Below are 144,179 nucleotides of genomic sequence, written 5' to 3' on the forward strand. Positions count from 1 at the left end.
CCTGTGAATTCCGTGCTGTATTATTGGAATTCTACTCCCTCATCTTTGAATCTCGCAGCGTATCAGCTGGATCACCCCCAGCTGTAACGAAGGCCTGTTAGAAAATAGTGGCCCAGTACGAGCGTCCTGGGTGCTAAGCAACCCATCTTAGCCCTGATAGGCTGATTCAACTCATTTCCACATGAACTCGCCACCGGGAGGCGAGAGCCGGCGCACCCCCAACACCATAAGGGCGATATTCTGTCTGCGCCTGTCCGCGCACAAACGCACAACCAAACGCACAACCAAGCGCACACTCTATCCGAACTGCAAGTACTCTACAACAAATTGATCACTTGCCCACGTACACTGCGCTCGCAATATCAAGAACTCGGTCACAACGACCTCCAAGTATATCTCCCATAGTTACTCCAGTACAACAGTTAAATCCACAATCCAATTCACGCAGCATACCTTTCAACACAAAGCAAACCTCATACATGTGGTGCTATCTTCATGCATAAGCCTTATGAGTAGAATGTAGCCATCCCCCAGCCGCACTTGCCCACTTTGTAATAGAGACTAACCAAATGCAGCAGCTACTCAGTTGTAACAGCTTTCCTTCTACAAATTGTGTCTAAATTGAATGCAATAGCCTACCTTGACAAAAGCAGCTTCTAAGCTGTGCTAGCCTACTTTTACCATTGTGTTTAAATTGAATGCAGTAGCCTACCTTGACCAAAGCAGCTTTTCAGCTGTGCTAGCCTACTTTTACGATTGTGTCTAAATTGAATGCAATAGCCTAAATTGACAAAAGCAGCTTCTCAGATGCGCTAGCCTACTTTTACGATTGTGTCTAAATTGAATGCAATAGCCTACCTTGACCAAAGCAGCTTCTCAGCTGCGCTAGCCCACTTCTACAATTGTGTCTAAATTGAATGCAATAGTCTACCTTGACCAAATCAGCTTCTCAGCTGCGCTAGCCCACTTCTACAATTGTGAATAGCCTACTTTGAAAAAAGCAGCTTTTCAGCAGCATTAGCCTACCTTACATTAGTGACTAAATTGAATGCAGCAGCTTCACAGTTGCACCATACTATACCGCAATAGCGACTAACTTGAACGCGGCCATCCCATCCACATAATGTTGATATCCTTATTAACTATCATGTTCCTGTTCTGCATAATACCACAGTTCACCCCTTGCACAAGAGGATACTTCATCAAGTACAATGAAGGGCTAGCTAGACTGGGCTGCCAATGCCACCATTCGTACCCAAGCCCCGACCCATTCCTTCCTATACTACTTCCATTCCCCATACAAACTGCACCTACAAACAATGCTTCTGCCAACACCATGAATAAAGCACTCCCAATCAACCCCAGCCACAGTTATAACTCCTCCAACCAATACAGACCCAAGGAGACTAATAACAAGACCACACACACCTTGGATAATGACACACTAAATAGATTAAGGACTAGAACCAAAACCACCCATCGAGTCACCGCACTCTCCACAACTGCAAACATACCTACTAAACCATGCACCAAATCACATATCTGCCATTACAAAAACCATCCTAAGAAACCGACCAAACCACAAACCAACTCCAACACCAATACTTTCATCCCTAACCCAGAGAATATTCCAGTAACTACTCCACCTCGTGCCCTCACATCCACGTTCAAATCTGCACTAATCAATGAACTATCCCTCGGAGCTCATGCCATAGGAATCCACAACCTCATAGTAGACCAACAGCTTGATATCCTGGAAGTCACCGAAACATGGCTACACCCTGCTGCTGGCCCACTCCTAGCACTTGCTTTCCCCCCAGGATACAGCATCCTTAGAACAGGCAAGACCAACACCCAAGGAGGCGGAGCCACCCTAATAGCTAGAACCTCCCTGAAAATCAAAGCCTGCCCAATGGAACAAATTCAGGGCGACAAGCTACAACTAGCAACATTTACATCCAACCCTGAAACTAATACCATTTTCCTGATAGTCTACAGATCACCAAACACAAATACCCACCCCAACTTGGACATCCGATTTCTATTAACACCCCTCATCAAGCCTAATACGAAATGTATTATTCTCAGTGGCATCAATTTAGGCTTTAATGATCCCCTAGATCTCGATCCATCAGCCTTCCATATATCTATGCTAGACATGAACTTTGCACAGTTGATTAAGGAACTCACCCATTCCAAAGGAAGAACACTGGATTGGCTCCTCATACTCAACTCACAAGTTAATATCGATTCAATCCTCCCTCTAGAATGGTCAGATCACTTGGTTATCAACTTCACACAGAATAACAACATCATAGCCCTTACTACCCCCAAGAAACCTGACACCTTTGAGACCAGAAACATCAAGAAGCTCACAGTAGACAACCTGTCCCCCGCCCTGATGGCAGCACTAGTTAATAAATCCCCTGATGCCAAGAATCCTAAAGACCTAGCAGAACACTACCAACAAAGCCTTACACACACTATCAATCTACTTGCTCATCACCACCAAAACTCGAGAGCCAGATAAACGATCATGCTTCTGGTTCAACGAGGAACTAGTCTCCCTAAGACGTGTAAAAAGATCGCTTGAGCACATCCATAGGAAAACCAACACACCAGAATCAGCTAAAGCCTTCGATGAAGCAAATAAAAATACAAATCAGCTATAATCACTCCAAAAAAAACAATGCCTTTAACCTTTGCATCACAAATGCCTCCTCAGACAGCAAATAACTATTCTCTATCCTTAGAGAACTAGAAAATCCATGGCAAGTCATAGCACCCACAAACACTAGCAAAGCTTGGTGCACTACCATACAAGATGCACTAGCAGCTAACATCCTACTACTGCAAAAGAAAATTGATAGCAAAAAAACACTTCTAGCTGAGAAAACTCCACCCACCATCACATCAAACCATCCCACACAACTCCTGGCAATGTCACGCCCTCTCACACACCCCATCTCCCACTTCCCCCCTCACACCTGTCTCTCCCATCAGGCCCTTCTCGCTGTCGTGTTCTCCATTCACATCAGCAGGGGAAGCACGGCAGGCGGGATATCATGTTGGGTGGACCCGCCTCTTTTCGCCCATTTCCGCTTTGGCAGTTGCCATGACGCCTCCTGCACAGCCGGCGACGCCAGGATACCAGGAAGTACCGGCAGCCCCAATCGCTGGCCGCGTTGCGCTCCACGTAACGCGTGCGAGGGGTCACGTGATGCGTCACGTGACACCGCTCGCCGCTGCAAAAGAAGTCGGCAAACAAGACACTTTGCTTCACAGCTACTTCTACGGAGGACTGCCAGGCGTTACCCTTTGCTTCTTGTTACTCTCCTTGCCTGGACCTTGGAACGCTTCTTATGGACCCGCTCTCGGATTACCCTTGGACTCTGGCGTGCACTCTGATCTCCCGGACACCTGACACCTGTTTGTACTCTGGACTTGCTTTTGGATTTCCCTTCTGTTTCTGCAAACCTCGGATTGCTTCAAGTTTTGCCACGGATCAAGTCCTTGCTCCACCAGGTGTTTTCAGGAGTGCCAAGTACATCATCTCAGCCTGCTGTGGGTTCCCCTGCTGTCTGCATAGGTTTCTTACCTATACTCCACCCCTTTTAGGTAAGCTGGTGTCACTGCATCTTGTTTGCTCCTTCTGCCAATTGCCTTTTGGGTGTTTCCTTGATTATAACCCTTTGCCTTACAGCACTCAGGGGTCCTTCCGGCGTTCCCGGTACCAGGCTGATGACGACACTCCCACCTGTGGCCTCAAAGATTGCTCGGGCAGTATTTTACATTCTGCTCGAGCGGTACTTGGGGACGGAGGCATTACATAACTGCACGACCATCGAGTCGGACCCATCAAGTTAGAACAGACTGTGAAGCCTTATGGTCGTCCAGTTATGGATGTTTCAGCCGGGACCCTGTGACTGCCTTAATGCAAGCAGTGACATCGCTTAGGACAGATATGGCAGCTGCTACCACTGCCCTCCGCACTGACCTGGCCACTGCCACCACTGCACTGAACCACCGTCTTGACGCCATGCAAAGCACACAACATCCCTTATCTGTTGACGCCGAGTTCGGCGATGCTGCCCCATCCCAAAACCCGATTCCCATCACACCACCCACTCTGCCAGCCCCGTCTGTGGTGGTTCAGACCCCATTTCCTCTAGCAGCCCCTGAGAGGTATCAGGGGGATCCTTTGAAATATTGCACCTTCATAAATCAGTGCAAACTGCATTTCTTGTGCCAACCCCAGGCATTCTCTGATCCTGTCTCTAAGGTGGCTTTTCTTCTCTCCCATTTGTCGGGTGTGGCAGCCACGTGGGCTAACCCATTGTTGGAGGGCAACCATCCTGCTCTGTACGATTTTGAGTTATTGACCCAAGAAATGGCCAAGGTTTTTGACACTAGATATAAAGCCCAATCCAGAGACATGGAACTCCTAGATCTTACTCAAGGCCGGTCCACCCTCATTGAGTATATCACCAAGTTCAACCAACTCGCTACTGAGACCTCCTGGCCAGAGAACAAAAAAGCAGTGATCTACTATCGGGGCTTGTGTGGTTCCATGAAGGATGCTTTGTCTGTGGTGCCTTCTCTTCCCTCACTCTATATCGACCTAGTTGATTTGACCTTGCAAATCGACGCCAGGTGGGCAGAACGTAAGGGGGAACCAGGGCTATCCCATACCTCACTTTCAACCACATCCGGCACCTCACCCGAACCCATGCATATCGGCGGGGTACGCAGCCCCATTACTCATGCCGAGTGAGAGCGCAGAAGGGCGGACAACGCTTGCTTCTACTGCGGTCTAAATGGGCATTTTGTAAAGGAGTGTCCCCGTCGGCCAAGGAACAAAATCCCGGGTTTTCCGAAGACTCGCCCTTGAGATCAGGGGTTGGGGCGAGTCCTATACAAAATTCCTCTGCTCCGGCTTTTGGTCCCGTCTGACCTGTGGTGGTACAAGCTTCCTTAAACCCTGCTGCAGGTATCTCCCATGCAGTACGAATAGTGATCGACTCTGGAGCTACAGGCTGCTTTATAGATATAGCGTTAGCCAGTTCACTAAACTTACCTCTGATCAAAAAGAAACACCCCAAACCGGTTCATGCAGTAGACGGGACGTCCCTAACCTCTGGACCAATCTTGCAACAGACGGCCCCGTTGGAATTAGTCATACAGGAAATCCATAGAGAGACCATGTCATTTGATCTCATAGCCACGCCTCAGTTTGGAGTTATCTTGGGCATTCCTTGGCTAAAGAGGCACAATCCTCTGATTAACTGGGGCACGGGTCAGGTCTCCTTTGAATCAGAAACGTGCCAATACTACTGCCTGCTCGAGACACCTCGAGTTTCCAGCCCCGCAGACATCCTAGGGGTAGTCTCTTCTTTAGCCATAGAAGACAGACCCGACACCCAGGACACTCACATGGTAGGTGCGGTCACGAACAACATACCTCCTGAGTATTATGAATTTCGGGCTGTGTTTGACAAAGGCTCTGCGGAAGGTCTTCCTCCGCATCGATCCTACGACTGCCCCATTGATTTAGTCCCGGACGCCCCCATCCCAAAGGGCCGGGTCTACTCCCTAACCCAGACGGAAGAGCGAGCCCTGCAAGAATACATACAGCAGGCCCTGCGTCTGGGTCACATTCGCCCATCAACATCCCCAGCTGCAAGCCCTATCTTCTTTGTGCCAAAAAAGGAAGGGGATCTCCGTCCTTGCATAGATTACAGGCGTTTGAACGCCATCACGGTAAAAAACCGCTATCCCATACCTCTCATTACCCCATTGTTAGACAAACTCACTCATGCCACGATTTACACCAAACTGGATCTTTGGGGAGCGTACAATCTCGTACGCATGCGTGATGGAGATGAATGGAAGACGGCCTTCTGCTCATGACAAGGGTTGTTTGAGTATACAGTTATGCCGTTTGGCCTCTGTAATGCTCCTGCTACGTTTCAGCGCTTCATGGATGACATTTTTGGTGATATCCTGAACACCTACGTGGTAGTGTACTTAGATGACATATTGGTGTTCTCTTCCTCCCTCGATGAACACATCACGCATGTCAAGGAAGTGTTGTTGCGTCTCCAAGCCAACGCACTATTTGCTAAACCCGAGAAGTGCATTTCCACACCAGTCAGGTTGAGTTCTTGGGGTTCCATATCTCTCCCGGGGGTCTCTCTATGAATCAGTCCAACGTCCGGGCAATCAACGAATGGCCAATTCCGACCACACTCAAGAAACTGCAGTCATTTTTGGGTTTCGCTAACTTTTACCGACGATTCATTGCTGGATTCTCCTCTATTGTAGCACCACTCACTGCACTCACTAGCCCTTCCGTCCCTATGTCTGGTCCGTGACACAACAAAACGCCTTTGACTCTCTGAAAACCATGTTCACCACTGCTCCGGTGTTACAACACCCTGAGCCTGAACTCCCGTTTGTCCTCGAGGCAGACGCATCCTCCTATGCACTAGGCGCTGTACTGTCCCATCCATGTCCTGCCACTGGTCGTTTGCATCCGGTTGCATTTCACTCTCGTAAGTTCACGGCAAGCGAATTGCACTACACAGTTACAGAAAAAGAACTATTGGCCATTAAGGACGCTCTACAGACCTGGAGACACCACCTCCTGGGTGAAAAACACCAGACGGTGGTGTTCTCTGTTCATAAGAATCTCCAGGACCTTGCCTCTCTGAAATGTACAAACAGCCGACAAGTACGTTGGCATCTCTTCTTTGCTGCGTTCGACTTCGTGGTCAAACATAGACCTGGTGTCGGGCATGGGAAAGCAGACGCTCTGTCTCGTTCCCCTGGAGGGAAGGTTCTCCCATCCTTCCCTGAAAACTTTTTGAGTGAGACTCATGTAGTTTGTGTCTGCACACCGTCACCTTCTTTACAGTCCACCATACGACAGTGGGTCTCCCACTATCCACAATCACTAACAGAATGGGATCCGGTTATGCAGGATGTGCTGCCCTTTGTACACAGCAAGCTCTTTCTTCCCACGAGTGAAACCAGGAACCTGGCGTTAGAGTGGTCTCATGATGCTGCCATTAATGGTCACCCCGGGCAGCATCGTACTCTGGACCTACTCAAACGCTGGTGTTGGTGGCCAACTATGAAACGCGACGTACAGAACTACGTCAATACCTGCTCAGTCTGTGCCCAGGGCAAGTCACGCAGGGGCCGACCTTTGGGTCTTCTTCTTCCTCTCCCCGTTCCTCCACGACCCTGGCACACGGTCTCAATGGACCTGATTACCGACCTGCCACGTACACAGGGTTTCGATACTATTTGGGTCGTTGTCGACTCCTATACCAAACTGGCCCGTTTCATACCATGCAAGGGGGTACCCTCAGCCCCGGTATTGGCCAAGCATTTCTTTAGATCTGTGTTCTGTCTCTTTGGCCTGCCCCATGTTTTGGTGTCCGATCGAGACACACAGTTCACCTCCTGTTTCTGGCGGGCCCTCACCTCTCTGTTGGGTATTGATGCTCATTATTCTTCTGCTTACCATCCAGAGAGCGACGGGCAAACCGAGAGGGTCAATCAGACATTGGAGCAGTACCTACGCTGCCTAATGTTACAGTATCAGAACACTTGGCTTAACCTCTTGCATCTCGCCGAGTTCGCTTATAACAATACACTGCACTCTGCTACTGGGTTCTCACCTTTCTTCGCCCTCTATGGCCAACACCCCCGTACTCTCCCCATCCCAGACTTCTCCTCTTCTGATACCCCCGCCGCTTCGGCCTGCGCTCGAGATTTGGTCTCAGTCCATGCACAAACATTGGCCCACCTGCGCGAGGCCCAAACCTCCATGAAAACCGCTGCTGACAGGAGGACGGCGGATGCGCCTGCTTACAAAGTGGGGGACCGGGTTTGGCTCTCTACCCGCCATTTGCACATCCCTGGCTGTCGCAAACTTCTCCCTCACTTTGTGGGTCCATATGAGGTGGTGAAGGTCCTGAACCCGGTGGCTATGCGCCTGGCGGTGCCTCCCGCCTGGCGGATCCACCCGGTGTTTCACGTCTCCCTGCTTAAACCATGCCCTGGTCCTACTCGGTTGGCTGCCCCTCCTGCCTCGGTCTCTGTCTCGTCCCCCGATGTGTTTGAGGTGCGGGCTATTCTGGGCTCCCGTATATTCAGGGGCGGGTTGCAATATCTAGTAGACTGGCTGGGTTACGGCCCTGAGGAGCGTTCCTGGGTTGCTTCCCGGGATGTTCACGCTCCTCGCCTGGTGGCCCGATTTCACCGGGAACATCCATCCAGCCCACGTGGTCGTGGGTCTTTGAGGGGGGGCTCTGTCACGCCCTCTCACACACCCCATCTCCCACTTCCCCCCTCACACCTGTCTCTCCCATCAGGCGCTTCTCGCCGTCGTGTTCTCCATTCACATCAGCAGGGGAAGCACGGCAGGCGGGATACCATGTTGGGTGGACCCGCCTCTTTTCGCCCATTTCCGCGTTGGCGGTTGCCATGGCGCCTCCTGCACAGCCGGCGACGCCAGGATACCAGGAAGTACCGGCAGCCCCAATCGCTGGCCGCGTTGCGCTCCACGTAATGCGTGTGAGCGGTCACGTGATGCGTCACGTGACACCGCTCGCCGCTTCAAAAGAAGCCGGCAAACAAGACACTTTGCTTCACAGCTACTTCTACGGAGGACTGCCAGGCGTTACCTTTTGCTTCTTGTTACTCTCCTTGCCTCGACCTTGGAACGCTTCTTTTGGACCCGCTCTCGGATTACCCTTGGACTCTGGCGTGCTCTCTGATCTCCCGGACACCTGACACCTGTTTGTACTCTGGACTTGCTTTTGGATTTCCCTTCTGTTTCTGCAAACCTCGGATTGCTTCAAGTTTTGCCACGGATCAAGTTCTTGCTCCACCAGGTGTTTTCAGGAGTGCCAAGTACATCATCTCAGCCTGCTGTGGGTTCCCCTGCTGTCTGCATAGGTTTCTTACCTATACTCCACCCCTTTTAGGTAAGCTGGTGTCACTGCATCTTGTTTGCTCCTTCTGCCAATTGCCTTTTGGGTGTTTCCTTGATTATAACCCTTTGCCTTACAGCACTCAGGGGTCCTTCCGGCATTCCCGGTACCAGGCTGACGACGACACTCCCACCTGTGGCCTCAAAGATTGCTCGGGCAGTATTTTACATTCTGCTCGAGCGGTACTTGGGGACGGAGGCATTACATAACTGCACGACCATCAAGTCGAACCCATCAAGTTAGAACTGGCAATCTATTTCATTTCACACTGGTCTCGCACAAACAAGTATCTAACACCATACCCAAACTCAAAGCATCTAACTGCAAAGAAGACCAATTCCCATCCCATCTCGTCAAAATCTGCGCCCCACCCTCACCCCTATTATCACAGAATTTATTAATGCCTCCTTCTATACTAATGCAGTCCCCACCAGCATTAAAAAAGCATGGGTGACCCCTCTACTGAAAAGAACAACCCTAGATCCTGCAATCCCCACTAACTATCGACCCATCACAACGGGCCTGTTTCTACTAAAAATTATACACAAAATTGCCTACTCCCAAATACAAAATCACCTAGAACAGTACCAACTATTCGGGGACCGACAGACAGGATTGCGCCCCAATCATAGCACAGAGACAGCACTCATAGATTTGAAGAGCCATATGGATGCCACCAGAGAAGGAGGCAAACTTTGCCTACTTATGCTACTGGATCTCTCTGCAGCATTCAATTTGGTTGACCATGACAAACTTTGTGGCACACTAGCGAACACCTTCAATCTCTCTAAGGATGCCACTGATTGGATTAAATCCTTCTTAGCCGATAGGACTTCAAGAGTTTCCATCGGTAAAGAATCAGCCAACCCCATACCAGTCCCCATAGGCGTCCCGCAAGGCTCCTGCCTATCCCCCACTCTTTACAAGGCATACACCAAGTGGCTCTTCACAGCTCTTGATGCTATGGGTGTCATCTACACCAACTTTGCAGATGACACCCAGATCCTCATCCCATTAACAGGCAACCACGATCAAGACTCACTGCTCACCAATCAAATTTACTCACTAATCCAAAACTGGATGGCTAACAATAGACTTTGCCTCAATGATGACAAAACAGAGCTACTTATACTAGGCTCATCCTCCAAAATTGATGCCCCCAGCCCGTCTGTAAATCATTCAACATTGATGGTACAACAATCCCTGTACTTAAACAAGTCAAAACGCTTGGTGTATACCTACAAACTACTCTAACTATGTCAAAACAAGTAAACACTCTAGCCTCCTCCACATCCTACACATCCAAACTCATCTCCGTCAGTCGAAAATTCCTCTCACCTGATAACTGTGTTACATTAGCCAGAGCTCTTATACTCTCCAAGCTTGACTATTGTAACATTCTCTTCCTTGGCACCTCCAAAACCAATATAACCAAATTTCAACTTATGCAGAACAAAGCTCTCCGAGGTGCCCTGGGCATAAACAAAAAATTTGAACACATCTCAAACATCCGGAGAGACAACCATTGGCTCCCCATCCAAGCCAGGCTACTATTCAAAACCCTAAGCATTACGCATAAATGCATTGCTAACAAAGCTCCCAAATACCTCATCAATACAGTCGTGAAGAAATCCCAAACCAGACTCCTCAGATCAAACAACAACTTAAACCTTGAAGTACCACGCTATAAAAGAGAGTAAGCGGGGGGTAGTAGCTTCAAAGTCCTTGCTCCCAAACACTGGAATTCCCTACCTACCAATATCAAAAATTAAATATCCTATCCACAATTAAAAAAAACTAGGGAAAACCTTATTTAATCAATATTAAAAGGAGCAAAGACCACAGACTAATGAAATGTCAACTTTGTATATACACTGTATGTAACTTTACCACTGTTTTCTTGCATTATTTTGTTGTTATATTATGTTATTTGTCATTTATGTAGCGCCTTATGTATCATTGGTATGATCTCAAAGCGCTGGTAGGTTATACGCCCCCGGAAACCGCAGTTCAGTCAGTAGAGAGAGAGAGTGTGGTATTGTGTGTGGGTGGTTGTAATATAAAGCTTGTATTTATCCACTGTCTGTAACTACGCCGTGATATCTCCTGGTCTGGGCGTACAATAAATATAATAAATAAATAAAATTTAAATAAAATGATCAGCCTGGTGACATTTCAAATAGTGCAAGTGCAGGAACAATTTGGGAGGAGAGGGGAAGGGGAAAAAAGGAGTACAATACAAGCAGTAACATTACTATACCTGATGGCAATTGATGCGGTGCATGAGTAACAAGAGGAAGGAGGGAGGGGATGGAGTGAGGGTGCAGGAGAGGGACGTAACAAGCAACTATCATATTAGGACAGAAAGGTGCTGGGGAGTGGGAGGAGAGGACACAAGGGAAGGTGGGGAGACAGACAGGCTCATATCAAAGGTCACAGGACAAATGATAAGAGTAAGTGCTAGTGGATATAAATGGGGGAGAGCAGGTGGCTGTAATTGATCACAATTCACCTCTTACAAACAGAAGGGAAGGTGGCCTGGCCAGTGTGCCATGGAGACCAACAATAGTCATATGAGTACTTCTGACCCTAAAAACTCATATGAGAAAATCAGACAGTTAGATTTGCAGACAATTATATTGCAAAGAGACCACCTAGCTCGCTTCGCTGAAAGAGAAAATAGAAAGCTTGAGCCTAGGAAGGGGATTTTAAAAACCTCCACATATTCAGGTAAGTTGGTTGATTTCCCCCAGACTACCTTGAAGGTGTGTTGGTCCTCATTGGCAAGAGTTTGAAGAAACTGTGTTCTATCGAGCACCAAAAGGTGATGACTGGGAATGTGAATCTGAGAGCTCACATCGGTGCAAGTGAAAGGAGTCCAGATACCATGATTCTGCCAGGTATTAGGAGACAGGGACTGGAGTGCCAAAAGCAGCACTGATTCCAAGGGTGAATGTACTCAGATTCAGAGGCAAAACAGAAATACAAAAAAGAGAAAGGGTGTTGTTAAAGACCCAGTCAAGCAAATTAAGGGCATAAATACATTCATGACCCCATACCAAAAAAGCACCAAGTATTCGGTGTGGAAGCATTTGAAACTTTAAGAACAAATGATGTCAATTGCATGGAGCTTGTGAAATTTATGTTTTCCCGAAAGTACACCAGTTTCTCTGCAGGACTGGAAGATCGAGATCATTATAAATGGCCCACCTATAAGGCAGACATTTAAAAAAACAATTTGACCCACAGGAACCCACAAGAGGCCCGCAAAGCTGCATGTAATTTACAATGTGGGGAAGATCAGGCAACTAGGGAGTTTGCACAAGAACTAAAACATTCATTTGCGGAGACTTCAAGGCGTGTGAATATGATTAGCAAGGAACGTGTGACCACATACCTCCATGTCCTTCCCAAATATATGATTACTCAATTATTTGTAATTTTCATGAGCACAGGACACTGGATTGGGTAATAGACCAAGCTACCCAGATCTATGAAGTCCAACAACCCTAAAACCACAAAACCATCCACCACACCTGCTGCTGAAAAGGTGATGGAGATAAAAACTACCCCTGCTTTGGACCTGGAGATGGGGGCCTAGAAATTCTCCTCCAGCCGCAGAATAAGAGTCATAGGAGTCTCTCAGCCGAGGTCCAATCGAATGTTAGTCAAGCAGGGGTACAGAAAATGACCCCTCTGACCCTGCCACCTATGTAAGTGCTCGATACAAGGGTACAAAACTGATCCTGGGATATGCATACACTCCCCCGGCACAAGGGGGGGACAAACCAGGTAAGTACTTCCCTGGGAAACGTCCCTCCAAATTTCCCACAGGAAAGAAGTACCACACCATCTCCCAACCTACATTTTTCAAACAAGTACACTCAAAATCATATCTTCCAAAACCATACTCCTCATTCTCCCCGGTTCCAGGACAATATATCCCTGAACCAAGGAGAATGGAGGATCAGGACTGAAAATGATGGTGACAATGTACAATATCCAAGCTACTTCACTCTAAAGGACTGTTACGCTTTTAGGGAGCAGCAGAGATATGAGCAGAGAACTGCCAACAACCCAGAAACCAAGGATACATTTACACAGCTGGAAAGACAGGTCAAACAATTGACTGATGATGTGGGGCACATTCTGAGGGCTTAGTCAAACCCTAATCATAGACATGCTTTCCAGAATGCTCGAAAATCCGGGTCTGATTCCCTGTGGGGTAACATAACTGAAGGAAAGTCTCGACAATCAACAGGTTCCTGAGGATGGGGCCCTGGTCAAAGGGAGATGCCAAGCCTTTGTGGAAGCATCCTTTATTACCAGAACAGAAACCCTTCTAAGCTGCAACCCAAACAAGAAAGGTTAAGTACAAGAGGGTATGCAGTGATTTTGTCAAATTGAAAACAAAGACTGACCTTTTAACAAATGAAAAAACAATGGACAACTATCATTTTTTTTTAAAACAAATATATTTATTTATTTATGCATTTATTATATTTATAAAGCGCACTAGCCGCCCAGAGCATTGAGGCGCTTGTAAAAGGAAAATGTCTTAGTTACATGGTGCAGATATTGCTACTGGTTATAAAGAGCGTAGCAGCAGAGAACAAACAGTACAGTACTTTCTTTTAGTAACACACATTATTTTCCGATACAGTTAGCGGGCAGTAAATGCTCGGTGGAAGGGGGTGGAGGCAAGTTCATACGAAAAGCATGGTCTTGATTGCTTTGCGGAAGGCTATTTGTATGGTTGTTACTCTGAGGTGTGGTGGTAATGAGTTCCAGAGGGATGCAGCATAGAAGGGGAAGCTGGCGCCTCCAGTGCGTGTTCTCAGGACCTAAGGTACTATGATTCAGTTGGTGTATGGGGTTCTGGCTGGTTTGGAAGTGTGTGGTCTTAAGATTCTTTGAGAGAGATACGATGGGGCTGTGTTGTGCAGGCATTTATTTGTGAGGGCCAAGGTTTTGAAATGGACCCGTTCTTTGATGGGGAGCCTTTGGGCTTGTTTCCTGGTGGCTGTTATGTGGTCTCATTTGGGGATGCTGATGGCCGCCCTGAGTGTGAAGTTTTGGACAACCTGGAGCTATTCAATGTTTTTGGCTGAAGTGCCGGCAAGGAGGGCGTTACAATAGTCAAGGTGGGATCCAATTATGGCTCTGGCTATGGTTAGGCAATTTTGCGCAGTGAGGAAAGGTCTTGCAGTGGTTAGTAGTTTGGAGTGGTAGGCCGCTGTGGAAGCTATGATGTTGACCTGTCTAGGCATGGATAGGTTGGAGTTTAAGTAGACACCCATTGTTTTGATGGCTTGGGAGACAGGGATTTGAACATTGTCAGTTGTGGAGGCATTGTAATGGCCATTGAGTTTCCTAAGAGTTTCCGGGGAACCAATTAGAAGAAGTTCAGTATTGTCCCCATTTAGACAAAGCCAGTTTTCTGCCATCCATGTTTGTATGGTGGCATAGATTGAGTTAAGGGTTTTTTGTCAGATTTGTAGTCTCCTGAGAATGGGATGAGTACCTGCGTATCATCCGCATAGTTTGTGAAGGTGATGCCTAGGACGTCAAGGATGATGAATAGTGGCCTGGTAAATATGTTGTACATGGTGGGGGAGATGCAGGAGCCTTGCGGGACACCGCACTTGATGATGTGAGGGTGTGCGCAAGATTGGTCAGAGAAGACCTTCATTGCTCTATCTTTGCTGTGGCATTGGGGGAGAAGTTGGCTGCAGAGGATAGGTGATGGCAGAGGGTGTCATGGTGGACTGGGTCGAACGCTGCCAACAGATCTAGGAGGAGGAGGAGTAGAGCTGGTATGGCTTCATCTCTAATGTCACCCATTTGATTCTTGAGGTATATCAGGGCTGTCTCAGTTCCGCGGCCTCGATGGAACCAGATTGGCGGAAACCGAGAAAGTTATTGGCTTATAGGAACTTTTGTACTTGGAGATATGCTGCTTTGACCATGTTCTTTAGAAGACATGGAACTGTGGTGATGGGTCTATAGTTCCCTGGGTTGGTTGGGTCAAGCGAGGGTTTCTTCAGGAGTGGGAGTACCCAGGTTTCTTTAAGAGTGGTTGGAACATGACCGGTAGCGAAAGAGTCGTTAATGAACGTGGTGAGAAAGGGGGCGAGAGTGGGTGCACTTTCTTTGATGAGATGGGCAGGGCAGATGTCCTATGTGCAGTAGGATGGTTTGATGGAATGAAGTAGATCAATTACTTCTTTTTCAGTGACATCCTGAAAGGAGAAGAGGGGTGATTCACTCAATTTTTCTGGTTTGTGGCATTTTTTGGTTTGGCGGTTTGGTGGTTCAGGGATTGTTGGTGATCTCAGATTTTATTTTGAATGGTGTGAGTTTGCCCAGCATGTCAGATTGGATGCTGTTGTACCAGGCTTCATCTTTGGCAAAGGATTGTAGGGGAGTAGAAGGGGATTCTAACTCCCTGAATATAGCGAAGATTTCTTTGGTATCTGACTTTGCGATGGTTATTCTAGTGTTAAAGGAGATGGCTTTGGTTTTAATGATGGCTATTCTGTTATCTTTGGCTATTTTCTTGAACTCTAGCTGAATGGCGTCCCTGGGTTTGGCTTTCCAAATAGAGAGAGCTTCTCTTTTCAAGGTGCATAGAGTCAGGAGTATGGGGGTGTACCATGCATTCATGTGCTTAGTGTGTTTAGCTTTTGTAGAGAAGGAGCTAAGTACCCCCACCTCAATCACCTCGCTGTTACGCTCACCTGGTCTCTGCGGGGATGTCGGGCCCTGTTGGATGATAAATAATCTTCCCCTGGTCCACTGGTTGGGATAGCTCGGGACAACCTCCTTGGGATCTGCTCCTATGGAAATAGAGAAGGGTGATGAGTCGTGGGCGACCCTTGGATCGTGGCAACCCCTTCCACCCTTTCCAGTTCGTACCTCTCATATGGATGGTTAGTCCGGATGGCTCACCTGATATTTTGTAATGATGGGCTCTCCGTCCTGCCATTCTTGCAGGGGCGCTATTCTTCCTAGGACCAGTTACTTCACTGGTTCCCGATGAGGACTGACCCAGGCCTGCTGTTGTAGTCCTGTCTGTTGCTGCTTATCTTTCCTTCAGCATTTCGTTACCTGTCTTTGTCCCTTATGTCCTCCTTTCCTTCCACTGTGTTGTTTGTTGTTAGTTCTTACTGTCTGTGTGTTGCTGTTGTTCCTTTTCCTTCTTTTGGTGCTGCGGCGGCTTTTGTGTTATTTGTTAAAATGCTTGTTGTCCTTGCATTAACGCTGTTTCTTTATTCCCCCAGGTGTTGATGCAGCTCTGAGATTGTAGCACGGTATGCAGGAGCGGCCGTGAAGAAGAAGGGGAACTGCCGTGTGCAGATGTGAACAAGCCGCGGGATGCAGCAGACACGAATAACAGGTATGTAATCTCAAGCGCGAGCGCGATTGACTTGGGCGCTGCACATGTCTGCGATGTGATAACCTTGATAACCTTGGAAGAGCAGTTTGTTAAGAGCAGTTACCTGCAGTGAGGACTGCTGAAGTACGCTACGGTCTTTGGCATTTCAATCTGTGGACAAAGAGTAGAACACTTGCAAGAGTTTTACTGCAAGCCTCCGTGTTTGGGAACTTGCTTTGGAACATTGGAGTCTACGTGTTTGGGAATTTGAATCAGAACGTGATTAAGAACGTTATACAAACACGTTTGCAAACACTTTAATTTTTCTTTTTTTCTGATTACCTGCATCGTGCTCTTCCCACATATCCCAGCAATCCTATATACTGCCTTTGCACGCGCATTTCGGGAAGAGCAGTTTGTTAAGAGCAGTTACCTGCAGTTACTGCAGGTGCTGTGGGTGTTGGGATGAGCCAAATATCAATTCTAATTTTAATTTATATTTGTTTTATTTTAAGTTATTTCTATTTATAATATTCTAGGAGTTGTTTTAGAGAATTTGTTTAATTCTTTTTTTTTTCATCTTTATTTTTTAATTCATTTTGATTGTCAGTATCAATTGTGCTATTATGGTTTATACACTAAAAACCTGCATTCCGTTAATTAGTGTCACCACAACTTCTGCTGAGACGCCACTAAGCCCAGGGAAATCCACGGCTAAAGCAATATATCTTTCTCGCAATATCAAAACGGGAGGAAGAACCCGCCTGGCGCTTCTTATGGCTGACATTAGAACCTTCTGCGCGGCGGAAACAAAAAAGGGGCAGTTAAAAAAAAGAAACAAAATAATGCCACTGTCATACTACAATGCGAGGATGTTAATGGAAAGGGTGCGGTGAGAATGACGGAAGAGTCGGCTATGCCTAGTGAGATTACGCTGCAAGAGGAAATTATATCGTTAACATCCACACAACAAACAGCCAATACATTGTCACTGGCGCAGTTGGAGGGGTTAGGGAAGTCTTGTAACGATCAAAAGAATTCTGGTCTTGAGGACAGGAGGGTGAGGGGGGCTGCAATAATGGCATAACCACCAATCTTGCTGTCGAAGTTAACTGACTGCCCTGTGTTTATTCAGGACAGTTCCACACTCTCACAATCACCAGTGATGTCTTCCCCAACAGGGCAAAACACCTCAGAATTATCCTTATCATTTATACAACCAAACCCTAGGCGCAAACTTTCAACTACTGATACATCGCCCAATGGTAATGAGGGAAAGTATGTTGTAAAACTGGAAACAGCACTGCAGACTTTGAATGCAGCTTTGTTCTCACTAACAAGACTTTATGAAACATTAGATGCAAAGATAAATGTCTAAACTGAACTACTTTCTGCCCTCATTGAGAAGAAGCATCTTGCTTGGATGCCAGAAAATCTAGAATCTTGTGTATCAAGCAATAAAGATCGGCAACTAAAAGATGGTTAAAAAAAACTACAGAACAGAACCAGAAGGTTCTGCTAATTGATTGCTCAATGGAGGAGCAAGCAATATTGCTACAAGCAGCTGACCTTGAAATAAATCCCAAGCAAAAGAAATTACCAAAAACGACTTTGGAAAATGCTACAACAAAGAATTACGATGACAAAATTCTTCCAGTAAGTTTGCTGAGGAAAAAAAGAAAGCAGAAATTGAAGCATATCAATAATATGTATGCTGTAGACAAAAACGTTTATACAGCCCCAAAATGAAAGAAACTCCAGAAATAGTGGTTCCCCCAAACTATATTATTTTTGAAACAGGGAAGAAAAAGAACCTGGAGTTAAAAAAAAAACAAAAAATGTTAAAGGAACAGGAGTGAACAAAATTTCAGGAACACAACAATTTACACAAAAGTTGGGAGCATCGAATTCTGTATTAATGTTAGCTAGGGAGGCTATAGCAAATAAGTACCGGAAAGCAAATAATAAAAGTTTATCTGAGTCGTCAGGTATAAAAACACCTATACAGGTATTATCATATGCACCCCTAGATGACTTGGTTAATATGAGCGAGCAACAACAAAATCCACAAATTGGATTCAACAATAGGTTTACTGGACCTTTATTGCCATCTGGTCCATTGCCACTGACAAATGTAGTCAATATTATGTCTGATCGTAATATAATATAAGTACTCAGCCTCCCATAGATCACACCACAAGGGAGGCATATTCACAAAATAATCAGGAGAAGAGCATGACTATGGCTGGGATTAGAGAGGAGATTGATCTGTCCTTTCGTCGTCTATTTACAAACTTACAAAATACTTAGGACTCTAGCATAAAATTACTATCTGGTAGAGTACAGTGTGACAAAAATCCACTAATGCAAGTAAAATCACATAAAGAATCAGTATATAGCTACCAGCAAGTAAGCCACGACAAAACCAGGAAAAATTTGACTCAGTTGATCCTGCAATGTTGTAACCATCCATTTCAGCAGTATGATCTTAATAGGCAATCAGTATTAAATATCTTTGCAGAGATACCTGCCTTGGAGGATCTTGCTACTAATGATATTGAGCAAATAGAATTTCTACATGATAAAGATGTTTCGGTAGCTAGATTATGGTTCCGCTCTACGCTGATTAGAAATATACTTTGGTCAGTTAGATCGGACCTATTTAACATGGGTTTCTGCTTATTAATCAGACCAGAAAAGAATGTGAACCAGCCCCTAAATGTGGTTGCCAGTAGCCCTCCACAAGAAGAAATGGGTCTAACCAAAGGCTCCTGAGACCAGGCATGGAAAAGAGGGACATCTGGGAAAGCACTGAGACTACCAATTAGATGCAAGGGCGATGTTAGCCTTGTAAGATCTTACATAAAGTTATGTTTAATTTATCCTCCTGGACTACCTGGGGCTTTAAGCATCTCAAAACCTCTCTCTTGGAGGATTACAACATAATGCTTTTCCAAGAAATATGGCTTACTACTCCTCCTCTGTGGGATGCACACACCGTCGCACTGGTTCCAGCAATACCACCTATTAGAGGTCGCTCAAGGTCAGGACTGATGGTAGCAGTTAAAAACTCATCAGGCCTTATACTTGTACCATGGGCCTCCCCTAATAGTTGTCTACAGTTAGTTAAAAACGTAAGTGGAAAACAATTTTTTGCAATAATTAATGTTTATTGGAATCATTTGGCGATTAGTGATGATGTTTTTTTTTTTAAGAGCTAGTATCTCTGCTTGAACTGGTTGCCATGGCCTCGGGTTGTTTGCACTTGATTATAGCAGGTGATTTAAATATCAAATGTATAGCGAGTGCATCTAGTAAACCAACACCTGTAGCTAAAAGATGGAATGCACTTATGGAAGAACATAACATATATATGATAAACGGTGCTATAACGTGTGATATTCCCCCTAAAATCACATGGCGCTGGATTACATATACACAGATAGCACCTTCTTTAATTCTATTATACAATTTTAAAGTAAAGAGGCAGACAGTTAGTGATCATGACATCTTGTCACTAACTTGGACCTGGGAAGATTTATATCCGAAAAACTGTACTTCATTAGCAACAGATTTAATATTGAACTCAGCAAAACATAGGATAGCAAAATGCTTCAGGGAAGTAAATAAAATATTGCTGAGACGAGATTATTCTAAACAGAGTAGAGAGAAATCATCCTATGTAGATGCCTTGATAATATTGAATCAGAATAACATTCAGCGTGGCGGTATTATAAAGACTCGACAGCATACATATGATCCTAAAATAGCCCTGGCCAAGTCACAATATAGAGCTCAGAAAAGGAAAGCAGACAAATTAGAGATAACCCTAAGAGCAGTTGTATTAAGATCTATTAAAACCCTCTACAAAAACTGGATACAATCTAGATGTAGCCTCATGAAACAACATGATGCAGAGTCCATGTTGTCTGCTTCAGCCTCTAAAAGCTCTGCCAGAATATGGACAATGTTAAACAATGTCCAATGACCAGATCATATTGTAATGCAAATTACTTCAGTTCTTAAGGAGGTTTGGGCAGCTTTTTATAAAACCACTTATGCTGCCATACCGCATACCCAGATATATAAGGGCGAAAGAAAGGCCTCTTTGGAATCCATGGTTTTTGACATAGAAGATATATTACATTTCATTTTTCAAAGTTAAGTGTATCCCGTGCCTCGGAACCTGATGGCCTCTCTAATCTTGTTATTAAGCAGCACCCGCTAGAATAGGCTTAATTATTATTTTTGACCAAGCAATAGAATCGATAAGGTTGCCTATGTCATGGAAAAAATCCATAATACTCCCAAGTTATAAAAAAGGGGATAAGTTAAACCCAGCAAATTACAGGCCCATCCCTTTGCTCGATGTGCCAGGGAAAATATTTGCCAGAATTATTCTGAGGGACCTTACTGGTTGGATAAATGCGGAAAAATTATACGACCCATACCAAACTGGCTTTAGGCCTGGCTTGGGAACCTCCATAAATTTGCACACTATACAGGCCATTAAGATGCAAAAATTGGAAAAAAAATCAACCTCTTTACTTGATTTATATAGATTTTGCTGGTGCATTTGACTCTATCAGCCGAGAGCTGCTTTTTGACAAATTGGAGAGAGCACTGTGTCCCGAATATATATTGTTTTGGATTAGGGAGTTTCATACCAATACTACTGTCCAAATCCAGCTATCATTAGATGGTTCCTTATCTGAATCCATTGCAACATATAGAGGTTTGAAACAGGGGTGCCTGTTGGCATGCACGTTGTTCAACTTTTTTGTTGCAGACATTTCTGCTGGTTCGAGCTGATGCACCACGTTTGGGAGGGGTGAAGGTGCCCTGGTTGTTTTATGCCGACGACCTTGTGTTGTTGGCCAAAACACCCGGGGGCTTCGCTTGCTTCTTTTACAATTACAGAGCTATATTGAGCAGAATCATCTGAACATCAATAAAGAGAAATGCAACATTATGGTAATGGAAGGACATAAACGTAAAAAGAACTCCCCGGCCTGCTTATTGCAGGGCAAGAAGTTACAGCAAGTAACAGAATATAAATATTTGGGTTTAACGATCAGTATGTGTACCGCAGACAAAGTCTATCATAGGGATCTTCATGCAAAGTTGAGAACAGGTATATCACAAGCCCAAATTATCCAAGCAAGATATGGGAAATGTTCATATTTGCCCAGTTTCGCATTTTACAAGCAGAAATTGGTGCCTATTCTAACTTATGGGGCTGAAACCAAAGGTTAGCAAAAGGAAAGTCTATGGCACAGAATGGAGGGAGACTTTTGGGGCGCAATATTGTGTTTGCCTCAAAATGTACCAATATGTGCCATAAAACACAAGCGCGGATTAGCCTCTCTTTATTCAGTATACATCTGGAAGTTGCTATCCTTGCAGAGGAAATATATAATGGCCTTGAAGCAAACAAGCATACTGAGTACTATTGCAGCTTATAAATTATCAGCCAATCATAAAGGAATCAAATATTGGCGCGATCAGATACAGCAGATTATGGAAACTGCTACCATAACAGAGACTCTATTAATGCAAAATCCTGTTCGCACCAAAGAGAAACTAACAAGAATGGACTGGATACTTAATCGGGAGCGATGTATGAAGTTGCATTTATTTCGAGATAATTGTTTTGAAATAAAAAAATGTAATATCCCAGAGCAATATTTAGTTAAGTTCCCAGATCCAATTAGAAGACAATGGTTTATGAGGATGAGATTAAATCTTTGGCATACAAATGAAATTCTTTATATGCGTAAAATTAGTCCTCTTAGGACTTGTCGATATTGTTGTTCACCTGTGGAAACTGAGAGCCTAAAACATCTGGTGGTAAACTGTGTAGCACTAAAAGATCTAAGAATAGCATTATTCCATACATTTTTAAGAGGTTATTTAATAACGGAGTCAGATACCCTGTGGAGAGCCCTATTTGACAGTCAAAAGTCTGCACTAAATGTAGCATTGGTGGATTTTATGAAATTTTTGAATTTGCAAAATTTTAACAATGTGGAATAATTCAGAAAAGTGTATGTTTCTAATGTAGAAGAAAAGTGCTCACAGTTTATTACATGTATTTTCTTTTTGTTTTCCATTTGTATTGATATGAAATCTGTATATATTTTCTTAGTTCTATGTATGATTTGTATAATTATTATTTGAAAGGCCGGTTCGCTGGCCATAACAAATTAAAATAAAAAAATAAATAAAAATAACCTTTATCCTCTCTTCTCTTTGCAGCGTAGTGGTTGCGTTGAGGCGTCAGGTCGAACAGTAAGTATTTGCGGGTTTCCAGGTTTATTCTCCGCTCCTACAGGTGAGGTTGACTCTGCATCTAAGGGTAAGTTGTTGTTTTGCCAGTTTCTTGCGTGGACGAGGATGTTTCATCTGCAGATTGGATCACGGTGAGTGTTACCTTGCAAAGCAAAGTAACGCGAAGCACGGATCCATGTGAGGGCGGGGTTTAAATAGCCTTGAGCTGCTTAGCCCCACCCTTAGGTCGTCTGGCAGTACACGTTCAACCACACCCGATGGAAGATGCTAGGCACACTCTGCCACACCTAATGCACAATGCACATGCAGAACGAGCCTGGCAGTTATACAGGCTTAATACTCCACATGGTTTGGCCCTTCTCATGAGCCTGGTGCCCCAAAGGCTCCAGGACCACACCCACCTGGCTCTGTGTTGCATCCATTGGGGAATTCTCGATTCCCCCAAGGAGTTCCTGAATAGGGGTGGATGGCCATTGGTGCCCCTGACTGGATGGCCATGACACTCGCCCATAATGCCTATATGTTGGGAACCAGAGTGTGAGAGACGTGCAGTACCAGTGAAAATATCGATACCTAGGAGAATCTGGGAAGCAAGGTTCCCATTGAGAAAACCGTACCTGCATACGAGACAGTACGATGGTCGTTTGAATGAAATTCCAAAAGAAACAGGAAGGTTGAATGACGAAAATGAATGGTGACATCATGCAGAGCAGAGCTGACGAACATAGAAGAAATATAGAAATTAAAGAATGGAGATATTATATAAAGGCATCAAGAAAGTATTGAAGATAAGAGACATTTTGGGATCAAGATGAAGAAGCTTATGTTTCAAAATGAATGAACATATCAATCTGTTTTACACATATACACCTGCAAAGAAATGCAAGCAGATGAAGTATTCTTGGGGCTAGCTTTATAGTGAGTAGATTGCGGCACACGCCAAATCCTCATATATATTGAATTAGGTAAAGAATGGATGTTTCCACTACGTACAATAGCAAACGAAGGAAGGCCTTTTTTCCAGTATGTCGCAGTTAGAAAACAAGTGAATTAAAGGTGAATCACAGAAAGGCGAGGCTGGATGAGCCAGGAAGCCAAGGCCATATCAGACTGGGGTGAGCTGACATTGGATACAAATCGTGTGAAAGAATGAAGCTCCTGTTCAGGAGGCATGGACAAAAACAAGAAGACGTCAGAGGTCTATTAGAAAAATAGTATTTTAATACACTAGAAACTCGATTTTGCGTTATTCAGTCACATGGGGAAAAGAAGTTGGATGAGCATGGTGGTAACACCTATGCACGAGGGCAGAGCGTGCCTTATCTCCCCTGAATTCTCCAGAGCAAGGAACACTCCCAGGACAAGTTCAAAGTCCTACTTGACAGCAGACCACTGAGGTGATGAAAGATGATTATGCTAATTGGTGGGAAGCTATGGTTAAGACTAGCTCACCAGCACCTGGACTCTCAGCCTGCGTGTTGCTAAATATAGGTGGGAAGGTACAGACAGAGGTTAAAAGCCAACCAATGATGGAAGACCACATGATTAAGGGTCTTATAGTTGTGCATCCAACGGGACATTGTATATTTAGTGATGGTCATAGTGACATGTTTTAGGGGAAGGGCTTAGTTACTCCACCTGAGGTTCAGAAGCGAATCACGTTATTCCACTGCCCTATATAAATATGGATTGTATACTTAGATGATCTTGTTAGACCCTATCACACTTGCCACTAGGTTTTTGTAGTTTGCCACAAGGATGGTGTTAGTAATATGTGGGTTAACATCACCTATGGGGATTTTTTGCTATAAACGAATGTTTTTTTATGATGCTTTAAGATCGTGATGAGAAACATCCAATGACGTCCGTTGTTCTCCCTGTTTTAGAGAATTGATATAGAAACAGTTATCCTTTGCCAACTACCTGAGTTTTTTTTCTCGATTATTGATGTTTGAATAAATTCTGCATCCCCATCCATCTCAAGGGTATTGCTACCTCATTTTAAAGGGCTGGGGAACTCCCGGTTCACGTGGTAGCTGAGATGGTGGTTAGATACCCATAGAGATAAGTAAGCTTTGGGGTCACGGAAATATCGCATGATCTCTGCAATTCAGCTGGAAGGACGTGAAGCTCCCTGTAGATAGCGGTTTAGAGTAAAGTAAGCCTTGTACAAACTAGGGTGAGATGGGTACCCCGGTTTCCATGGAATCCCCTCCCACCGTCTACAGGAAGCTGAACGAATTGAAGGTTGGAGATGCCACTGAGGAGGTGTACGATCCCCAGAGTCGGAGGTTGAAAAACACAAATGGTGGCAAAAGAGTGAATGGGCAGTGGGTGAAGAGAAGGATAAGGGGAAAATAAGTAACAAAGGGAGGTTGGATAATGTAACTTGAGAAACAACGAGTGTTGAATATTGAGTAAAATTGGCTTGAGGAGAGGCCAAGCAATTAAGAGGTAAAATGAGGAGAGACCAGGATAAAAGAGTACGCCCTAGGTACCTGCGTTTTAAAGAATGGTCAGAAGGGATTCCACCTAGAGCCCTTTAAGGGTGACGTAAGAGACAAATCTTGTTTAAAGACAAATTCAAAGAGGTCAATTCACACTCCGATCGGAGTATATTTTTAGACGGTAGGACAGTCTTAAGAGAGTAGACTGTGAGAAATATATGTGACCGGTCGAGTATGTCCGTTTGTCTGTCTGTTTTATGTGAATTATATGTGATTAAAAAACAATAGAAGAATCGATATACGCGAAAGAGAACACAAGAATTGTGATCTCATTTTTATTATTGGTTCTGAATTGATGGTGTTTTGTGAAAACACAGATCAAAGATGTACATTGTGATATATACAGTTTGGAGCCTGCAACAATCGGGTGCACGCTCATATTATTTTGTGTTTCTAAAAACGTATCTTTTGCAATTAGTAAAGGTGAGCATTGACAGTCAAAGAGTGACCAGTCAAAAATGAAGGATATTGCTCTGCTTATATATCTCTGCAAGCACGCACCCAAGCTGAGGCAGTACAGTGCATAATGGGTTAAGGACACAATAGACAAAGCGATTCAGGCTATGGCCACAAGGGAGATCACTATCGAAGGCAATTCTGCAGCACATATTTGCAGGCTGGAGAGAGGAGGAGAGAGAAGACCCGCCTCCTTTAGATTGAATACTTAATATATGCACAGAGGGGGTGAGGAGCTTTCCGATCCAACTGCCGCACCTGAAGCAGATGGCGATAGTAAGAAGGATGACAGGCTGTACCCATTAAGGGAGCTGAAGGCAGCAACAGGGTATAGTAACCGAGCACATGAGTCACCTGCACAAAGCAGCGACCAAGACTCATAGAAAAAAATTGAGAGAGATGTAATCTCTAAGGTCCCGATGGACAAGCAGAGACGCAATAAGAAAAGTAGCGAAAAACCAACTATATCTCTACATATAGGGTGGAACATAAAGGGATGGAAAGAAGAAATAGATAAGATTCATGAGTTAGCGGTTATACAGTACAAATGAATGGGTGTTCAGATTTTGCTCAAACCTGATGCTAAGAGCATCGAGGATGTGAGGCAAAGGGTAAATCAAGAAGAACAGAAATTAAATGATGACAGAAGGCAAAGAGCATGCCACATTGATCGTATGAAAAAGGAAGTAATGAATCCTAATCCAGTAGTGGCATGGGAAGATTTAGAAGAGTTATTTCCAACACGTGAGCCAATAGCAGATTCGACCAGAGCAAACCTTAAGGATGAGTTTGACTCTAGAAGCATTGGGGACACAATCGATAAAGTCTATCATGATATGAAGACGAAGAAAGTATTGCATGGGAAGGGTAAAAATTATCAACTCAAGAGTATGTAGCTTTACGACAAAGAGGGAGCATGGTGTAGTTCTAAGCCAAAGGAGCTGTCTTTAAATAGACTGACTCCAAATAGAGATGATGAAGAGAGAAGCCACACAAGCTAGGGACAGGATATGTCAGACGAGAATAGAGAACCCGTTCATGGGGAGGAAAATAACGCATGTGGCCCTGAAGGGTGTTTTTTCAATGGATAAGAAAGTAGGATGGTCGGATTTAGACCTCCCTATATCTTGGGTGTCAAAATCATTGACACAGCTAAATCGACCTCAAGAGCAGTCCCATGGTCAGAGGGGGGACTCTCCACTATCTGTGAGCAGCCTAAGGTCATTGCCAAGTAGAAGGCAGTGCAGAACCATTGTCCCTGCAATGGATAGGGAAACGATGAGTGACGAATGAGAGTTTTGGATTTCACAGTTTCCTTTATTTAGAAAAGGGAGGATCTAGGCCAGAGTATATACCTTGGCCACAGACAAAGAAGAATAATTTAAAGTGCTGACTTCTGAGTCTAAAGTCTGACATTGGGAAATAGATATAAAAGTTAGAGAGAACATGCTAGATATAGGGGACATTAAAAGTCTCCTGATTGCCATCCTTAGGGAGAGGACTGATGATTTTTGGTTAAGAGCAGGATATTCCAGTGTTACTATGATAAACACTGCTTATAATGGAGCACCGTTCAGTACTGAAGGATGACGGGTTGGAAAGCACTTAGAAATGCAGTATCTGGACATATCAGACAGAAGAGTTATAATCATGCCATAGGCTGCCAGATACAGTACAGAAGCAGCTCAAGAAATAGGTGGGCATGAAAGCAAAGCTGTGGTCAGAAATACAGTTGACCATTGCCCTTTATTGAAGGCTTTTGCAAGAAAAGAATGTAAAGAAAGATAATGTTAGAAAAAGAGAAGAGGCCAGGTTAGTCCAGAATGAACGATCCAAATACGCCATTGAAGGAGCAATGTTGACTAGTAGAGATGGGTTTGCTCAGAATCAAACAGTGCAGCAGACAAGCGCAGAGAGTGCAGCAATTGTATTATTGAGGTTATGAACCAGGTGAAAACTCTGGGCATTTATCTTTGACAAGAATTTGAATATGAAGGCACAGGTTAATAGCTTGATCTCCTCATCTTCCTATTTTATTAAACTCTTCCACAATCTGCGTCCTCTCTTCTCTGAAAAAAACTCTGAAACACTAGTCAGGGTCATAATAGGATCCAAATTGGACTATTGTTGTAGCTTGTTAGTGTCTCCATTGGCGTCCAATCCAAGCTAGTGTATCCTTTAGGCTCTTTCTTATCACCCATAAATACCTGATGGGCCAAATGCCAAACTATTTGACAGAAGCCATTGTTATCAAACACAGCACTAGAGCCCTAAGATCAGACAACTCTAATCACCTTAATATTCCTCTGTGTAATTCCAATAAGGCACGGCGTGGTGCTTTTGGCCTACAGCCCCCCTAGCCTGGAATGCCTTAACGCCTATGTTAAGAACTACATCTTCCACAGAAGTCTTTAAGAAGAAGCTTAAGACTCTGCTCTTCTCCTAATTGTTCATTATCCTGAACGCCCTATCACTGTACCGGGAAGACCTTGATGTTTCTCTTTCTGTGCTGTTTGTTTTATGTGTTTGAGTCCACGCCAGTCAGCCTTCGGGTACCTGATGAACGTTACAAATATTAAATATAAACATAAACATAAGACTTTCAAATGCAGTAGTCGCCCATGTAAATACGGAAAAGCACAAGCACGGGGCAATTAACGACTTGTAAGAATAAGGGGAGTCACTGTTGCTGGAGGGAACCCTATGTACAGATGCAGCGATGAGAATGTTTTCCACAATAGGACGGCTCAAATGGGAGATTTCAATATGTTCAATGCTATTGGTGATGCCTAAAATCCTCATGAGGGAACTGAGGGTTGACGGTATTATAGAAGGCAAATCCTTTTCGTTTTTTGATAGACATGGGTGTAACACGTCCATGTATCGCAGAGGGGAAATGCCATTTATGCTCAAAGGCTCAGAGGAGGTACAAGCAGAGTTCCTCACACTGACATCTTGCCAGTATTTCTAGGAGAAAGTGACATGTCTGGGCCATTATTGTTATACTTAAGGCAGACGTTTGTCCATATATTGGGTCAAGATTTAATGACCAAATTGAGCATGACGATTTTGTTTATTAATGAACACACAGTGTGCTTTTCACCAGGAATGCATTGTTTAAACACGAGTGAATGAATTATGGCATTTAGGAGGGATGGTCGTACGAGGAGTGCCAGTAGAATTAAAAGCTTTTCACTATGGGGTACAAGCCCCTTGCATATTACAGTAGGATTTTGGACCCAATAGTAAGGGGTCATGGTCATTGCAAACAGTTCCTGGCAGCAGCCGTGTTCACCATTAAGAAGGCTGCAAGTATAGTAAATGGATGTTCTATGACATTATTTGTTGAACATACAGTATTTGCCATTTTGATAAGAACCTAAAACCATGTTGGCATTTCAGAGGGCTTCTGTCTATGAGGTGGTCATATTGAATCTGGTGATTAAAATGGTCAGGTGTAGAATAATTAATCCTGCCAGGTTGGTATCGGAACCACTGGCAGAGGGCGAGCATACACAAGATTGGTCAAACTATGAGAAATGTTATGATGAACTCCCAAGGGTGGGGGAAGTGGCGTTGGCAACTGAGGAGATTCTCTTTATTGAAGGTTCTTCGAGAATCAATCAAAATGATGGGCAAAGATATAAAGGTGCATCTGTGGTAAAGCACACAGCCAATGGAGAGTTTGAAGTGATGATAAAGTGCACAACTACAGTTTCACTTTTCAGCACAATGTTTTAGAATTAATGGCACTGCTTGTCACGTTCCAGAGACACACAGACCAGGAAGTAACAGTGTATGATGACTCTGCCTATGTGACGTGGACAGTGCATGCAAGGCTAGCACGTTGGGAAAGGAGGATCTACCTCCGATTGGAATTGGTACTACCCGCTGATTGAAAGGAGCTTCTCATTTCTCCCACGAACGCTCGTGCTTGCATGGTCCATTCCTCACAGCTGCACTGCGAGCAGAGCTCTTGCAGCCCATTCTGTTTCCTGGAGGGGGCGGAACCCTTCCTGACCACGTGACACAGCACGTGACTGCCAGCCTGCACCAGTTGCCGGCACTGCCGCCCGCGCGGCGTACTACCCGCTGATTGAAAGGAGCTTCTCATTTCTCCCACGAACGCTCGTGCTTGCATGGTCCATTCCTCACAGCTGCACTGCGAGCAGAGCTCTTGCAGCCCATTCTGTTTCCTGGAGGGGGCGGAACCCTTCCTGACCACGTGACACAGCACGTGACTGCCAGCCTGCACAAGTTGCCGGCACTGCCGCCCGCGCGGCGTACTACCCGCTGATTGAAAGGAGCTTCTCATTTCTCCCACGAACGCTCGTGCTTGCATGGTCCATTCCTCACAGCTGCACTGCGAGCAGAGCTCTTGCAGCCCATTCTGTTTCCTGGAGGGGGCGGAACCCTTCCTGACCACGTGACACAGCACGTGACTGCCAGCCTGCACAAGTTGCCGGCACTGCCGCCCGCGCGGCGTACTACCCGCTGATTGAAAGGAGCTTCTCATTTCTCCCACGAACGCTCGTGCTTGCATGGTCCATTCCTCACAGCTGCACTGCGAGCAGAGCTCTTGCAGCCCATTCTGTTTCCTGGAGGGGGCGGAACCCTTCCTGACCACGTGACACAGCACGTGACTGCCAGCCTGCACAAGTTGCCGGCACTGCCGCCCGCGCGGCGTACTACCCGCTGATTGAAAGGAGCTTCTCATTTCTCCCACGAACGCTCGTGCTTGCATGGTCCATTCCTCACAGCTGCACTGCGAGCAGAGCTCTTGCAGCCCATTCTGTTTCCTGGAGGGGGCGGAACCCTTCCTGACCACGTGACACAGCACGTGACTGCCAGCCTGCACAAGTTGCCGGCACTGTCGCCCTTGCGGCGTTAAGCCCTGGAGACTGTAAGGGCTGGAGATACTGTTTTGCTGTTTGGCTGTGATCTGTGAGTACACTGTCCTGGGCCTTCCTAAGCCAACCCAATTGAAGTTGTATTCCTATTACGAGGGTTTGGGGTGGAGAGTCGGACTCTGGCAGCTCCACAAGCCGTCGGGCGTTCCCTTCCCAAAAAATGACTATTACGCTGACACAACTCATTTACTAAAACTTTTATTTAATTGAGTGTGTAAGATTGCTTGTTATTTTTATTCGCTCTTAATACTAGGTTACATATATACTTCATAGGGTTTTTAGACAATGTACTGGTTTTTCAGAGCTTGATTTTTGCTATTTGTGCCATACTCTAACATTTGCATTTTTAAAATTTAAAAATTGCCTAGTATTTTTTGCTGTGTGTCTTTATGTCTAACTTCCCCTGACATCTAGGCTTACTTCCAGTGTATTTGTGGGTACCTTCTCTGGCATAATTCTTATTTTTCTTTCTCTTTCTGCCTACTGTTGGGCTGAGGCTTTATCTGAATGACACGTAAGGGACTTAGAAGTCAGACTGCTATGGAGGTCTCACTTCCTTTGTCCCCTTCGCCCATTGTCAGTATGCCCTTCATGCCATCTACAGTTATTGTGCCAGAAACCCCCATTTCTATTGCTATGGGGAGTTCTGATGATGCTCCACTTCAGGCCCAGTATAACCCTCTCCTTTTAAGGGACATAGCCCAGGCCCAAATTCATTTGAGAGAGAGGTCTGAGGTCTGCAATGCTATGGGTATTACTCCACGTAATACAGCTTATAATAACTGTATTTTCAATGGAATACATGACATTTCTATAGATACTCAAGAAGAACGTCTAGCTGCTACTCTTGCCTCCAATCTTTTGGTTGGGGCCAGTTTCTCAAAGATTAAAAGCAACATGGGCTATGACAACAATCCTTTGGCTAATATCTCTCTTCCAACGATTGCCTCACTGAATCCTAGTATGCCCATACCCCCAGTCATGGTGGGTGAATCAGAAGTTATTGTATCACAACTATTAGAGAAGAAGGACAGTGGGAGCGTTGCTATCTCTCACACTCAACCCTCTTTAGGACCCAAAGCATTACTCAGTGATATTAAGCACACATCTTCTTTCCACGTTAACCTTTCTACTAGTGTGGTGGGAACTTCCTTCTCCCCTAATAGGATCTCTTTGCCGTTCAAAACTCCTCTTAACAAGCCCCGTAACTCAATATCAAAAATAAAAATTAATCTAGGTACCCAGGGTAATTCAATCCAGGGGAAAAACATCTCACATTTTTTTGGTAAGAAATCTGTTTCTAGCACTCTGGCTAAATCTCCTCACCCTCTTCCTTCAGTATATACCCCGGCCCATACTAACTTAATTAACGTAGCTAAGAAACTGGATATTGAAGATCCTTCAGTCCAGGATATTGATGATATCAGTATTATAGAATGTGCAGATAAGGCAATTGCTGATAGCCACTTGGACTCCCATCTTAACAAAACAAATAATGTAACACAACAAATTTGTGATGAATCATTGGCAGGTTCCCCTTCAGATCTCACCAACTTTATTGATGAGTATACTGAAAAACAAAACTGGTTAAAAGAAAGAGGTCTTCTTCCGGACTTCAAAACTGATCCGCCCAGTGAGTCTATTCTACATCATACCCTTAAAGATGTTGATGATAGAATTAAACTCTCCCATCCAACTATCTCTGCGTTGAATATGGTTCTGAGTTCCTTTGTGAGTCTCTATGATAACATCTGGTCAGAGGTTAGATCCCATTCACGTATACTTTCCGAAATATATTCTAGGCTGGAGGGCCTAGATAGATTTGAAGAGTTAGTAAAAATTATAAAAGAAGAAAACCAATTTTTGACCACTCAAGGCCTTGACCCTACCTCTTTCAATCCACCTTTGGCCCCTACACACGATTTTCATCAGGGGCCTACGGGGACCACGGTAACTACTTTAGGGGTGGTCCCCAATGCGGCCCTGGGTCTTCTGGTTCTCCAATCTCCAGATCTTGATTCCCGGGGCTCTTCCTCTATGACTCCCCGAGCTGCCTTTGATGGTTTGCGAGAGGTTGCCGGCCCTACAGATATACTTCCTAGTGTCCCGACTGTATTCTCTATGGAAAGAGGAGAGGACAAAGTACAGGAGGATCTGCCAGGGGTATCCCTCAAACCCTCTATACAAGACCGTTCATGTGCAGGTGGGACTGCAGAGTTGGCCGTCCGTTCCAAAGGTGACCATATCGCATCCTCAGGAGAAAACATGACTATCCTAACTCCAGAGACCGCAGCAATTTCTTCTGAGCCCCCAGAGGAAACTTCCTGTCCAAAAGTCCTCCCCTGTCTAGGAAAGAAAAGGAAAATTAGCCAACAAATGAAGAAAACAAAAAATCAGAAGAATGTCAAAAAGATTACTTCGTATACTAATCAATTTTTCAAAAACCTCTTTATGGCAAACTCTTTAGTCCCTTCAACTACTGTTCTAGTTCCACAGGGGACTGGTAACTCTGTTGAACCAATCCCCTCTCCCATCTATGTGACCACTCCGGATATCGCCAATGCTCCACCTATTTTACCACCTGCATCTGTTCCATCGGATGCGGTGGGTATGCTGATTAACACCTCTGCCTCTATAGATGCGGGGCCAAGGACTGGTGGTATTGGTGAAATTGCAGTTTCTAGCATTCGGATAACACCTCTTACCGTACCAGCATCCACTAGTACTAACCCTGTAGCACTGCCAACCGATACTGTTGCAGCGGAGGCTAAGGACTCTGCCCCAGAAGCAATTCTCCCTTCTACTTCTCTGGAGTCTATTTCTGGAAAAAGCCTGAATCATCCGGACACTTCTCTAACTACGCCGACTGTTAATATGGTTAACATTGATATGGTGAAACATTTATTTCAGTCGCTACTTGTTCCCAAGATCAGCAAGGTGACAGTGTCTAATTCAAATGTAAGCTTGTCACAGGACGAGGTTCCTACTACTCGGCTCTCTTCTTCTGATCCGGCATTCTTGTCTGCTCCTGAGGAGCCCCTTGTTAATATGGACTGCATTAAGAGGGATGGAGATATGATAGATCGATCAGACAGTGTCTTATCGACTCTCCCCCCTTTTAACCATGCTTCTCTTAGCATCCCAAATATGCGCATGTCTGCGGTTCGAGAAGCGGTCCCCTCTGGGTTTGACTTTGCCCATAATAAGAACGTTTCCAAATCTTGGGAAAGATTTCCACTGGGGCCAAATGTCAACCATAATAGGACTATACTAAGAGGGGCGAGGGGTCGTGATCTGGCGGCTGACCCCCTTGGTCACTTTACCAAAAAAATTACTGAGTCCTTACCTGTCCCTGCAACAACAAAAGTTTCTGGTGATGTTTTACAGCTTTCCAGTCTTTGGGGCGAAGATATGCCAATCTGTTTAAATCGTGGTAACATACTTAAAATCTTTCACCAACTTCCTTCGCTTTCGCTTATTTCTAGCTATGACATAGATGGCATTTTATTCCCTTTCCATGATCGGGTAGATGTTAGTAATATTATTCTTAAATCGAAGGTAGTTTTAGACTTGATCATGGGGCATATGGAAGGGTTGAAGCAACTAGGATTTGAAGTAAAAATAGTGGACTCTTCTCAACTTGCCAAAAATAAAGGAGAGGGCGCTGAATATAGAGGTAATCTTACAATGATCTACCATCCAGAAAGAACTCCCCCACCCCAACGGAGGCATTTCTTGCCCAAATCTAATGGAGACTTCGCGAGCTGGGCACATGTCACCGCAGGCTTATGGAAATGATTTAATTCCCGCTAAATCAGAATTCTCTTCGAAGGCTCGCCCTCTATATAGTTTCGTTTTTTTTTCTTGGAACTCCAGAGGTAATTCTCATTTGTTCACGAACCTAGAAACGGTTGCCGTGATTAAGGCTTCGCATTGTTTTTTTCTCCAAGAAACCTGGCTACTTTCAACTCCAGTTCTTGATGGATTCGATATTTTCTCTCAATGTGCCAAACCTAGCCTGGGAGGCCGCGCATCGGGGGGACTCATTATAGGGGTAAGAACCTCCTTTGGTTTTGTTGCCAAGGAGCTTTCGGATACACCTTTTGGCTTTATGGCCTTAGAGGTGTTTTTTCCGGATTCTAATTGTTACTTTCTCTTGGTCAATGTTTACTGGCATATGGGAATCTCTCCTCTCAAATTGTTTCTGGAGAAGCTAACTGATACAATCCTTGCCTGGAGATATCTGCATCCCATGGGCAAACTTATTCTGGCGGGCGATCTAAATTCAGACTGTACTCTCTGTCTGGAATCCAATTATGATGACCTGGGCTTGGTTATGGAAGACGATCCACGTACAGGACTAAAACTTACATGGGGCCGATCTTGGAATCTGGCTTTGGATTCAATTGGCCTAACTTGTCTCAACAGCCATTATGATGCTACTAATCCTTCCTGCCCAACTTGGCGTAGATCGTCCTCATCTTCCACCTTAGACTACGTCTTTGTCGACCATTCCCTGATCCCATTTTCTTCTAATGTCGAGGTGTCCTTCAATTCATGGAGTGACCATGGTATTCTCCGGGTTCAATTTCTATGCCCCTTTTTTACCAAGCTTCTGCCGGAGGGTGGACCCACTCAGCTTTATACTGTTAGTCAAGGGACAGGGATAAGGTGGTCTCCTTTTAACATCAGTGTTCTTAATAACAAACTGATCTCTTCCCTTAACCACACCTCGCTCTGCTGGAAAATAGCAGTCTTTAACACCTCTTTTTTTGATAGTTTTCTCAATGTCTTACAGAGTAGTATCTATGGCCAGCTCAGGAAAGGAGTCTTCAAAAAACTTCACAACCATAGTTTCGACCAACAATTGGCCGATGTAAAGGCCCTTACTAAGAAACTTATTAGGGATGTTCAAGCCCTAGATACGGATTGGGCAGATAAAACAACAAAAATTAAAACCATTCGCCAAAAATACAAAAACTACTGTAAGCATAGAAAAATTACTATGATTCAAAATGACGCACAGTATATGCTTGCAGTACTAATAAAACGAGATGTGAGGGCTTTCTGGGCTTCGGTCTCCAGCCTAGATAACGCATTGATGGCTGATCAGCTTAATGCAATCCCAGAGGCCAAATGGTTTGACTATTACTCTAAACTTTTTGATATTGGGGAGGAAGACTTGGCTTCGGATGTATTGATGATTTACCCATCGAAAGACGCATGGAAACCAGTTTTTGATCTTGAGACTGTGTTCTGTCTTATTTCTAAGGCTAAGAAATCTAGGGCGCCAGGCCCAAATGGCCTTACGAACAATACATTCAAAGCCGAGCCCGAGATTTGGGCCAATCTACTCTTCCTGCTTTTTCAGGACGTAGTAAATTCCGGGAAGGTCCCTACGAGTTGGCATACGGCCCATATTGTCCCAATCTTTAAGAGAGGCTTACGCTCTGAGGTAAAGAATTATAGACCGATCTCTCTTATAGACGCGGACTGTAAGCTTTTTGCTTCTCTGCTCCTCTCCCATCTTAACATATGGATTAGGGACAATCATATTCTCCCCAAATACCAAACTGGCTTCAGGGTCGGCCACTCTACCAATCTCAATGGTCTTATTATAACTGCCCTTCAGACCTCCTCTTGGGGAAAATCTGATGGTCCTCTGTATGTCGCCTCTATTGATTTATCTAATGCATTTGATCTGGTCATTAGATCCAGACTTTGGGAAAAATTAACTAAATGGGGCATCCCGGCGGGCCTCCTTTCTCTCATTATGGCCCTCTATGAAAACTCGGGGGTACACATCAGGCTCGATTTGGCTGGTACTCTCTCTAGGAGGATTAGGACGCGTATTGGGGTGAGACAGGGTTGCTCGTTAGCTCCCTGTCTATTTATCCTCTATTTGGCTGATGTGGATAACTTCCTGAAAAATGCAGGCATGGTGAGTGCTAAACTTGGGGACCTGAGATTCTCATGGTTGGCATATGCCGATGACTTTCTCTTGTTCGACCAGACTAAAGTGGGCCTGCAGAGGCTCCTGTGTAAATTTGAACAGTACGCACTGCTAAATGGGCTGAAGATCAATCCTGGTAAAACACGTATCATGGAATTCTCAAAGGGGAGAACCCGAAACAACAAAGTATGGAAAATGGGGGGAGCAAACATTTCTCGAGTTAACAAAATCGTCTATTTGGGCTTTTTGATCTTGGCCCAACCATCGATGACAGAACTGAGACGATTCCTTAGACAGAAACTGCTCCCTCTCATCTCCCAATCACGTACTTTGGAGAATAAATATTGTATGTTTTCCCTCAAACCCGTGGTAGACTTTTTCAAGGGTAAGGTGATTCCAAAGTTACTGTATGGTATGGAACTCCATTACTTTACACTTTTGCCCTTCTGGGACTCTCTTGAAGGTATTTACTGGAGGAAAGTTTTAAAACTGCCCAATTCAATTCCTACTGTTGCCATTAGATATGAGTTGGGTCTGGTTTCTCTACGAGCTAGGATTCTTTGGAGGGTTCTCTCATTGTTCTCAGCCTTGCTTTCCCCTAGACCTGATACTTTATATGTTGATGTGGGCCATATGATTTTCTCCCAGACACACTCGGGCCATAACATATATCTCCATCTTTTTTCCACTCTCTGCGATAAGACCCTGATGGACATATCCTCCGACAGGGATACATTACTTACAAACCCTAATAAGGTAAAGGAGTCTCTCTTCAGCCATGATTGGAGCAACACTATCGAAAAACTTCATGGTTATTCCTCACTGAGTGATCTTCAATTTGATCATAAGAAGAGAGGTGTGATGTCTTTTATTTTGATCCAATTTCCTAATAGACATTACCGCTCTCTTCTTATTAAACTCAGATGGAACCTTCTTCCCACTCGGGAAGTCCTACGCAAAAGGAAGAAGCTCTCTGATTTGGATCCCACCTGTCGTTTCTGCAAACTTTTGGGGGTCACTGAAACTTCTCGGCATCTCATTCTTGACTGCAAGGCCTTGACCTCTTTAAGGGACAAATATCTAGGCATTTTTAATGTTATGGGGCGACTGGGGGTAGACAATTTGATTTGGTCACAATGTCTCTCAATCTCGAACATCAAGGTTGGTCTGGCTGTGGCGGGCTTTATCAGAGCCCTTGACCTATATGCCCCTTTGGTCTGATTTTTGCTCCTATTCTTGGAACTATGAATTTTTTACTATATGAGCACAGTGTTTTTAATATGAGCAATGTATTTCATATTTTATACCTTGCATTTATTCTATTTGTTATTCTCTGTAACTAGTACTTTGTATTGACTTGACTAATCTTAGACAATCAAATTTTAAATCTGAAACCGGTTGATTATCTACTGTCTGTCCCTTTTTGTAAAATTTGCAAACTTTTGCAACTTATGTAAATCTGTAATCCTGTATTTCTTTAGCGGGCATTTTTTCTTTTTTCTTTTTTTTTTTTTTTTTTCTTTTTAAATGCAAATGCAATGCAATGAATGTTTATCTTTTCTTTTACTATTTTGTTTTTAATTATAAAGTTTGTTCTATTTGTAAAGGTTTTTTGTAAACCATATACAATAAAAAAAAAAAAAAAAAAAACCTCCGATTGGACGGCACTCCAGTGTAACATGCAGCCATTTTGGGTAGACTCATTAGAGCACTGCAACTCCCAATAGCCACCCCAGTAGTTGAAAATGCACAGTTTACACCAAAAGGGCAGGTATTATTTTATGTTGAAATTAAAAAAAACAGAAAAAAACGTAAAATTAGTTGAATGTATAGAAGTGATTATATTATTTGATATGTTTGATGTGAATGAAAGCATGATGGCGATGATAAGTGTGTTTAACAGTTGCGATAATGTGTTCAGAACTTAGTTGGTAGGGATTCAGATGGAAGCGCCTCAGGATAAGAAAGACTTGTGGACGCAGAGAGGGTGTTCTTTAAACCCCTCTGAGACATTGTAGTGGCAAAGCAGCACTGGTAAACCAGTGATGCCTGGAGCCTTATTAAGGGTGGCGTTAGAACAGCTACACTACCCTGCACACATTATTAGAGAGAACCTCACTGCAATGAGTGCAGAGGATCAGTTTATTCCAAATGGGGTAGAACATGTTCAATCGTATGTAGTAAAGTGTATCGTTTGTTAAATGTTTACTGCTCAACACACATTGCAAACAATTAAGGTGTTATTCCGAGACGTAATAGTCCCTTTCAGCATTTGCATATAGACTAACATTGACATGCTGCAAGTCTGTAATGGATACAGATATATGATCATAGTGGTATAACCTTTTCGAGGTGGATTGAAGCTGGACCGTGTATGAGTTCAAACGCCACCTGAAAAGCCAAATTGTTTGTACAAGAAGTAATTCCTAGATGGGGAATATGTGAAATATTGAGATTGGATAATGACCCTTATTTTTTGTTAATGAAGTTTATGAATACACAAGATTGTTGCTTAGAATAAAGCCCAAGTTTTCATTGACATGTCACCAGCAGGTGAATAAGGTCTGTAAGAGACTCAACAGCTTGCTTGAAGAGAGAGTAGCGAATCTGAAATTGACACAAGAAAGGATGGTTGCATTGCCTATCACTGAAATTGTATGTTTTGAGAAATCAGCCAGGTTCAGACCACCATTTTATCTCATGGGATAGTGATAGGGAGGCGAATGAGGACACCTCTCACACCTCGGTTTAGAATTAGAAGTGATACCCAGCCAACAGCAGAATTGTTAGGAAAGGAGTTACGTGAGTACCTTACATGTATGACTTCAAGTATCTCTGTCATTTCAGATCAGCTCAAGCGACAGGTGTGTGGGGCAGCACAGAACACAGAAGGAGATGCTACAGCAACCGGAGGTAATCAGCTTTGTATTTCCAAACTTTTCCCTGGAGATAGAGTCATAATCCGCAAACTTTGCTAGAAGGAGGCACACGTTTCGTTTCAGAGGCCCTTCCTAGTGAAAGACATTATACCGTCTGCAGGCAAGGTACAAGGCAGACGCACTTGGATATTCCTCAGAATGTGAAGATCTATGCTGGAGAATCCCCATCACACCCAAACCCATCGGAAGCGAGCATCAGGGAAGAGCCACAGCAAATGCAGACTAGGTCTATGGTGAGGAAGAAGGACGCAGAAGCTGTCAAATAAAGATAAAGAGTTTGATTGGACTGTGGCTTATAGTGGGACGCCCTTTTTAATCACTACAAGAGGAGTTAAGGGAAGCTAATTGCTCCTGAAGCACAGGAGTTTATTGACATTGGACTGAGACATCCATAAGTCTTGATTATAAAGGAGAGCATGCCAGATTTGGAGTTCCTGTTTGACGTCTGGAAGAGGGAGCAGTACCTCGATTCCTTTCTTACTGAATTCCTTTTTGGAGGTGCCTGTGGTGGTGCCCAATGACAACTTTTCCCAGATCGTTCTTGCTGTTTTCGTGTTTATATTGTGCGCTTACCCTGCGCTTGTGGGGAGAACTACTAGCATTCATCTTTTCGTACAAGATCCTAAGAAGGGCCCAATTGTGAGAAGATTGCTTGCAGCTATCATTGAGCAGATCCTTCAGCTTCCTGAGTTCAGTGGGGGAAACTCAAATGCCCCTGTCACTGGATAATGCACATAGACTGGTCAGTTTACTATTTTACTATCTGATTGAAGAATGTCCACATCTTGTTGGGAGACAAACTGATGTTAGAACTTTCCTGAGAGACCTGAGAAACAATGCATCGCTTAATCAAATATTGAGAGACATAATATTCCAAGTGAATGGGTACTCTGAGAGAACACTGAGAACTGAATGAGACTGTCAAGGAAGAAGATCCAAATGTCTACTGGTTGAGGAACTTTTGTTTTATGTTGAAAGAAAATCTTCATGTCATCTGGTCAGAGGCCAATTTGAGGCATCCATTAGGAATTTGTGTTTATTATCGAATAAATCTGCCAACTGAAGCCGATTGAGGAACTTTTCGAGCCGACTCAGCAGATTCCAGAAATAGTGCATGATCATGCTCAATTAAAAGTAATTTTTTCCTTCCTTAAAAGTAAGATGGGCAGCATCAGTAGCAATTTCGTTATGGCAGATCATGAGAGACATCCACGATGTGCAAAAAGCACTTGCTGCAAGTTGTCCTATATTTGCGTCATCTATACTTGTATTGTGTTCATAGTGGTATTGCTCTCACTTACAGTACGCACGGCTTACTATGTAGAGACACATGAAGTAAAGATTCCTGTGTATCTTTCTGTACAGATGAAGGGTACAGATGTGGCAACTACTAGGCAGCCGAGATCTGATGTAATTGTCCCTACTTTAGAGATACACACGAAAGCACCTGTTCCTATGATAGATTAACCTAAGTTATCTTTTGGAGGGAGGTCATGCATGGAGCTTATAACAGACTCTTTATGGCCATCATTTGCTGCTGCTAGAAAAAGGCAGTTGGATAAGAAAAGGTTTTTGGAACTTTCTCCTACTCAGGTAGCACATGCAAACAAACCCAGTCTATTGATGAATGTTTCTATGATTGGTCCAGTGAGAAGAAACTATGCTGATATACTCCATGAGATGATTATAGTGGCTCATAAGAGAAGAATGAGGCCCAAGAAAAGTACTAAGGAGGATGATCGTGAGCTAAATGATTACCTGGACAGTACAGCACATTTGGGGAATAACCTTTGGTATCAGCAAATGAAGGAAGTAGGAAGAAGTACTGCTTTGTATGTGTACTCCTGCCTTATAGCATGGGGAAGTCTAGGATCTTCATAGCTATTGAAATAGACGTTCAGATAGCACATTATCTGTCATAAATAGCACTCTGTCGTACAAGAGGCCAGTCATGGGCCGAGATGCCTATCTCAAATGGGCAACGGAATGGACAGATCCATACAAAGATGATTATATCCAGGATACAAAGACAAGAGATAAGCCGCAGACTAAGAATATTGTGATTAGATATGAATAGCCTGGAGTAAAAAGAGCTGAGCTGAAGTCAGACGAGAAGTAAACAAAACAATTGAGGTTGCAGGAAAATCTGCAGAAGAAATTCGTAGATGGAAGAACAGAGGCCAGATGCAGATTTGGGGATCTGTGTTATCACCAGATGGTTGGAGGAAGGGGTGGTCATCTGCAGAGCGTGGGTGATCATTGGTGTCTATAAACCAACCATTAACCAAGTGCAAAATGGATGTTAGCCTCTATGGCCGACACTTGCTAAGCTACTGACCTGGGTTGGCAATAGAGGAGGACGCCTACAAATAGTTCCTTTGAAGAGTGCAAAGCCATGCTTCAGAAACAATGGCACAAGAAAAGTTGGAGAGAATAAAGACTGTGGTCGTATCTTTGATGTACCAGGAATGAAAATTGGGACAGCAGTGATCATGGAACATTATTAGGCTTGTTGATCCAAAGCTTATATGAAACTGGCCAAGGATTGGGGAGGACGATGTTCACTGGTGAATATCCATATTCCTGTGTTGGTGATTCCTAAAAATTATTTGAATATTGACAGTTTACCGAAAGCAGATGCTTATCTGAGAAAGAGGAGGTCTCTGGAGCTGATAAATCGAATAAAGAGGGAGAACTATTTCTCTGCCGAGTCAATAGAAGCCTTTGACTCCATTCCCGTATGAACATAGGCTGTTCAGAGACACTTCATCAGTATTCACGTTAATCTTCATGCCAAGAATCCAGGTTGGAACAAACACCAAATGGCTTCAGATAACCAGTTGGGAATTGCTGCAGACGATCAACACAACCATAAAGGGATTCAATGCTATCAGAGAAGAGATGAGAGCCATATGCCTGATGACTCTTCAGAATATTTATTTATTTTGATTTTTAAAGGGCTCACACAGCCCGCGGGCATCGAGGCGCTTTTACAGGAATTGTTTGTTTTTTAGTTGTGTAATTGTTTTTGTCTTAGTTGCGTATTTATAATATACTTAAACACCCAGAGGTTCAGTGCAGACCTGGGGATCGAACCTGTGTTGTTTCATGACGTCTTGCTTCCAAGGCGCGCACGTTGCCGCTGAGCTATCCTCCCGGGATGAATAGATGTGTCCTAGACATGATCCCAGCAATGGATGGAGGTGTTTGTGCGAAGATTTGAGAATAATGTTGCACTTTCATACCTTCTCATGACAATGAGAATGGCACCTTGACAGAGGCTATAGAGATGCTAACGAAGCTGCACGTCCAGATGATAGACGAAGTAGGTGACATTGCTGATGACAGCTGGATTGGATCACTTTTTTCTTGGGTTCCACAATGGATGGCAGATAGTGGCGTAACACAAGATCTGGGGGCCCCCCTGCAAGCCATGCTGAGGGGGCCCCCCAACTCAGCAACAAATCACGAGTAGCACCACACTCTGGGCCATCCTAGATTACCACGTTTGCGCAATACGCAAAAACATGTTGCTGAAGGGGTATGACATGCACTGAACTAGGAGAAAGATATAAATATGTATTTTAATGCAATATACAGCACACTTTCTGAGAAAAACTGGCTAAAAAGCCAAAGTGTTTGCTATTGTTGTGTAGGGTAACAGCAATCCAATACATGCAAGTCACCAACAATGCATATGAACATTAATGCTTTGCGATTAAAAATGCCATGCCACAATGAAAACATGTCCAACTGGCTGCACAATGTAGACCAGTGTAGACACAAAATAACATTACAGTAAAGCATGCAGGCCACATTAAGACATGCCTAGACTGGTTGCACCATAATGCCAGACGAAGCGATAAGACTCATCAAGAAGAGAGCACGCATTGAAGCCTGCGTCTCTGCGGCCTCTAACAACACAGCCAAACCCTTTAGAATCTGCAAGGAAATGGCCAATCCTGTTGCAGTTTCTACCTCTCTGCTTCCCTCAACAGACCCTCTGTAAAACTCTTAAACTCAGGACATCGTGTCCACTATCTCCTCTTCCTCTCCCTCCCTCTTCCTCTCTCGACCCCCTTGGGTCATCTCTCCCTCTCCTCCTCCTTTTGCCTCTTTCTCTCTAACACCTGACAAGGTTTCTAGACAAGTACCATCTATTGAAGTGTCGTTGAAACAGGTGCTCGCCTGCTCCTCCAGAACCATCAAGGACCACATTGACACCCTTGATCCAGCCTTGGCTGATTTCTATAATCATTCTTTTGCCACTGGAACATTCCCCTCTCCCAAACTCTTGGAAAAGCTCACCAACTGCCAGCTTACTCTCCACACCAAATCTGTTGGTTGTCTCATGACCATCAGTCTGGCTTAAGAGCTGCCAGAGGCATGGAAACTGCTCTCCTGAACTCTTGTGAAGATCTGATCTCTAACCTTGATTCCAGCATTCCTTCTGTCCTCATGAAACTGGAACTTTCCTCTGCTTTTGACATGGTCAACCACGCCATCCTGATCAATTGACTATTATGCGGATGACACTCAGCTTTCCTTCAGGCTCCCCTCAGCCTGCTCTCCTCTCTCGCTGACATTCCTGGTGTCATCTTCAACTCCACTCTTTCTTTCTCTCCTCACATCTCGGACGTCCCCAAGAAGTCCCACTACAAGCTGCACCTCCTCAAAGGGACTCTTCCATTTCTCACTTTGCCCCAGAAGCTCGCTGTCTCCAGAGCTCTGGTTCTCTCTAGACTGGACTACTGCAACAGCCACTTTCTCAATCTGCCTTCCTCTACTCTCTGCCCTCTGCAACTAATCAAGAACAGGACTGTGAGACTTATCCTTGGCCTCAAGCCCAGGGACTGAATCTCCCCAGCCATGAAATCTCTCCACTGACTCTCGGTGGCTGCAAGGATCAAGTTCAAGACCTTTTTCATTGTCCACAAGGATTTCTGGGGCTGGGATCTGCACTACATCCAATGCTATCTTCCAAAAGACTTTCCTTCTCGAGCCCTAAGGGTTAGATGCTTTTCCAGGCAGAGAATAGGGGGTAGATCCTTCTCCCCTGCAGGTCCCTCAATCTGAAATGGCCTTCCTGACCCTCCCTCCCAAACTTGAGCCGGACAACCTGAAGTTCCGGAAGCAGCTCAAAACGTTCCTCTTCCCCTCTGCTTTCTTTCTCTCCCTCCCCTGCTGACCTACCTGTTCGCTGTACCAACTGATTGTTTGCTACTCTCTGTCTTACTGAGTCCAGGCTCTTTCTTGATCAGTCACCCTTGCACTGCCTCCAGGTCTACCACGCAGTTTGGGGCTGTAACTGTAACCCTACAGTGCCTTGTCCTCCTTGCACTACTCAGAGCCGTGCTGCCCAGGCGGCACTAACTCAGAGCATTGCTGCCCGGTTTTCCACTCCCCTCTCCCCTGCACTACCCCCCTCCCTTTCCCCTTGCACTTCTCGTTCTCGCACTTGCACGATCTGAATGACACAAGGCTTAGTAAGATCATTTGTCTTGCCCTCACTCAGTTTTCTTTCCCTTGTCTTGTCGTGCCTAAAAACACTTGTGTACAGGTGCGTTTTATATGACTTATCATATCATAACTTATCATTTTATCACAGATGTCGAGAAAAATATACAGTGCCGCAGTAAGAAACTGCTAAACTGGCAGAAGCCAAATGCCAGTCTAGCCAGGTAATTACACTTAGCAGGACTGCTTTATCAGAAATGCCCAGTTAAAAAAAGTCATACCAAACTGAGGAATGACTAGACTGGCTGCACCAAAATGCCTCTCTAGCCACAAATGCCACATATCATGCCTGATTATGATTTATTGCACAACCCCACCCCCACACATCCTTTCTCCCTTCCATCCCCTACCCCAAACTCTAAAATCAGCTCATTGGCCCAAAATTACCTCCATGTCCCTCTTCCTTGTCCCAGTGCTTACATATGAGGCTCCTTGCCTCACTGGTAAGTACTGGGATGAGGAAGAGTGAGACTGGGTGTAATGAAGAATTACAGGTAGCTAAGTCAGGCATTACCTTCATGTACCTCTACCTTATCCCAGTACTTGTGTATGAGGCATAGTGCCTCATACCGGGATCGAAAGGTGTTTGGGGCACCCCTGTAAAAGTGATGAGAGACTCCTTTGCAGATCTGTACACTGCCGGTCCCTGATCGATGAGCAGCGTCCAGAGAGCATTGAGGCGAGGGTCCCGAAACGAGGCAGATTGAGCCAGATACGCAGACACAATGATTCTTGGTTGCGTCTGTATACGGACGAATTGCGTCTTGAGTAATGAACTGATTGATCAGGTGCGTCGTGCCCTGATTCTTAATAGCCCTGATATTGGTTGAGTGTTGCACTTGCAAGATCAAACGCCCAGGGTAAGAAATGAGTAAGGATTAATTATGCCTGTGAGATTGTCTTCCTGCTTAGAGGGGTTTTTCCACTGTGGTAGACAATCTTTGGAAACTGGCCAGGTCGTGCCACCCTTAGGGTCGCCGGCATTTGAAATGAATGTGAAGTATGGAGCAGGGGCAATAATGTTTAATGCAATTTGGCATAGGCAGACCAGACATGTATCAGACTTGCAGTGGCCTAATGATGGGACTTTTGAATTGGTACGTATTGAACCCTTAGAATCGGTATTGCTATTCAAGAAAGCACGCCCAGCGGCATTCGATGTCTTGAGAGACTGGAGGAAAGAAGCAAACCTCTGTCTAAGAAGCAGCGAGAAACGTGCGCGCAGACACAAATCAAATGCAGAGAAAGCACTAGAACTTGAAGAGTGTAAGGTAACAGAGGATCTTATGAGAATGGACAGGGATTTTCAATTAGGCGTACAAAAAATAATATATCCACAACAAGATTTGCATACATCAGATGAGCTAATAAACAAAATTCTGAATGAACGAAGAAATTAATATCCTCCAAGAAGTATTGATCCAATTGCATCTCTACCCATTGCTCCTCCACCTCAGTTGCCACCTCCCCCTCTTGTTGTTCCATCTGCACCATCTCCCCCTGTGAACGTGACACCATTTCCTCCACTGCCGACAGAGCGTGTATTTGCAGCCGCCTCGGGAGGCAGTTCCACAGAGGTGGGGCCTGCGCCAGAGGAAACACTAGAGTAACTCATAGTACGGTTAGTAAAGAGAAGAAAGAGCAGCTAAAAGAATGGGCAGAAACATATATTGAAGGCAACGACGAGGGAGCCATGCAGAGTTCTATGTATGACTATAAGAAGCTTGGCGAACAGCAGGTATTGTTAGAATGCATGGGGGAGTATCTTGTGGAAAAGTGGAAATAACTTACCTGTACATTGGCACCGCAAGAGTTGCATGATTTAAATGTTTTTTCTCATTTGCGGGATAATGCGTCGGAAGTACAAGAACATGTAGGCTGACTATCTGTGTTTAGAAATGAGCTTGATCAATTGAATGAAGAAATGAAAAGAGGTAAAAAGCAAGTATTGCCATATGTCCAGCAATGTTAAAAGCTGTTAGTGAAGAGATGAAAATTTGTACATGAGAGGCGCTTAGATGGATTACGGATGTCACTATTTCCCCAATGGAAGTGCATGATACTTTTAGTCAGTATACACTAGAGATGCAGAGAAAGGTCTTGCAGGTAATGGTTGAGTATGTGCAAGATGAGTGTTTGAAGGGAAAAATATGTTGTCCCCCTGATTTGATGATGATATACAAGAGAGCATTTTTGCCTGAAACAGGAATGGCTGCCCTTTCTCTCGATTTAGCTTTATTACTTAGCAAACAAACAGATGAATAAACACATAGTTTGCAATTGCCTGTGAGAGAAGTGCCCCCCATGTTTGTCCCGAAAGTGAAGGTCGCTGCCACTGCAATGATTGACGCGCACACAATAGAAGCCCATTATACAGCGCAATTTGTGCATGTCTCTTCCTCTAGGCAGGAGGTAAATAATATTAAGCAGAAGGTCTCTGATCTTAGAAAAAATCCAGCCGGATTCTGTAAGGAAATTGAGTCTGTTTTGAATTCCTCTGTTTTTACAATGAGTGATATTGATCTATTATTCCCTGTACTTCTTCCTGTAGATATATTGAAACAGATTAGGAATATAGATGACATACATATATTGGGTAATACATGGCAAAATTTGATTACAGTTGATGCAGACAGGAAACCTGGCGAAAAACTGCCACTGGTCATGTTGGCCTTACCAGCGCGAACAGTACAGAAATTGAAAATGCTGATACCAGAGAAAAAAATTGTTTGGGATAAAGTAACGGCTTGTACAGGGCAAAGATAAGGCTGCAACAGATTATTTTAATCGATTGGAAGAAGGATTTGCATTTTTCAGTGGCCAAGATTTGAGTACTGAACCCGGCAAGAGGATGCTTGTTGATAAGTTTGTGCAAGGATTATTACCGAAAATTCAAAATTTAATAATGATATCAGAAAGTGCATGGCAAGCAAAATCACAGAGTGAAGTATTACACATGGCCCAATATTATGAGAATAGAGTAAATGCAGAGAAGGAGAAAGAAATAAGAGACAAAGGAATTTAAAAATGAGGGCATTAATGCAGCAAGTAGCAAACAATAACAGAGGTGGCGGGAAGAGCTAATTTTTCCAACATGCATGGTGGTCCACTTGGACTTAATCAATGTGCCTATTGTAGACAAGAAGGCCATTGGCGAACACAGTGCCCGCAGATACAGAATAGGAATGGGAATTTCCCAAGAAGGCAGAATAGAGGTTGCCCGAGAACACAAGGACAGAATAGAAACCAAAGAGCGCCACAAAGTCAGAACAACCAGGGTAATCACAACCAGAACCAAATTCAGAATTAGAACCAAAACCAACAACAGCCGAATAGTGCGGGGAATGGAAATGTTTTCGATAATCAGTCCAATGCATACTACTCTGGCGACTTTACATCAGATGATGTATTGTTTTACTAGGACAGCCCAAGACAAGGGTTGGAACCAGTATCTATTCCTGTAGACCAGAAAGGGCCCTACGTAGAAATGAAGGTTGGGAATAGAGAGCACACTTTTCTGGTGGACACAGGTGCACAGAAATGCTCAATTGACCATCACCAGGTTCCAGATAAACCACTGTCAGGGCAGAATAATGTCTCAGTAGGGTTCGCAGGTACACCAGTAATTAGTCTAGAATCACAATCAGTACCTATTACACTAGGTCCATTCACTGAGTCTTGCCCATTTCTTTTGACAAAAAATTGTGGCGAAAATGTGTTGGGTTTGAATTTGTTGAAGAAATTGAATGCGGTTATTCACTGTTCTCCTGATGGAGCATATTTGACAATATCACCACAAAAAAGTCAAATATCACAATTTTTATCTAAACCATTGCCGACGGAATTGAGTAGAGTACCAACTTGTATATGGGAAATGAATGATAACGATGTTAGTTGTTTAAAAGTAGAGCCAGTAAAAATTGTCTTGAAAGAAGGAATTACGTTGCCGTGTATTCCGCAATACAACATTTCGGTAGAAGGAGAGAAAGCATTGAAATGCATTGTTTCAGATTTGATTGAAAGAAACGTGATTGAAGAGATTTCAGGTAGTACTTGCAATAGTCCAATTCTTCCGGTTTATAAGAAAGGAGGTAATGATATAGCGTACTGTTTCATAATTGATCTGCGCAGATTGAATAAACTTGTTGATCCACAATTTCCATTAGTCCCAGATGTGACTACAATTTTGACTATGATTCCAGCATCTGCATCGTATTTTAGTGTTGTAGATTTAAAGAATGCATTTTTCAGCATTCCAGTACATCCGGAAAGTAGATATTTATTTACTTTTACTCTAGGAGGACGTTCATTTACATTCACATGAATTCCACAAGGTTACACTGAAAGCCCGAGTATTTACAGCAGAGCATTGAAAGACCAACTAGATATGCTAGAGCTACCAACAGGCAGTGCATTGTTACAGTACATTGACGATTTATTGATTGCAGCAGACACTGAAGACATTTGTAAAGAGAGTAAAGTTACATTATTGACACATTTAGCAGCACATGGACACAAAGCTTCATTAAAAAAATTCCAGTATTGCCGAAAGTAAGTAGCCTACTTGGGGTACCTCCTTTTGAAAGAGGGAAGAAGACTGACACCAGAAAGGATAGGAAGCATCTCTGGTATGCCTATTCGAAAAACGCAGAAGGAAGTCAGAGCTATAATTGGCATGGCTTCATATTGTAGGCAGTGGATAGCGAACTTCGCCATGATTGTTAAACCGATGGTGGCATTAACACGGAAGGATGTTGCTCAGCCTTTGCCATGGAGCATGGATGGTCAAGGAGCATTTGACCTGCTCAAAGCTACATTGTGTTCGGCTCCAGTTTTGGGCACACCAAATTACGACAAGAGCTTTAAGTTACTTGTGCATGAAAACAATGGTTGTGCTTTGGCTGTTTTGACACAGGAACAAGGAGGGAGAGATAGACCATGCAGTTATTTTTCTTCCGTGCTGGATCCTGTTACATGAGCTTTGCTGCGCTGTTTGCAAGCGTCAGTAAAATAAACAGAGGGTATGGTTTTAGTTCACACTTTAACCATCATGGTGCCTCACGCAGTAGACGTTGTTTTAAATAGAACGCAGACGCAACACCTTACATCAGCCAAGCTGACGAGGTATGAAATAGTTCTATTTGCACCGCATATACAAATTATGAGGTGTTGTGCTTTGAATCCGGCTGAGGTAATGCCTCCTCCCAATGAGGAAAAGGGTGACAAAGAATTCCCCCATGATTGTTTAATGATTACCGAGCAAGAAACGAAAGGAAGAATTGATCTAACAGATACTCCAAAGAAGGAGCCAGATGGAGAATTGTTTTGTGACAGTTCTTGTTTTAAGCTACCTGATGGTACATCAACTGCTGCATATGCCATCACGACACTGAAGAGTATTGTAGAAAGCAAAAGAATCCCATACAATTCAGCACAGGCTGCAGAGATAATAGCGTTAACGAGAGCATGTGCAATTTTCTGAAAATGTTAATGTAAACATATATACTGACAGTCAGTATGCATGTGGGGTGGTACACAATTTTGGTCGACTATGGGCTGAAAGGGGTTTTCTGACATCACACGGAACAAAGATCCAACATGGCACTTTGATAGTAAGATTGTTGTCCGCACTTGCGCTTCCTAACAATTAGCAATAATGAAATGCGAAGGGCATAAAAAGGTAACCTGTAATGTCGGGAAGGGAAACGCATTCACAGACAAAATTGCAAAACAAACTTCCACTGATTTGCAGGCAAAAATGTATATGGAAAAATCAAAAGAGGTACCCTGCATGGTAGAAAATGGAATTGCCACAGTTAAAGAGATGCAAACAGAAGCAACTGCAGACAAAATAAAAGCTTGGTCTGAGAGCCCAGCAGAATTAGACATAGAAGGTTGCTGGGTGGACAAGAAAAATAAGAAATGGGTGTTGCCAAATGCCTATGTAACAGCGATGGTCACTATGGCCCATAGCCCAACACGCATATGTGCTAAGAAAATGATTCAGCGCCTAGACGCTGTATGGCAGAATCAGCACATTAGAAAGACTGCTGACAGGCTAGTACAGAATTGCAAGACTTGTCTACATCATAACATTGGAAAAGGAACAGTGACCCCAGTGGGTAGTTTTGCCCCCCCTCTATGCCATTTGAAGTGATCCGTTTTGATTTTATAGAAATGGAGAGGTGTCAGAATTATACCGCCACCCGCGAATGGGCAATTACCGGCCCATTCATCCCATAATGGGCCGGTTATTGCCCAATCGCGGGAGGCAGTGCCGGTAGCGAGCATGGCAGTAGCTGTGCCTGCCATTCAGGCATGGCTACTGCCATGCTCGTAACGAGGCCCATTGTTTCTTTTTGAAGTCACTCTAAATTCATAAAGAATTTATTTCCGTTAAGGTTTGAACCCTAACGAAAATAAATTCTTTATGAAGGCAGAGTGACTTCAAAAATAAACTATTTATTTTTGAAGTCATAGGACTTCCCCCACTCTATGACATGGAGCCCTAAGCCTAGGGTCTTCATGTCATGTGGTGGGGGTAGCCACTGGACTTTTTGTATTCACTGTGCCTTCATAAAGAAAGTATTTCTGTTACAGAAATCATTTCTTTAGAAATGCAGAGTGAATTCAAAAAGAAAATGTAAAAAAAAAAGTTGAAAAATACCCTTTTTTTACTCCAAGTGGGGCCCCCTTCCAGAAAATGTGGTCGCAGGCCCCCTCACCGCATGGGGTGCGGGGGCCCCTGTTACGCCTGTGATGGCAAACATATTCAAGTTCCTTGGAGCCCTGCTCATGTTAGTATTGCTTGGATTCTGTGTGAACAGGATAATAATCACACAGTGCAAAAAGACAACAAAGAAAGCCATAGGGCTGAAAATCATGATCGATGTTGAATCAGGATGGAAGGCCAGAGATCTGACAGATGAAGAGATCTGAGACTTTGTGAAGGCTAGTATCCATGCATCTGAGGGAACAAAATGCCTGTATCCAAAGGACCATGAAATGTATGTGGGAAGATGGATCTATTGCAGTCCAAGTGGAAAGTGCATGCTCATGAATTGGAACAAAGATGAGCATGTGAAATCAGCCAGATGCCTGAAAGGAATCATAAAGATATGGATCCCAAAGAAGCATTTCTTCAGACAAGGATGTCTAGATGTGAAGAATGATGGGAGAGTGGTCGATTAATCGCCCAGAGGGAGGAGTGTAGAAAAGGAGCTAAGTACCCCCACCTCAATCACCTCACTCATAGTGCCTATATTTTGGGAACCAGAGTGTGAGACACGTGCAGTACCAGTGAAAATACTGATACCTAGGAGAATTTGGGAAGCAAGGTTCCCATTTAGAAAATCATACCTGCATACGAGACAGTACGATGGTCGTTTGAATGAAATTCCAGAAGAAACAGGGAGGTTGAATGACGAAGACGAATGGTGACGTCATGCAGAGCAGAGCTGAGAAACATACAAGAAATCTAGAGATTAAAGACTGCAGATATTATATAAAGGCATCAAAAAAGTATTGAAGATAAGAGACATTTTGGGATCAAGATGAAGAAGCTTATGTTACAAAATGGATGAAGATATTAAGCTGTTTTACACATGTAAACCTGCAAAGAAACGCAAGCAGATGAAGTATTCTTGTGGATAGATTGCGGCACGCGCCAACATGTAAATATATATTGGAGTCGGTGAAGAATGGATGTTTCCACTGCGTATAATAGCAGATCTGAGCAAACCGAAGGAAGGCCTTATTTCCGTATGTCGCAGTTGGAAAACAAGTGAATTAAAGGCTAATCTCAGAATTTCGAGGCTGGATGAGCCAAGAAGCCAAGGCCATATCAGGCTGGGGTGAGCTGACATTGGATACAAATCATGTGAAAGACTGAAGCAACAGTTCAAGAGGCATAGACAAAAACAAGAAGACGTCAGAGGCCTATTAGGAAAATAGTATTTTAGTACACTAGAAACTCGATTTTGTGGTTTTCAGTCATGTGGAAGAACAAGTTGGACGATCATGATGGTCACACCTACGCAAAAGAGCAGAGCGTGCCTTCACTCCCCTGAATTCTCCAGAGCAAGGAACACTCCTAAGGACAAGTTCAAAGTCCTACTTGACAGCAGACCACTATGGTGATGAAAGATGATTATGCTAATTGGTGGGAAGCTATGGTTAAGACTAGCTCACCAGCACCTGGACTCTCAGCTTGCGTGTTGCTAAACATAGGTGGGAAGGTACTGACAGAGGTTAAAAGCCAACCAATGATAGAAGACCGCATGATTAAGGGTCTTATAGTTGTGCAACCAACGGGACATTGTATATTTAGTGATGTTCATAGTGACATGTTTTAGGGGAAGGGCTTAGTTACTCCACTTGAGGTTCAGAAGCGAATCACGTTATTCCACTGCCCTATATAAATATGGATTATATACTTAGATGATCTTGTTAGACCCTATCACACTTGCCACTAGGTTTCTGTAGTTTGCCACAAGGATGGTGTTAGTAATACGTGGGTTAACATCACCTATGGCGATTTTTTGCTATAAACGAATGTTTTTTTATGATGCTTTGAGATCGTGATGAGAAACATCCATTGACGTCCGTTGTTCTCCCTGTTTTAGAGAATTGATATAGAAACAGTTATCCTTTGCCAACTACCTGAGTTTTTTTTTCTCGATTATTGATGTTTGAATAATTTCTGCATCCCCATCCATCTCAAGGGTATTGCTACCTCATCTTAAAGAGCTGGGGAACCCCCAGTTCACTTTCCTTGAAGTGGGAGGGGCTATGGAACCTACTGCTTGAGTCATGATGAAGTTGAATGTGTGTGCTAAAGATTCGGGGTCATTGGAGAAAGGGGGCTGGAGGGCAGGCACTGATAGGTATGGTAGGAGACTTTCTTTGGTAATCAGGTGGGAGCTCCTTGTGAGTGCCGGAGGAAGGGGAGACTCTGGCTGGGGGGTAGCCTTAGTGGTGAACAGGTCAAAGAGAATGATGTGATGGTCAGTCCATGGAACAAGGGGTGTTTGAGTTGATGTGAGGTGGCAGTTATGGTGTGCTAGCCAGTCGAGGGTGCAACCTTTAGTGTGGGTGGGACTCATGATGGCTTGTTTGAACTCTAGTGTGGCCAAGGCCTTATCTATAGATTTGGCTGAGGAGTCATTAGGGTCGTTAAGGCCAAGATGGGCTTTTGTGGTTCTTTTTAAGTTGTCGGATAGCGGGTGTAGTAGGGAGGCTTGGAAGTCGGTGGTAGGTCACGGGGGGCGGTAAACAATGTGGCATGTGATGGTACAATTGGGGGATGGGCTTAGATTGATGAGCGGGTGGTCACTATGGTTACTTATCTCACTGTCCACCTTTCTGATTGGAATGGATTCTCTCGCAATGAATGCCACCCCTCCTCCTTTAAGGTGTGGGCGGTGTTGCTTGAATATTGTGTAGCCTGGCAGAATAGCAAGGGCTAGTGCTGGACCGGAACATTTGTGGAGCCAGATTTGGCTGATTATAAGGAGGTCAAAGTTGTGACTGTTGATGAGGTCATTTATTTCCAGGGCGTGGCCTGGGGGCGACCGAGCATTGATGAGGGCGCAGCTAAGTGGGGGGTTTGTGCTTTGCCAGGTTTGGTGGTGTGCGGCGTGGTGGAGGTAGGGGCCTTAGGGGAGTCGTTTCTAGCAGTCTTGTGTTGAGTAGGCACCTCGTTGGATTGTCTACTGGGTTTTACTTTAGTGTTCGAGGGCATTATGGTGTCAAGGGTAGTTCCATTTAGTTTAGGAAACCCATCACAGTGTTTCATGTCTGGAGCAGGGGGAGAGGGGGTAGCCTTGTCAGTAGCAGACACAGGTGTGACATATGAATCAGCGTGATTAGGGGTAACATGATTGGCAGCAGGCATTGTAGTTTGTTCCAGACGAGGTGCGGTGAGAGCCTCAGTGAGGTTCAGAGACATTCTGGAGGGTGCAAAGTGTTCCGGTGCATTGCAATGTCAACAGGTGTGTGCCATTTAGGAATGGGTCTTTCTTTTCATGGAGTGCAAAGGCAGGAAGGGAGGAGACTTGGGTAGGAAGTGTGCAAGGGGATGTTGAGAGAGAATTTTTGATGGTCGTGTTATGGTCATTTTGAGCGGATGTGCTAAGTTTAATGTAAGGTGTGGCAACGGATTTATACTAGGCCAAATCTAAGTGTGCAGGGAAGGCCACAGAGTTTAGTGCAGAGAGCAGGGAGGGGTGCAGTAATCAGGCTGGGGCCTAAACTCAGTATTTGTACAGGAGAGCAGCAAAGTGTATCAATCAAAATTTGATGTGAATAAGCAGCATGGTGCAACAGAAGGTAGGGCCTAGAAAATTTTTAGGTGCGTATAAACAGCATAGTGCAACCGAAGGCAGGGCCTAGAAACAATACTGGGTGCACATAAGCAGCATGGTGCAACAGAAGGCAGGGCCTAGAAACAATACTGGGTGCACATAAGCAGCATGGTGCAACAGAAGGCAGGGCCTAGGAACAATACTGTGTGCACATAAGCAGCATGGTGCAACAGAAGGCAGGGCCTAGGAATAATACTGTGTGCACATAAGCAGCATGGTGCAACAGAAGGCAGGGCCTAGAAACAATACTGGGTGCACATAAGCAGCATGGTGCAACAGAAGGCAGGGCCTAGAAACAATACTGGGTGCACATAAGCAGCATGGTGCAACAGAAGGCAGGGCCTAGGAACAATACTGTGTGCACATAAGCAGCATGGTGCAACAGAAGGCAGGGCCTAGGAATAATACTGTGTGCACATAAGCAGCATGGTGCAACAGAAGACAGGGCCTAGGAACAATACTGGGTGCACATAAGCAGCATGGTGCAACAGAAGGCAGGGCCTAGAAACAATATTAGGTGCACATAAGCAGCAAGGTGCAACAGAAGGCAGGGCCTAGAAAAAATATTGAGTGCACATAAGCAGCATAGTGCAACAGAGGGCAGGGCATAGAAAAAATATTGGGTGTGCATACGCAGCATGGTGAAACAGAAGGCAGGGCCTAGAATCAATACTGGGTGCACATAAGCAGAATGGTGCAACAGAAGGCAGGGCCTAGAAACAATATTGGGTGCACATAAGCAGCATGGTGCTGCAATAAGGCAGGGGCATAGGCTAATGATGCCGGAGATTAAGGCTTACTCTCTGTAGGCATGTCGACATTGAGAGGGGCAATGGATGGTCAAACGTGGTGAGTACAGGTTTTGGGAATGTCGAAAGAGCACGAGAGCCCGGTAAAGTTAAAGTACATACAAATTGCGCATTGTGCCATGAGGTAACTCTGCCAGAGGGTTAGGCAGCGAGGGTGTCGAGATGCGAATAGTGCTGAAAGAATAATCTGCATAGGAAGTAGATTAGACGTGGATCAGTTAGCTGATAGCGGATGGCTTGTAGTGGTAGTGGGGACAGGTCGCTTCTGCATTCCGCTTCGGTACGTGAGGCGCGAGCGATGGGAAGCACTCCTCGGCCTGCAGGCCGGGTTGAAGCTGGTTACAATAGGTAGGCGGGAGCTGTGGTGAGTAAGTAGACTCTAGAGTGTAGGCATTCTGAGGTAAGAGTATGGCATTCTTGTTCTCAGAATTTGAGTACTCTGGTATCCAAGAAATAAGGTAGAGCAGTAAGGGTTTAGACACGTGGTCTAGACGGACACCCACAGAGAGGGACCTTGAGTGTGGGCCTTTGGTGGGGGGCTGGCGTTCACCTGCCGGCTACCGATTGGTTAGCTTTGGGCAAGGGGGACCAATGACGGCAGCAGCCTGCTGCAACCTGGAAGACAGATGAGCATTCCGGTGCATGATGGTGCATCAGCCATTTTGGAATGGACATGAATATTTGAATAAACGTGGGCACACCATGTAAATCATAGCAATACACAACAGCAGGGGCTCATTCTCAGAATGGTAGTAAGCACTGAGAGAAGGCACTTCAAAGAATAATATCGTTGCAGATTTCCGTTCGCTTTCCAGACTTTACGATTTTTCTTGATTAGCCGCCAATTAAAATGTGGGTAGCCTCAGTGGACTTACCTCTGGGAGAGATAATATTGGAGACCCTCTGTGGGCCTCCCTCTCCTTCAGCATCGATGAACAGCAGTTAGCTTCCATGGGTGGTGGGGTATGATAATGGGCTGGATCTTCATGGGGCCTGAGTGTGGGCCTTTGGTGGGGAGCCGGCGTTTGCCTGACGGCTCCCGATTGGTTAGTTTTGGGTAAGGGGGGACCAATCACGGCAGCAGCCTGCTGCAACCCTGGAAGTTAGATGGGCACTTTGGTGCACAATGGCGCATCAGCCATTTTAGAATGGACATGAACAGTTGACTCACCCACAGAGAGGGACCTTGAGTGTGGTCCTTTGGTGGGGGGCTGGCGTTCAACTGCCGGCTACCGATTGGTTAGCTTTGTGCAAGGGGGACCAATGACGGCAGCAGCCTGCTGCAACCCGGAAGACAGATGGGCATTCCGGTGCATGATGGTGCATCAGCCATTTTGGAATGGACATGAATATTTGAATAAACATGGGCACACCATGTAAAGCATAGCAATACAAAATAGTAGGGGCTTGTTCTCAGAATGGTATTAAGCACTGAAAGAAGCCACTTCGATGAATAATATCAGAGCAGATTCCGGTCGCTTTCCAGACTTTACAATATTTCTTGATTAGCCGCCAATTAAAATGCATGTATCCCCAGTGGGCTTACCTCTGGGAGAGATGATGTTGGGGACTTTCCGTGGACCTCCCTCTCCTTCAGCATCGATGAGCAGCAGTTAGCTTCCATGGGAGGTGAGGAGATGATAATATGTGGGTGTAGGATGAGGGGTTAAAATGAGTGGGGACGTTTTGGGCAGGGTTTTAAACATTTGGAAATAGAGAACTGGGGGGACCCCCCCCCAAGTAAAAGAAATTACAAAATTGATACTTTTGTTGTGTTTTAAGTTTGTTAAAAATTCATTCTTCCTTTATTCATTTGTTAAAATCACATGTAACCTTAGAAGAGGTGAAAGTAAAAGTCACTCTGTGTAGAAAGAAAACAAGATCATTCCCTTTGAAAGAGAAGAATCCCTGGATGACTCAGATAAGGAAATCTTCTCTTTCGGGAATGTTCGGATCCCTCCCAAAGAAAAATGGCTCCCAAGAGACCCCGAATATGACAGAGTATGTAGCTTGACCAACCCAGATCAAGAGATTTCTAGACCCCAATCATGTGAGCCGGATCATACAGATAATGTAGAGGTATACTCCGCACAAACACGTTCTGAGAACTGTCTCCAGATCAAGGGGGACTACAAAGAATCTGGGAAGAACGAGGATCCCCAAATACACACATTGCAAAATGTAAATTCTTTCCTAAAGGTTTGCAATCTCCGATATGGAAAAATCGCACAAGATCAAACTGTGACAAAGCTCAATATTAAGAAAATGACCACTGAGCTGACAAATAACTCTCACATTCTTTGTACACTTGAGGAAAAAGAGGGCAGATTTTATACCCCGGTAAAGGCACAGGGTCATTGTGAATTATCAGCTCTGGTGGATACTTGATCCCAAGATACGCACCTGCCCAAAAAGGCTTTCGACCAACTTAATTTAGGAAGGAGGGAGAGTCACCAGATTCCCCTAGTACCTCTTCCCAGACAACTGCGGGATTGCGAATCGAGAAAGAAAAATTGGGCAACATTGTTTAAAACACCTGGTGATTAGTCGTGACTCCAGAGGGCGCTCCTTCTTTACTGGGAAATGATTTCCTTCAGAGGTTATCACCTCTGATCGATGGTGTGAACCAGGTCATCTGGACCCAGACTAACCAGCCCATCAAACTAAAGAGAAGTACCAATTATGTGAGTCTGAATGGCACCTACCATCTTATTGAGCGGCCTACCAATCAATTGGAATTTAATTTCCAGAACAACTAAGTCCCAAAATCTTCTCAACTATTGAAAATCAACCTTTCTCCCAGATACAAATGGTATTCCACACTGGAAGGGATCACTTTGAAATTTTACACCAGTCAAAAGTCAGAAGAAGCACCAAATCCCTTGAAAGATGAAGGTGAAAAACCAGCTCAAAGTCTGACTGATATTCAGAAAAAGGCAAACCCTTATTTTTCCCCATTCATAAAAATGAGTGGGACAAGCCCAAAATCTGCATCAGCAAATTATTATTCAGGTGCCTTCAAAAAGACCAGACCATTCCCACATTAAAGTTGACTGATAACTGATAAATGGGAAATGGGTTGGGAAACCCCAGATTCTAAACATTTCCTGCCTATAAGGTCTATGCTAAAAATGAACATTGGTGATAAAACTATAGAAAACTATAGAACACAATTGTTGGGTCATTAGAGATGCCCATTCTGATGTTTATTTGGGTAGTGACAATATCAATCGATTCACAGTTAGTCTAGATTTGATCAACAACAAATGATGGTCATGACTGGGCGGTAACCCCATGGACTTTGACAACCCTGAAATAGCATTTCGGTCGTCAGCTCAATTGCTGCCTTATGCGGTTGAAGTTCATGTGCGAGAATTGGTTACCATCACAGTACAGGTGTGACAATTCACTATTCCCCTAAAAATTAAGCGAGGACAAAACCTTAAACATAAGGACCCCTAAATACATTTGAAATCTCACCTTCAACAAGGCTTATATTTACATCCAACACCTTTAATGGGTTTAGAACACAACACCATTTGAATATTGGTGGATAACAGCGACCCTAAAATATCACTTTAGGCACAGATACAGCTATTGGAATGCGGTTGATGCCAAACACTATTCTAACTATTCTATTGATTTAGGGAATTAAATCATTGGACCAATCTTGAATAATTGGTTCAACACCAGTGATGCTATTCCTCCAGAACAGATTTTTACCTGTCAGGGCTGAACATATTGGTGTACTCTTCATGCCCTTGTGTGGTGGAAAGGTAACATGTGACATCAGGAAGGCTGAAGTGGTATTTAGAGTCAACAAGAACTACCTCAAATACAAGGAACCTCATGTCCAGGTAACCACCATTAAAATATGTCTCTCTACACAACTACAGGATACAGCTGAATTGTCCAAGCCCACAGTCTTTCCAGGTTTCAGGCAGATGGACCAGGAATGGATCAACCTAACTGATGCCCGTGAGACTGAGGAGCAAAGACAGAAGCTGAAACAGGTTTTCCTGGACTTCCAGGATATGTCTTCAGTAGATTCATATAACTGTGGATGTACATTTAACCACCATACCCACATACCCAGAGATGGCTCCAGTATTTGTTAAGCAGTACCGGTTACCTCTCATGTCCATGGAGTCCCTCAAAGAGATTATTAAGAATTGAAATCCTGTGGGATAATTTGTCCGATCCACAGTACCTTTATAAACCCTGTATATCATAACCAAATGGGCAATGGATACAATGTGAAGACCTGAGGGAGTTAAACAGATGGGTACACATGTCTAGATGGCCACTTCCCTACATCGGTCAAGGGCTGGCACAGATCCAAGGGTCAAAAGTGTACACATCCCTTGATTTGACTAACAGTTACTGGATGTTACCCGTGAGTAGGGAAGACCAATACAAGCTTGACTTTACCTTTGGGGGGCAGCAATATATGTGGATCCGAAAACCCTTTGGATATATAAACTCATGAAATGAGTTCAATATATTCCTTCATATGGCCATGCCCAACTTGGGCGAACGATGTAAACCTGGCCTATGTGGATGATGTATTGATCAAGAGCTCAACCGTGGAAGAGCATATTGCAGAAATGTTCTATGTTCTGGTCCAGTTGCAGAAAGCTGGAGCAAATCTGTCCTTTCAGAGAGCACAATGGTGTAAAATCTGAGAGAGCTATTAGGGCACAAAATCACCAATGAGCATCTTAATCCCCAGGGAATGAAAGTGGATGCCTTATTGAATTTAAAAGACCCTAATACTCTGCTAGAATTGAGAAGCCTTCTTGGACACACTAATTATAGTTGAAAGTTCAATTGAAGAAAGCTCAAAGTTCACTCGACCCTTATTACATTTGTTTAAGGCCGCAGTCAAGTGGGAGTGGGGTCCAGGGCAATATGATGCATTTAAACATTTAAACAATTGAAAAGAAGCTTTGCTCAAGCTCCTTGTTTGGGTTATTCCATTAAGAAGAAGGGGTTCTTCTTGGAGACAGGGTTTTCAGATACCTGATTGACAGTGGTATTGTACTAAAAGCACGACAAATTAAACAAAGTTATCTCTTATGCAAGCAAAACTGTGTTCTCTGTGAAGGAAAATTCAACGACTGTGAACAGGCACTTCTGGCAATGGTATGCGCATTGAAAAATTAGCACCCGTTTATTAGGTGGAGAACATCATCATAGAGACTCCTCACCAACCCTTGCAGTATTACAAGGTGACAGAATCTGGGCTGGGAATGTACGTAATTCCAGAATTACTTCCTGGATTCTGTTCAAGCAAGGCTTTCCTGTCAAGGTCAGATATGGCCAAAACAAGAAGAGTCCTCTAGCACAAGGATTGGTGAACATACATGATTGTGCTCAAGAAAACTGTCTCGAGGACGAACGTCTAATAACCAAAAACAATATGGAGGTGTACTTAGCATCCTTACACAAGGTCTATGAAGAAGACACTTTCCAGGGGATACCCACAGTTTATGTGGATGGGTGCTCCTACCATGTTGGCTATAATGGGGAGAAAGAACTAGAGGCTGGCATTGGAAATGCCTGGGTTAATGATACATCTGAACCCTCTGCTGGTTACAAAATAGGAGCCCGAAGTAGCCAGGTGGCCGTGTTGATGGCTGTAAATCAAGCTATTATCATTGCTGTACACCACCAACTAACAAAACTGGTGATAGTAACGGACTCTGACTATGTCCGGAATGGGTTTGTGGAACACCTGATTAACTGGAAGAATAGAGGAAGGCTGTGTGCTAGCAATAAATCATTAAAACATGGAAATCTGATCCACTCTATTGATGATCTGATGACCTCTATTGGGATGGCCATATATTGGAAAGAAATAAAAGGTTATTCCAATATAGAGAGTCCGGATGAGACTGGGAATGACCTGGTGGACCAGTTGGTTAAGAATGGAGCTCTGCAGGGGTGTTTATTAGATACATACTCCTTGCTGGATGAAATCCAAGCTGCAGCTCTGACCAGGTCTCAAATATATGCCAACAGTGATCTCTCAACTGCCCAGTGGACTAAAGACACTGCAGATGCAGATTTGATCACTGTACAAAAAGAGCACTCTATTATTGGACAATTCTATAAACACATTGAAGACCCCAAGAGTTTTCCTCTAACAGAATTGGATTATACTGGTAAAGAGGATCTCCTAGTGTTGATGACATTTTCAAAAATGTTTCAAATCCAAGATGGTTTGTTGGTATGGAGATCGCTATTTGGATGTGACCGGTTGGTGATACCTACCTCATTCCAGAGACTGATGTTAAATCACACTCATGACGTGGCCACTGCCAGTAATATGTGTTCTCAAAAGACATTCAAAATATTTCTAGAGGTTGCATACTGGCCACATATATGCTAGGACCTCAACATATATCTAAAGGGATGTCTCGTGTGTGCAAAATTTCAGCTAAATACCCCCATACACAGAGATCCCCTACAAAAAAGGGGAATGACAATGCCTTGATCAGATTTGCAAGTCAGTTTCATTGAGCCATTGATTCCCTCCTCTAGAGGAAACAAGTGCATGTTGACTGTAACATGTGTGTTTACATACTGGGTAGAATGTCTTCATACTCTGAATTGTACGGCGTAGACAGCTGCCATGCTAATGAGCAACTACATCTTGTCTTGTTTCGGCCTCCCACAATGGATTGAGTCAGGCAGAGGGCGTCATTTTATCAGTGAGGAGATGACTAATTTGAGGGAGATATTAAGGATGAAATGAAAACTCTGCATCACTTACCACCTGGCATCAAGCGTGGTAAGAAGTTTGTGACTGACTCTGGACCCAGTTGGGACAGGTGATTTCCTATTGTCCTGATGCTTATTAGGCCTACAACATCTTCTGCAACTAGAATGTCTCCATTTGAACTTATGACTGGATGTAAAATGGTGTTACCCCAGAATCTGCTCTATAGTACTCAGGAGCAGATGCTGATTAACACGTCCACTACTCAATGTACATTGAGCATCTAAGGAAACACCTCTTGCACACATTTGCTTTTGCGCAGAATTAGGTGGAAGGTGTGATATCATGATATGACTTGAAGACCACAAAAAAGGAGTATGAGGTAAGTGACAAGGTTTATCTGTACAATTTAAAGAGAAATCAGACCAAGGAACGGAAATGTGTTCTGTCCATGCGCGGTAGTTTTGAAATTGTGGACAAAATATCACCTATTGCTATAAGATCCGCATCCTGAAAGGAGAACAGACAAAAGAGAAATGGGTCCATGTCAATAAGTAAAAAAAAACTGTCATCTGAGGCTAGCTTTAAAAGTGATTGAGGAGCCCATTGAAGTTTGAGCTAAGGAACCATCTGAGGAATGAAAGGTAAGATCAAAGCCCTGGATGGAAACTAAAATATATAACCAGTGAGTAATTACATTAAAATGGTGATTTATGATTCAAGATTGTTAATGAATATTGTCTGTGCTTGTTATCTGGGGAAATAAAATTTAACCAAAAATACTTAGCAACTCTTTTTACTCATCTCTATAGAATGATTTACACCATTCATTCCAGTCTGGGGACTGGGAGAAGAGGAGTCCTGAAAGGGCCCAGGATACCAGTAAAGGAAGGGGCAAGAGATGAGTCAGGAAGTGAAAAAGTGACTAAAGTGAAAATAAATAAAAACCCCACTCTTCCTTGCTCTGTCCCAGGAGTGATAGCATGATGAAAGATCAGGGGGTAGGAGGGTGCTGAGGGCTAGTTTCAGCCCTCCGACAAAAGGAAACCTTGTCTGGCTGATTGAGGCCTACAAATGCAGAAATATTGTCCTGTGATTTTAAAGCACACTGTTGACTGGCAGTCCGAAAGTCCATCATAGAAATTTCAACACTGCCAAAAGAAGAATAACATTAAGCGTGTCCTGTGTGTGAATGACAAGGCTGAAAAAGAAGAGGCCTCCTTTCCATTACAGGCTATTCAGACACTGAAATTAATTTATCCCAAAAAAAAGCTGCCATAGCAATGAATACATTTGGCAGTTTGAGTTGAAAGGAACTATTTACAGAGAAAATGTCCTTGCCGGGACCATTCAAATGTATATTATAATGTGAATGTGGACATTGATGGCCTAATGCAAGATTTTAAAGAAGGCCACGTGTGTAACGAAATTGCAACATTCAAAATCCTCAGTTTTCTTTGAATGAAGAAAAACTGTGTTCAACTCAAAAGAAATTTTTCTCATGAGATTCGATGGCCCAGAATATCGCTCACCTTACCCCATTAATGCAAGGGTCAAGTTCTGCTCTTCTCTTTATCTAAGAATCTCTTTGAAGCTCACAAAGCCAAGAAAGGCACAGAGCTTGTGCTGACCTAAAGTTTTATGAGGTGAAAAGATTTCTACTGTGAACACATAAGATCCAGTTAATAGGCATTAACTCTTACAAATAAAGAGAATTACAATTGGATCCAGAGTCTGACTGGCAACTGACATGTTACAGAGAATGCCACATGAATAAGGAGGCCAGAGTTATACCCTCTGCTCAAGGGTGATAAGGACTCAAATGGGCATTAGCTTTGGGAAAATAATGTAAATGACTTAAGGGCCAACAGAATAAACAAAGTAGCAGATGGCCCAGACCAATGTCTAAGTTTGAAGAAATTAATGTAATATTCCGGTTGATTGAAGGAGAAAATATGCATGGTATTATTTTTACACAGGATTGTATGGAGGATCATACTTGGACCATCTTTCACAGAAACCATTCCAATATCTATGAATAGATCATGGAATGCTCCATACAATTATCCATCTCCCATAACAATTGAACTTTGGGGACTGAGGTTATAAGCTGAAATGTGTTGAAAGCTTCCCAGAAAATGTCACAAAGTGTAGATTGTGGGAGATGATAGCCTATTGAATTCGATATCTGTATAGAAAAGTTTCTGTTGATAACTGTTATATTTCTTGAATAAATTACAAAAATCTGCCATTCAAACCTGAAACATCATGCAGACACCAGGCAACGTTCATTAAGTCTTCCATGGTCAGACACATTCAGATATATATTGTATGATGTTTATTTGTACATTGAAAAAAATTGCCATGTTGTAGATTTCAGTGCAACTGTAACATTGTTCAGAAAGATAATTCAGGTGGGTGTAGTCATAAACTCCAAAAAATAGAGACCAGTAACTAAAAGGGATTAATCAGAGAAAAGGGCACAATCGTAGATGCCCAATCTAGACCAAGAGCCAATAAGCTGGCATATGATAATTTTGATATTTTAGGGGAGTGATTAAAGATGTATAAGGAGAGGCACTATGAGAAAAGGAGAGAGCTGTCTGCAATTATCTAAGTGAGAGCTGCAGGAAAAATTGCTGGAGAACCAACATTGCCTGGGAGGTGTTTTAGACCACAAGGAAGACTAACATCTGGAGGGAACCTTGAGAGGCAATGGACCGTAATTTATTTCTAAGAAGATTGAGGATTTGTTTCATTTGTTTCAGAAATTTGGTGTTCGGCATGCTGTCACATTTTTTAACCACCCGCAAGGAACAGGTGCATGGAGTATTTCATTTATCCATTATGATCTTCTTGTGTACACCCATGCTGCAAAATACTACTGCCATAAACTGAATAACCTCCCTTGTCAACATTTTGTGTACCAATCCAGCCTATGGCAATGAAACATGTCATTTAGCACAATGAGATATGCATCTTCCATACTCCTAGAACTAAAAGGTTCTGAGAGATGTATGGTGATTTCTTCCCAGGACATCGTGGGAGTGCATGTCACCTCCATGGGTGGTGAACATACTATAAGGACCGTATCACTATTTGCGGCTTTACACAATCTATCATATCATTTTTTATTTAACCAACCATTCCCGGTAATCTTCTCAAATCACTGCCTTGATGTGCGAACTTGCCATATGGCAGTGGTTTACAAGCCCTGGCTTTTGTATTTGTATTTATTATTAATATGTTGAAGGTAATTCAATCTCTGAAAGGCTAATCTGAAAATCAGATTCCCTTTTCATTATTTCTCTTTGCCAAAAATATAATGTATGCCTGTGCCTTGATGCATCAGTACTCTGATCTGCAGGGCCTGCTCTCCAGTGCCAGAGAGTATGTTCAGAGGACACAGGTGCCCACCTGACAGGTGGACTGACAGCCAAGTATCTGCATTACAGGGGCTGTATTTAGGAAATGCACCACCGTACCAAAACCTGTAATTATGCATCTAGTGTCCTGGTGGCAGAATACTCTCTAAATATAAGCTATACGTTGAGTAATCGTTTGTTGGATGTTGTCCTCATAATGATTACAGCCACAGCAGATTTTATGTCACATTTGTGTCAGCCCTGTAAGCCCAGCTCAGATGTAAAGGTACTATTTGTATTCTCCCCAGACACGTCTGTCTCTGCTATTGCTAGTAAGACCATAGCTCTGTGGATTACCTCACTTTGTTCCCTTTGTGAGGACAGATAGCACCATTCCCAGGATCCAGCCCTTCCACAGGAAGCTGGACTGGGAACAGGAATGAAAGTAGCACACTCATTCATTACAGGAGTAGCCTTACACTAGAGTGTTGCATCATATCTATGGGACTTTTGGTTCTATTGAGAATTGAAGGGGTGGGGTTAATTTAGGCAGCAGAAGCCCTGTACACATTCTTTTGAATAAACAACTTTCGCTGTTATGTCAGAAAGCAACGATCACAGTTCCAAAAGCAGAACCCCTGCAGAACCCCTGCTTGAATGAGATTGAACCCCTGAATCAGGCTAGATTTTGTTCAATCACAGGAGGATTTGCTTTTAAAAGAAGTTGTCTCACCACTTCTCAGATTAACTTTGGAGCTGGCTGAAGATATGCCACAGCTCGTGGGGGCCCATTTCAATATGATATTTTGGTGCACCTCTTGCCTAGTGTGGTAAAACAGCCCGAGGCACCTGTAGGTAGAATACATTTGGATGGAGACAATAGCCATAAAAGATGCAGATTTTCACAATATATTATCTCAATACCGAAGGAAATAAGACCAATGGAAGTTCACTTAACCTTCAGAAAATGACTTAAAACCTGGCTATTGAATTCACTGAGATGGGTATAATAGTAGCCACTGCACCAAAGTCATACCCCGGACCCAAGGCAAACATGGGACATTACAGATCATGGAACCAACAATAAAACAGAATTAGTAAGGGATGAGCGGGCACTGCTTGAAATAGTTCAAAGAAACAGTGATCCTTAGATTTGATATTATTGGTGGGGGCAGCCCACTGTTGTGTGACACACACTGTGTGTGACACACACTGTGACTGAAGAAAAATGAGACCTAGGCTAATTAGCCATCGGTGTGGGCCGCATTCCCTCTATTTCCATTAGGGGTTATTTCATTCTTGAACTTCCTTAAATATTCACTTGGAGTCTTTAGTAGTTTTTCAGTTTGTGAAGTTTTAATCTTCAATTTTGGTTAATTTTACCAAATATCGCCAATAATTCTTCAAGCAAAAATGTGACTGATTGGCCAATGCATTTCAGATGCTAATCCTTCGTCAGGGCATAGTCTAATCCTAGTTTTCAACTACACATCATATACAACATAATCACAATTGGCATTAAATGAGTCATCATATTAACATGACAACAGGGTACCCACATGGTAAAACACATAACATATAAAGAGACATATAAGGAAATAAAATACATGGGGCCTCATTACGAGTCCGGCGGTAACCGTGCCTGAAATTCCAGCAGGTTACCGCCGGACTCGTATTACCATTCCGCCTTAGTGATTCCCGGAATTACGGGGCATTACGACCCCGGTGACCCGGGAATTCTGGAGGCAGAATTTGGTAAATCCCCATTCCCCTTGAGTCCCATAGTCCCATAGGACTCAAGGGGAATGGGAAGTGGAAACACCGGCACCATCTCGTGATTTTTCCGGTGTTTCCACGTCCGCCTGCAGGCGGGTGGTGTTAAGCCCGCCAGGTCAGACCTGGCGGGAATGACACCTCCCGCCTGCAGAACTCGAGATCACCCGGTCTGGAAACAACGGTGGTGGCGGGTTTATCGCCACTGTTATTTCCTGTCCGGGTGACTCATAATGAGGCCCATGGCATTTGTTAATCAATTGTTCATTCCCATCTCATATACAGGAGAAAATGATTCTTATCATATTTCTCTGCTACCAAGTCTTAATACATTCCTACGGCTACTGCAGTGTGCAGTATTCGCTGTTCTAGTGATAACCCTTTTTATCCGTTGAAGCACTATAGCATGTTTGACCCCACCACCACCATTTGTTGTGCTGCAACGTGGTTAAAGTATGTGATTCCTATTAATCATGGATCCTCCATAAATGTTGTGACTTCCGCTGTTTACTTACAGTGACTATGTGGTATAATATCTACATTCTGTGATCATGCTTCGTGGTTCAGATTCTGGCCTGTTTGGAGATCATCACTGTTACAGCATATCACGTAGCGCTCAGATTGCCTCCTAGGATCAACATAATCGTTTGATTAGTGTTCAGGAAATAACCAGGTTAAGATCTGTTTGAGAAGTCATAAAGCTGAAGCGCTTACCTGCCGAGGGAAATCTGTAATCTTAGAGCGCACTGGAGCCGCGGTCCAACTGCGCCGCGGTGTTCGTGTCCGATTAATAGTTTAGTGTGGTTGTCATGACAACATCGTCTGACAAGATGGCCAATCACTTAGGGCTCCGACGGCCATCATTGAGTGGGTTATTCATAACGTGTGTGGAAAACAGCAATGTTTTAATGTGCAGTGACTTCTGTCAGATTAATGTCTGTGCTGTGTACGCGCTAGGTGAAGAATAGCGTGTAAAGTGGCGATTCATAATGAACTCTATATTCATACAGAGACAACTACAAAGGTGGTAAATGGTATGCAGCGTACAGGTATGGTAAACAGATAGTAAAATGAAATGCATGTACCTTGGTGAAGGTGGCACTTAATGTGCCAATTCGTTAATACCACATTATTATTACAGAACCAACCTCATAGGTGGTAGAATTATATGCAACTTGCTGTTTAGTATTCTGTCAAAGTCTGCATTGTCCGCTAATGCTCAGATACAGTCTTGACTTTTCTGGTGTATTGTCAAAGCGATAAAGCCATTGACATTCTCAAAGTCTGCATTGTCTTCTAATGATCAGATACGGTCTGGACTTGTCTGGTATAATGTCAAAACAATAACGCCATTAACATTCTCAAATATGAATTATTTTTGCATAGACTGTGATTGGTTCCCATTTTAGTTACAATATGTCTCAATTAAGTGTAACAGATATCATCTTCATTGATGCACGGTGAGTTGTAAACTACAATTTTGCCTTTACTGTTGATTGTTTCATAGTTTAACAAGCAATATCTGCCATGTTGTGTTTCCATATCAACTATGCTCATTATGGTAGGTGGTAATCATAACTCCCATTCCTCATTCATTCCTCGCAGCACTAATGTGCCCAGTCGGTCAATCCAGTAGGCCTCTCTCTGTTGTCTTCTCTTTTTTATGTCCACTTGCGTCTCTATGTTCTCGATCACCTCTAAGGCATGGAATTTGAGTTGTGCCACGCTGTGGTTTTTCTCATTAAAATGTCACGGTACGGATGAGTTGGTATTTCAGTTTCTTATGCAAGATTTATGTTTGTTCATTCGTATTCTTAATTTACGGCCAGTTTCTCCAATTTAATAAATGCAACAGGGGCAGCGGATGCAGTATATGCTGCTTTCTTTTTTGCATGTCGCGAAGCATCTTAACATGATCCTTTCTCCTGTATATGGATGTAATGTGACTCCTCCTTTAATTATATTGTTGCAATTGCTGCAGTCAAGGCATGGGTATGTGCCAAGTTTCTTATGTTTCATGGTCTTCTGTATCTCATCTTTGGTATTCACTAGTAGATCCCTTAAGTAGCTTGTCCTTTTATATGCAAATACTGGTTTTGTTGTGAATAAATCTTTGGTCCTGTTATCATTTGTAAGAATGGGCCAATGTCAATTGATACACCTTTTTATTTGCGAGCTTTGTGTCGAGAATTTAGATACGTACACAATCATTTGTGCTTCGGATTTTGGTTAGTTTGTTAAGGTGCTTGCTCTGGAGTTGATGGCTACATTATCCAATGCCTTCTTCAAGTCTTCTTCAGTATATCCACGGTCTTGCAATTTCTTGTGGAGTTTTTCTAATTCTTTTTTAATTCTTCCTCATAACTTATGATTCTTTATAAGCATAGCTTTTGGGCGTAGGGTAAGTTTCGTAAAGTGTTTTGTGGGTGAATACTCATGCGGTGTAGCAAATTGTTCTTATCTGTTGGTTTAATATGTAAGGAAGTAGTGATCTGTTGGTTATTCACATTCACTTTGACATCCAAGTAATGTATTCCAGGGTTTCCTATTTCCGCAGTGAATTGTATGCATTGATCAATTCTGTTAATGTACACAAGGAATTGATTGAGTGATTCCTTTTGATATTGCCATATCCCAAAAGCATCCTCAATATATTGTAGCCAGATTTTCAGATTGTCCTTCCATTGTACTTTTTCCAGGATATGAGTAGTTTCAAAATGAGGCACAAAAGCATTTCGGTACGATGAAGCCATGGTTGCACCCATGGCGTTGCCTGATACTTGAAGGTAGTATTCTTTGTTGTATATAAAGTATGAGTTGGTTGCAATGAAGGTCAACAAAGACAGTATACATTCCTTGACTGCTCCTATTTCACCTTCTTGTAGAAGGAGCCACTGGACTGCTTCCTTTCCTAAATCTTGCAGGATGCTTGTGAATAGGCTGTTCACATCTACGGTGAATAAAATGTCGCCTTCGGCTATTTGGATGTCTTCTAGAATGTTCAAGAAATGTGTTTTGTCTTTAACGTATGTGCGTGTCTTTTAGATTATGGGCTGCAAAAAGTAGTTGATATATTTGCAGAGAGGTTGCAGTAATCCTCCCGTTGCTGCCACTATGGGTCTTCCTGGTCGGTTGGTTAAGCACTTATGAATCTTTGGTAGAAGGCAGAAGTGCGGAGTCACCGGCTGTGGCTTTTGTAGAAATGCTTTTGTTTTTCTCGTGATCATCCCCATGTCGTCTGCTTTTGTTAGTAAGATTTCAAGATGTTTACGTATGTCATCTGTAGGGGCGTGGTCGATTCTTCCATAGACTGTTTGTCATCAAGTTTTCTTCTGCATTCATCTTTGTAGTCCTGCGTGCTTTGTAGTACCAATGCTCCTCCTTTATCAGCGGGTCCTATTGTGATGTTCTCATCGGTATACAGTCCTTGGATGATTGGCATTTCTCCTCTGCTGAGGTTCCTGTTCTTCAGTGCACTGAAGTGGACTTTCTTTAGATCTGATAATACCATCTTTTCAAAAATATTGATGGAAGGCACATTGATTGGTACTACAAAAGTGCTCTTAGGTTTGAATGCCATCAAATCTGATTGCTCTTGCTCTGTGGTGTTTTCATTCTCCATTTCTGTGAAGAATACCTTGAATTTAAGTTTCCGTGTAAGTGTATGTAGTTCAACCTTGGTGTTAAATAAACTGGTTCCAAAAGTGGGTACAAATTTCAACCCTTTTTGTAAAAATGTGTCTTCTTGTTTACTCAATACCCTGTTGTAAATATTGACTACTAGGTTCCTCGAGCTTGATACCTGGTTGTCATCCCTGTGCCTTTCCCTCCTCCCCCTCCTCATTCTTTTCCTCTTTGGCTGTTGTCTAAAAAAGGTTGAGGGCCTCTACCTGTTCCTGATGGTGCTCTTCAGGTCATGCTGTTGCCTTCTGGTCCTTGGGAGTGTGCTTGTGGGTTGTTATCGCCTCTATTAGAGTCAGTGTCTGAGCTGCTGTTATCAGAATTTAGATTCTTAGAATGTGGTGGTTGGTAATGATCCTTATCAGCCCACATGTACATTTTGTTTCTTAAGTAATCAAATGAATACCGTCAAGATGTTCCTATTTTCCTTGCCTCTAAGTCTGTTTTATATCCTTCAAGCTGTTTATTGATGTCTACTAAGATATCGGTAAATGTTTCTTCACTGGTGAATGTTGTGATCTCTGTGGTTAGGTCTTGAATCTCCTTCTTTAGGTTCTCAAACTTAGCTGAAAGTTATTTAATGGTTAATAGTATCAAATCCAGAGAGCATTTGTTGAGTATCTGCTCCCATTTCTGCACAAATTCTGTACTCGCTTTACATAAAGTAGGTTTAAGAGCGATTCTTAATCCTCGTGGGATCCTCTGTGCTTCGTAATAACGTCCTAATGTAAATGCATGTATTTTACGGTGATGGCCTTGCGGATGGGGCATTCAAGTTGTTTAATCCTTTTGTTTGGATCAGTATGCTGTGTAGAGAGATTGGTTTCTTTGATTAGACCAAGTATGAAATGTGCTTCTTCGTCTGAAAAGCCTACAGTAGTTTCCCTTAATTCGGTTAGCTTTTCGATCTCCTCGTAAGACATGTCAGCATGCCTGCACTCTGTTGTACACGGAAGTGAGAAGTACAAAATTAGTAAGGAATGGCCAACACTGCTTGCTTCAAATATTTTTAAATAGTTCAAAGAAACAATGATCCTTAGAGTTGATATTGTTGGTGGGGTGCAGCCCACTGTTGTGTGCCACCGTGTTGGGCACAAACTGTGACTGAATTATTCTTTTTTTTAAAAATCAAACGTATGTGTGCCTACACCGATGGGACATTAGCCTAAGTCTCTTTCCTCACCAACAATAACACAACCATACACCCTGAGCCAAAACATTCTAACCTACTAACCACCCCCTTGCTCCTCTTCCTTTTTTTCCCGCATGTCTCCCACCTACTGCACAGGCCCAAAAGTACCAGCCGCTCCTCACACAAAAACACACAAGTCACACACCCTCCACAACAACAAACAGCCTAAAACAAAAAACAACCGAGACACTGGACGTCCCCCCTCCAAACACAACAAGCCAAGTGCAGAGAACAAATCACAGTGAGATATGCCACACGCACAGATGCTATTTTCTCGTGGTTTTACAAGCATCACCAGAAGAGCAGAACCTCTATCCTATCCCTCTTCCCTCACTAATCAACCCCACCCACTTCCTTACAATGCCACATAAGCATCTGCGGACCATGAAAATGGCAGCGGTGTGCGGCATAAATCAACTTAACATAACATAACAAGACAACCAGTCAGTGGACTGCTAAAACACCAAACGTTCACTGGAAAGCTGTTGATCTTTTTTGTCAGCAAGGGGCTAATGTACAGCAACCAGAGTAACAAAACAATGAGTTGATAGGAACCGTTTGGTATACGGCAGAGGCCCAGGATGGTGACAGCCTGAAGGACTCCAGCAAATGCAGCATGTAACGTGTGCACTGAAAAGTGCACATGTAGAGTCCTGAATGAAAGCTGTTGCTGTGTCATAGAACTGCTGACTGCCAACATAGGGGGAAGTTGCTTGGCCCACTTTAGCATGGGTTCCTTTCAAATTAAAAGGTTGGAAGGTCCTAATGCCACCCCTGGGGATGATCCTGCTGCTGTAACAAGACCTGCAGCTCTGCCAGTCACATGGCTGCCAGGATGTAAACTTTGTAAAATACCCTTGAAGGTAAGCACCAGCCTCCCTTGCTGGGAGCTAGAGAACAAAGACTGAACATGTTGCTGATACCCCAGATTGGCACTCACAACATCAAGAGAGCCAAGACAGCCATGTGCCAACCGTTCCTCATCTCAAACCTTGTGAACTGTTGTCAAGCCAGGTTCAACACATCCCAAACCAGCAGGACCCTACAGAATTGCCTTTGGCACTCACCAAGCACTTGAAACCCTGACTGCGCATTCAAACTTGTACAACATTGCACTACGCTAGCTGAGATCGCCGTTGGCTCACCTGGAACTACATTTATTGCTTCTACCTCCGCTGAACGGCCAACCCTTATGGAGCCTTGGGACCCGACAATCGGACACTGCATTGAACTGCTCAAACCAAACATGCAATTTAGTAACCAGCGTCTTTGCTATCTACTCGACCATCGATAAGACCCTAGTGCCCTCATGATCAACATCTCCTGAAGCAATTCATCAAACTGATCATGGTGAGCAGTGCATCCCGTCACCAGCCTCTTCAAATTTACCGTCAAACCGACTATGGTGGCCCTCATGATATGCTTGTCTCCCAGCATCGATCTCAAACCACAAAGAGCCCTGTTTGACCCCTGCTCGACACCACTCCCTGCAACCGTCGCACTCAAACAAACTTGAGCCGCACGAACAACACTGAACATCCTGGCTCGACATAGTGGAAATGCAAAGAAGTTACGATTGGCCCATAAATGCCCTCTTGGTCTAGTTTGGAGGCTAAAGAATGATTAGGTCACCTATGCAACTTTTCCCAAGACATTTCTGTTTACAAAGAACATTGTGGTCATTGAAATTGCCTGTTCGCCCCTGTATTTTAACCAGGAGTGCTGCATTCTCTCTCTTTTCTGCAAATTCTCTGATGTTTCCACGGGGTGGGATTTGGTACAGTTGTTCTATTTACTTTTCTTGCAGATGGTGGGTTCAAAGTATACATATTTTATATAGAATATTGATTGGACATTCCCTTTATTTTGGGCTGTGATACTTTTCTATTTGGGTCACTACTAAATCACATTCACACCCCTCTTAAGAGTATAGCTTTCCCTTGGCCCACATTACAATAAAAAGCAAAGGAGCTATATCGCTTGACTGTACCTGTTTAAACTGTATTAATGGTGTCACTATTGGTCTGTAGAAGTGTCAGAACTGGGAAGGTGGTTTATTCACTACTCTGTCCCATACCAAGATGTCCTTTATGTCCCACACCCATAACCTTTTACCTCATACTCTCGGGAACTACTAACCTGCATCTTGTTACTAAAAACACTCAACTCATTCTTGACCCTCCTATATCGCCTGTACTCCTCTCCCAGCTCTTTGCCTCAACTTGGCCAGACTTGCACTATGAACTTCCTGGCAACATCATACACGGCATCTTCATCACAATCTTGCATCCATTCTGCCTCTTCAACCCACGCTTCAACCAAGAGAATTTCAACAAACTGCTCCCCAGCTTCAGTTTTCACCTCTCCTTCATGACCGTCATTACAACTGATCATATTCCCAGATAGTTCGTCAGCCACTAGGTTTTCATTGCTACAGATATGCTCAAGTTCAAAGTCTAACCTTTGTAGTGCTCATACCCATCTGACAATCCTTCTAGACATTCCATCTGTGCTCTTCCGATTGAAGGAGGACACTAACGGCTTAGGATCAGAGCGTACTGTAAAATGTCTTCCCACACATATAACATCCTAATGCCTCCGGCTTAATCACCAAATATCATTGTTCTGCTCCTCTAAGTGTCTTTGAGGCAAATGCCACTACGTCTTCTTGTACCCCACTGACTTAAACCATCACAGTACCTAACCCCATTTCACTGGCATCTGTGTATACACAGTTCTTCCACTCCTCACGAAACAGCTCTAAAATCGTCTCAGGAATGTTTGCCAACTCTCATTAACTTGGTTATTCTCCAGGTGCTGTGCTGACTTTGCCCAGTAGATGGTGGCAGTGACAGAAGAACAGTATTTTGTTGTCTGTAGCTAGATAATGCTTATCCTGCTCGATGAAACTGACTGGTGATCACTCTCTGGCAGTTCAGACAGTCATTTGAGAACACGTTGACCATCATGGCCCAGGCATTGAAACAACAAGGCATCCTTTCTTAAATTGCCATAATTTGGCACATATACTGCCAGGACATATTTAAGGAAATCGTCTTTCCAGTCCTTCCACCCACTAGCATGCTCCATGGGCAAAGGTAGGAATAACGAGGGCTTGCGAATGTTCTGCGTCTTGTTACTCATGAACGCCCGATACCCCTGGGTCAGGTGCGCTATACAAGTAAAATAAACAAATACAAAAAAAAACAAATAACTTGATGATTTTCCATGTGCAGTGACAGAAGAGACGTTCCTTTCTCTTGCTTGATACCTCAGGTTCGTTGCGGCTGCCGGTCAAATCCTTGCCAGTGTTGGAAGGTGAATGCTGAATTACCCCTTTTACATCAAAATGATGGAGGCTCGTGGCCGGCTAGTCAACGAGGCATGGAGCCACCAATTATTTCATTCAATTCCAGTTTGGAATTACATAAATCACTGCCACGCAGCCTCGCGCATCTCTGCCACACCGGCTCTCTCAATTCTCTTGCAACCGTCGCCCACACAGGGCGCCCAGAACACTTGACTCATGACAGCATCATCCCTGGGTGATGTCAGAAGCCAAACTCCACTCTTTCCACACACCGCTCGCCGGCCAGCCCAGTAAGAACCTGTGTGTTCTCCACGGCCAGGCTGACGACAGCACCATCGGCTCCGAGCACCACTCGACCGCTCATCTGCTCCCTCTCTCTTTCTCACACAAACCGCACATGTCCGCCCACACTCTCTCAAGCTCACACATACTCAAGCACACAATAGACGATAACGTAGAAGAGTGAGGCATTCATTGACATCCCAGAGTCACTTATTACTGTGGTTGAGACATGTAGGATACTCTCGTCAAGATATGTAGCAGTTACTTGATAATGCATTCCATGGTATCAAACCTGCCCTGTCATGTGTTCAGGGTCGACCCTTTGAACGGGCACGCTCAGACACTTGCCTGTGGTGGTAAAGGAAAGGGGACAGGCCTGGTAATTACACAGTTAACAAACAGATGAAGTATACCTCGGAATTCCATAACTTTGCTTTAAATAATGTTTGATGTTTGTTGCATGGTTTCATTAACTGTGGCCTCAACATCACAGTCTCCAGTTGCCTGCTACAGGAAGGGGATCGGGAGGGGTAAGTAGAAGAAAAGAGTGGGTGAAAGTGAGCGAGGAAAAAGAAAGAGTAACAGTGACTGAGAGAGAGTGCGGGATGAGAGAGAATGAACAGGGCAAGCAAAGAGAAACAGAAAGAGAGGGAATGAAAGAGGAGAAAGAGATATAAAGGGAAATAGATGGATGGGCAGATAGTTTTTAGGGAAAGGGTGGTTCAATAGTAAAAGAATGGGGAAAGGGATGGCTGAATGAATGGATGGATGGGAAAGTAAATACAGGAGGGCTATGATATGATACGATAATTGATTTATATCACGCTCGTACCCAAGTGTTTCAGTCAGAGTGCAACAAGGCAAAGGGGGGAGAGGGGAGACAGAACGATCTTACTAGGCTCAGTGACTTTGAGAACACTCAAGTGGCAAGTTTTGTATTTAAGGCAGCAGAACGGGTATGTCTGATAAGTGCAGAAAGAAGAGAAAGGGGGTGGGAGGCTGTATGGGTACAGATACAGTCCCCAGTTCAAGGGGTGGCCTGGAGACAGTGCAGGAGGGTGGCAGGGTGAGCAGGTACCTGGGCCCGGAGGACAGAGTGTGGCCAGGTGCACGGTGCCAAGAGAGAAACAGTTCAGCAGGGGAGACGAGGGGCGAAGGCAGAAGCAAAGAGGAGGGTCTTGAGGTGCTTCTGGAAGTAGAAATGGTTTTCCTCAAGTTTCAGAGTGGTAGGGAGGCTATCCTAAAGGGAGGCCCCAGCTGAAGATAGAGATCTACCCCCAGCTTGTTTAAAAAAAAAAAAAAAAACGACTGACCCTGAGGGAGGAAGAAGTAGAGGAGCGAAGAGCTTTAGAGGGGAGGTTTTTGCAGAGGGATAGTTGATGGTATTTTGGACCCAGGCCCCAGAAAGCCTTGTGGACAATGCAGAGGGTTTTGAATTTAATCCTTGCATCCACTGGGAGCCAATTAAGAGATTTCAGATCTGGAGAGATACAATCCCAGGGCTTGAGGCCAAGGGCAAGTCTTGCAGTCCTGGTCTGGATTAGTTGTAGAGGGTGGAGAGTAGAGGCAGGTAGATTTAGAAAGAGGCTGTTACAATAGTCCAACCTGGAGAGAACCAGAGCTTGGGAGACAATGAGCCTCTGGGGGAAGGAGAGGAAAGGCAGAGTAAATTGGAGGAGGTGCAGTAGGAAGTTTGACTTTTTAGAGACATCTGAGATGTGGGCAGAGAAAGAGAGTGTGGAGTCCAAGATGACCCCGAGGGGGTCTTTGAAAGGAAGTAAGGCAGGATGGATTGATGGATGGATGGGTGGGTGAATGTCTAAGTAAATATGATGACTAAACGGGGTTAGATCAATGGATTAATAAAAACATGTGATTGATAGAGATGTAGATGGGATTTAGGAATTGAAGACAAACGACGCAGAAAGAGATAAAGAGAAAGTCAGAAATGGAAAATAGATATTTAGAGAAAGAAAGAAATAATCAACCAAGCTCTGGTCAGAGTCCACAAGTAGTCTCTGCTCTATTCCTCCACTTGTGACTGCATGATCCGGTAAATGGAGACTTTTGGGGGCGTGCACATGAGCATAGTATTGTACCGGCAGGAATAAACTGTACGTGTGGTATTGCATGCTTTTCGTTTGAGTTACATGATATTCCGGAAATAAACTGCAGTGTGGCCCGCATCCAGAAGGCTACCATTGCTTGTGAGGGGGCCAGGGAACCTGCTTGCAACTATGCAAACAATAACAGGTTTAAGTTATCCAACCTTATTCATTTAACAACTGGGTCACCATTGGGTAGGGAATCAAATCAGACTGCAGTTACTGCGTCTGTTCTAGATATAATAACTAGTCAGGCCCTAACTCTGCCAAGTGACATGCAAATAATCCACATGTCACCATTTATAAATTCAGCCATCCTCCAGCACCACTCCCTCAGGGCACACTTTGTCCCCTTTTATGTTACTTCTCCGTCCCTCATCCTCACGCCCTTATTTTGTCTTCCCAGAGGAAAGCATGGTGCTGCCATATTCTAGAAGAGAAAAGAAAGAAAATGTTTTGGATTAGTCCATTTCTAGAGCACTAGTGAAACATGCTCCTTCGCCTGGCATGGCAGCCAGCAGGCTCGGACTGTACAACATGATAGTGAGGGTCAGTTTTCTCTGGCAAAGTTGGAAGGTTGTTGGACAAAGTGGGGCCAGTTTAATGATTTAAATCACTGTAGAGCTAGTAGTTTTGAGCAGTGTTATTAAACAAACTGAACCCATAGATATAGGGCCCTTTAAGACGAGGTAGCATACTTAGAGATGGATGGTGATGCAGATTTTACTCAGACATCAATAATCAAACTGACTCAGGAAGTTGTCAAAACAAGGTTCTGTCTTATTTGCAATTATCTAAAACAGGGAGTTACAACCGACATCAACGGACGTTCGCTCGATTTCTCTTCACGCATTTCATAAAAAACACAACTTGTATGGTCAAAACTCATTATCAATGATGTCACACTACGTGGCAAACTACAAAAACCTACTTGGGGATGTGACAGACTTAAAGGGAACATCTAAGTGCATACTTTGTTTCAAGAATTCTTTGCGGTACAGGCATCCTCACTGGTACTACACATGTCACAATTTCCATATATCCCAACATATAGGCAACATGGGGGCGTAGCTTTTGGTAGGGGCTTTTGGCTCATCCTCTACACTGGGCGATTCATTAACCACTCTCTCATCAGTCTTCACATCAAGACATCCTCGTCGGAAGAAGTGCTTCTTTGGGACCCATATTTTCAGAACTCCTTTCAGGCATCCAGCTGATTTCACATGCTCATCAACACTCCTGGTCATACGGCTGCATTGTCCATTGGGACTGCAGTAGATCTATCTCCCCACATACGTCTTGTGGTTCTTTTGGTACAGGAACTTTGTTCCCTCAGGTGCATGAATGCTGGTCTTTACGTAGTCTCTGATTTCTTCATCTGTCAGCTCTTTCAGTTCAAATCCTGATTCAACATCAATCACAATCTTCATTTCTACTGCTTTCTCTGCAGTCTTCTTGCATTGTGTGATTATGATCCTGATCACACAGAATCCAAACATGATCATCACCAACAGTGCTCCAAGGAGTTTGAAAATGTATACCATCCATTGTGGAACCCATGAGAAGATTGATGCAAACCTGCTGTCATCAGCAATGTCTTCCACTTTCTCTTCCATCTTGACATGTAGGTTTGTCAGCATTGTTATGGCCTCTGTGCCATTCTCGTCATCATGAGAAGGTATGAATGTGCAAAATGATTCTCTGATTTTGGCACAAACACTTCCATCCATATCTGTAATCATATCCAAGACATATCTGTTCTGGAGTGTCACCAGTCTTATGGCTCTCAGCACTTCCTTGATAGCATTGAATCCCTTTATGGTGGTGTTAATTGTCTGCAGAAGCTCCCATCTGGTTATTTGTAACCATTTGGCATTCGTCATCACCTGCATCCTGGGCATTAAGATTGTTGTGAATATTGCTGAATTCTGACTGAACAATCTATGTTCATATGGAATGATGGCATCAAAAGCGTCTATCGATTTAGCTGAGAAATAATTCTCTCTCTTCATTCTATTCAAGAGCTCAGCATATCTCTTCTTCCTCAGGTGAGCATCTGCTTTGGAAACTAGCAAATCTTCAAGTCACTCTTAGGAATCACCAAAGCTGGAACATGAACAATCACTAATGAACATAGTCCTCCCGAATTTCTGGGCAGCTTCATATAAGCTCTAGAACCACATGCCCCAATAGTGATCTGTTATGACTACCGTCCTGTCCTTCATTCCTGGCACATCAAATATTCGTCTGCACTGTTGATTCTCTCTAACTTTTCTCGTGCTATTGTTTCTGAAACATAGCTCTGCACTAGCCAGGCACTATGTGTAATGGACCTCCTTTGTCTTTGACCCACGTCAGAGGTTTTGCAAGCCTCGGCCATAGAGGTTTTCATCCGTTTGCCACTTGTTCGATAACTGGTTTACGATGACCAGTTACTGCCACAGCTCTGCATATGACTATATCTTATATACATCCGTCTCTACAAAGTACTGTTCCCCAGATCTGCATCTGACCTCTCTCTTTGCAGCTTTGAATTTCTTCTTCAGTCTTCCCTTGACAATTGAGTCTTATGTTTGCTTCCCATATAATTCCTGCTCCCTTCATACCAGGCTGTTCATATTTTATCACATGATTTCTGGTGTGTGCTCTCGCTCTTGTCTTTATATATTGAACATAATCATCTTCATCTGGTGCTGTCCATTCTGTCACCCATATCAATTATGCTGTTTGACCCTGGATCTGCTTACCTCTTGTATGGGAGAGTGCAAGGTGAGTCAGAAAATGAGCTGTCTGCACATCTATTTAAATGGCTATGAATATTTTAGACTTCCTCATAGCATAAGGCAGGAGTGCACACACATAGCAATCCTCCTCAGATGTACTCCTTCCCACCTCTTTCATGTGCTGATAACAAATGCTGTTCCCCAAATGTGCTGCACTGTCTAAATTATTATTTAATTCATAATCATCCTACCTTGTACTTCTATTAGGTCTCTTTTTTGCCAAATGATTCTGCCCATAATGACCATAAAGTAAATAAAAAACAGACCTCCCTCCAAAAGGAAGCCTAGGATTGTTTTTCACAGACATAGGTACCTCCACATGAGCTACTGCAGTAGGGACAATCACATAAGGCCTCAGCCTCCTTAAAATTTCGAGTTCTGCCACAGTAACTGGTGTGGAAAGGATCAAAGGGACCACTGGTTTCATGGGACTAATGAAATACAAAGTGTGGATTATCAGAATCAGGAAAAACAATGATATGTGTAGAACAAGCATATATTATACACCAATAGATGAGGCTCCACCATCAATGTCTTTCCACACGTTGTTGACTCTGCTCACTTTCTGGACTGCAATATGCTCTATAGACCACATGTTTGCCTGTAATGAAGGAAAAACACATTTTATTCAGGCAAACTCATCAGATGCCCCAGTAGTTGTCGAATTTTCTCTATGATCTCTACAAGTAGCTGGCTGATTGCTGGACGATTTATGGGATCTCGCATAAACACACCAGCGTTGGCATTTCTCCAAACAAGATAAGGGTGTACTTGAAGCAAATAGTAAAAGATCATAAAATGTAGTTTGTGGGCATCGTCGTTAGATAGTACCATCTGTGCGTCCGGAAAGATGTTCAGGTAGTAGTCTGATCTGCTCTATAATTTCTGCCAATAAATGTATAATCGTTGGGCCATTCTTAGGATCCTGGATAAAAGTATGTATGTCAGTGCTCCTCCCAACATGAGCAGGGTAAACTCTGGGTATAAATATGAAGACAGCAAGAAGTTGACAGTGTATGTCAACATCTAATAGCACCACAGGCACCTCCAAAGAGAAACCCAGTGAGTAATGAGTCAGGAAACTGCTCCCTCTTCCAGTCATCGAACAGAAAATCCAAATCTGGCATTTTATGTTTACTTCCGCACTCCACAGTCCAATGTCAGCAAACTCCTGTAGCTAAAGAACAGCAACTTGCTCACTCCTTGCTTATCAGTAACAAAGACTGCTTCAGGGGACCAACAGTCCAAATGTACACTTTCATCTGTCACTGGATAGTCTTTGCATCCCATAGACTTTCACGTTTCCCAGGTGTATCCAAGCTCGTCTCCCTAGGGCCTTGACTGCTGACGGAGTAATATCCTCTATGATGAAAGGGCCACTAATTCGGGGCTTGTGCAACTTTCTTGTAAAATTCCTTATTAAAACTTTAACTCCAGCAAAAAGTTTAGATACACATAGTCCTTCAGGTCAGATTGCTGTATGGTCTTCATCTGTGTTCTGAGACCGACACCCTGTCTCATTGGTTTGTTCTGAAATGACAGAGATACTAGCGGTCATATATGTTAAGTATGCACATAACTAATCTCCTAACAATTCTGCATTTGTCTGGGCATCACTTCTAGTCCTCGATGGAGGTGTTAGAGGCTCTCTCCAGCATGGGTTCTGGCATGGATTCACATGCTCATGAATATTCCTCATCGTCAGGCGGGGAATCCTTGGTAAAGCTAAAATCAGTTTCAGTTTCACTTCTGAACTGTCTTTCTCCTAACACCCAATCGCTGGTCTCTGGGTCATACTGCCCCCGGCTAATGACTGCCCTCTACCTAAGCCCCTTCTCTGGCAGCCATATTCAGATTTTTACTGCACGTTATAGCGGTTGGAGTCCTATGATTAGCTCTCAGGCTTTTTACTGCGTTTTGCATGTTTTCTTAGAGTTTACTCTACTTTTTCTGTCCATCGAGCCTCAAGCTCCATCGAGCCATCATCCCACTAACGGGGACCCGTTTTTCAGGAAATTTCTACACCCCTGTTCAGGATCTGCCCTGGATGTGGACTACGGAATCTTTTCCTGGACGATGGGCACTCCCTGTGCCTTTACTGCCTACATTCCGATCAAACGCACGTGGAGGAGGCCTGTGCATCTGCATTGATATGGTGCCTCACACCATGAAGGACCAGTCAGACCATCTGGGTAAACTTCTGGAGAAGTCCCAGTTGACTCCGATGGAGAAAGCCAAGGGGGAGCGGGGCGCTGACCCTCCCTCCACGGTGAAGGCCTCAAGCGTGCCCAAGGCAGTGAAGGCCCAGGTTCACCAAGCGAAAGGAGTGGTGGAGTCCCTAGCAAAGGACGCAAATGCAGGTTGCAGGAGGCGTTCCCTAAAATGAGAGTTAGACTGCTTGCTCAGAGGGAATCGTCTTTTCTGCCCATTGAAAAAACACCAGTGAAGATGATGGCGATCATCTCCCCTAGACTATCCCCACTGGTCGAGCAGAAGGGGGGACCCGGTAGTGCCGTACTGGATAAGAGGTTTGTCGAGGCCAGGTCCCACGGGAAGTAACCTGGCGAGATGGATGTGGAGAGCAGCGAGGAAACCGACGAGGAGCAGCCGGGCGGTGAGGTGCCAGAGGACATCATGCCACTGCCACTGCTCCCATTGCAACCACGGCCACTGCCAGCGGACATGTCAGCGGACATCCTACAGGCACTGCACACCTTGTGCTCAGAGATCCGGACAAGAATGCCCCGGTCGCCGGCGGGAGATCCCGCAGCACCTGGACTGTTGGGACAACTCCCTGTCAAGAGAAGGTGAGTTCACCCTCCACCTCCTTGCCATCCTTCCCCGCCATCCCCTCCTCCGAGGGATTATATGGAACCGGATACGGCGACGACGGGCATGGGTACAGACGACGACGATGGAGTGGACCTCCCGTCTCCAGTGACCATGGCCTTACCGCCCAACGAGATTGGCTCTTTCCATGCCATGATCTCTAGGGCCTCGGAAATGTTCCAACTGGCTCCCGAGGAAAAGAAGAAGGTAGGCTTCCTGTACCAATGCTGGGAGGCCAAGATGAAGACCATGCTTTCGATCTCTCTATTGGAGGACAATTGGGATAAGAGACTGTCACTTATGAAGAACCCATCCTCGGCCCCAGTGTTAGGTAAGATTTCCACAGAGCTGGTAAATCTTCCTTTCCTGGTTCAAACCCAGAACCTTTTGCTTTTCTAGTGGGATATTTTTCATTAATACCTCAGCGAGTGTGAACCTTTTTCCACACTCCCCTAATCTTTAACTCTTTTTATGGGTGTCATTTTTAAGACTCTCCTTATTGTCTTTTTAAAGTTATCATGTTTAACAACTTATTGGCAATAAGTGCCTGTTGTTGCTGGGTTGCCCTAGGGGCTCCCATTTAAATTTCTTGTGCTAAGCTTCAGTGAAATACAGTTCCCAAGGGTAGAAAGGATCTTTGGATCCCTTTTACATTTTATTTTGTGAAACCAGCACACCCCACCTTATGCGGCGTGCTGAGGAGATACAATGTATCCCCTTTCACATTAAAACTGTAATAATTATGTTACAGTGACAAGCTTACCTTTAATGGCTGGTGGCAGTGATGCCTTTTACTAATTTGGTGCACCTTTACCGCGGGCTGTGATCACAGCTGCAGTAAAGGCACCTAAGGGTGCTCATTTTACCAAAATGACCCTTTTCTTCTTTTTCTGGCATTTTAGTGTTTATTTTCGTTTCCTGTTTCCAGGGTGGAAAATTCCTTTGTGTGATATTTGTCTTCGGCGTGAGTCCCCTGGACACCCCGCCCAGGCTCCAGTCAGTCTGTAAGCACAGGAAGTGGGGGAGGAGTCCAAAACTTCCCAATCTTTTGTCTTACGCCTTGCTTCAACTAGGACAAATCCCAGTTGGGGGCCTGCTGTCCTGATTGGACAACCAGACGCCCCTTTCTTGTAAAATGCGGGGAGAGAATGCAGAGGTTGTGCTGTAGTTCTTGATAAATACTAAAAACCTGGAAGCTGAAGTCATGTCATCCAATGGAATAGAAAACCAAAGAGGATGACGAAGGAAAAGCGGTGGAGATGATTTCCAGTGACCGGAGAGCCTGCTGTGTACGCAGAGCCTGCTGCAGCCCTTCCTTCCAATCAATCTGGGGTCTCCGAACCCAGAGCATGGTGAGACCCACTAGTCTCAAGAAGACCAGCATTTTGAGCCATCTCACGGGTTGCTGCGACCTTGCGTTCTTTGAATACCCCAATACCCTGGGACCTCCAACCACTGTGCAGTGTACGGTCTTCCGAATTCTGAATATCGCTGAAACATTGTGGGCATCTTGGTGTAACTCAAGAGAAACGAATCAAGTCTGAAAAGTCTCCTGACAAGAGTGCTGAACCTTTGTAATGACGAGAATTCAACTGCGATATTCTGTCTTCTTCTGTGCTCCTTAAAAAGGCGCCAAATCAGCAGAAACACAGTCAGCCGCAAGGGAAATCTTGCTTAGAGCCTTCTTCATCGATCCCTGCTGCAAAGTAACTTCTAAGGTCTTGTGTTCAGTCTCCAGGACAAGGAATCCACTGACCCGGTATTTAGTTACAGTCCCTGAAGTTCTCCTGCTGCAATCTCTTCTTCATTGCTGAGGTACTGTGTTGGCTTGGGTATATACTTACCTTAAGCCTTTTGGGATTTCTGTGTAGTCCTGGGGGTTTTTCTGTGATTGGGAGGTGCATCATCCAGTGCACCCATTCCCCCCTGCTAGAATCCTGCTGGGATATCTTCTGTGAAGCCCCTAGACCCACTTCTAACTCTAAAAGTAAAGTACTCACCTGTTTTCCTAAGGAACTCTGACTTTTGCTACTAAAGAACTTATTCAAACACTGCCTGTTGGTCACTGGTCCTTGTGACCCCCCTTCTGCCACTGAGAACACTGATGCTCCAAGAATAAGGGAAATACTTTGAAGGGATTGGGACTTCTGCCTAGAAAAGGAATCAAGTGTTTTACTTACTTGTAAAGAGTTGGTTGGTAACTGTAATTCTAAGAGTGAACAGTTACAAAAGTTCTTACTGATCTTGAATGTGTGATGCACTATTCATAAAAGTATGGTTAACATCTTTTCTTCATTAGCCAATGTTTTTCCGGTCTAATAGAAAGTAGATGTGAAGGTACTTTACTCTCATGTTATTAGGTTGTCCCTCTTTACAAAAGTAATGTGTTGGTTTCACCAGATTATTCCTGTAGGGTAATTGTATGAGTGTCCTGCAACTGTTGGCATCACAGGTTAGTCCTGTTAGGATAACTGTATGAGTGTCCCCCAACTGGGTCTTGCTTCCCCTGACTTGCTGCTAGCCTGTCCTTAATAAGTCTACATTAGGTTGTTGCCTACCTAGAATAACTATTCAGTAAAGTGTGACTTTGGCCCTCATTCCGAGTTTGTAGGTAGCCATGGCGTTATTAGCGCCATGGCTGCCTCCAAAATCGGTCCGACTCCGTTCTGGTGAAGGGAGTAATTACCGGTCCAGTCCGAGGTCGGCGCGACCAGTAATTCCCCATTCACCAGAGCCATTCCCCATTCCCATTTTAGCCCCCATAGGGCTCAATGGGAAGGGGGAAGGCGGTAATAACGGTATCACAAATTGCGGTACCGTTATTGACCCCAATATCCCTTTGCGGGTCCCGTCCATAACGCCTGGTAAAACCAGGCGTTAAGGGAGGACCCGCAAAGGGACCTCGGAATAGGGCGCAAAGGGATTACCAGCACCGGTGTCATTACCGGTGCCCGGTATCCCTTTGTGCCCAGGTCGTAATGACCCCTATTGGGTTTTACTTACCTTGTGTTAGCTGTGTGCCTTCCAAAATAAGTTACCAGAGTTATTGCTTACCTCAGTCTGGGGTTCCCTGATTTCAAAAGCATCTGTAATTGTATATTACATCCTTAGGTTTTACTCACCTAGTTAACTGTGTGTTATGACAAAAGTAGTTATAGGTTTTTACTGCACCTAGGATAAGTGTTTCACTATTCAACAAAAGTATATTGTCCAGTTGACTGTTTATGTGATTTGTTCCAGGAGTCACTGTACAACTGGAAGGGCCTAGCCTACTGCCCTTGTATTGCTGAATGTAATCTGAAAGTAACCATTGGTCTTTTACTTGCACAGAATAGGCTTGACCTATACTAAATGTATATAACAAGGTTTTGACTTCCCTAGAACTACTGTTAGGTGTTCTAAATAAGGTTTTTACTTGGGTCTGTGTGCTTTCAAGTATAGTGTTGTGTTTTTATACTGTGATTTCTTATAATGTTTTAGTACTTAATTACCCCTAGATTTATCTGGGCCTACCTGCATTTAAATAAATCCTTTATATTTACAATACACAGTGTTTCAGTGTTTCTTTGGATCATTTGTATTACAATTTCACTTGTACTGTGTCTACTGCCCTCTCTCCCTTCTAAGATAATCCTGGCTGCACTGTCTACGCTACCCTGAACTCAGTTGGTACAGCCTTATGCTAAGAGTGGAGTCTTATACTGCCTCAGTTGAATGGTTTTTCTAAGCCCTTAGATGGACTTCAGAAAAACTGTCCTAACACCCAGCGAAGAGGAACCGGTCTCAGTGGTCTCGGCAGCTGTGAGGAAGAAGTCTTCTGGATCTTCTGCGTTGATGTCCTCTTCCCCCCCCGGATGGTGAGGGAAAGAAGCTGGACACCATGAGGCGACAGGTCATCTCGTCGTGCGCGACGCTGATCAAGGCGCCCAATGCCCTGGCCATCGTGGCTGTTATGACAGGGAGCTCTGGTTCAAGATCGCCCCGTCCCAGACTTCCTTCCCGACAACAAGAGAGCAGAGGCACTGGAGATCCTGCAGGAAGGCGAGGTGGCATCGGACCTTGCCATCACTGTGGCCATGGACATCGCTGACACGGGATTCCATCAGATGGCGGGGTTGGTCGAGGGCCACCAGCTTCTGCCAGGATGTACAGACAAGCGTGTTGGACATGCCCTTTGACAGGGACAACTTATTTGGCAAGACTGTGGATGAGTCTCTTCAGGCCATCAAGGCGGAGACCGAGACGGCTTGTGCTTTGGGCACTCTCCAGCAGCGACGGCCGTCCATTCAGACCTCAGAAGGAAAGTGCCGGGGGTCCTCCAAAGGTTTCGGTAGTGGCTCATCATCCTATTGTCAACCGTCCCGCTCTTTAGCTCAGGAAGCCTACAGGGGATGCAGCAAGTCTGGAGGAGGTCACCGTTGTCGCCAAGGTCCCCACGGTGGTGCCCCCATGGCAAAGCAGGATTGAACCGGCCATGACGTCAGGCCCCCACCCACGCACCCCGGTGGGTGGCCGGCTGGCAGACTTCATCAGCGTTTGGAAGTCCATCTCCACCGACCGTTGGATGCTGGATGCCCTGACCCACGGGCACACCCTGGAATTCCAACGAAAGTGTCTGCGCATTCCACCGGTGGCCAGGAAGGAAAACCACATCCCTCAACTTCTTCTGGAGGTACGGGCCATGCTGAAGAAGGGCACGATAGAACTTGTCCCAAAAAGGCTCTGGGGCTCCGGAGTGTACTCCCGGTATTTACTCGTCAGAAAGAAGACGGGCGGTTGGAAAACCATACTGGACCTCCGCCGTCTCAACAAGGACATCAGGTCACAGAAGTTTGGGATGGTCACTCTACAGTATGTGCTGGGACAGCTAGAAGAAAGGAATTTCCTATCATCGCTAGAGGATGCCAATTTCCACATCCCCATTCACAAGGGACACTGCAAGTTTCTGTGCTTCATGGTCCAAGGGCAGCATTACCAATTCAAGGCCCTTCCCTTCGGATTGAAGTCAGCACCAAGGGTTTTCACCAAGTGTCTGGTGCCAGTGGTGGCACAGTTGTGCCTGCAGGGGATTCACGTCTACCCCTACCTGGATGATTGGCTCATCCGAGCAAAGTCAAGAGAGACCACCGTCGAGCACACAGCAGGGACAATCCGGGCTACTCACAGAACTGGAGTTCTCAATAAACTTTGCGAAATCCTGCTTGGTGCCATCGCAGGACGCGCTGTTTCTGGGGTCCAGGCTCCACACAGTGTTGTGGCTGGCGTCCCTGTCGGAGGAGAGAAAAGCGGCCATACGGCAGTTGACCCTGAAGGTCACAAGGGTGAGGTCCATCAAGTCCCTCTTCGGCATGATGTCGTCATGCATATACCTCGTGTGCCTGTGCAGGCTGTGGATGCAACCGCTGCAGGAGTTCCTCGATGCCCATTGGATACAGGTATCCGAAAGCTTTGATGACAAGATCACCCTCAACAAGAGTTTCCATCGAGCGATTCGGTGGTGGGGTGTCCGCGCGTATCTGTTGGCGGGCACAGATTTCCAGACCCCCCTTCATCAGGAGACGGTCACGACGGATGCATCCCTGGAAGGCTGGGGTGCACACATAGGTCGTCTCCATGCAAGAGGCCTGTGGCTACCGGAGGAGAAATTGTTGCACATCAGCGTTCTGGAGCTACGGGCTGTGTTTTGGGCCCTCAAGTCTTTCCTTCCCTTCCTCAAGGGCAAGGTGGTGCGGATCTTCACAGACAACACCACCACAATGTTTTATATGTGGAAGCAGGGGGGCGCCAGATCCCTGGCACTCTCCAAAGAGGCACAGGACCTATGGCGATGGGCCATTGCTCAGGAGATGTTCCTCATCCCATTTCATCTGGCAGAGGTGAAGAACACTGCTGCCGACTCTCTCGGCAGAGACCTGTATTCGTGCCACTAGTGGGAGCTTCAGCAGGACCACATGGATCTTCTATTCCGACGAAGGGGCAATCCGCCGATCGATCTGTTTGCGACGACGACAAACACCAAGTGCCGGAGTTTCTCCAGCAGGTTTCCCCAGCCGGGGAGCATGGGGGAGGCATTCTCCTTCCCCTGGGATGGCCTGTTCCTCTGTGTTTCCCCCGTTGCTGTTGCTTCTGCGACTCATCAATCAACTCAGACGGTCCCGGTGCAGGATGATCCTCGTCGCACTGGCGTGGCTGAGGCAGATATGGTACCCAGATCTTCTGCTTCTGGACATGTCAGCGTCCCCTCCACTCAAGCGTCTGGCGGACACAGATCTTCTCGCCAGGGAAGGAGGCGCAATTCTGCACCACGACCCAGGGTCGCTGAACTTGCAGGCCTGGCTCCTGCCGCGCTAGAGTTTGGTGGATACGATCTCCCGGCAGACTGCAAGGAAGTGCTTGCCAAGGCTATGGCTTTGTCTACACTGAAATTCTACAAACATAAGTGGAAGAGGTTTGCCGTCTGGTGCATCACACAGAAACTCGACCCTCTATGGATTACGGCTCCGCAGGTGCTGCCGTACTTGCTGTCGCTGGCCATGGCAGGGTTGGCACATGCTTCCATCAAGGTTCATCTGGCGGCTATCTCCCGTTACACCAAAACTCTGGGGCGGTCATCGTTATGGTCACACTGCCTGGTCAAGGAATTCATAAAAGGACTTTTCTGTTCATTCCTGTCGGTGAAGGCTCCGGCCCCAGCGTTGGAGATCAATGTGGTGCTGACTAGGATCATGGGTCCTTCATTCGAGCCTATGCATTCGGCACCACTGAAGTTTTTGTCTTGGAAGACAGCGTTCATGTGGCCATCACCTCCGCACGGCAAGTGGGAGAGATCCAGGCCCTCTCTTGTAAACCATCTTACTTGACATTCCACGAGACGAGGGTGGTGCTACAGAGGCACCCCTCCTTCATGCCCAAGGTGCCGTCGGACTTCCATCTCAACGAGCCCTTGGTTACCTGTTTTCTTCCCGTCGTCTTTGTCGCCGGCTGAGAGGACTTTGCACTCGCTGGATGTGGCTAGAGCGCTGAAGTTCTATGTAAACCGCACAAAGTGTTTTCAGAAGACATCACAGCTGTTTGTGAACTTTGGCCCTTGTGAACCCAAGTCAGTTCTCTTAGTGTGCGCTGCACACTTAACTATGGGGAGGGCTACTGGGAGTTGTAGTGCTTTAATGAGTCTATCCAATAATGCAGCGGGTTGCACCGGAGTGTCGTCCACTTGGAGGTAGCCCCTCCTTTTCCAACATGCTAACCCTACGTCCACGGTTGACGTCACATAGGCAGAGTGACTCTACACCTTCACTTCCTGCCCTGCGTGATTCTCAAGCGCGACAATAAGCACCACTAATTCTGCAGCCTGTGCTGAAAAATTGGACAGTAGTCTTGCACTTGCTACCACTTCAAATTCCCCATTGGCTCTGTTTTATCACAGCTGAGCCCGAATGCCTTTCTCCATCAGTTTGATCGATCTGCGAAGAACAATCAATAAAGAGAACATCACCAGCTTCTAGAGCATTTTCCTTTGCCCTCGAGATCTCGTCGTGGTATTCCTCATAGATTGAGCATTCATACACTTGTTCATCCTCTGCCAGTGGTTCAGCTACAAGTATAGATTATAAGGGTACCTGTAATCCCGGAGGTCCCCCAGGTAAACAATATAGTAATATACAAAATTGGACCTCGGTGATGAGGTTGGACAGATACAATTAACAAAAGGAAAAATATAGAAAATTAATGTATTACAAAATGTACCACAAACTTAAAAGAAACAATTTATAAAGATAAATCACAGTTTTGACATCTAATTCATTCCATCTTTCATTCCCGCACTCACACTCACACAGCCAATGTCAATTTTAAATAATACTAAAGGTCAGCCCTTGCATAGGACCCTTTTCATATATATCTACACAGTATTAGATGTTTTACACCTGTGTCTCTTAATGGTGTGTATATTTGTACAATAGCAAAACAAGCTTATTGACAACGTTTCAGGATTCACCATTTTACATCTAACTATTTCAATCACTGGATTCGATATAACCACCTCATAAGCAGAAGCTCTTTGAGACATCAGCGTACCCTTAGGTTTATCTGAAACAGCAAAACAAGCATGGCCCACAGTTAATGTCCTGGAACACCCCATCACTATGCTAGCAGATTTCTCAATAGCGAAAACGGCTGCTGACAATGAATGTTCGCAAGGGAAGTGACCCCAGGGTCCAAAATCCACTCTAAATTGCTAAGGGAGGTACTCCAAAGTGGTTCTCTGTGTGAGAACCTCTGGCATGACTGTCCCATTTGTTTGCGAGAATAAAAAGAACTCAGAATAATTGGGAATTCCTAAAACTGTAGCCGTGCAAATTGCCTTTTTAGTTCATCAAACCCCTCCTCCATTTCCTCAGTCAATTCAATGTTTTCCTGATTCACCTGTGCCTTTTTCAGGGCTTGCAACAAAGGCCTTGTATATGAACTATGAACTGCTGTATTTGCTTTATCGTGCTTTATCGTGTGTGTTTTTGATGTTTTCAAAATCACCTCAGCTCTTTCAGGTGTAACTTTCTTTCCTTCATGCGAGATTAACTGAACTATGTACAACACCTCTTCTTGGCAATATTGCAATTTCTCTTTCTCTAAATTATATCCTTTGACTGCTAAAATAATCATTTGCTGATTTGAGTCTCGTCTACACTTTTCTGATGTGCTACAGACTAAAATATAATCTACGTATTGCAGCACAACACTTGGCAAATCAGAATCGCTTAGGTCCATTTGCAGCACACTTTTGAAAATCGATGGAGACTCACAGTACCCCTGAGGCAAACGTGTACTTTTCAGCTTAGTCTGACAGAATGTAAACAACGTAAGATCTTGGGAATCTTTAAGTAACAAAATTAAGAAAAACGCATTTTTCAAGCCAATCACCGTAAAATATTGCACCTCATCAGGGATACTACATAGTATCGTTGCCGGATTCAGAACTAGAAGAAACTCTGCATCTACAATCTGGTTAATCAGTCTCATACCTTGAATTAAACGCCATGACTCACCTTTTGATTTTTTGACAGCATACACTGCAGTATTACATGGTGACTCTGACGTCACTAAGATGTCTTGATACATCATGGCCGAAATAGTCTTGAAAATACCTTCATCTGCCTCTCGATACATAGGATACTATCTTGCTTGAGGTAATATTGCTCCTGGCTTCTATTTAATTTGAACTTCTCCCATCCCTTTTAACAGGCCTACGTCATAGGGGCCCGTAGTCCATAAAGAGATTGGCACTTTCTCCATATCTTCATCAAAATATGCGTGAAGCTGCCACACTATCGTAATTTTCTGTGGAATCTCTCGTCTTTCTGTCATGATCCAATATGTAATGCTCATATTGAACACTACTTTGTCATCTGACAGGTCGTCTCAAAACATATCCTCATCAGTGACATCAGTCAATCTATATCCTTCCCCAGTAGCAATCACTGTTCTCCATGGCCTGCCTTTATCCCAACCTTAGAGCATGGCCAATACCCCTGCACTATGGCTTCCTGTAATTCCAAGAAAAAAACCCACCCCCCTCTTCATCTATGGATATCTGTGACCTGAACAGAAATTCAACTGGTAGTCTCATAATCTTGCCCACTAAACCGGGTAGCCACATTAACCATATGCTATCCCATAGTGAAAAGACTTGGGCTCTAACAGTGTTCGCTGCAGAGCTATTTGCCTAGTAAATGCCATGATAAATTTGCCACATTTAAATAATGTATTCCTGGCTTTGAACACACTATACCTTCATCAGTGAAAGAAATAGTCACATTTAGCTTCGTCATTAAATCTCCACCCAGTATGTTAACTGAAGTCTGTCTTGAATACCGCAACGGAACAGACATATCACATTCTCTGTTAGAGACTGACAATTTCTCAGTAAAAGGAACTCTACTTGTAGCTCCAGAGCATTCAAGGAATTTCCAGATAACGAAAATGTTCCCTCTCGTTATACATGAGCGAGTTGCCCCTGTGTCTATTAAAAAAGAAAAGGATTTGCCTCCTATGGTAACGTCAACACTCGGTTCCTCTTGAGGATTTGGCATCACCGATAGTAATGAACACATCAAGTCACCATGTGAGGTGTCCTATTGTGGTTACATACTTATTCCCATACCAGTATAAGGATTCCCTCCTGCGACAGTGACACCCCCTACTCTATCAGTCAATAACTGTCCTGTGTTTGCACTCTGCTTTATCTGCATGGGTGCGTGCCATGACTGCCCTTGCAGCAGATTCAATGATGCTTGCTGTGGTTGTAAAGCCTGTTGCCTTTGCAGTAATTTTACTTGATACACTGTCTGATCTTGGGCGCACCGTCCCTACTTTGTGGGCTATATGCTGGAGGATAAGCTGTCCCCTCTCTTGAGAATTGGTAAATTTGCACATACCCTTGGCTCTCACATATTCGTGCAATATGTCCTGTCATTCCACATGTACAACACATGTTAGATGTATTAGAAGGCCGATTTTGAAGAAGACTCCTTAAATTGTGCCCAAGTACACCTATACAATACATTCTCCTCGAACTAGGATTAACATCGCTGAAAAGTTTGATATGGATAAAGTCCGGAGCGTTGCACTTAAACATACATTCTTCTCCACAATGCAAATTACTGGATTTATTAGATGATAGAATCAGAAAGAATGACACATTTGAAAACATACGCGATAACTTTTTTAACACAATCCAATGGCATCCATTGTACTACAAGAGACCTGCATATGTTACATTGAAACAGATATATACCAATAAGATAAAACTGTCGGACTGGACTAAAAATTACGAACACCTGGAATACCTAAAGAATTACAATTTCTTAACTGGGATTGTTCATAAATACTTACAAGCAGAAACTTATCTAAAAAGATGTCCTAATCCCACAGTTAGACAGTTCCGATTAAGATTGAGGACTAATCAATTGGCTCGGCTAACAATGATGGGGGCACAACAAAACATTTTGCGTGAGGAAAGAATATGCAGAATATGTAAAAAAACTTGCCAATTTGGAATCACCACAGCTTGTTCTGCTACAATGCCCTAGATTAAGTACGGAATATATGCTATATTTAGGACATCTGGTACATAAATATGATCACATCAAAAGTGACGCCTTCTGATATACTGTATGAACACTGAACTGGAGACAGTCCATATAAGTTTATATCTATTATGGAAGTGTATCAAAAATAAACATTTAAATGAGAAGTTGGATAATAACTGGTTGACAGCAGTACAGTAATTAGCCAAGCTAATAAATAAAGTATAATGATCATATATGTTAAGACTGTAGAATTTTAAAATCAGAGCTTTGTATTTGATGCAACCAACAATTATGTTTTTACTAATATTATGTAAGAACGAATAGTGAGTTTAGTTTAGTGATAAGGAAATTAGAATGCACAATTTACTACTGCAATGTAGGAGATAATGTGTATAATTTTATCAAAGTTATTTAACTTTATCTAATGTAATATATTCTGCAAAATTATTATAATTGTAGTCTGAATATAAATGATTGAAATTTTGTAATATTATGTAATTTTTAACAAAAAATGTGTAAAGTTTCTTTTAAAACTAAACAAATGAATGAAATAAATAATAAATAACAACACATAGGTGGGGGTCTTCTAATTTGCCCTCCCTGCATGCCTTGATTATCATTCTGCATATTCTAAAAATCACCTTGGTTATTCTGAAAATGTCCCTGATTATTCTGAAAGCCTCCTCTTCAATGGAAGCCTCCCCTGTCTCTCGGCATAAATCTGTTCCCTCCTTGATCCAACTCAGTTGGGTATTCACCTGAGGCATACCTGCTGTCTGTTGTGATCCTAGCCCTTCTCCGCTAGTTAACATTGCCCCTTCTATAGCATATTTCTATAGCTTCTACTGTACTAACTTAGCTTCCTCAATCTTCCTAGCATCTTCTCTCTTTTGATTTTTCTCTTCCAACCATCGGCAATGGTGCACAATGGTCAGCTCTATGTCTGCCCATGGCTTTGCCTCCATGACCACCAGCTTCTTGGGCTGTCTCTGTACCTGGTATGGCAATCCCTGATATAGAATATGATAGAATACAGGTATTGATTTCCCCCAAGGATCTAGAGTTTCCAAAGACAACTGTTCTCGGAAATTCTGAATGTAAGCAAGCAGATCTTCGACCTCCTGCATCTTACATGCCATAATTGCTCCCATATCTAACGTATCAGGATACTGTAATCTAAGCGCTTTCCAAATTGCTTCTCTACAATGATTAAATGGTACTCCATCATGCTCTGTGTTCTGTGCTGTGACACTTGAGTTTCCAAATGTCAAAAGCCCTTTCCCCAAGGATAGCTGCTAGAAGACCCTTATTGTCTACTATAGCTAATGTATTTCCTCCTATCATTTGTTCTGATTCATAGATCCATTTCCCGGCACCTGAAGTCAAACTTGGGAGTTTACACCTTAGATTTTCCTTATCCATGTGGGGCCACAGGATATATGTAGTAATGACCCTCCCTTTTCTAACAAGGGAAATCCTGAAATCGCAATCATCTCCCATCGTCTGCCTGTTCATAGCAGGTACAATGGTTCCTGATCGCCTTCTTCCTGGCAATGACCTTAGCCTGTTCACAGATGCTGGCAATTCCCCCCCTGTCACAAAGAGATCACCTTTTAGGTTGTTCTGGCTGTGCTATAGGCTCTGCCGTCCTTTCTTTTATCAGGTCCAAATTGAACCACCTCACTTCCTTTTCAGTCTAAAAACATTGTTCAGGGCCGCATGCACCATCACCCTCCTCCCTAAAGAAGGTTTCCCTGTCTTCGTCTGACATATCATGTCCTCAACTAGTATGACTGTCCTCCTTCTCGTCTCTGTTTAGAATTAGCCTGTCCAAAGAGGGCTCTATGCTCAAGGCTGAACAGGCCTCCCTCCTTGCCTCGTGACTGGGCACTGTCTGATTGATCGTCTCTCCCTTTATTTCTCAATTTATGTTTTGTTGTTATCTCCTTATAAGCCTTCTCGATTATGTCTCTGATGCTTCCTATCTGAAACTTCTCTAGATTTACTCGAGAGGGTCCTGGCATAGGTTATTGTGATGGGAGGAACTCCTCTATATCCTCACATAATACTACTGGACTATGTTCCATTAGCTCTTTCTTAATGCTATCAATGTTGCATGCCCTCTGCCCTCTCTTTCTTTCCATCTCCTCATCACATTCTCTTTGTTTCTTGTCTTCCTTCCTAACCCTTTCCTCTTCTTGCCTTTTCACTTCTCTTCTTTCATTTGCCCTACATGTGTCTTTGCATTCTTTTGTCTCTTAATTTCTGTTCTTCCTCTTCTTCTCTTTTACTTTCTCGCCTGTCTCGTTCTTCAATTGCTCTGTGCCTATTGTCATACTTTCTTTTGTCTTCTGCTCTTTCATCTTTTCTTAACTGCTCTTCTTGAAACATTTGTTCCCGTCTTTGTCTACTCTTTCTTTTATACTCGTCTTCTTTGAATTGTTTCTCTCATTCTCTGTTTTTTTTATCTTGTTCGTCTTGATCTTCCCTTGCCGTACTTCCTCTATGCACTTCTCATCAAGTTTGAGCAATATCTGACCGCCCATCCATTCGTTCTGTATGAGCGCTATCTAGTCAGCTTTGTCTTTTTCTCCTTTCCATCTCTTAATTTCTGGTCCTATATATATTGTTCACTTTTCTCTTTGTCCTGTGGGAATTTAGAAATCACATCTCTTTCTAGAGTTCCCTCTTGGCTCTCATCATTGCTATACGCAGACGGCTCATGTATCGGATTGCTGTATTCTGTCGCTACCTTAAGATTTCTTAACGGATACAAGCCTTCGTCATTTGCACTATCGCCATTTACTTCAGGCGCAGTAGGGGTGCAGGAGGCTCAACACCCCCTTTTTACACTGGTTAAGCATCCAGTCTTCAAGAGGCGGGTCTTCCCTTTCCTCCTGATACATTTTCCAAAGCTCTAGGCTAGCTAACCTCTTTTCCAATTTCTTTCCCATGTACGCAGCATGCATGTATGTGGTCATGTGTTTCAAAACTGCTTTTGACAGTGATCCTCCTTGTGGCCATGTCATGAACATTTTATCTGCCGGGCATTTAATCTGCCGTGCATTCTTCACTATACTGGTTAAGCTTAGGTGCGTGTTTTGGCAACTGTTTGGACAGGTGCATTGGCAGAGTAACATCCTCCCTCATGGCAAGTCACAATCGACTGTCAATACTTACCTTTTTTACACAAAAAATACTTTTCAGAAAAACAATACAATATAAGCGTGCACCAAACATCGCCGCTCCAAACCTCTGTCTCCCTTCTCTTAAATCTACCTATTCAATCACTACCATTAATAACTAAATAAATACATAACCTACCTTTTATCACAATCTATTAGTTGTTTCTTTTCAACATTTCATCATTTCCTTAATACATACAATATACAGACAGACAGACAGACTGGCCGGCCCCAACATATATCTCTGCCAATGCTCATCGTGGCTACTCTGGCCATTAAAATTACTCCAATCTCAGTGTAAGTTATTTTCCTTAGCAATCCTTGTTCGCTTGTAGCCTAGGTATTTCCACTTGAATTTTAAAATAACTTCTTCTAAACAACCCTGGATGTAGGATTAATGGGCTTAATCTATGATGCTTCTCGTCCTTTACTCACTTGACGCTCTTTGTCTTTAAACTAAATTCCCCCTTTCACTCCATTACTTTCTGCCCATTTTCACTTTCCCCACTTATTATGTATACATCGTTTTTTGCCATCTTTCTCAATCTACTCAACATTCGCTTTTCAACTCCTGACCTTGGGGATCGTCTCCTCCTCAACTGGCCACCTTATCCTTCGGTCTGCTCATCTGCCTGTAGAAACTGGGAGGGGAATTCCGTGAAAGAGAGACCCGTCCCACCTATTTCGTTGTCTTGCAAGAACTTGCAAGCGGTCTGCCAGCTAACTGACGGAGGACATTCGATATTTCCGAGACCCTAAAGCCTACTGTGTTGAAGGATCTTTAACCATCCTCTCTCTGCTACCACGTGAACCCATAGACCTAGGGCCCTTTAAAACGAGGCAGCAATACTTAGAGATGGATGTGGATGCAGATTTTACTCATACATCAATAATCAAACCGACTCAAGAAGTTGGCAAAACAAGGTTCTTTTTTATTTGCAATTATCTAAAACAGGAAGTTACAATGGACATCAACTGACGTTTGCTCAGTTTCTCTCCACACATTTCATTAAAAAAAAAACTTTTATATTCAACATTCATCATCAATGACAGCACACTATGTGGCAAACTACAAAACCTACTTGGGGATGTGATAGGCTTACAGGGAACATCTAAGTATATGTTCCATACTAACAGGGGTAGTGATGGGTCTCTAACATCAGGTGGACAACTAAGCCATCATCTAGTGCAAGTCACCTTTCTTCATCATCATAAAATACACAACGATCCATTGGTTATACAAACTATAGGGCTCTCTGTTATGTGGCCCTCTACAATTGGTTGCCACCCTTGTACCCTTCTGGAATATTGCACATGCCAGCAGCACGCAGGCTGGCACCCCAGGTGCCTGTGGGGTGGTCTTGACCATAGCTTCCCACCCAATTAGCCTGACATCCATCATTACTCTTGCGGTCTTCCATTCAATTAAGGCTTTGAATTTGGCATTGCAGAAGCTCTCTGTGCCTGAGAATAAAAGGGAGTGTGGCATCGTTTATCTTCTGGTTTCGGTGTAGCTCGACCCAAAGACTATTTTAATCTGACCATATGACTGGAGACCACATTTTCGAGTTCTTTGCTGCATTCAATATTATTAAATGTTGAACTCTTGATGCCTTCAGTGTTTTGTCATTCAGCTTCAAACAGAAGTTTGTTTCTTTCTCACGTTCATGTAACTACTGGATGGACAACTAGGCTCCCGGTGGCCTCAACTCTTGGTGCTGGGCCAGCCAAGCCTTTCTTGAATTTCTCCTTCAGCATTAGCTGTTTTCCAACTGTGCCACACTAAAAACCCTTTCTATTCATGGGGTGTAAGCCTTACTAAAGTGCATCGTGGAACATCCAGGTTCTATACATTCCTATGTCTATACATTGGCGCATCGCTGCAATCTATTCACTACATAGCCAGCCTAAAGATCACTTTGTCTACTTGCGTTACTGCATCTGTGCAATTGTAAAATGACTGCATTTTCTTCAGCGTTTCTTTGCAGGTGCATCTTCATTTTGAGCTCAAAATGTTGCTCATCTTCAACACCTCATCTTCAGATCCTATAGAATGTCTGTTCTTTTGTCTTTCATATCTTTTCAGGAAAAATCAGTTCTGCTCCGCATGACGTCACCATTCTTCTTTCTCACTCATTTTCACACTTCTTCCAGGACCTTATTCAAAAGGCCATCAAATGTTTGTGAATGCATATAGGGTTTTCTCACTGGATACTTTGGGCCTCATTACACGGTAGGCGGTAGGGATTTAACGTTACCGGTAATGGAATAACGGTAACGTTAAATCCCCATGCGAATTACGACCCGGCTCACCGCTATTAGCGGCACCGCTAAGTACGGTGCCACTAATAGCGGACAGTCCGCGTGCGCGCGACCCTCCATCCCGTAAATAACGCCATGCCGCTAATAGCACAGCATCACAAGACAAATGGACATGCCAATAGCGGCATGGTAAAGCCCCCAAAACCCCTTACCGCCATAGCGCTAATACCGGCATCGCGAACCACCCGTTAAGAGAACTGAGCAGTGTTCCCACCTGCCAGAGGTGAACACAATCAGGACAGGTGGAGGCAATGGCGACTGTGGCAGCTCAAAAGGAGCACACCACACCCCTTCCCAAACCCTTCCCACACCAAGATGGTTCCAATACTAGCAGCATTACATGGGCTGAAGGACATGATTGCAGCGCAGCAGCAACAACAACAGGCAGCACAGATGAGACGCAGGAGGAGGAGGAGGAGGAGGGCAAGACAGGCACAGCAAGCACCACCACGGCACCTAATCATAACACAGAGGCACCCACCAATTCCCCAGGATCAGAGCCAGTCCATTTAACCTAACCCCTGAGCAGATACACACCCTGTACCGTCTGGACCGGTTTACCATCACCAGCATCGTGGACATGATACACAAGGACATTGTGAGCCTCATAGACATCCGAACTGCCATCCCCCCTCTACTCAAGGTGGTGCTGTGCTCCACTTCCTGGCCACAGACACCTACCAGCATACAGTGGGGCAGATGCATGGCATCTCACAACCAGTATTCTCACGCACGCTGAACCAGGTACTCGATGCCCTCCTGAAGCATGCACCTGAAAACATATTCATGCCACGGACTGCCCAGGAGATTGCAAACACCAAAGTTGGGTTCTATTCACTGGCAGGCATCCCAAGTTGCATCAGGGCCATCAACTGTACCCATGTGGAATTGGTGGTCCCACATCACAATGAAGTAGTCTACCGAAACAGGAAGCAATTCCACTCCATCAATGTCCAAATGGTATGTGACGCCAACAAGATAATCACACATTGCTGTGCCCGATTTCCCGGATCAACCCGTGATTCCATGGTCCTGTGGAACTCAACTTTCCCACGCTAAATAGAGCGACATGCCGGACAACGTTTGTGGCTACTTGGTGAGTAGCAGGGCAAGCACATGGCAGTGTTATTGGGGGGGAGAGATACATACTCCAACTGGGTGTGATTGGGGGGAGAGAGATACATACTCCAACTGGGTGTGATTGGGGGGGAGAGATACATACTCCAACTTGGTGTGATTAAGGGAGGGATAGATACATACTCCAACTGGGTGTGATTGGGGGGAGAGATACATACTCCAACTGGGTGTGATTGGGGGGGAGATACATACTCCAACTGGGTGTGATCGGGGGGGAGATATACATACTCAAAATGGGTGTAGCTTGTCGTCCGTCGGACAATGCACATACAGATGTACGCCAATGTCCATCTGGGAAGGCCGCAACGTACTTGAGATGAACAGACATGCAAGTATAAGCTACACAACATAGATGACAATCCAGGTCTAGAAACATTAAACATCCATCCACATCCACATTGCACAACATTCCACGCCACAAAATACACAAATGTCATACATGCTGTCAAGATAGTCATACAGAATTAGTCCAGCACAACATCAATAATGCAATGTGCCATTGAATGCATGCAAAGGGATCACCCCTAGCCATAGCATTGCACCACGCACCTATAGCACCACTGAAGTGATGCCTCTCAGCATGGCAACATCAATGTTGGAATGGCAGTACACCAGCAGTGTGGTACCAAATCTGCCTGGGCCCAGGGACACCTAAGACCTGGCCTCACCCAAGTCATGTCAATTACTGTTGGAGGCATTAATGGGGCATGTCTACTTGTAGGGTCGAGCTCACCTTTGCACATTGCAGTCACACAGACCATCTGCATGTATGCTGTTAATTGTGTACTTCAATCACAATGCAAAGTCAATTTGTGTGATATGAACAGGCCGCTCTTGAGGTGAACAGTAACAGGACCCCATTCGTCCCCCATACAGGTGATGCTGGCTATCCCCTGAAGAGGTGGCTCCTCACCCCTGTACGGAACCCACAGAACAGGCACGAAGAGGAATACAATTGTGCACATACCCGTACCCGCATCGTGATCGACCAGACTTTTGGCCTTTTGAAGACACGGTTTAGGTGCATTAGCAGGTCTGGTGGCGCTCTCCTGTATGGCCATGAGAAGGTGGCCAAGATCACCATGGCATGTGTCATGCTGCACAATATGTGTATGAGACGGAATGTGCCACTGCTCCCTGACGTTGAAATAGAACTACCTGATGAGGATGATGATGGTGATGAGGACGGAGGTGAAGGGAATGCAGGTCATGCAAGAGGGGATGGCCAGGAGGGACGTGCTGTGAGACAGGATCTGATCAACCAAATATTCTGAGTAACTTGGTTTCGTACTGTCACATGGATATGGGTAGTAATGCACTGGTGTCTGTTTGGAAGCACACAATGGACCCTGGTGTCAATAAAGTACACATGCACAATGAAGAAGTCCAAGCCTGTGTTTTGATCAAACACCAGTGTATTAAGGAACATAAAGAAGAAAATGTGCATGTCCCCAAACATCCCACCACCCTTCCCCCCACCCCCACAACAGTCCCATAACACCCTTTCCCCCATCCCCCACAACAGTCCCATAACACCATTCCCCCCACCCCCCACAACAGTCCCATAATACCCTTCCCCCACCCCCCACAACAGTCCCATAACACCCTTCCTCCCACCCCCACAACAGTTCCTCATGTGTCTGCCACAATGTTTCCGTCCAGCCATGCATGCGGAAGCTTGACCACGCACTCCGTATTGGCCATTGCCAACACCAGCATTGGGAGGCTGCCTAGACGTGCGCCTGGTGGTGCGTGAGGAGCGGGGGAGGGGGCTTGTCTGCCTCGAACTGGCGGATGAGGGAGTGGCTGACTGTCCGGGTGGTGGTGGTGGGAAGTGGCGGTCCACTGCGTCCGCTATCCGTGTGAGGACCTCCCTAACTCGGACAATCTCCCCACACAGCCTGTCTGTACAGGCCTCCATCCCCTCCCTGGAGTGCCTTGCTGTCTCCGTAATCTTCGCCCTGAGACGGGCAGCCTCCTTCACATGCTGCCCAACCAGCACAGTCATTTCCTTTTGCCGCTGGCTGATGCTGGCCAGGTCGAGGGCAGTGTTGGGTTCTGGTGGTGTGGCTGCTGTGCCCTGTGATGCAACCAGGTCAACAGATGAAGCCACCGGGGGGCTACTAAAAGCTCCCATGTTGTCATTGCCAATGACATTAGACCCAGGTGTCTGCTGTGGTGATGGCTCGGAGGTTCCGGGGGGGTTGGGGTGTGCATCTCCATGTGGAAATCGGTTGTATCCTCCACATCAGATAGAGGTGCAGTGGCTACCGCATCTCCTGTGGAACTAGCTGCAGCTGTGGGTTGGCCCTCCGTTGGTGGGATCGGTGATGGTGGGTTAACCTCCGGAGGTGGGGCAGTTGTTGGTGGTGTGGCAACTTGTGTTTTGGCAGTGGCGCTCCACCGATGTTTCACACTCTGCATCTGGACCCTTCTACCTTTGCCCCTTGATGTTGTGTTGTGTCCTCTGTGTCCTGTGCCCTTGTTTTCTTATGCGCAGGGGGTGCCTGAGATGCATTGCCAGCATCCTCACTGTCTGTATGTGAGCCTGTCAGGGACAAGAAGGGGGATGGCATTGGTTACGGTTCTATGTACTTAATGCAGTATACATCAATAAGGCAGTTGTGGGCAGTTGGACTTCATTGTAAAGGATGCAGGTGAGGTGTCAGTTCAGTGGCTCATCCATGCATGGTTGTGTGTGGCACTTGTCTCTGGTGATGTGTGCATGTGTGTGTGTTTGGGTCTGACACTGACATGTCCAGGGTTGGATGCATGCGTGGATGCTTGGCCATCCATGAGGTGATTCTGGGCTCACATTTGGGGGGACCAGTAGATTCACAGTGCATGCTTTCATGTGTACACTCACCGCCATCTGAAGTGGTTTCCATGCCATGCTCCATCGTCCCGACTCCCTCTATGGATTCCACTCCAATGAGGTTGGCGCAGGTCTCCTCCCATTCTTTCAGTTTTATGGACGAACCAGATCCACCTGCTGTGGCAATGTTGTGGTTTTCTGCAAGGATGCTTCTCACCCGGAGCCTGAGGTCATCCCACCTCTTTCTGCATTCACGCACATTGCAGGTGGTGGTGCCCACAGCACTGACTTTCAAGGCGACCTCAGCCCAGATTGCCTCTTTTTGATGAGTGTATCCCGCCGCATGTCGCTGGCAAAGACCACGGCGGCATTGTCAGCTAGGGTCTGGTGAGCATTAATAGCTGGTCTGTGGTAAATTTTTACTTCCGCTGCCGGTCAGTTGTTTTTTTTTTACTGCCTTAGGCATGTCGAGGGTGTCCCTGTGGATTTCCTACTGCAAACTACTCAGAACAGGTCCAGGGGGCAGAGGATGGCAATGGATTGTGTTTTTAAAGATGGCCGCCGTGCTCTTTCCCATTCCTGTGCGATGACGCTGTTTCCGGTTCCGCAATTTACAGGTCACTGCTAATAGCGGCGACCACTATTTGCATGCAGCGTGAGGGCAGAGGTGCTATCTGCACTTTCGTCGAAGCCGGAAAGAGACTTTTTGGGGACTTTAGCGGCATGGCAGTAGGGTCATTACCGGCATGGCGCTATGCTCGTGTCCGTGTACTCGTAATGATACGCTATTAGCGCCCTCTTCAGAGGGCGGGCACTTTAAGAGCGCCATGCCGGTAATTTGAGATTTGTAACGCACAAGGTGTAATGAGGCCCTTTGTTTCAAGAATTCTTTGCGGTACAGGCATCCTCACTGGTACTGAACGTGTCGCAATTTCCAGTTCCCAATTTATAGGCAACATGGGGCAGAGCTTTTGGTAGGGGCTTTTGGCCCTTCCTCTCAAAAGAATTCTTTAAAAATCAAAATGTGCCACACATTTTACAAAAAACTCCCCCTTTTGTACCAATCAAGCAATCTTTCACAAAAAGAACAAATTGAAAATTCTGACTGTGGGCCAATTTATCATTGGTACCCAACACCATTTTATATCCGAGCATAACCCTGCTAGCCAGGCCCATACAGGGAAGTAGGGCATGTTAACGGTCCCTACACGATATGGCAGCTAGATCTTAGATCAGGCCCTGTGACTGATGCACCTAAACGTTTACAGACTGATTGCCACATAAGATCAAAGGTGCAAGGGATGTCGAAGAATCCACGATTCCGGCGGTTTAAGTGTCCCATGAACTATTTTAGCCGTGGATTGTTATAAACTATGCTATGCATTTGAACTTTTGTCTATTGTTTAATTATTTTGAATGGGTCTGTTTGTTAGTTTGTTAGTTTGCAAGCGCCAATTTCTTTTAAGCACACATTTTTTACACAGTTTCTTTGTGTGTCTGTAGGTGACCAGGAGGGGGGGCATTGTCTTATATTTCATTTGCACTTCTGTTTCAAAAGGAATTATGCTTTGCTGGTATTGTCATCCTAGTGCAGTTGCTATGCAGGGAAGTTCACCTTTGGGCAAGCGTCAGAAAAGAGGTTCTTTTGTTTATTTATTTTTTGCCTGCGGCTGATATGTTCATACTCCACACAACCAACACCCATGAGCAGAGGTTCAGGGTAGGTTTAAAAAACTAATACCATTTAACAACCTCCATATCAGAAGCACAACATGCAAGGCATCATACAGTACTTAGAAATCATGCCTTCAAGAAAAGGAAATGCTGACTGAACTGATTATTAACTTGCATCAAAATACAGCACAACACAAGGCATGCAATAAAACACTACTTTCCCCTAAACTGTCCCTCCTTAATGGACTCCATATAGAGTACCTGCTAAAATGTTAACAGCGAGCGAGCAAATCTCAACTGCTCCTCTTAGCCCTCATCCAGACGTATACACAGCCTTTGTGATGAACTGGCTTTTTCTAATTTTATTCTTCCAATCATATTTTATGCACTCAGGAAATAATGGTTTTAGGTTTTGATGACATTGGCATTCCCCTGATGGAGGAGGGTGGGGGGATCCGTGACATGTTTATGCCCCGAAGCCTTATTTGATTTAATCTATGTTATAAACAGCAAGACAACTACTGTACGATCAGACATTTTCTCTTGCTCACCTTACTTTAAAAAAAAATCGAATATCCTTAAATCATTTTCAAATTGTATGTGTTTATTTTTATCTCGTCAAAAAGTATCTGGGTAGAACCCTCTTTTTTGTTAATGGGGAGCCTGACTCATGAGGGACTTCAGAAATATCATACAACAACAATTGAGCTCAGGTTACCCCCACCCTTTCACTCAAATGTGGCTGGATACAAAGCTACAACCTAAACGGTGTGGAGAATTCACCCGTACATATGATCAGTCGCCAATTTCAAAAATTAAAACCATATTTATTAACAGCTGGTATCAAACATAGAAATATTCTGGATATAAACATGTCTAAAACATAGCATGACACTCAATACAATAACACAACCGCTACTCTATGTGATCATCTTGTGAGACTTATCATACCAATATGTACAGCATAGTAAAATACCCTCTGTAAGAGTAGTTAGTAACAGTGTGAAATAATACACTCTACTGGTCGTCACATCAGTGTTTCAAAAGCGATTCATGGAAGACCCTGCGCGTGTTTACCACTGGATGTGCGCCAAATCCGTGCGTGGCGCACACAGGCGCACACGTTATTGCAACATCCAGAATGCCGTGCGTGAGGCGCACAGCGAAAGCGTACAACGTTAGCGCACACACCAAAAAGGGGGCGTAACGCGCGGAATGGGGAACAACATGTGAAAATAAGGGTGTAACTGGGTATGTACTGCTGGGAAGCACAGGGAACGCCCACACGCAGGCGAACCACACTTATTCTTGAAATCGAATAGGGCAAACAAGTGCACGGCCAAAGACACGCACAAGCCTAAACACGTCCGCCACACGAAGACAGGCAGCAGCGTTCCTGCGCATTACAAAAGTGTGCGCAAACAAAAAACACGCATATACAGCTACGATGAATGTCCCATTCAGTGGCCCCCTAGGACAAATGACGTGTCACGCAACGCACTGGCATCCCCAAAAAGCAAGAAAAAGAGACAAGCAACCCCTGTTGCCTACGTGCGTGTAAAAAAACACACACAGTACGGTGTGGCAGCCAGGAGCCCCAAAATACATACGCGATCAACACGCAGGCTAGTATGCCCGTGAAAAAAGGGCTACGCGACAAACATGGACACCCCCAGTGTGAAAAATAGCATGTGCTACTCACCGTCTGCCTTGCGTGTAGAAGAAGAACATGTAGCCAACACCCACCCACTGTGAAGTAATCGCGTGTGAATCCCAATGCCTGGAAACATGCACCGCATTCAACGAAAAGCACGCACTGAGCGATGGAAACCCACATGGGACCCCCAACCTGTGCCAGGGAAATGCCTGTGCACGTAACGTCACAGACGCGCTTATGTGCTAAGGGCCTTTCCTCGAATTACACACTGACGTGCAGTTTTTTCACGTGCTAAATCACTCCGTATCAAGCTGGCCACGCGACAACACACGAAAGACCACGCTCCTGCCCAAAAGGCCATTTTCCTGCCCCCCCAGAGCCCCAAGCATGCTCCCACCTGCCATCTACTGCTGCCTGCCTGCCTGCTGCCCACATGCCCTGCTATTTGGTGCCGGCACGTCAGCCATCTGCAGGGGTGCAGTGGCTGTGACCACCCCTGCTGGAACAGAACACTTAAGACTGGGATACCATCGCTCCACAGCCCAGCCCCAGGACCCAGTTGCCAACCCACACATGCCTCTGGGGTTGCCATGTCGGACACAACACCATCTGCCACCACTGGCAACCCCCAGCCAGAGAGGCAGAGGGCTACCAGCTTCAGTGCAAGTGAAGTTGGTATCCTGGTGGAGCAAGTCCTGGGGCAGTATGATGACCTCTTTGGAAGTTCGCGCGCCGACAATGAAGGACGGAAGAGGATCTGGATGGACATTGTGACTGCCATCAACAAGGAGAGGGTGGCAGTCCGCGACTTTCAACATGTCCGGAAGCGCTGGGAGGACTTCAGGTCCAGGACCCTCAACAAGGCTCGGCGCCTCTTGAAGGCAGCAGATGCCAAGGGGTGCCGTGTCCGCCTAAACAACAACCAAATGAGGGTCCTGGAACGTATACGCCCAGCGCTCCACCTCCAGGTCCTTGAGAGGCAGACCAGTCTGGAGTCGAGCGGTAAGTGTACATGTGTACTGATTGGATGCTGTGCATGTTGAGGTGTTGAGTGTGCAGGTTGTACATATGTCTGTGTAGGGCCATGTATGCATGTGTATGTACAGGGAAATGAGTCTGCCGCATGTGAGTCCTCTCATGTGTGAGACACATCTATGGTGTATGTGTTGGTATGCATGCTTAGCAAATGCAGGTGTGGGTGCACACATTTTTGAATTTCTGTGTTAGTACTGTGGCATGGTTGTGGTGTCACACATGGATGCTGCTTCCACCTGCATGTATCTGCACTATGTACATTTGCATGTGTGTGTATTTGACAAGTGTGCAACTGTGATACACCATGGATGCATGTGACACTGACATGTAGGAGGCTGATTGCCAGATGTGACATGAATGGGGATGATATCACAGCGACAGGTGGTGGAGACGTACAGATGCATGTTTGTCTGGTGGCGTGTGTGCATTTGTTCTGCACTCCCTGTGTTGCATGTGATGTCAGGCTCACCTTTGGCTGCTCATGCTGTTGTTTGTGTATGGATGGTGCTGCCTGGTGCAACATTCCTGTTGATGTGCTCATGTGTGAGTTGAAATGACATGTGTGTTGGGGAGTGTGTTGGCATGTTTGAAGTTTGACACTCATGTACAACTGTCATGTGTGTATCAGACCATTGTACAGTGCCCTGATGCCTGTGTTCTATATCTCCCTGCCTGCAGCATCAACTGATGAAGAGGGTGGAGACGGTGCTGTGGAGCAAAGCGGCAGGGATCGCACCGCCAGCTGGAGACGCAAGCCCAGCTCCCCTCTCATTTTGTCATCTTGTCGGGGAGTGAGGAGTCTGGTGCCGCGTACGTGGCTGCAGATGCCGAGGGTAGGTCAAAGAGGCGGAGGTCGGAGGTGGACTCCTCGGCAGCAGAAAGGGCAGCTGAGACCCCACAGGGTCCGATGGAGGAAGATGGCATGGAGTCATCCAGTTTGGGGGTTTGGTTGAGGAGCAGGCCGTTGAAGGGACACACATGGGGTCTGGAAGGGGGTTTCCACTGGTGCTAGTGGTGCAGTCCAGGGGCAGGGACAGGAGGCAGCACAGGCCGCCGCAGAGGTGCCTGCGTGTAATCCTGTCCCCGATCCTGTGACTGTATCATCCAGCACCAGCAGGGATGCCTACGTCCAGACCCATTTTCAGGGAGGGGATGAGCGCACAACAACTGGCCTTCCTCTCCCTGCGGACGTGGCAATCCGGGAACGGGTTGAGTCTGTCCTGGCTGGGATGGCGTTCCGTCAACAGGGCATGCAAGGTGACCTGCAGTGTTTTGACACTGCACGTCATCTCGGATGCCTCTTTAACCGCGTCGACCTAGTGGGACGGGTCACCAGGACTGGATTGATGCATTTGCTGGACCTTCTTCCGACCCGCTCCTCTGACCCCCTCCTCACCTGAACCCCCTATGCGCCAGTCGTACTCCATGCCATCTTCTGTCCCATGTATCACCTGGGTACCCTGTGAAGCTTCCTCTGACCCAGCGGCCAGGCTGGTGGAGGACACATCCCTGACACAGTTGGGAGTTGGAAGTCCAGCAGGAGTGGCCACACCAACAAATGCACCTCAGCAGGAGGAGGACGTGTAGGCATCAAGAGCCAGGGCACCGGCACAGCAGCAGCAGGCTCAAGGTGTGAGCGATGATGGCTCGGGACCATCAACATCAGAGGGGCAGGCATCGGCCAGAGGGCAGGCGGACCCTGGATTGGGAGTGTCTTCCATGTGGCAGTGGTTGGGCCAGCACAAAAATACGGAGCGGCGGTGAGTGGAAGAGGCACAGCTCACTGTGGTCAGGGCAGAGAACTCCATGCACAGGGCACTGAGGCTGGCCGAGAGTCTCGAGGCAATTCGCAGGGAGTTGGACATGGCGTTATCCCTGCGAAACCTCGGGCCATGGAACAGGCCCGCCTCCAGGACATAGAACAGGAGTTCGATGATGCTCTGGCCCGGGAAATCAGCAAGTGAGCCGTAGGATTTGCCCGCCGCCATTGTATATAGTTAGTTAGTGTTAGGTTTCATTTATGTTTTTCTTTCATTTGGGGCGCTTGGACTAAGCCCCTCCTTTTTGTAGATAGTTCTTTATTAGTTCGTTTTTTTTGTAGGTTTCATTTCAATGGTTGGGCTCATGGACCCTGGAATTGTAATTTGTATAGAGTGGAACAGTGGATTTATCGTCATTTTATTTTTTTCTCACCATGGAGCAATGGATTTTACTTATTTCTTTCCCTTTGGATTTGCTTTGTTGGACGGAGACTTTGAACACATTTTTATTTGGATTTATTTGGATTCTGATTTCATATTTTTTTTTAATTTTGGACCATAATACATTTTATTTCTTATTTCCATTATTGTGTGTTTTCATTTGATTCACTTCATTTTGTGTTGAATACATTTTTTGTTTCATACTTCTATGTGTGGTATTCTCTCATTAGTTTCATGCATGTCACGATGTGGGTTTTCACGTTCACTGGCACCCATTGTGTGTGTGTGATGGACATGTGTTGATGTACATACATGCCATTTGGGTTGTTTCATGTAATGGGCAATGTGGGGTGGATGTAATACTTGGTTGGTTCTTTGGGCAGCGGTGGCGTGCGGTGGGATTTGGGTGGCCATGAGGGCCATGATTGTGGATCATGATGACATGTTGGGGGACATGAGTCGGTGCCTGCTGGCAGGTGCCTGTCACTGTTGGGTGGGTGGGGGTGCATGGTGACATGTGGGCTGGTTGGGGGGCATGCCCAGGGTGGATAGGCTACCTGTGGGGCATGCCCAAGGTGGATGGGATGGCTGCGGGGCATGGCCTGGGGTGCAGGGTAGTCCCCTGTGTTGTGTGCTGCCTGCAGGGCCTGAGGAGAGGGAATGGGGCAAACCTGTGAGGACACACACTGCCAATTCGCATTGGGGCACCCCAGGAATACACATACCCCTCCCACGGATGCGAAAACACGCGTAAAACTCCCTGCGCACCCCTCAGAATACACATACCCCGCTCGCACTAGGCCTATCACATGTAACACGTGCTGCACACCCCTAGAATACACGTACCCCTCCTGCGGCTGCGAAAACACATGTAAAACTCCCTGCGCATCCCTCAGAATACACATACCCCGCTTGCACAAGGCCTATTGCATGTAAAACTCCATGCGCACCCGTCAGAATACACGTACCCTGCTTGCACAAGGCTATTCGCGTGTAAAACTCCATGCGCATGCCTCAGAATACACATACCCCGCTCGCACAAGGCCTATCACATGTAACACGTCCCACGCACCACCAGAATGCACGTACCCCGCTCGCACTAGGCCTATTACATGTGATACTTCATGCGCACCCCCAAAATACATGTACCCCGCTTGCACTAGGCCTATTGTGTGTGATACTTCACGCGCACCCCTGAAATACACGTACCCCGCTCGCACTAGGCCTATCGCACGTAAAACATCCCACGCACCCCCAGAATACATGTACCCCCACCCGTGGCTGCGAAAACATGTGTAAAACTCCCTGCGCACCCCTCAGAATACATGTACGCCACTTGCACAAGGTCTATCACGTGTAAAACTCCCTGCGCACCCCTCAGAATACATGTACCCCGCTCGCACAAGGCCTATCGCATGTAAAACTCCACGCGCACCCCTCAGAATACACGTACCCCGCTCACACAAGGTCTATCGCGTGTAAAACTCCACGCGCACCCATCAGAATACACGTACCCCGCTCGCACAAGGCCTATCGCGTGTAACACGTCCTGCACACCCCCAGAATACACGTAGCCCGCTCGCACTAGGCCTATCGTGTGTGATACTTCACGCGCACCCCCGAAATACATGTACCATGCTTGCACTAGGCCTATTGCGTGTAAACGTCCTGTGCACCGCCAGAATACACATACCCCTCTCGCGGCTGCGAAAACGCATGTAAAACTCCCTGTGCACCCCTCAGAATACATGTACCCCGCTCACACAAGGCCTATCGCGTGTTAAACTCCACAGGCACCTCTCAGAATACATGTACCCCGCTCGTACAAGGCCTATTGTGTGTACAACTCCCCGCGCACCCCCAGAATACACATACCCCTCCCGCGGCAGTGGAAACGTGTATAAAACTCCCCACGCACCCCTCAGAATACACGTACCCTGCTTCCACAAGGCCTATCGCATGTGATACTTCACGCGCACCCCCCAAATACACGCAGGCACCCCATCCACCCTGGGCATGCCCCACAGGCAGCCCACGCCACAGGGGGGTGATTCTTCTACGCTATTTACCTGGCGCGAGCGGGTTCGTGTATTCAGAGGGATGCGCAGGGAGTTTTACATGCATTTTCGCTGCCACGGAAGGGGTACGTGTTTTCTGAGGGGTGCGCAGGGAGTTTTACATGCGTTTTCGTGGTTGGGGGGCTGTATGCTGGTCCACTGGCCTTTGTGCCATGTACTGGATTTGTGCGCTGGTCATGGCGCACGGGGCGGGGTTGGGGGCGTAACTGGTGCTGCTGCAGGGTCGCTGCGCCACTCTGCGCCACAGCTGCTTATGGATGTTGAAATCCATGAATACGCTGTGCGCTGAAATGGGTTTTGGCGCACGCAGCTGGCGCAGACTGCCGCACGCGCACACTGTGCACCAGCCACGTGCCCCACGTGTGCGCCGAATTCTATGAATCACCCCCTTAAATTATAACTTTAAGTGGTTAATTAGACTGGGTTTTTAAAGTCTTTCTAGGCTTCCTTGACAATTGAATACAGATTATTTGTCAGTTGTCTCATTTGGCATACAATTGTTTTTGTAGGTATATTTTTGGGCTATATCATAGAGGTACGTGTTTTCCAGAGCAAGGACTTCTGTTTGGTTAGTATGTGTCAATCAGAATATTTTTTAAGATGTCTTGGCTGTTGGGATTGTCTGTGGCCATGGATTTGAATTCTTGGTAGGATTTAAGTATTCTTTTATGCAATGAAGTTAGACCAAGGATGAGCCAGGGAATGTTCTCAGATTTCCCATACAAGGCTGTACCTGTTAAATGATCTGCAACTTTGCGGGCCCCACATTCTCTATGTGACAGCATTTTGATTCCAAAGCTGTACCATTTTTATGAAAGATTGTTGTCAGATGATATGTCATTCCAAAGGTCTTTTAGCTCAGTTTTCTCAATTATGGTGAGTTTGGGTGTGATGTATCTTGTAACAGCATTTGCATTGTCTGAAATGTATTGAATGTCTATGTTAGCATTCCACAAGAGGTAAATGTTAGGATTATAATCATTGATGTACTTGGATGTTTCCTTTCTTTTAATGTTGTATGTATTTTTGGGAGAATTTCGTTTGACATTGTGGCTTACTGAAAACATGAAACTATTCACTTGACTGTTGGCACAAACTGGTCTAGGGAATGAAAAGCGACATTTGGTGAAGTATTTACCTTTGTTTTTGTATTGACGTTGGCAGTATTTGCCACACTTATCTAGTTGAAAACATACAATTTGTGTCCGTAGGTGACTATGTACGTCTTATGAAGAGATTTTACAGGTACGTAAGTTTTCAATAAATTGTAAAACAGTGTCATGACTGGCATGGCAAAATTAAGGAGCATTTGTAATCCACAAAAGCATGTGGATGTGTGGGGCTCTTCTAGGGTGATATTATTTTCCTCCAAAAGAAGTGTTCTTGTTCTCTGAGTGGAGGACAGTTTTTTTTAATTAAAGATGAATTCTAATATGACAATGCAACAATGGTGAAAGTATCTTGAGACATTGACAGGATCGAGAGAACAAAGTATTCCTGAACTTTGTATGTCAATTTCTTTTTTATTTTGGTTTTCAGTGAACAGAACGTTATGCAAGTCATAGCATGCGTATTCTTCACAATTTAGAATAACAAACCTTGTGGGGGCTCCTAGGTTACTTACCATACAACGCACAACAACATGATGTTGGAACCAGTTTTCCTTTGTAACATTCCTTTTTGCCAAGAGATTTATAATACTTCACTGCAACACTTCATCTTTGTCTTTTATCTTTTGAAGGAGTTGAGTAGCTGACATGTGTAGGAAATGTGTGCCTGCTTTTAGTGTGTGTGCAACTAAGAAACATAGAGTTGCTAGTTTACTTTCAAAAAAGAGATGTAAAATGTATGCAACATTTTGCTGGTATCTTGGATCTTCAGAATACATTCATAGAGAATGATATTCTAATGCATTGATTTGTATCTGTCTTTAATCATGTCTTCCTTTTTGTCCTGTAGGAAAGAGTAGTGGAAACAATGGACTTTTTCCCATATGCTCTTTGGAGACTTGAAACATTTGATATGTTTCTTTTTTTTTATTTTAAACTCTTTATTTCTTATTTTCAACAGGTTACTATAAACAACAGAATTAACATCATAGGTCATTGAATTGCAAAATACACAACAGTGGAAGACAAATATAACAGAATTCCAAACCATAACTCTGTTTTTCACCATATTCCACCCTATTAAACTAAAACAAAACCAGATGCACCAAACAAATGACAACAGACAAGTAAGACCACACAAAACAACCACACAAACAACACAAACCCCTCCCCTATATTTATGATACTTGAAAATAGACTATTGCATTCCACTCCAGAACCCAATTTAGCATCATCCATAAAGATCAATAAAGCTCCCCCACATTTCTTCATAAAGGGGTTCCTTGTTTTGTTTACTATTCATCATTTTTCTCAAATCTTGATAAAACTCTAGCATTTAAAATCCATTCCTCCACTGTCGGCTTCTTCCGTGTCTTCCAGACCTTCAACACCTGTTTAGCCATCACCAACAAAACTTTGATTACCCCACACAATATCACCCAACTCACATCCCGTCCACCACTGTACAATAGTAAGATGACCGCTAAGGGATTGCGTGGGTAAACAATGTCCCAAATTTGGTCGATCCTATCAATAACCTCCCTCCAAAAACTCACCACCCTTTCACAATACCACAACATATGTATCAAAGTACTTTGTTCTTTCCCACAACCCCAACACTGATCATCACCAACTAATCCCAATTTACACATACGTACTGGGGTCCAATATATTCTGCCCAATACCCTTTGATGAATATAGCGTAATTGCAAATCCACTTTGGCAGATGTCGGCACTCTCCAAATCTTTTCCCATTCTCTTGGCGTAAATTCCCTGCCCAACTCCTAGGTCCATGATAACCTTAGCTTTTCCCATGAATCTAACCATTGCCCATAAGGTTGCATAATCAGCATAAAAGTAGACACTTTTTGAAATCCAATTTCCAAAACAATAAAATTCTCTGGCTTCTTCAAAAATGGAGCACCCAACATGTCTCTCGGTTCTGATAGTAAAGTTACCAAAATATCATACCTTCTTAATTCCCTGTTCCTTAACCCAAATTTCTCAACCAAACTTGCAAAAGGTACTACCCTGCATCACTCCACACATCACCAATAGTAAAAAACACCCCTCTGAACCCAACATTTCCAATTCAGTACCTTATTATTAAACTGCAGACCAGGATTATGCCAAAGGGATGCCTCTTCATAAAGATATAGACCTTGTCCAGTTCCCACTATCCACAACGACAATGCTTCTTTAGTAGCCAATACCGATTTCAAACACTGCACCTTCTTAGGCAACCTTCCAAAATAAAACAAACATTTAATATCATAAGGTAAAAACTGCTGCATCTCAATTTGTACACACCACGGCACCTGGTTCAGAACTTCACCAGTGTAATCAGACACTTTCTTTAACAAAAAAACACTACCATAATTTTTTAACACCGAGTACCCAAAACCCCCATTTTTAACTTTCCGGGCCATAATGTACCGGGGAATCTTTGCCCTCTTCCCAAATCCCCACAAAAAATCCTGAAACAATCTGTCTATATGTGCTAACGCTCCCTTTGTAAAATGCAAAGGCAGAGATTGAACAACATACAGAACCTTTGGCAGAAAAATAATTTTAATAGCATTCATTTTACCCCAAAGAGTTAGGATGACACGTCCCCATCTCGTAATATCCCACCTAAGAACCTCAATGATTTTATCCACGTTATAATTTACTAATTTTCTAAAATCTTGAGTAATATAGATACCCAAATATTTCACACTAGAATATTCCCATTTACAATTCCACTTCAGCAGATTTTCCCATCCATGCGAAGCCCTCACCGGAAATACCACTGTTTTATCCCAATTGATCCGATACCCAGATAGCTTACCCACTTCCTCAAAGACCTCCTTCAATACATGACCCCCTGCAACAGGATCATTCAAGATGACCACTACATCATCCGCATAAACCAGAGCTTTAACTTCCCTATCTCCCGCAGCAAACCCTCTGATACACCTCATTTCACATATATGTACGCTAACAAGGGCTCCAATACTAAATTAAACAGCAGTGGCGACAAAGGGCAACCTTGCCGTGTGCCTCTGTACAACGGAAATGATGTAGAAAACCCCTCGTTCAACCACATTTTTGCCGATATGCCATTCTGAAGTGCTTGAATAGCTTTAATAAAGAAAGCACCAACACCTAATTTCGACAGAGTATAATTCAGGAAGTCCCAATTCACCCTATCAAAGGCCTTCTCAGTGTCTAAAAAGATTAAGTACAGGAAATGGGGTGATTTGACGCCGACCTTCACATTCTGTGACCTGATATCAGATTCTCGTAATATTAGTATATGTGTCGCATTTGGCAGGAGAGATAGAGGAACACACCCCCACCTCTATGAAGAAATAGTATAGTGTTGGAGCTCTCCTTCGTACAAATGCGCCAAGCTAGGTCCAATAATGTCTCCAAAATTAATTTTTATTTACAATTGCCCATCATGGTAAAACGTGGTTCGGCAACACAAAAGCTGCTTTTTCAAACCAGTGCTGTTGGGTGAATAAACAAATTAAACATGAAGCATTGTGAAATAAACATCAAGAGTGATTGATGTACAAATAAAAATTAAACATTTCATTCAGCATTTTGCCAACAAAAATAAAAAATGTTATTGATATCACAATTTTGTTAAAAGACAGAGAAGACAAAGGATGGGTGACGGGGAGGATATTTTTGGGAAGAGATACGCACAAAGAGAAAAAGGGGACATAATAATCAATAGTGAACTTTATTTCTGACTGATTGTTATTTGAAACACTTTTTCAATCATATTTCTTAACTGTTGATATGTTTTAAAAAACTCGTGTTATAGATAACTAAATTCCAAAATATCTCAAACTGATTATTTCATTTCGATCACCATCCCTTTGCGGGGCAATATTTTCTGTATACAATTTAGCATAAAATGAATGAAAACATTCACTAATTTTACCTTTCTTAAGCTCCATATTTCCAGATTCATCAACATTTTTTGAATATACACCCTCTTTGAATAACTCTTCAATCTATTTGCCAATAACTTCCCTTCCTTATCCCCTTGCTTCCAGTACGTTTGCTTCATGTAATACAAAACCCTCTCAACTTGTGAGTTTACCTAATTTTTCAGTAATTCTTTAACATCTAATATCCTAAGCCTGATATTCTCCTCTCTTGATAAAGCATAATTTCTTTGCAAATCTCCCAATTCCTTTTCAAGCTCTTCCAATCTGGCTTCTCCCACCCTACGCATTCTCGCAGTACAGTTCATCAGTTCCCCTCTAACAGAAGCCTTGAAAGCATCCCCCACCACCATATTGTCCGCAGTGCCATCATTTATCTCAAAGAAATTTGGTATAAAACTCATTAAGGCATCAGTGGCATCTTTATTATGTAACACACAAGATTTCAACCTAAATCTACTAGATTCCAGCCTCTCAGCAGATAACATCATCTTAGCCATAACCATTGAGTGGTCTGAAATATGTCGTTCCCCCATAGACACCTCTTTTACATTTTCAATCAGCCTATCTGACACTAATATGTAATAAAGCCTGGAATAAGAATAATGTACCAGTGAGTAAAATGAGTATTCCCTTTCCCCCCAATGAAAATTCCTCCATATATCAACCAAATCATATACTTCCAAAAAATCTCGAAAATCTTTACTTGACTTCTGTCCGGTAAATTTACACGTTGAGGACCTATCCATTTTGAAGTCAATCACACAATTAAAATCCCCCCCAAAACAACCATTTCACCTCCCATATCACCAAGCATCACCTTCAGCGAATCCAAAAAGTCCCCTCCTCCCGCACACGGGCCATATATAAATCCAACTGTTAACAATATACCCTCACATTTAAGGTCAATTAGTATAATATGCCCCTCACCATCCATGCTCACTTTTTCAACACATGCATCCAAACCCTTCCTTAATAAGATTCCAACACCCCGGGAGTTGGAGGAGTAGAAATTCAAGAATACTTTTGTATATCTTGAATTAGTCAGAGAATCACCAGTACCATCAATCAGATGTGTTTCTTGCAAAACAGCCACATCAATCTTCTCCTGCCAAAGTTCTCATAATGAGGCCCTTTATCTTGCATTTTCCTCACATCCCTCTCCATCATACCACTACACCAGAGATCTACAGCCTCTTCCTCTGCACATGTTTTACTCCATACCTCATATTATCTATCCATTCCTTTTCCACATCCTACCATGCAACTCTTATCTATATTAATACTCCAACACCCCTCTCCCTCATCCCATTACCCAAAATGTACCTATATGTTTACACTTACTCTCCCTCATGTAATTTAACTAACAACAGCACATTCCTTCCTACATTTCTCCCCATCCTCATACCATTACTGAAATCACATTATCTTCCTTTACCCTCACATCATTCATCCTCATACCACTACACCAGAGGTCTACAGCCTCTACACATATTTCAGTACATAGCTCCCATTATCTATACATTCCTCTTCCACATCCTACTGCACAACTTTACTCTTTATTATTACTCCAACACCTCTCTTCCCCATCCCAGTACCCAATATTAATCCACATCAACATCCATTAACCACTCTTCCTCATCACTGTACAATAACACCCACAGAACACTTCTTCAACATTAAAACACACACTTTCTTTTCTATAACAGATACAAAAAATGCCTACTAAAACTCAGCTCTATAGAAAACAAAGAAAAGAAAAAGAAAAATCATAAACTGATCCTCCACTACAACAATTTCCACAAAACATATAAACAAGAGAACAAGTAACTGCTATGTTGCAAAGTACAAAAGTCACCACTAACAAAACAATTTCTGCTACTTCAAAAAAGAAAAGAAAATATGTAGTAATGACATTACAACTGAAAATTAACCTCATACTATACCTAGCAATGTCAATGTAACCACAGTAAAACCTTCGAAATATAAATGTGACAAACAATGTTCTGGCACAGAGTTCTTAGCAAACTCATAAAAAATTCTGAAAAGCCGCATTCTTCACTTAAAGATTATCACAACAAAATGACACTTGCAGCTTTGATTGACAGCTCATTCTAACTAAAAAGAACATTCTTTATATTAGTTTTAAAGAGAATGAAACCACTAACTAAATTATTTTTTAAAATGACAAAAGCAACTTGTAAACATGTGCAATGTGAACATAGATAACCTTTATAATTTCTGTGGAGGTGAATGGTTTCACACCAGTATTACAGAACCATATGTTCATAAGTGCAGGTAAAGGGACTGTAGGGTTTCAGATACAGACCCACATACAAGGGTTGCCAGATGGCAGTGCAGGTGTGCAAATGGGTGGGCAGGGACCTGGGCCGGAAATTTAGAGGGTAGCCAGGTGACCAATACAATATCATACATGAGATTAGCAGGGAAGTATTATAAGGTAAAAGGTGAACTGGGCTGGAGTGAGAGAAAACTGTGTGGTCCAGCGGATAAACTAGTGACTTTTTGTGGAAAGGCCAAGTGAGCTCTGGTCCATGAAACAAACTGAATCCTTGTGTCCGAAGACAGAGTATCTCGCAAGGTCCAAGTGTGCCACCTTACCCCATGCTACAAAATGTGGGGAAGGGTGCCTACTCAGCCATAATGGCATTTCTTTTGACTACTGATTTTCCTTTTTGCATTACGCATTCCCTTTACATATTTATCGTGTTAGAAAGAGGCCAGACATTAGGTTTATTAGCATAGGCCATTCTATTTTGACTAAGGACTGACTAGGACTGTATTATCTTTTTCTTTAATGGTCAAGAATACTACCATCTTAGTTATAGGGAAACATAGGAGTTTTCCAACCCCTTTTAAAACATCAATAAAGGTTTTGAAACTTCCAGCGCTTGTGTCAGTGTCTACTTGTGATATCAAGCCTCCCTCATACATGGTGTCGGCAGTGGGATACGACTCAATTGAAACAAGTTGGGGAACCCTAAAATTTCAGAAACTTAGTAACCCAGCCTCAGACCCCACTACCACTACAAACGTTTAAAACCCATGTTGGTAATTGTTATACCGCCCAAAGGAGAAAAACAAATATTGAACTAGACAGTAATGACGGGATATATAGTATAAAATCATTTCTTTTCTCCCAAATACATATCATTGTCATCCAGAAATACCTATTTGTACTTGTCAGTTTTTACTGGACACCTTACCTCTCTCTAATTACCATATACAACAGTGGGATCGACTAGTGCTTAAAATAAGACCATCCTAGGCCTTTATTAGGCCTGGGGCATTGAGTTGCCCCTTTATGGAAACATTTCTTTTTAAGGCTGAATCGCCCTCTGATTTTGGACTATATGGTGTAAACCCTGGTACTCCGGTATCCCCACCTCAATCAAGCGCTGAGGGACTAGAGTTTTTTTAAACCTCATCTGGGTTACACAAGACCATCTTCTTTTCAGGATCTGGTGGTGAGTCAGAAAGAACCCTCACACCTCTTGGGAATATGGCCTCAATTGAAGATGTGCTAGCACAGTTGGCCGACCATCAGATAGAAGCAGAAACCCATCTCCAATCAAACTTAGAGCAACTAGTTGCATTTCAAACAAAACCACTATTACCCCAAGGCATACTACAACCCTATCAAGATGGAGAAGATTTGGGGAATTTATTTCTAAATTTTGATCGACTAGCAGAGCAGTCGGCTGAGAACCTAAACATCTGCTATTTGCGACCACTATTAACGGGGGAATTGCAAACGTCCTATCTGTTACTTAATCTCCCAGCAGCTGCCACCTTTGCATCTATTAAAGAGGGACTTCTGAGAAGGGTAGGTCAAACTAGCAACTTCCATAGACAAAAGCTAAGAAGTATCCAACTAAATCCTGGAGAACCCCCTTTCTGTATTATGCATTCCCTTTACATATTTATTGTATTAGAAAGAGGGCAGGCATTAGGTTTATTAGTATAGGCCATTTATTTTGACTAAGGACTGACTTTTGTTTGATGGTCGAGAATACTCCCATTTTAGTTATAGGGAAATATAGGAGTTTTACAACCCCTTTTAAGCCATCACTAAAGGTTTTGAAATGTCCAGCTCTTGTGTCAGTGTCTACTTGGTATCAGGTAATATTATCCCCATATATATGGTCGCCGTAAATAATATTGCCGGGAAAAGGTTGCGGCGATATTATATGGGTGACCATATATATGGGGACAGGGGCGACATTATTACATGGAACCGTGGAACCGTCCACTTGTGATACCCTGCCTCCCACACAGTCTCCAACCCAAAACTGCCAAATTGCCTCCATCAAAGTAGTTTGCTTATCATTAGACCATAATGAAAATGTAGAAACACTAGAAATAGGATGACAAGTACAACTATCTTTGATTGTACTCATTAATAGTGTGCCAAGAAAAGACAAACCAATTTAGCAAGGACTAGTTGACTTAAACAAAGTTAAAGAAGCCCTGGAGCATTTTAAACAATATAATGACTTCTACAAAAAACTAGGCATAGAAGAAAATGTAAAAGAATCAAACAAAATATATGAAGATGCACCAGAATCTGGTCAATTTGAACGTGTTGATGCTATCACTACGGACAACTTTGTTTACCAGTATACAATTCAACTACTACATTCCAGAGACACATTGAAGAGGCATTACAAACGTATCCGGCATGGAGGTATTAGCGCGTCCGTGCACAGAGGTATTAGAGCGTTTGTGCACCCTTGATGCTTCTAATAACGGCTGATTACAAGTGCGCAAGCACGCGCGAACCCCCATGCTGGTAATGGCTACACCGCCATGCCGCTAAAGGCCCTTCAACCCCCCGATAGCGCCATCACGGGACCCGCTGATACCGCCAGCAACCCCTTAATAATGACCCGGTAATAACAACATGCTAATACCGGGCTCGTAATACCGGACCCAGAAGTAATGTTAACGCGTCAGAACAGGGAATGTACCGGTGGCCATCTTTAAAAATACAATCCATTGCAATCCACACAATCTAGCAGCGCTACAAAGGAGAGACCAGGGCCATAGCATACATCATGTCGAAGGCTACCCGAAAAACTACCCCACGCCTGCGCAAGAAGCGCTTCTCCGATGAGGAGCTAAATATGCTGGCCGATACCCTTGCTGCCCATGCAGATGAGGTCTTCACCAATAACCTAAAAAGGGAGGTCCAGCTGAGGAAGAAAGAGATCTGCGAGGAGGTTGCATGCAAGGTGTGAGCAGTTGGCACCACCCCCCGCACAGTCAAGGACTGTAAAAAAAGATGGGACGACCTCCGTCTCAGGGTCCAGAACATCCTGTCCAGCAATCGCAGGGAGGCCATGGCCACAGGTGGGGGTGCCCACTCCCCAGTGAAACTCATGCACTGGGAGGAAACCTGCAGCACGACGATCCAAATGGAGTCCATAGAGGGGTTTGGGGAAATGGAGACGGGTGCCGTGACATCTGGAGATGGAGGTGAGTGACCCTGCAAACCCCAGTTGGCCAAACCATGACATAGTACAACTGATGTGAAAGTGAGCCAAACCAAGGCAATGCATGGCCCATCATACACACATATACAGATCCATGTCGTGATGGAGGCCCAAACCCTGCCACAATGAAATGCATGCTGTGTGCCAATCCCATTACCAATAAACACCCAACACACAGGGACCATTTGCATGTCATACATCACACAAGCCTCGATACAATGGCATGCCACCTGGTACGCATCAGTGCTGAATGGAGACACCACGGCTCATGCCAATATGACCCCTCCTTGAAAGTACCCTGTGTAACACAACTATAAGATTACAATGCATGAGAAATTAAAACTGTACAGCACCAAGTCTCATGCCCTGCATCTCTTCTTCCCCCACAGGCACTGATGCGGAAGGTGAAAGCCGAGACCCTGGCCCAAGGCCGTCTACATCCAGGGCCAGACCACAGGGCACTGGCCATTCCACTTCTGGGCTGCACCACAACCCACAGTGTAACCCAGGGCATGTGCACAGGCCAGCCAGACACATGAGGAAACCACAGCAGCGGACGAGACTGCGGCCACTGAGCTGCCATCAACCGCTGAAGGGGAGGCTGATGGCACCCAGTCCACTGCCACAAGTTCAGTGGGTGAGGCAGCAGCCACAGCCCCACTCAGTGATGTGGATGTGGAAGTGGAGGAGTATGTGGACCATGATGGAACAATCCATGTGGAATGTCCCCACACCTCAAGCCCCCCATCCACCCTCCAACACACCACTCAGGGCACACTGTACAGCCCCATGCTGGATTCTGCAGTTCAACTGCACAGTCCTGAACGCACAACCACCCCAGAGGCCAGCCCTGCTATGTCCCAACCAGTTGCATCACCCTCTACCTCCACAGCCCTCACTGACATGAAGGCACGCATGTCAAGGGTGGAGGCCCGGCAGGACTCGATGCTCGAGCTGGTGCGCAATATGTGGCTGATGGTGAGGAAACACAGCGAGAGATCCATGAGGCCAATGCTGGAACCATTGCAGCCATTAATTCTAGTGGAACCATTATCCGTGACAGTTTGGGGGCCGTCACGCAGGTCCTTACCAGCATGCTTCAACACATGCAGTGCCAACAACCTGCATCGGTGGTGCAAATCCCATCTGCATCCACCCCATCATCCACACCTGCATCCTCCGCACCCTCCAGCCCTGTGCGGATGACAAGGCGGAATGCAAGGCATACCGAAATGCTGCCCCTGGACACGAAAAAAACCCGCAAATAGTGTGGGATGACAATGGGTGAGGGGGGAGGTTGTGTAGAGGGGATTAAGGGGTGTTTATTTTGGGGTATGGAGTGTTTATTGGGGGGCATGGGGTGTTCATTGGGGGTATGCAGTGTTTGGGTGTTTTGAGGGGAGGGGGAGGGTGTGTGAGTGGTGGAGGGAGGAAGCACTATTTTGTAATTTTCATTAATACACCCGTTGTGTGCAAAATCATTTAATGCCTGGACATTGTTCATTTTGTGTGTGTTTATTCAATTCATGACAGCGCATAGTGCCCAACTCCCCACACACCCTGTGTCCATGTCCACACGGTCCCAGTGCTCAGTGTAGCACTGACACATGACCATCAACATCCCTGTGGTTCAGAAGTAATCGGGAATCAGTGATTGGCATACTGCATGGCCATCTTGTGCATCACGTACTGGCAGGGGTGCTGCTTCCCCTCCATCATCATCCTCATCATCCTCACCCGGTGCATGCATGTCAATGACAAGTGGCAGTGGTACATTTCTCCAGATGCACATATTGTGCAGCATGACACAGACCATGGTGATCTTTGCCACCTTCTCAGGGCCATAAAGGAGTGCTCCACCACACCTGCTTAGGCAGCAGAACCGTGCCTTCAACAGGCCAAAGGTCTGCTCAATCATGACACAGGTACGGGTATGAACCCGATTGTACTCTTCTTCGTGCCTGTTACGAGGATTCCGCACAGGGGTAAGTAGCCACGCTTTCAAGGGATAGCCTCCATCACCTGCATGGGAGCACAAAGAGGTATGTGTGAGTCAATCTGAGCGGACACCTTTAGGATTCACGGTCAAGGCTGCAGCTATTTGGTGTTGACATGCACATGTCCCTGTATGTATGAACAAAGATTGATTTGATGCATCGTGTACTGCAATGTTGCCTGCTTGTGCATCTTGCATGTTGTCATTGATCTACGGCATTGGTCTTATGTATGGCATTGATGTGTCATGTTCAGGTTGGGATGTTCAGGACAACAGTGTTTAGCTCTGAGTGCATTGCCCACTCACCGCCCAATCCCACCCAGGTGGAGTATGCATCCCCCCACCTCACAACCCCGATGCACTGCCATGGCCCAGTCAGGCAATTTACCGAGCAGCCAGGCACGTCGTCCAGCATGTCGCTCCATGTAACAGGGTAGCGTGGAGTTATGCAGCACCATGGCATCATGTGTACATCCGGGATATCGGGCGCAACATGGTGTGATGATCTTGCTGGAGTCACATTCCATCTGCACATTGATGGAGTGGTATTGCTTGCAATTGCGGTACACCACCTCATTGGCATGAGGGGCCACCAATTCTACATGGGTGCAGTCGAGGGCACCGACACAATTGGGCATGCCTGCCAGTGCATGGATGTCTACTTTGGTGTCAGCGTGCTCCTGCCCAGTCTGTGGTAGGTAAATGTGGATGCTTGCATGCTTCAGGAGGGCATCAAGCACTTGGGTTAGCATACGGGACAAGAGTGGTTGTGATATGCCTTGCAGCTACCCCACTGTGTGCTGGTAGGTGCCTGTGGCCAGGAAGTGGAGCACAGACACCACCTTTAGTAGAGGGGGGATGGCAGTGCGGATTTCTATCAGGCTGACAATGTCATCGTGTATCATGTCCACTATGGTGGTGATTGTGTCCCGGTCCAACCGGTACAGGGTGTGGATCTGACCACGGGTTAGATTGAATGGACTGGGTCTGATGTGAGGGATTGGTGGCTGCCTACGTGGTACCACTGGCTTCACTGGTGGGACTTGCTGGGCCTGTCTCACCCTCCTTCTCCTCCTGCGTCTCCTCTGTGCTGCCTGTTGTCATAGCTGTAGTTGGTGTTGCTGTTGCTGTTGTTGTTGTAGCAGTACAGGCATGTCCTCCAGCCCCATGATTGCAAGAGCTAGTGGGATAATGTTGCTGTAGGAAGGGGTGTGGTGTGTGAGTGTACTCCTTTTGTACTGGGACAGGCTCCATTGACCCCACCTGTGGTGATTGTGTGCACCTGTGGCAGTTGCATGCACTGCAGGTTGCTATTTGTGGGTGGTCCGCAATGCCTGTATTGCTGCCGTCGTGCAGCCCCTAATTACCACCATCGGGATGGCGGTAAGTGCATGCCCGCGTAACTTGTGATGTCCTCCTGTTAGCGGCATCCCACTATTGGCGCCTTGAAGGGGCTTGTGTACGCGCGCATGCCCGTAAGAAGGGGCATGGTATGGGCGGTGGCGGTATTGGCAGGTTGTTGGCTCGTAATGGCCCGGACCCGTTAACGATGCCGATAATGCCATTCCTCCTTCCTTACCTCCATACTCGTAATGAGGCCCAAAGTGATTTCAGTAATTCTTTGAGGAATGGGGAAATGGAGCATGGAATGCATTAGTGTTAAGTTACATGAGGGAGAGTGTTGTAAGTGTAAACATATTGGTAAATGTTGGGTGCTGGGATGAGGAAGAGGTGTGTTGGTGTAATTTTATTGATTAGAGTTGTCTAGTAGGATGTGAACAAGGAATTTATAGATAATGGGAGGTATGGAGTAAATCATTTGTAGAGGAAAAGGTTGTAGCGATCTGGTGTTGTGCTATGATGAAGAGGGATGTAGGTATAATGGTAATTAGTACCCGGCGAGGGCGCAATCAGAATGAAAGAGCCATTCTGATTGGCCCTCGCCGAGTCATTACCAGGCCGGGAATCCCTCTGTCGGGATTCCACAGCCTTTGTCCCCGCCGCAGGGCGTGGCAACCCCTCAGCCAATGAGGATGCTCGAAGCGGGGCCATCCCTGCTCCGAGCCTCCCCACGGCTGAGAGGCTGCCTTCGCCCCTCTGGGGACTCAGGTAAAGCTTTGGCTTTTTTTTTCCTCCCTCTCTCCTCCCACCTCCCTGCAGTCCCCACCCCACTTACCTTGTATACCTTGTCCCCGGTGGGAGACGATGGCAGCCTCCTGCCGTGTGGAGACTCGGAGCGGGGCCATCCCTGGCTGGAGGCTTCTATCGTCCCCCACCGGGGACTCAGGTAGATTTTTTTTTCCCCTTCCCTTCCCTTCTGCCCTCCCAACTCGCTTCGCTCAGACCTATAACTATGGGCCCTGGGGCATTACCTGAATCGGTAATGCCCCCGCCGCTCGGGGCATATTGCTTAAATAATGTGATGTCAGTAATGGTTTGAGTAAGGGGAAATATGTGAATGAATGGATTGTTGTTGTTGAAGTCTCATGAGGGAGAAGGTTTGAAGCATAAGATATAGGTTAAGTTTAGGGTCTGGGATGAGTAAGAGGGGTGTTGGAGTAATCATATAGATTAGAATTGCACAGTAGGATATGGAAGAGGAATGTATAGATAATGGGAGGTGTGGGGTGAAACATATGTATAGGAAAACGCTGTAGAAGTCTGGTGTAGTGGTGTGAGGTAGAGGAATGTGGAGATAATGGAAAATAATGTGGTATAAGTAATTGTATCAGGAAAGGAAAAAATAGCAATTCATGGGTTGTTGTTAATTAAGGTACATGACTGATAGTAGTGTAGGCGGGATGTAGAATAATGTTGGGTACTGGCATGAGAAAGAAGGTTGTTGCAGAATTAACAAAAGGAAGAGAGATATATATGTGATTGGTGTGGTAGAAAAGGTTTGTAGAGTGTGATGATTTCCAAGGTGTCGTCACTTCTCCCCAGGAGGGAGCACTTTCCCATGATGCTAGGGAGGTTTTGCTGCTGCCCAATAATCCCCCTTGGGGTGGTTTAAAGCAAGAGGACCTCATGGGAAGGGATTCACCCTATGGGGACAAGCATGACCACCTAGGGCACAGCCCGTTAAGCCACGTCACTGCCCAACATTCCCGTGCCCCACTTCAGTACCTAGCTATTTTACTGACCGTGAGTGAATGTATTTTGTAGCACATGGGATATTGCAGAACATACTTAGATGAGGAAGAACACAACATATGAAGAGTAACCAACTCTTACGTACTACCACAAGGTGGCTCACTGGAGGCATGATCAGTACAAAGAGACATTATCTGCAGGAGTTGAAGCTGCTCCAGGGCAGAGACCCAAAGATAAAAGGAAAAAGATGGGGAATAAGGGAAATCCTATTGCTGGAAAGCAAGGAGCCTGCTGGAGGCCAGGAGTTTCAGACTCTGAGTAAAGACTGGAAGAAAAGCTGTACACAGGATACCGGTGGCAGGCTGTGAGAGTCTGTTGTTGGTCTGATAAGAGCAGGCACAAACTGCACGGTCACAAGAAAGAAGCAGTGGTGAGATTGCAACAAGGTGGACTGTCGGGTCCCATAGCGAAGCCAAGACTGTAATACTCAAAGGACCACAACGGTGGACAATGAGAGCAGTGGAAGCCACCGACAAGGAACCCCATCCCAGGAAGGACCAGTGCTGCATCCCACAAGAAGCTAAAGGGAGGCATGGGAGACCCGTTGGGGACACAGAGAATCCAGAGAGAGGGACACAATGGGATGTTCCTCACCCCAGTGGCAGCTATAGGGCTATTGGGGAACAGAAATGTGAAGAGTTAATCAGGGAGGATCTCCCTTGTCAGAGTAGCAATGAGGCAGCTACTGGACACTGGAAGAATAAAGCAAGCATATACGGAGAACATCCCCATCACAGTGCCAGCCATGATCCCTCTGAAAACCAAAGAAGGATCTTGGAGCCTAGCAACACTGAAGAAGCATCCGAGGAGAATGCAGCTGCAGTGGCAGCCATAAGCCCACTAACCATCAGAGAACAGTGTTGGATCCTACCAAGAGTGAACTAGGTATCCGGGGAGAATTTCCTCATAGTAGTGACAGCAATAAACCCACTGACAGAATGGTCTGGGACCCCAACACAAGGGATCTGAGAACCCAAGGAGAACTTCCTTGGAGGAGTGGAAAAGAAAAGTCCTTTGTCCAGAAGAGATGGGGTTGTGACTTTGCTGGTAAAAAAGAGAGCATGGGAAAACATACATCAAGTACGAAAGAGAAATAAAAATGTAAATACCAAGGGAAGGAAGTCACTCTCCTTGAGATGACACAAAACCCATTGGGACATAATAAAGAGATGCCAGGGGAAGGAAGTCATTCCCCCTAGTCTTGCTGTGAACTGTACAGACCAGTACCAGGAGAAGGGAGTCATTCTCCTGGTACAATGTGTCAACTTGTGCAAAGACTGTGTTGAACCCACAAGCCAGGGGAAGGGAGTCATTCTCTGTTGCAACCTTTGAGCAAGAGAAAATTATTTTAAAAACCACCCAGATACCAGGTGAAGGGAGTAATTTTCCTGCAGAAGGAACTTTCTGTTTGATTATATTAGTCTTTAGTTGTAGCATACGGTATAGAATTAGTTGTGACCCAAGACAGTGGACTTTGATTTCTACAGACATTCTGATGGATCCTTTAGTATTAGTTTGCACCAGGGATCTCCATCTTAGAAGATAGGTATAGTGAGGTTTTTTTTCCAATAATAAAAGTCCATAACTACAGTTATGCCACCTTTGTATCAGTGTCCCTCTACGTCACCCTTACAAGAGTGAGTGGTTGTAGAACGGTGTGGTGTTGGGTAACTCATGGGTGTTGCGTAAATCATGGATTGCAATTCGGAAGTGGTTTGTGGAAGAAGTATGTTTAGTTCATGGGGATTGTGTGATACATTATTTGTAGTGGTATGAGTTGGAGAGTGTTGGTTTTATTGAATATGGAGGAATGTTGTGCTGTAATGGAAAAGTGTGTGATTTCTGGAATGGGATGAGGAAGTGTGTAACAGAATAGAGCACAGTATGAATGGATAGTTTAGGATAATACACAGTATAGTTATGAAATAATAATTGTTGCAACATACATGGCTTACTTTGTAGAAATGGAACAGTTGTCTTTCTTCTGTAGGTTTTTCGGTAATCTTTTTTTCTGTGACTGTAAATTACAAATGTGATAACCGTGCACTGGTATAAGTAGTAGGACATGGCATTCATCATGGAAGCAGAAGTAGGTATAGAAGCACTAATAAAGTATTGTGATGGCTCCTGCAGTGAAGTATGTTGAAGGTAAGGTTGTATGATATAGTAGCATAGAAAGGTGTGGTGTAGGTTTGACAGAAGGAAGGTTATTTTTAGTTTGGGCAGAGACACCTAAAAGCTGAAACTATTGCAGGAGAGTACAGATAGGGAGAAATGGCACATGAGAAGGGACACACATCTTTCAGATGTTGTTGGGTTATACCCACCCATTGACTGCCCATGCCCATGTGAATCTCTGTGGCCATATATACCCAGTTCCTGCCCCTCTCCACTCAAAACACCTCCTCATGGGAACTCTTTCAGCTCACTTTAATCCAGCCTTACCATCAAACGTTGCTATCCAGGACGTTTGCCATCAGCCACTGAATTAATAAGGACTATGTATGTTCTTCACTGAAGACCTGTTAAAAACAAGCATGGGCAAACCAACATTTTTGGCTTATGTATACATATTTGGCATTTGCTAAGCACTGCTATTAGATGGCCACATACTTGCCCCCATTTTGCACCCGCTACCATACATTGACAGTTAATACCACTATGACAATGTCTGGCAAGTGCTTTTCCCATGCCTACACAAAAGCCCAAACTGTTGGCATTGCCAATGGTTGTTTAAAAGAGCATGGCAATATGTGTTGAACTGTAGGTTGATAATGAAGGTATTTTTAATAATGAAAGTGTTTCTTGGTGTATGTAGTAGGACAGGGCATTCACTACGGAAGAAGTACTTTTAAAAGTAGTAATGAGCTTCTGGGATGGGTGCTGAAGTGAAGCATGTTTTGTAGAATAGAAAGTGATTTTAAAGGGAATGTTGTGTAATACAGTGCAACATAAAGATCGGCTATAGTTTTTGAGAGAGGGCAGGTTATTTATTAAAAGAATATGGCAATATTTGTTGTACTGGAGTTTGATAATGGAGATACATTTTATAATTGAACTGCATAGTTGCTAACATACAGTATACATGCTAGAATGGAAAGAAAAAACAGGAATGGATAAAGATCTGCAGATTGGAATGGGTCATGCTGGCAAGTATGCAATTGTGGAGTATATAAAGGAACTACTTAGGTATTTGGATAGATGTGTTGAAACACAGTAGATCACTTGTTCGTCAATATATATTATAAGAAAATGTGGTAAAAAAAGTACTTTTGAAAATGAAGGAATACCTGTAGTATGTCTCATTATATTTAGATTGTGGAATGTAGATTCTGTTGATTCTGGAAATAGGAATCTGTAAATGTTTACTCAACGGGTTGTTGATAGAGGAGGCTGTGAATCACAGCACAAATGCACTCTCAGAGTTGAAAGATCCATCTGAACTGTTGAGTTAAGGTGACATGCTTAGATGTAGAGATTTTTGATCTGATTGGTGAATAGATGTTTGATTGTTTGAATGTAGCCAATCAGGAAGGGTTACGGAGATAAATGTAAAGGTAAAAGGGAAGAAAGGCTGCACTATGCCCCAATGCCTGTGGACATATGTGACTGTTCTCGGATGTACTGCACGTTCCATCTGGGTTCTTTTACCATGCTTTGCAGGGAACGAGGACTGCATTGACCGTGGACACCACCTTTATCGAGGGGTTCTGCCAGTCAGACTTTGTCTTTCTGGAGGAGGAGTTGAACTGCAGAGGAGGTCAAGGAAGCACGTGCTTCACTTCTTCTTTGAATAGCTGAAAGCATGGAGCTATACAAGAAGACTCTTTGGAAATAAAAGATTTTTTGATTAATTGGCTGCAGATATATGCAGAGCAGATTATCATCTCACATAATGTTGGTTTATAGAAATTGGAGATGGTACGATATGGAGTTCATGGAATGAAATCAGTCAACTAATACCCATGTGTGAAAGTATAGTGCATTTGAAACATCCATGAATTATTCTACATACATTGTGGAGGTAATAGGTTAGGGTATGTAACTGGTGTATCTTTGCAGTTTGCCATGAAAGATATTTTCACAAGTCTAATGGAACTTTTCCACAAAAATTATTTATAGTTTCACAAATTAGTCAAAGACAGATGGGGAAAAGATCAACGTTGTTTTGTCCACAAATAGAAAAAGCAAGGCGGAATGTCAATGAAGATGTATGTGCATCCATGCAAGATTTTGGAATGTCAGCTTTTGAAATTGATAATACACGACATACACGACATTTTCAGAAAAGATGGAGTACATCCAACAAGTGTTGGATATTGCCATTTTCTTTCCAATATTCGGAATGCAGTGAAACAGTTTTTGTGAAAAGAAATGGAATTGGTAGAAGAGTTTGTAATGAAAAAATTTATAAATATACATTAGACATATCCATATTAAGATCAGACTCTTAACTACATAACTACAAGTACTGAAAGGCTCTTCTAAGTGCCAACATTACAGAGTATGAAAAGAAGGAGTACATTTCATACAGCTACCATTTTCGTTTATTCCATTGTCTAACCCGCAGACATATTCTCCCATTCGCAGACTTTAATGGTGTAGAAACAGCAATGGAGGTTATGGTCTTTGGTGGTGCAATGTGAATGGGAGGGGTAAAAGCTTTGAGTATGGCTGTAATGCCTTCTATTCAGGTCAAAATGTATTTTTAATTGTTTGTATGGCAGAGAAGAGGGGTGTAAAAAACATTATATCTGTCAACTTTTTTGCATCTGTGCTATTCAAATGCTTCAGCATTTGCACAAGCATGAATTTTAATGTCAATGAAAATGTTGGAGATGCTTATGGAGTCCATCTGCATTATGCATCAATAGAAAGTATATGGAGTCTATTAAAATGTACTTTTTATGTTCTATTTTTAGACTTTCAAAAGTGGTTGCCCATGGAACCTATTTTATTATGTTTTTGTGGGGGGTTTTGTGGCAGAGCCAGTGGAATTAAGGAAGGAGGGTCAGGGAGAGGAGGGGTGCCAACTACTATAAGGGAGGGACAGTTGGACAAGGGAAGATGTTGAGCAAAGTCTATAAAAGCACTCTGGGAATATCAGGGTGATTGATGGGTAAAGGGTCACAGGCACAGGTAGGGTAATGAAAATCAATATTTCTCATCACATGATTTTTTAACATATGTACAAAGTAATTTGTTTAATTTCATTTGAATTAATATATCATTTGTACATTTGAGCTTCTATATTCTCCAATCTAGCTACAAAATTGTGTTATGTGTTCCTGCATTATTTTAATGGAGGTTTATTCTTGTTGTTGTTCTGTCTTGTGAAGTAGAAAAGATATGTAATACATTGAGTGTAATTCATCTTGTGGGTCTTAACAGCAGCCTCAAAGGCGCTGCAGAATTTCCCCCCCCTACATATGAGTGTGTCACAGTACAGCACAGTACAGCCACAAGATAGTTGTCTGTTGAAGGTACGGATCAAACTGCCTCCTGTATGGCTTGTGAGGCAGCAGGAGGAATCCTCTGCCCTAATGAGATGGAATGATTGTGTCGATGAGGTCCCAAACATGGCCGGCATCCCTTCCCCTCATTTAGAGGTACCAGGAGCATACCCACCAAGGTATGTGACGTATGAGTAGCAGATGAACCAACAAAGAGCTGCACTGGGACTCTGCCCAGTGTACATCAGAAGATACCTGTTGAAGCGCCCATAACCAGATAACCCTGGGCAGCACGGTACCCTATCAGACAGCCGTACCAGCCGCTGAGACGAAATGAAGAGTACCAACAGACAGTCTATGGAAATGACGTAAGAGCCTAGACAGACTTGCAAATGAATAAATGCGGCTATCGAAGATAGCACGCCAGTGCAAGAAGTTATCAAAATAGGTGTATTGGACGCAGGAAAGAGACGATGTTAAAGCGTAAGGAAACGTTACTATGAGACAAGATGGAAGTAACAAACCAGTTAAAAGGTGTGTAAATAGGCTTGGAATGCAAGAAGCTAAAATAACGATACTGCTTGAAATGCTTAGTAGAAGAATAGAGCGGCAAGCGCCACCTATATCTACCTCAATAAGGCACACTATACAAGTGCAACTCCATTTTGTAAAGCAGAAATGTGCCCAGGCTGCCCGAGGCCTAACAGGCCATGTTTCATAACCCAGCCAGAGTTAGGAGAAGGAGCAGAATCGAAACTCAACAAAGAGCGGCTTATGCCGGGGAAATCGAGGTCATCCAGAGGAAGGAAGGAGAGCGTCAGCTAACAAGAATCAAACTTCAGAGCATACCAGCCTGTCCCGTGAATGTCAAGATAAGGGGGGGGGGCAGGCAGGTGGCGAGGCAAAAGAAGAACAAATGCACAAAAAGCTGGTAGCTGAATCAGATTCATGGTGGACTAACACGTGATCAGTAAGGCGCGAAGAGGTACCACCGCCTGATGTCACCCAGAACCAGAGGATGCCATAACTTTTCCTGATAAGAGGCTACAGTCTCGAGGCCATACCCAGCCAACTAATTGACACATAGCCCTAAGATACTGATTGATTGATGGAATCGAGGCAGGGTGAAAACTGTGACACCAGGCACCTGGGTGTCCATTCTGCATGCTGCTAATTAAAAGTGGAGATTTATGTCTTGAATGGGCCCCTAAGTGACCCTGACGTCTATGGAAACAAGGCGAGTCACCACACACGATAGAGACGCCAGAAACAAGGTTGTATTCCCAAAACTAGGGTTTTATTGCAAAGCAAAAGTCTCAGTTGGCCAACTCGGTCTCACGCCCCGCGACGTGTATCTCTAGACCTCAAGGGACGCAAGAGAGCGAATTACGTACATCAGTTACATATATACAAAATACATATCAAACAATCAGCTATGACATGTTTAACACCCCCCTTTATTGGGTTATTTTGAACTTGGTCTGATGATGGACATCTCCGACCACTATGACACCTTCAAACATCTATTCTAGTAACAATTTGCAATTTGTGAGTGCAAAGGCATCTTTCGGTTACTGAATAGAACACAGCGCTTCTGTTCTTGGAAGCGAACTACATACGGGGGGGAGTTGCATTCCGGACCTTGCTATCTATCAGGTGCTATTCGTGTCCTGGGAGCGACATGCTCTAGCGGGCTCAGCAAAGGGGGGCCATAAGAAAAGCATAATTCAAGCCTTTAGCTGTATTATTCTAACATATTCTACCATATAACGAGACTGGCTGGCAGCTGTGAAATGATTAAATGTCCTGCAGCTCTGCTTCAAGGCTACATTCGGGAGGGAGCCGGGCATTCTTCCTGGCGCTGCCTATGTTTGTGTTTCAGCGAACTCTTGTTATCCTCATGGCCCTGCGGCCTTGTCCTTTTCACATACAGACAACAATGTTTCACAGTCGAGCAGTGTAAGCGGAAAATATACTACGAAGCAATAGGAACAGAAAGCAATGAGTAATGGTTAGAAAACAAAATGGCGATTCTTGTTACATCAAAATGGCCGTTCATTGGCAAACTCGAAAACCTATATTTTGTCATATCGTGCATGAGACGGTTGGCCCACGGCCACCAAAATGCGTTTGCGGTCTTAGAGTAGAGGTATCCATATTTCTAGACTGACAAAAGTCTCATCTATTTATTGAAACCTCCTCTAGTGATGATGAATCTGAAGTACTTATGTCTGAGTCTTGCATGCTATCGTGGACATCATTGTCTTCATCAATATCTATTGCCATCAACTCTTTTACTGCTCTCATCTCATTTGGGTCTGGGCTAGTTCGATCATGAGGTTGTTTTTTCTTTGTTATCACATGCATGCATCCTTCCGTACATCCCTCAGTTACCTCAGCGCAAACTATGGGTAAACAATGTATACAACAACAGCACGTTAGGAATATTCCGAACACCACTACTAATAATGAGATCAACTTCCATCCCCAAGATCGTAGTATTCCCCAAAACCAAGATCCTATTCCCCAGCTCCCTTCTCCAGTAGGGAGTTCAGAGCTTAGAACATGCATTTATTCTGGGGGAATAGTCATCGACATAAACGCAACATGCTGATCCCACTATTTTGCAAATTCCCCCACGATCAACCAGGATCACATCGAGAGCCATTCTATTTTGCAGCGTCATTAACCTGATTCCTCTTTCTTCCAACATCATGTTAAATAATATATCTGTTGTGTTTATTGTATTCTTTAGGATTCTGGACAGTTACCTTATATTATAGGAGTTCACCATCTGTCCTAAGAATGGAATGAATGATTTTGCTACATCAGTTGCTATTAAAACCCCTTTGTCAGTCCTTTTGACTCTAGTTTTGGATAATCTGGCCATGGCTGCTGTTTCTAAGAGGAATACTCCTGGGAACAGTAGCCCCAGGTAACATGTACCTCTCCAGTTTCTGGGCAACCAAGGGTATGCTTTCTCTCCACATATAAAATAAACTGGATCACCTACGTATACTGGTTCTATTTCTCATCTTAGTACCACTGTATTCATACAACCAGTATATGTTCCGACTGAAAAAGAGCCTTTCTTTTTTAGACAAAAAGGGACAGTTCTTGGGCTATAATTCACTGTGTAAAATGGGGGAATTGCATCTTTGTCCCCTCTGTTCTTACACAAAACGTCATTACAGATGTTTTTTCTGGCGGGGACAATCTATCTCGTCTATTTTGTCGTGTTATCTTCCGTGTACTTTTCCTCGTGCGCTCTGGGGCTATTACTTGTGCTTTATGGAAAATGGAACAACCCACAGGCTTCATTATTATCACCTCAAACTCATTCATGTTGGTTCTGTCTAATTGACCCGTATTACTCTCATTCCATTTCCCATAGAACATTGCACCTAAAGCTGCACTACATGCAGAACTTAATGGTAATGGCTGCACATACCACCCTATTCCTTTTCCGGCATGCTGTCGTAAATCGGCACATACCCAGCAGTTTGTTTTCTTCAGGATTGCATGTGTCATGTTCATTATCAGCAGTAAGGTGTTATTTCCAAAACCTTCCCTGTGTTTTTCTTCCATTGGGGGTAGGGTATAAGTGATCACCTGAACCGGGCTTTCAGTAGTGGATATATTAATTATTGGTAAAAACATTTCTAATGGGTGTATTGTTTCTACCCACCATAATATTAGGGCTGTAGATTTTGGCGCTACCATGCTCATAAAGCACATTATTATCGTTAGTACCAGCATACAATTTGTTTTACCATGCGTTTTTCTTAAACTTATAGTCTTTATAACTGACTCATTCTCAGCGGTGTTGGTGCAGGAGGAGGCTGGAACCGGTCCCCGCATGTTTCTCGTCGTCCTTCTTTTTTTTTTTTCACAGTTCGTTGTGGATATCTTTCTTCATCGCGCTTGCTCTGATGTTAATAAGTTCAATGGAATTATCACAGTTCAGTTCTGCCTGTCCTTTTTAGCCTGGATTCGATTATTCGTTTTTAGGCGAGATCACTTGTCCCTTCTTAAACTGCTCAGAGGACCTTTGATCAGTTATCTTATTGCCTTAGTATCATGTGCGCCCAGCTTGTCCACTCTGGTTCAGGACACATGTACTGTTAATCAGTTATCTCACTTGCCATAGTACCATGTGCGCCCAGCTTGTCTGCTCTGGTTCCGGACACATGTACTTTTTATGATCGTACCAAGGAGCCGCGAATCTTGAATTGTCCGACTTGCACAATTCTCACGCTTCTCTCCTCTACACCTCTGGTTCCTTCTCCATCCATGAGCTGAAGCAGAGGTTGACATAAACACCAAAAAGACTGCGGATCACTTTGTCTTCCGAGGCCGCAGGTTGTATCGCCTTGCTCCTGGTATCGTATGATCTGTGAACAGTGCCAGTGCACTTTCAGATTCAGGCTTGAAGTCAGCCTGTGGTGCTACTGTAGGTGCTGGTGTGCGGCGCGCCAATGATGCAGATCCGTTTTTTGGCGTGCTGGCAAGTGCCGGTGGGCGCCAAAGGGATACACGATTTGGTTTTGCTGGTATCTGCAAGGCAGATTTCGCGTCGGTCAGCAGTGATGTCGATTCTGGTGGGCAACGTTGGGGCACTCTTTGCCCTTCCCCCTCTTTGGCAATCGTCTCAGGCTTTGTTTCGAGTTTCACTTCTTGTTTTGGCAGATTAGGTGCCTGATCACTGGCAACAGTTTCTTTCGTTTCTGGGACCGCAGTCTCTTTCCAGTCATCAGTGTCAGGCAAGACTTTCAGTGCAGTTGGAATCTTCTTGGCATGCGTGGCATGGATCCACGACTTCCTTCCATCCACCTTTATTGCCGTCTGCGTCGCCAAAAGTACTTGATGGGGCCCGTGCCACCTGGGTGCTAATGATGACTTTCTTTCAAAGTTTTTTAGAAGCACCCAGTCTCCTGGCTCCAGCGTGTGCCCCGGACCGGTGTATCTCACTGGTAATGCCTCCTGCACCTGCTGATGAATCAAACGCAATTTCTGCATTAAAAGGCCACAATAAGTACTCAGCACAGGATGTTCTATCTCACTAAGTCGTTTTGGCTGAGGTGCGCACCAAACATTTTCCGGCATCCCGATTACGATTTTGTACGAGGAGAGGCCAGTTTTAGCCTGTACAGACGTACGCATGCATAATAGTGCTATTGGTAATGCATCCACCCAACTCAACTTGCTTCCCGCACAAATCTTGCTAATCTTTGATTTAAGAATCCCGTTGTGCCTCTCCACAAGACCGGCAGAACTCGGATGCCTTGAACTATGGAATCTCTTATCAATCTGGAGACCAGCACATATCTGTAATACCACTGCACCCACAAAATGCGGTCCATTATCAGACCATAGGACCCGGGGCAAGCCAAATCTGGAAAAGTACTCCTTCAACAATACTTTTGCCGTACTCATTGCTGTGCAATCTTTCAAAGGATATGCCTCCACCCACTTACTGAATGCACAGATCACCACCAAGATGTATTTTAAGTTTTGGCACCTCTCCATCTCTATGAAATCAAAATGGATTACCTCAAATGGCATGGAGGGCGTGCCAAAACTGCCTGTTGGAGTCACTGTTCCCTTTCCTATTTTCATTGTGTTGTAAACACGTGATACAGTTCTGCACCAACCTCTCTGCATTCTTTTTTATGTTTACATTCTGCCATACTGTAGAAAGGTGCTGTATTATTTTTTTGACACCGATGTGCGTAGGGCTGTGGGCCATTGTGACCATTGCAGTCACATACGAATTTGGCAACATCCAGTTTCTAGTTCCCTTGTCCACCCAACAACCCTCCAGATCCAGCTCAGCAGATCCCTATGCCCATCCCTGTATTTCACCGGCCGTAGCCTCGGCCTGCATTTCTTTGACATTCGCAACTCCATCTTCTATCATACAGGGTACTTCCTCTGTCTGAACCGTCATCATCTTGGTATTCAAATCAGTGGCAGTTTGTTTCGCAATTCTGTCTGCAAACGCGTTTCCCACTCCTACTTTGCATGTTACTTTTTTATGTGCCTCGCATTTCACTATTGCTAGGCGCTTTGGAAACGTGAGTGCAGACAGCAATCGTACAATCAAAGGGCCAAATTGAATTCTGGCACCATGTGATGTCAGAAACCCTCTCTCAGCCCAGAGTCGACCAAAGTTATGAACCACTCCAAAAGCTTACTATCAGTATATATATTCACATTCACATTTTCAGAAATCTTGCAGGCTCTGGTCAATGCTATTATTTCTGCGGCTTGTGCTGAATTATAGGGGATTATTTTACTTTCTACAACGCTCTCTAGGGTAGTGATAGCATATGCAGCAGTTGTTGTGCCATCTGGTAATTTAAAACGTGAGCCGTCACAAAATAACTCTCCATCCGGCTCTTTCCGTGGAATATCACTTAAATCAACTCTTCCCTTGGTTTCTTCCTGAGTGACCATTAAGCAATCGTGGGAAAGGGGGGTGATTCATTCTTCCCAATTTCTTTTAAGGTCAGCGGCATTAATTCTGCAGGATTCAAAGCGCTACACCTCATAATTTGGATATGGGGCGCGAACAAGATAATCTCATATCTTGTCAATCTAGCAGAGGTGAGGTGTTGCATCTGTGTCCTATTTAATAGAACGTCTATGGCATGTGGCACCATCAGAATTAAAGTGTGCCCCAATACCATCCCTTCTGTTAGTTTCACTGACTCAGCAGCCGCCGCGACAGATCGCAAATATCGTGGTAGTGCGCGCGCTACAGGGTCCAGCACAGAAGAAAAATAGCCACACGGCCTATTTCTTCCACCTTGTTCCTGTGTCAAAACCGCCAATGCACATCCTTCACTTTCACACACAAATAGTCTAAAAATGTTCTCATAGTTCGGCGTACCCAAAACTAGAGCCGAGCATAATGCAGTTTTCAATCCATCAAATGCTCTCTGACATTCCTCATCCCACTGCAAAGGCATAACCGCATCTTTTCTAGTTAAATTCACTAATGGTTTCACAATTAACGCAAAATTACCAATCCATTGTCGGCAATATGAAGCCATGCCTATTATGGCTCTGACTCCTTTTTGTGTCATTGGAATAGGCATACAAGAAATACTTTCTATGCGTTCTGGCGTTAGTCTTCTACCACCTTTTGAAAGTAGGTAGCCCAAATAAGCCACCTCCTTTCGATTATACTGAAATTTCTTCAAACTAGCTTTATGGCCATGCGCCGCTAGGTGTGACAGTAGTAATACAGTGCTTTCTTTACAAATCTCCTCTGTGTCTGCAGCTAGCAATAGATCGTCTGTGTATTGCAAAAGTACACAACCCATGGGTAATTCCAGCATGTCTAGCTGTTCTTTTAATGCTCTACTGTAAATACTTGGACTTTCCGTGTAACCTTGCGGAATTCGCGTAAATGTAAATGATCGTCCTCCTAATGTGAATGCAAACTAATATCTACTGTCCTTGTCCACTGGAATACTAAAGAATGCATTTTTCAAATCTACTACGCTAAAATATTCTGCTGAAACAGGTATCTTTGTCAATATTGTAGTGACGTCTGGCACTAGAAGAAATTGCGGATCTACTACCTTATTCAATGCGGGTAGATCAATTATGAAACGGTATGGTACCTCATTACCTCCTTTTTTTATAAACCGGAAGAATCGGGCTGTTGCATGTACTGCCTGTGATTTCCTCGATTACCCCTAATTTCACCAAATCAGTAACAATACTCTTCAATCCTTTCTCACCTTCAACTGAAATTTTGTGTTGGGGTATTCGCGGTAGGGTAACAACTTCTTTCAAAATAATCTTTACTGGCTCTGGGCCTCATTACAACTCAGACGTTAAGGGTTAACGCCATCGTTAACCCTTAACGCCTGATTCTGATTTTAACGCCTGCTTTTAGCAGGTGTTAAAATCCATGGCGCTAACCTGCCATGGTGCTAATTACGCCGCCGTAATTTACGGCGGCGTAATTAGCGCCTTCCCCACTCCCATTATGCCCTATGGGGCAAAAATGGGAATGGGGAAGGGAAAATGGGAAATGGGGATTTACCGCCCCACTCACCTTGGAATGGGGCGGTAAATCCGCCATCCACCATGGTGTAAACAGAGTTTACACCATGGTGGTAAAGTTGGTGCACTTAGCACCAAGGTTGTAATGAGGCCCTCTATCTTTAAACATCCCACATCGTTGTCATGCATTGCCCATATACAGGTTGGTACTTTACTTAGCTCCCCTGGTAACGCTTCAGACATGAATTCTGACACAGGGGCATCGTGTGGCCATATCGTTAGAAACACTCGGTCTGCCGAGCAATGTATAACAGAACCTAGTTTTTTCAACAAATTTAATCCCAACTAATTTTCTCCACAATTTTCTGTTAGAAGGAAAGGACAATGTTCAGTAAATGGTCCTATGGTAACTGGGACTGGTTTGGATACTGGGTTTATGACTGGTGTACCTGCAAACCCTACGGAAATATTCTTTTGCCCTGACAGTGGTATATCCGGAACCAAGTGATGGTCTATTGAACACTTCTCTGCTCCTGTATCTACAAGAAAGTGGCGCTCCTCATTCCTGACTCTCATTTCTACGTAGGGTCCTCTCTGATTCACAGGAATAGACACCGGTTCCGACCCCTGTCCTGGGCTGTCCTATTGGGGAAATAACACATCGTCCGATGAGTAATCATTACTATTACTGTAATACATGTTTGGCTGTGTATCGAAAACATTTCCACTCTTCGCTCTATTTCCCCCACTCTGATTTCCATATTGTTGATTTTGCTGTCCCTGACTCTGGTTTGGGGCATTTTGGTTTTGGCCTTGGTTTTGATTACCTCCGTTATTATGATGCTGCTGCATACTATTCCTATTTGGTCCATTCGCTCCTGGGTGTCCTCTATGCTGTCTCCTCTGACCAGACCCATTTCTATTCTGTAGATGCGGACATTGTGCTCTCCAATGTCCTTCCTCTTTACAATATGTACACTGATTCGGTCCCACTTTTCCCCCATGCATATTCAAACTACTCCTTCCTTGTGCGTACCCTCGCCCTATTTTATGTCCTGTTACTTGCTGCAATAGTACCTGTGTTCTTATTAGACATTCTTTCAAGTCTGCCCCCACCTGTTTTAGCAACGATAATTCGTTCACCATCTCCTTCTGCCCCGGCGATGGTAATTGCTGCCGTTTATTATGCGACCCTTTTTCCCCCTTCCCAAGTCTCCCGATATCCCTACTCCTGTATGCAGGTGTAGCAAACACTTTGACAGGTGCAGTAAACGTTTCAACATAATCATTATCTAATTCATCTTTAAGCTCAAAAAGTCTGTACACATGTTCTCTCACTTCTTCATCCCACTCTCTACAGCGTTCTAATGCATTCAAATCTAACAATCGCTGCGGTGGTAATTTCCCAATTAGCTGTTTCCATTTCTCCACCAAATATTCACCCATGCATTCCAACACTACCTGTCTTTCGTTGCTTCTACGGAAGTCATATATCGAAGCCAATGTTGCCGTCCCATCATTCCCGTCTACATACATCTCTGCCTGTTCCTGCAATTCCACCTTCCTTTCTTTGCTGATTGCGCTGCGGGTGACCCTCGTGCACCCTTGTTGGTCAGTCCCGC

This window comes from Ambystoma mexicanum, chromosome 6q (genome assembly GCF_040938575.1).
Source record: "Ambystoma mexicanum isolate Mex_15411 chromosome 6q, UKY_AmexF1_1, whole genome shotgun sequence".
NCBI lineage: Eukaryota > Metazoa > Chordata > Amphibia > Caudata > Ambystomatidae > Ambystoma > Ambystoma mexicanum.